Below are 144,179 nucleotides of genomic sequence, written 5' to 3'. Positions count from 1 at the left end.
TGAGCCATAATTGGCCAAAGCCACCCTGGCTTTGGCCAATTACAGCTCTCTCTACTGACAGCGCTGTGATTGGCCAAGCATGCGGGTCATAGTGCATGCTTGGCCAATCATCAGCCAGCAATGCACTGCGATGCCGCAGTGAATTATGGGCCGTGACGCGCCACACGAATTTAGCGCGAACGGCCCATAACGTTCGCAATTCGGCGAACGATCGAACAGCCGATGTTCGAGTCGAACATGGGTTCGACTCGAACACGAAGCTCATCCCTACTCCAGGCCATCAAATGTAGCCTCTCCGGATTCGGGTGAAGTAGATGACCCTGGGAGAGCAGGTCCGTTGATAACGGAAGGAGCAGGGGATCTGCCATGTTCAGTTGCATGAGGGTGGTAAACCATGGTCTCCTTGGCCAAAAAGGAATTACTGCTATTACCAATGCCATTGATTTCTTGAGCCTCAGGAGGAATCTCGCTATGAGGGGAGTCGGAGGGAAGATGTAGCCCAGGTGGAAATCCCAAGGGTGTTGAAGGCAATCTGTCCCCTCTGCTGAAGGGCAGGGAATCCTTGACAGGAATCTTTGGCATTTTTTGTTTGCTGGTGTTGCCGCAAGGTCTATCTCCGGTGATCCCCAGGTCTGGGATATGAGAGCATAAGTTTGGGGACTCAGAGACCACTCGTTGTTGGAGGCAAAATTTCTGCTCAATGAGTCGGCCAAGATGTTCTGGACCCCCGGAACGTAAACCGCCCTTAAGTCTGACAGGTTCAGCTGTGCCCATTCTAGAACAGGACGGACCTCCTGCATCATGGACCTGCTTCTGGTACCCCCCTGCCTGTTGATATAGGCGACAGCCACTTTGTTGTCCATTCTCAGAAGGACATGCTTCCCCCTCAAGTGAGGGCTGAAGGCCAGGAGGGCCTGAAATGCTGCTTTCATCTCCAGAATGTTCGACACTGAGTCCTGTGACCTGAATGGCCAGCTGACCTGAATGGCCAGCTGCCCTGAGCCGCGTAGTTCTGATAGTGTGCTCCACATCCCTCCAGACTGGCATCTGAGGTCACTATCTCTTGATGAGGGGTGACTATGTGCGTGCATCTTTTCAAGTTGTGAGGTTGAATCCACCAACGTAGCGACTGTTTGACCTCCTGAGAGATGGAGATCGGCTGGGACATTGACGTGCCATGCCACTGGCGCAGAAAGGAAATCTGGAAGGGCCTTGAGTTCCATTGGCCCCATTGGACCATTGGAATGGTGAACGATAAGGAGCCCAGGATACTCTGGCCGGTAACGTTGTAGCTAAGATTGATCTCTTCACCCTCTGTATTAGGAGAGGAATTTTCTCCAGTGGAATCTCCACTGTGTTCACCCTGGTGTCCAGCTCGGCCCCCAGAAAGACCATTCTCTGTGTGGGATGGATGTTGCTTTTCTTCCAATTTATCAGCCACCCTAGGGACTGCAGCATGGAGGCCAGAATTGTCCGATGTTGGATAAGAGACTCCTGGCCGTCTGAGAGAAGCAGGATGTTGTCCAGGTAATGGTGGACCCTTAATCCCTTTTCTCTCAAGTAGGCTATTACGGGTAATAGGACCTTTGTAAATGTCCTGGGTGCGGTAGAAATCCCGAACGGGAGACTTCGGAATTGGAAGTGTCCATGGTTTAAGGTGAAACAAAGGTATTTTTGGAATGCAGTGTGGATAGGGATATGTAGATATGCGTCCTGGAGGTTGATTGAAAGCATCCAATCTCCACGGTTTATTGCTTGGAGGATTGATTGTAGGCTTTCCATTTTGAACGACTATCCGGATTGACCGGTTGAGGCTCTTCAGATCCAAGACTGGACGAAAATCCCCTGACTTCTTTTTTACTAAGAAAAGTGGGGAGTAGAAACCTTTGCCTCTTTGTGATAGCGGAACCTCCACCATCGCTTGCTTTTGGAGCAGATCCTGAATGTACTGGACTAAAAACAACCTTTTTCCTCGGGATGGAGGAAGCTTGGTTGAGCAAAATTGATCCCTTAGAGGATGACCTTTGAACGACCACCTGTGCCTGAAATGAATAGTGGACACTTTCCATGGGTCTTTTATTGTTCCCGCCTAGACCAACCTTAATTTTGTGAGTCTGGCACCCACTACCGCTGGTTGGGCGGGCGTACCTTCTAAAGGACTTCTGGTCATTGGAGGCAGGGATTTTGGGTTTCTGGAATTTGAGGAAAGACGTCTGAGGGTTCTTCCAACTCCTGTATTCTTTCCCGGGTCTATAGGCCTTTGCATCCCTGTTCCTCTCTGGGAGATTGCGTCTAGAGGGAAGCGATCTCTGCTGTTTCGGCCTTCTGTCTGATGGAATAAGACCTGACTTTCCGCCGGTCACCTTCAAAATTGCCGTATCTAACTTCGTCCTGAAGAGATTTACCCCGTCGTACGGAATTCGGCACCAATAGGATTTTGATGCGGGGTCAGCAGACCAGGGTTTAAGCCATAGCGCCCTTCTGGCCATTACAGTGGCCAGCATGGACCTTGATGCGGATCTAATAGTGTCCACGGAAGCCTCCGCTACAAAATCCCCTGCAAGGCTGAGTTCTTGTAGGGTCTTGATTATCTGCGCCCTCCGCAACGAGTTTTGCGGTACCAGAGGACTAACTGGAGATAGCCTTCCCGCCCACAGCCAGTGCCGCTGCTGGTCTGCAGGCGCCTCCTGCAAATAGGTAAGCCCTTTTAAGGTCAGTATCGACCTTTCTATCAAGCACGTCCCGGAATCATCACTGCGCCTTCAATAGGGAGCGTCACGTGTCTGGCTAGACGCATCAAAGATGCGTCTACTACTGGGGGGGAAACCAAAGGGGATACCTTGGGTTCCCTAAGTGGGTATAGTTTGGAAAGTCTGTTGGTTAGACTAGTCTTCTTTTCAGGATTCTGCCATTCCTCTTTAATCAGCTCCTCTAATTCATCGATGAACGGAAAAGCCTCCGGAACTCTCTTCAGATTTGGAAAGTACGTCCTTTGTTTCTGCTGCACCTCCTTAGGTTCCTCCCAGTTTATTGCTTCCTTGACCGATCTAACGAAATGCTCTATAAGCGAAAAATCAAAACCGGCTGATGCTTCCAGCTCCTCTTTGTCCGACGGGAATTCTTGTTCCCTTGATGTACTGGGATGGGTAGGTTATACACTCTGGGCTGTAAACTCTGCATCGGGAGTTGAGACTTGCGGAGTTGAGACTCCAGTGGGTTCTATGATATCCGGCTCTCTCTCTCTGGTGGCCTCCTCAATACATCTGCGACAAGCCAGTTTGCCTGGGAGGGCTGTGGCCCCACATACCCAGCAAGCGTTCCCAGCCGGGCGGGAGGGGTGCACAGGTGACTGGCGTCTACGTGCAGGGGATCTCCTGTGGTAGGAGTGGCTATGCCTAGAGTAGGATCGACTCCTTCTGCGGCTTCCCCTGTGACTTGAGTGACTTCTACCGCGTGAGTGGCTTCGCCTGTGGCCAGAGTGGCTTTTTCTGTGCGAGGTCTCTCTTCAGCTTGATTTGGATGATCTTGAGGTCCTGATAGGGCTGACCAATTAGGCAGCGTTAGTACAATCCTGCTCTCTTTTTCGATCTTCACTACTTACCAACGGGAATCCCCTCCCCTTACCTATTAGGCTGATGGTGATCTGCTGGGACAGCGGCCTCCATAGGAAAAGAAGGGTGGTACACCTGATAGAGATACAGGAAGGTAAGAACATGCAAAGTGAGACCAGAAAAAGGTGCATTGAGATAAAAGTCACTTACCCAGAAGGGGGGTACACCAACAATGTATTAGCGCTGAAATGCAGTTAGGAAACTGCCAGGGTAGAAGGAGGAGCCCAGCATGAGAAATAGGAGCTTTTTAAATCTGCTGCCATGGCCGCCGAGGTCACGTCCCGCTCGCGCATGCGCAGTAGCGCTGCGCAAGGCTCAACGCCATCTTGGATCCTGGCAAAAACGAAGGGACGCCCTGAAGCTGTGTACTGTGCATGCGCGGAAGCGCCGAGACGCTCAGCGCGCTGAGGGGAGCCATAGAGGGACTACAAGGCACAGGAAAAACACAGAAACAGTGATGTGAAAGATTTTGGAGACTGCTGCACAACAACTAAGCCTGTTCAAGGCTTATACTGGAGCCGCAACATACCCCTGAGATCACCAGAGCGGGGTTCCTTCCATCTAGCTCATTTAGAGGCTGTACAGGTAAGGACTTCCACCCAGGAGAGGCTAGAACCTGGCTGGGGCGAATCGGTAAGGGGGTGCTTCTTAATCCGTTCGGTCCTGACAGGTGAGGAAAAATAAGAGAATACTGGGACAGGGGCCCTCTCTACAATTTATAGCTATGTGGTCCTATCAGGTTGTGGGGGCGGAGTCACAACCCCAAAGTGTATGCTGCCATGATGCGACAGGAAAGGTATATATATAAGATTTCAACAAAAAACATTTATACCTATATATGTGTGTTTCACCCTCTGCAGAGTGTAATACCTTGTGAGGTGTTGTTTGAATATGTTAACCTCTAATGAAAGAGGAATACATATATGGCTAGTATATGAGACTGGATAGAGAAAAACAGCAATATTACTCTTAGGGGTTGATTTACTAAAACTGGAGAGTGCAAAATCTGGTGCAGCTCTGCACTGAAACCAATCAGCTTCCAGGTTTTATTATCAAAGCTTAATTGAACAAGCTGAAGTTAGAAGCTGATTGGCTACCATGCACAGCTGCACCAGATTTTGCACTCTCCAGTTTTGATAAATCAACCCCTTAGTGTTTATTGGTGCTACACCCTCTGCATATGCTCAGTGTGGGTACTGTTTACTAGTGTGCATAAGTAACCCTGTGTGATAGGAACACAATAATGTACTGGAGGCTTAACTATAACAAGAATAAGTTCCAGACTATGTTACATCGTCTGTAAACCACTGCCCAAAAAAGTGTTAGCAAGCTGGTGTGTAGAGTAAAACAAAGTGTGTGAATAAATAGAAATGCCTATGAACTAGCTGTATTCTAGTACAAATAGTGTGATGAGACCAAATGAGTGATGATACAAAATGGTGTAATTATTATTATTATACAGGATTTATATAGCGCCAACAGTTTACGTAGCGCTTTACAACTTGAGGGTAGACAGTACAAATACAATACACTTTGATACAGTAGGAATTAGAGGGCCCTGCTCCTTAGAGCTTACAATCTAAGAGGGAAGGTCAAGAGATACAAGAGGTAATAACTGTGGGTGATGTGCTGATTGAGAAGATAAGTGTACAGTTGTTAGGTGGGGGCCAGATAGGCTTCTCTGAAGAGGTGAGTTTTCAGGGATCGTCTGAAAGTGGATAAAGTAGGAGAAAATCGGACGGATTGGGGTAGAGCATTCCAGAGGATAGGGGAGGCTCTGGAAAAGTCCTGAAGGCGAGCATGGGATGAGGTGACAAGGGAGTTTGAGAGCAGGAGGTCTTGGGAGGAGCGAAGAGAACGATTAGGTTGGTATTTTGTGACTAGGTTAGAGATGTAGCTGGGGGCCAGGTTGTGGATGGCTTTGTAAGTTATAGTTGGTATCTTGAATTTAATTCAGTGACTGAGTGGCAGCCAATGGAGGGATTGGCAGAGGGGTGTAGCAGACGCTGAGCGGTTTGTGTGGTGGATGAGCCTGGCAGCAGCGTTCAAGACGGACTGAAGTGGGGATAGCCTATTTAGAGGTAAACCAATGAGGAGGGAGTTGCAGTAGTCGAGGCGGGAGATGACCAGGGAGTGGATTAGAAGCTTTGTGGTGACATTGGTTAGGAAGGGGCGTATCTTGGAGATGTTGCGGAGATTGAGGTGGCAAGCTTTGGATAGTGATAGAATGTGGGGTCGAAAGGTTAGTTCAGAGTCCAGGATTACACCTAGGACCCTGGCGTGGGGAGATGGGTTGATAGTTGAGCTGTTGATATTGACAGGGAAAGCAGGGGAAGTGGCACCTGAGGGAGGAAATATCATGAGCTCGGTTTTGGATAGGTTGAGTTTGAGGAAGTGATGTGACATCCAGGCTGATATGTCTGCTAGTAAGTTGGTAATGCGTGAGTAGACAGATGGAGAGAGCTGGGGGGTGGAGAGATAGATTTGGGTGTCATCAGCGTAGAGATGATATTTAAAGCCGTGGGAGGCAATCAATTGACCCAAGGAGGTGGTGTAGATTGAGAAAAGGAGAGGTCCAAGAACAGAACCTTGGGGGACCCCAACGGAACAAGGAAGAGGAGAGGAGGAAGTAGAGTTGTAAGTGACACTGAAGGAGCGGTGTGATAGGTAGGATGAGAACCAGCGAAGAGTACAGTCACGGAGACCAAAGGAGTGGAGTTTTTTGAGGAGGAGGGGGTGGTCCACTGTGTCAAAGGCAGCAGAGAGATCCAGGAGAAGTAGTACAGAATAGTGTCCATTGGCTTTAGCCATTAGTAGGTCATTTGAGAGTTTAAGGAGAGCAGTTTCCGTGGAGTGTTGAGGGCGAAAACCGGACTGGAGGGGATCAAGAAGTTTATTCATGGTCAGATGGTCGCTTAGTCAATTGTAGACCAGTCTTTCAAGAAGTTTGGAGGAGAAGGAGAGTAAGGAGATGGGACGTAAGTTGTTGAGATTGGTGGGATCCAGTGAGGGCTTTTTTAGTATGGGGATGACTAGCGCATGTTTTAGAGAGTTTGGGGAGATGCCACAAGAGAGGGAGAGGTTGAAAATGTGAGTTAGAGAGTGTAGAATCGAGTCAGAGGGTGAGCGTAGCATTTGCGAGGGAACAGGATCCAGGGGGCAAGTGGTTAGGTGGGTGCTAGATAAAAGTTTAGCAACCTCAGTAATAGTAGCAGGGTTGAATGAGGGAAGTAATGATTGTATCTGTGGACATGGGGTGTTGCATGGGGGAGGTTTTTGCGTATTGGTGATCTCCTCATGAATTGTATCATTCTTAGTTTTGAAGTGATTGGCAATCTCCTGGGCAGTGAGTGAGTTGGTGGGTGGAGGGAGTGGAGGACAGAGTAGAGTGTTGAATGTAGAGAAGAGTTGACGTGGACTGGATGAGAAGGTGTTAATGAGTGTGATAAAGTAGGTCTGTTTGGCAGTGTGAAGGCAGGAGTAGTATTTTAGGAGGGCAGATTTATATTGTGTGAAGTCTGCCTGGGTCTTAGTCTTATGCCACAGGCGCTCAAGAGCGCGGCTACGTTTTCTGAGACTTCTGGTGTCATCTGTTTGCCAGGGTTGTAGCAGTCGGGGCCTAATTTTGCGCGTAGTGAGGGGGGCAAGCTTGTCTAGGGAGGAAGACAGTGAGCTGTTGTAGATGAAAGTAGCTTGGTTGGGGCAGGACAGAGGTGAGATTTTGTCATAGAGGTGATCAGTAGCAGAGTGGAGAAGAGAAGGGTTGAGGTGGCGAAGGTTTCTACGGGTAACTGTTAGGCGGTTGGAGGGAGAAGAGGTAGAAGACAGGGAGAGAGCAAAACTAATAAGGTGGTGATCAGAGAGTGGGAGTGGATTGTTGGAAAGGTTGCACGGAGTGCACAGATAGGAGAAGACAAGGTCAAGGGTGTTGCCGTTGGAGTGGGTAGGAGCCTGTATCCATTGCTTCAGGTCAAGCGATGAGGTTAGACTGAGAAGTTTAGAAGTAATAGTAGTGTTAGTGTTAACAGGGATGTTGAAGTCCCCAAGAATGATTGTGGGGACTTCAGCAGAGAGAAAGTAGGGTAGCCAGGCAGAGAAGTCGTCAAGAGAGGCTGATACTGGTCCAGGAGGCCGGTAGATGACAGCAATTCTTAGAGAAATAGGAGAGAATAGACGAATGCAATGTGCCTCAAAAGAGGAGAGTGTCAGAGAGGGAGGTGGGTGAAGTACCTGATAGGTGCTGCATGGGGCTAGAAGGATTCCCACTCCACCTCCCTTTCGTCCACTTGGTCTGGGGGAGTGAGTCCAGAGAAGGCCCCCGTGGGAGAGGGAAGCAGTAGAAATAGTATCCGATTCATGAAGCCAGGTTTCAGTAATGGCAAGTAGGTTAAAGGAATTTGTGATAAAGAGGTCGTGAAGGGCGGTGAGTTTGTTGCAGACAGAGCTTGCGTTCCACAGGGCACTGGAAAAGGGGGGGCTAGTTTTGGAAAGAGGAATAGAGACCAAGTTATGTGGGTTGCGGCTCCTGCCAGAGGGTGTAGGGGGATGGGAGCGATGGGCAAAGACAGATGATGGTGGCCCAGGGTTTGGGGATATGTCACCAGAGATTAGGAGAAGCAGGAGGGTGAGGGAGGTAATGTGGGATTGTGATTTATGTGAAGGGGTATGTCTCAGAGTACTGGAGGTTTTATCAGTGTATGGATGTAGAATGAGCAAGAGTTGGTAGGAGCAGTAGTAGGGAGAATACAGAAGGCAGGGTGATATGTATAAGCAGGCAGGTGGAGAGGGGGGGGTGAAGGTAAGAGAGTTTGAGGAGAGAGGACAGGAGTGTCAGAAGCAGTGGTAGAGAGTGCATAATTGAAATCTTTGAAATGTGTTATACCCCCTGGTAAGTATAGACAAAATTGATTATGTACAATAAATGATAATACATATCCTAATAGATCAATATGCACAAAAAAAGTGTCCAGTGCTTATTACAAAACAAAGTGACTTGGGCTTATAAAACATCCAGTGCTTAGAAAAAGATGATGTTTTTGAGAAACTTCTTATTTAGGTGACAGCTGGTGATTCTTATTCGTGCTCTTATTGTGAATGCACTCACCAAAAAGCCTCACCCCCCCAGGGGTACTGCACGGTCACAGTATCTGCCACTGTGCAGCAATCCTTGGTAGCTCTGGTTTTTACTGTAAAAGGTTTAGTCCAGAGTGGGGCTTTGGATGGGGTTGAGGCATTATTGTAGTCAGGCAGGCCGGGTCAGCAAAAAATCTTGGCACCAAGGTACAAAATCAGAATCCAGAAGCGTGGTGGTCAGGGGCAGGCAGGGTCGTACACAGACTGGCAGAGTAATGTAGAATCATCAGGCAAAAAGAATACTCCAGGAAACAGGCAGAGGTCAAAATCCAGAAGTAACTTAGCAGTATAACACACACCCAGGGAAGAAGATCCAATAAACTGGCCATTTGTTGGATCTGCTTCCCTGGGTGTGTGCAGGCCTGGACTGGGACAAAAAATAGGTCCGGGCATTTTAGACTTAGCAGCCCAGGTGGGGGGGGGGGGGGCATTCGCGGGGGTGGTTGATGGCGGGATGTGGGGTTCCAGGATGTGTGGGTTCGATTACTTTAACTCCGGTTTTGATGGTGGAGTACTGAAAATAGTATGAAGCCGCACAAGATGAGGGTTGCTCTAATCCAGGGGCAACATTTTGGGCATAGTGTGTGAAAAAATGCTTTCAAAGAAATTCAGAGTGCCAGATACATAATACAAAAAAATATAAACTGTCAACTTCACACGAAAAGCAATCTTTATAGTTAAGTAAATGCTGTAAACCACTTGAAACAACTAAACTTTGCTCCATCACAGCTCAGATCAGCCCCAATTCCTGTAAGTAACTGGCTTTGTGACTACTGAAAAGCCCGTTATAATGTATTAAGCCTTGTACACACCACTAAACTGAATTTTTTTCCTCAAATTATATATGCAGTGTATGTGGTATGTGTTTATGGAATGATGCATGGCTCAGGAGTGTGCTACATAAAGAGTGCAGGACTCAGGAGTGCGCTACATCAAGAATGCAGGGCTCAGGAGTGCGCTACATAAAGAATGCAGGGCTCAGTAGCGCTCAGGAGCATGCTACATGAAGAATGCATGGCCCAGGAGTGTGCTACATAAAGAATGCAGGGCTCAGCTGTGCCCATCTATGCAGCCTGAACAGTGCCCAGCAATGCAGCCTCACCAGTGCCCAGCAATGCAGCCTCACCAGTTCCCATCTATGCAGCCTCACCAGTTCCCATCTATGCAGCCTCACCAGTTCCCATCTATGCAGCCTCACCAGTGCCCAGCAATGCAACCTCACCAGTGCCCAGCAATGCAACCTCACCAGTGCCCAGCAATGCAACCTCACCAGTGCAGGGGATCAGAGAGGAGAGCCAGCCAGGTCATCACACAGGCCAGCATTGCCTGCTGTGACAGCTTTAATTTGAATCACCGCCATCCTTCTGTCATACCAGTCCCGCCTCCTGGATCGGCTCCTACCTATGATAGACAGCACATGTCCCGGCATTGGACAAGTGTGCTGTCTATCAAAGAGAGCCAAACCAGGAGGCGGGACTTGTGTGAGGGTGGGCACCCAGTGATTCAAATATAAGCTGTCACAGTGGGCGATGCCGGCCTGACACCACCCCCCCTGCCTCAGCACCCGCCCAGGATCGGCCTTGTACAGGGAGGCCATCAAAAATGTTGGGGCCCCTTACACAGCTTTAGGCCTGTTAAGAAAAGTTCACTTTCATACACAAGGGTCTCCTTTGTCTATGGCTACTAGGGTGGGACAATGCCTGTTCTGCTGTTGTTGCCCTGCTGTATTTCCCTGGATGGCGCTGTTTACCATGCATGCATGGCTCATGGGTTTTGCACAGTTGCAGTCCAGGATCCACATCATGGCAATGCCGATGTATTGCGATGACGTGGACACTGGCACCGACATGGTGGACATACTTTTAGTTGTTTGCAGGCAAGGCATACTACTATTGAAATGATTGGGATTCCCTACACATGATGCGTGAAAAATATAATGTTTGGTCACACCTGTATGTGTGAACTGAGCTTGTAAGTAATCGCAAAAAAACAATCCTCCATAAACAGAAACGATTCTCTAAATTAATAAGTGTTCATATAATAGTGCTAGCATGCAGGTAGCTGTGAACACTGCGCTCTGCTGTTTATTGGGGATTATTATTAGTTTGTGTGGTGAGTTTATACTTTTCACTGTATAAAGTTTGGATAACGCAGGGTTAAATGGAAGGGTCAAAAATGAAGTTCACAGTATGTGGACATACAGACTGACCGGGGGATGCTTATACAGTGATGTCTGCCTGCTTGAGAGATTTGTGTCAGCTATGGGGCAGAAACTGCAATCTTAGCAGCCCCCCATACACACACACACTCGCCTGCTGTTTCGACTTCTCCAGTGTTTCATGTCCTACAAGAAAATCCATCCTGTGTCCCGACATTAATTAGCTTATCTTCACAAACTTTTCACAGTTCATCTCAGCTCCCACGCTGCACAGTGTCAGCATTAGCTAGGCTCCGGCTTCTCTCAGAAGGGCACTGGAGATCGAGGTGAGGGGAAGGGAGGAGGATCGAAGTGCATGACCAGTGTAGTCTAAATGTCCCCTTCAATCTTATCGCTGTTACCCACTTATCTCCAACCCGTACCTTACCCACCTCAAATAATGAGACCACACTTATATTTTATGGAGTAAAATGGCCATAACAGCCTATTTTATTAAAACAAACCAACTAAATAACTCCAAACCACTATATATATATATATTATATATACTGTATATATAAATATAATAAACAATAACATAACCTGTTAACCCCAGTCTGATGGTCTCTGACGGTGACCCACCTTTTAACCACGTATAACCACATACCACACCAATGCACTGTGGGACCTTTTCCAAACTGATAGGCCTCCAGCTGTGACCGCTCGGAGACAACCCCTTCCCACAGTGCAACCATTCCAGTATTCCATCCACCGTTCAGGAATACACCGGAGGGGCACATACAAACGATGAGCCCCCCACCCCTTTTTGATCCCTCCGTTTACTGCCACCGTCAAAGACCACCAGAAGAACACCGCCACAGCCCGAAAGGGTGACAACCTTACCCTTGAGGGCACCTCCACACCCTCAGGGCCCGTTCTATCCCTTCCTGTAAACCCATAGCCATAAGTCAATCCCCACTTCAGAGAGACGAACTCCATCACTCCTCAAGTAGAGCCCCACATTTTTTCCAAGCTCTCTGTGCCTAATCACAATACCCCCATTCTGTGCCACGAACCTACCCACTACTTTGTTGATACGAGTCTTACTGATGCTCACCACAGATCTAGCCCAACGCCATGTCGTTCTAGCCACAATGTCAGACCACAGCAAAAAGGGGTACCCGGGAATTTAGTGCGCAAGTGCGTGAAATCGGATTTAATATCCGCGATCAGGTCCCTGACTGTCCGGATCCCCAAATCATTCCTCATGTATCACTAACACGTCAGGTGGTCTATCCAGCCTTACGTACCTCTCCACCTCCACCATCACTCTACCCCACCTCATCCCGGGTATCCCCAACCATCTCCGATAAGCCTCCCTCCTGGAAAATACCCAATTGCCTGCCATCCGGTCTTACGTCTCCTCTCCTGGCCCCCCAACACATCTAGGAGTGCCCTATGATCCAGACAAGGCGTACTGAACCTCCATCTGAAACGACAAACAAATAACATAAAGGCAGCAACACACCTGTCAACTTAACACAACCATATCACAACATGCGAATCCCACATGCACCCTCCTTTTCCTGTAAACATCCAAGATAGTTTTTTTTTTTTTTTTTTTTTATATCTATTCCACGGCCAAATGAGGCCTAATATAAGACCGAAATCTCACAAATCCCATCTTCCAATTCTGCGCACAGCCGCCTCATCCAACCCACATCTGGCAGCTTCTGTAGCCGCCCCTATGCGGAAGGAGTGTGAAGCGTACCCTGCCCCGTCCAACCCAGCTGCTTTACGACATTTCCTAAAAATTGATATGAACTGAAACTTTGACAAGTAGTACCCATCCTCATGCCTCAGGAATGGCCCTGCCCCATCTGTTCTAATCTTTGGAAATTCACGCACTGCCTCAACAGGGCACACCCTAGACCCAGGTAATGCGAACAGCGACACATCCACACCCTTACCCTGGTGATCAGTTTTTGACCTGCGCAGCCGCAAACACACTCTATCCACCTCCACCTGCACATCTTGCTCCCAACAGGCCCACTGCCAAACACTTCGATGGGCTAACCAACTCCCCTGTCCGAAAAACCCCAAAAATGCTAGCGAGAACACTGCTGTAAACAGCAACGCTTCATACCGCGATTTACATATTGAACCCAACATCGCACATACGGACCCCAGGTTCGCAAAAGTGACAGGCCGTCTCACATCCTTCCACATATGCTGTTTTCGATAACCCTTTATGGCCTGCTTCACCCAAAATCTTTTTTCCAGTCCTCCCCTCCCATTAATTTGAAAAGAAACGATAAGCCCGCCATTTTTTTATCGATGGAAGAGACCGAAAAAACATTTTTCAATGTTCCTAGCTACAAAATACAATACCAGTAACCGCCCGTCAGACCCCATTTTCCCAGCCCCTGCCTCCTGTACCAACCCTGACCATTCTTTCCATACCTTCGCGTAGGCTGACCAAGTGGACTCACTTAGACTGCCGAATCCATCCCGCGGTGACTCCAAGGGCAGCTCCCAAATCCAGTCCGGGCAAGGAACTCCTTCTTTTTGTGCACCCGGAGCCAGCTCCCTGAACTTGTTCCATTGAAATCGAGACAAGGAGTCAGCTAGCGAATTGTCGACACCCGGGATGTGCACCGCATAAATAAAATATTTAATCTCAAACACCTCAACACCAGTTTCCGCAAAAGCCGTATAACTGGTTGTGGTGACGCAGACATGCGATTGACCACCTGCACTACTCCCATGTTGTCACAATTTATTCTCAACTTTAGAATCTGGCATGCCTCCCCCCACAGTTCCAAAGCCAGCACCACTGGAAAAGTTCCAGTCGCACTAAATTCTTAAGGAACTCCGCCCTCTCCCAAGACTGCGGCCAGGGGTCCACGATCCACTGCCCTTGGAAAAATACACCATAGCCCGTGGAGCCTGCAGCATCTGTAACCAGCTCTACATCGAAATTACTCACCGGGCCAGACATCCACACCGCCCTGCCATTGTATGAGGCTAAAAACTCATACCACACCTTTAAATCCTCCCTGTGTCAGGCGAATAAAATGAGTCGGGGCCTTTACCCCCGCGGTGGCTGCCGACAGCCGTCGGCAATACCTGCCCCATGGGGATGATCCTGCAGGCAAAATTCAACTTACCCAGCAACGACTGCAGAGTCCTCAACTGAACTTTCTGCAGTCCGTGGATTTCCCGAATTTCCTTCTGCAAGTCCTCCAACTTACCTCTGGGCAATCGGCACTCCATCGCCATTGAGTCTATTACTATCCCCAAAAGCTAAGTTCAGCCGTTGGGCCTTCCGTTCTTTCTGCGGCCAATGGTATACCAAACCTGCCTGCGATGTGCTGCAACGTGGAAAGTAGAATCGCACACACAGAGGAAGCAGGGGGGCCTATACACAAAAAGTCATCCAAATAATGTATGACTGAACCTAAGCCGGAAACCTCCCTAATCACCCACTCCAAAAACGAGCTGAAAGCCGCGAACATGGCTTTTGGAAAAGGTAAGTGGTGTATCACGCGGAACTTGTTCGGTTCCTTCTTGGGCACCACCCCCAATGGTGACACCACCAAATCCTGCCAGGGTTTGTTGGCAAAGGGCCCCCCCATGCGCCCCATGGCCACTTCTCTTCCCAATTTGTCCTCCACCACCCCCGGATGCTGTAAAGCAGATGTCAGATTCCTTGCCTTTGGCAGAACCATCGCCAATGAACACGGGTTCTTAAAACCGTCCTGAAACCCCGAAGCCAATAACTTTGCCGCTTCCCTGTCTGGATACTTACTTAGAAAAGGAAGCATCCTTTCCACCCTCACCGGCGTCGTCCCTCTTTTGAGCAGAGTCACCGGCATGCTTCCCTCTCTTAAAACACCTGGACAATATATGGGCTCCCCCTCACCCAGAGCACTCGTGCTTGAACTTGTATGCTGCTCCAAATTTACAGGAGCCCTCATTGCACTGCCAGCATACTCCCCACTTCTTTCCGGCCGGCAGTCCTGAGGAATGTGTACCCCCGGCCTCCCCCTGCAAAAACTGAGGCGGGGCCCTCTCTGAAGACATAAGCCTCATCCAGAGGCTAATATCTTTATGATCCCAATGCAGAGACGGGCGGACTGCTCTGCGCTGTCTGAACTGCTCGTTGTATCTAAGCCAAGCAGTACCATCGTACACCCTATGTGCCCCTCCTATAGCGTCCATGTAACAGAACAAAGCCGAGCAATGCTCGGGGTTCTTCTCACCAATAACGTTCACCATAATGGCAAACGCTTGCAGCCAGTTAACAAATGTACACGGTATAAGCCTGTACCTCCTTCTTTCCTCGTTCTCCTTCTTGGAATCATCAGGTTTCACCCTGTCCAAGTTAATTTTTTCCAATGGCAGTAGCGAAAAATCTCCACATACTCGCCCTTGTAAATCTTATCCCGGACTTCCTGTTTTAGATGAGCTCCCAGCAGGCCCTCGAAGTAGAGGTATACCTCGCACTTTGCCGCGTTCGCAGTCCTGACCATATTGGTCCTCTCCGCCTTCTCCGTATCCCCTTTTTCCCCTGCCTTCTCGGTGACCACTCCTACCCCTGACTGCACGGGTATCGGAGCTGCCCGGGGCATCTCCACCCCAGATCCCCCAGTTCCTCCAACCACTGCCTCAAATCTACCTAACAACGCCCGCAGGCCCTCCAATAAATCCGTCAGCTGCGTACCGGACCCCGCACTGGCAGGCCTGTGCCCTGCCCCCTGCTGGCCCAGCGTATCCCCCCCTGACTGTATCAAAGGAACTGCTGGCCTAACCGTACCCGCAGCTACTACCCCTAACACATCCTGCAATGCATCAGACAAAGACAAATTAACCATTGACTTACCGGGCTGACCAGGAGCTCCCCCAACAGCCGCCGCGTTGCTCTCCATCGCTGGTACTAGTGGTTCCTCCTCCCCTGATGCTTTCCCTTCTGACCTCTCCTCCTGTTCCAGGATGGGTGGCATAGCAAGCCCCCCGGGAGATGAAATCCCTAAGGCCGTGGTGCTTGGCAGTTGTGGGGCCCGCTTCACCCCCGAAATTCCTCCTTCTCCAGACCGGCGTCACTGACCTGACCTGGCGATGTCCTGGCTGTCGTGTGTTGTTCTTCCTCCGCCATCTTGTCCCACCGAGCGCTGTCCCGGTAGGCTCCGCCCCCTCACCGACTTCCCGATCTCCCGCTCCACCACCTCCGTGTCTCTGCTCGGCTCTCCGTCCCTCATCATCTCCCCCCTCTGATCGCTGTGTGCGGATGGGGATGCCGCCCTGCTTCCTGACCCACGATGTCCGTGCGGGGAACCGGCGCCATGTTGGCCCGTGGCCCCACCCACTGGATTAGGCAGGCGGCGTGTGGACCACCCAGGGCCTGCTGAAAGCTGTGGCTGATGCTGTTTTGCCGGGGGAAGCGATCGCTCCTCTGTCGGGCTTCTGGGGAGGTGAATGGGTCTAGATGCAGGCCCTGGTGAAAAGCACGCTGGAGGCCGCGACCTCCGCGATGGGACACCTCACCTGACGGGGATCCGTCTGCCTCATCCTCCATGAGCTCCGCGCCTGTCTCTGCAGCCACTCTGGTATTGCTTCAATCTCTGCCATCATGGAGGAGCAGTGAGAAAAACTGCCTCCTCCTGTAAGTTCATCTTCACACTGACCCTTTGCACCGCCCCCTCTATAGATATAACCACTCCCCTTTGGCAAAAACTTCTTTCTTACCTTCCCCTTTCTTGCCACTCCCATTACTCCTTTCCACATTAACCCCATATGTGTCTCCCTTAGACACACTGTCATGCCCGGCCCTACACTATCCCTCCTTGCAGTCCTTTCGTTCCGGGCCTCACTGGAGGGTGCAGAGCGAGCGTGCACAAGACTGCTCAGGGAGATAGAAAGGATACTCAGATCTTCTGTACACCGTCTGGCAATGTATGTGTTTAGAAGCAATGATGCTGCTGTCCCCACAGCCCAGATTCCAGACTGAGCTGTAACGGGACTTGGTAGGCGGAGAATACCTCCACTGCTCCCACCACCACCAGCATATGTGGAACATCAGTGGCCGGCCCTGCATGTCGGAATCCGCGGCGAACCCTGCATGTCACAGCCAGATATGCGGCCCTCGGCCCACCGGGCAAACGCCCGGTGTGCCCTATGGCCAGTCCGGGCCTGCGTGTGTTTTATGCTGCTAAGTTACTGAACTTCTGGACTTTGACCTCTGCCTGTTTCCTGGATTACTCTTTTTGCCTGATGATTCTACATTACTCTGCCAGTCTGTGAATGACCCTGCCTGCCCCTGACCACCACGCTTCTGGATTCTGACTTTGTACCTTGGTGCCAAGATTTTTTTGCTGAACCGGCCTGCCTGACTACAATAATGTCTCAACCCCATCCAAAGCTCCACTCTGGACTAAACCTTTTACAGTAAAGACCAGAGCTACCAAGGATTGCTGCACAGTGGCAGATACTGTGACCGTGCAGTACCCCTGGGGGGGTGAGGCTTTTTGGTGAGTGCATTCACAATAAGAGCACGAATAAGAATCACCAGCTGTCACCTAAATAAGAAGTTTCTCAAAAACATCATCTTTTTCTAAGCACTGGATGTTTTATGAGCACAAGTCACTTTGTTTTGTAATAAGCACTGGACACTTTTTTGTGCATATTGATCTATTAGGATATGTATTATCTACTATAATATGTCATTTATCATTTATTGCACATAATCAATTTTGTCTATACGTACCAGGGGGTATAACACATTTCAATTACACCATTTTGTATCATCACTCATTTGGTCTCATCACACTATTTGTACTAGAATACATCTAGTTCATAGGCATTTCTATTTATTCACACACTTTGTTTTACTCTACACACCAGCTTGCTAACACTTTTTTGGGCAGTGGTTTACAGAGGATGTAACACATGCTGGAACTTTTTCTTGTTATAGTTAAGCCTCTAGTACATTATTGTGTTCCTATCACACAGGGTTACTTATGCACACTAATTAACAGTACCCACACTGAGCATATGCAGAGGGTGTAGCACCAATAAACACTAAGAGATTGCTGTTTTTCTCTATCCAGACTCATATACTAGCCTTATATGTATTTCTCTTTCATTAGAGGTTAACATATTCAAACAACACCTCACAAGGTATTACACTCTGCAGAGAGTGTAACACACACATAGGTATAAATGTTTTTTGTTGAAATCTTATATATATACCTTTTTTGTATTATGTTGATTATATTCCCTACACACCCACTTCAAGTTCCGGAAAACTGCAGAGGGTGTAACACAACGGGTTTACTACGAAAAGTGTCTTATCCCAAATAAGAACAGCGCCAGACCTACGTTTCACTTATATGGAATGTAGATGTGCCATGACCCACTTGTATTTTCATAAGTGGACACAAGAACCTACATCTATAGGTACATATTTGTGCAGCACAGTGGTGTAGTGGTTAGCACTTTCACCTAGCAGCAAAAAGGGTCGCTGGTTTGAATCCCGCCCATGATACCATCTGTCTGGAGTTTGCATGTTCTCCCTGTACCTGCGTGGCTTTCTTCCAGGTACTCCGGTTTCCTCCCACAATCTAAAAACATGCTGTAAATTGGATCCTGTGTAAATTGGCCCTAATATGTATGAATGTTTGTTAGGCACAAACACCACCCCATGTTAACCACTTAAGGACCGCCTCACGCCTATATACGTCGGCAAGGAGGCACGGGCAGGCAGAATCACGTACATATAGGTGATCTGCCTCCTGCGGGTGGGGGGTCCGATCGGACCCCCCCCCGGTGCCCGAGGCGGTCCTCTTTTGTCCCCCGGTGATCGGAGGTGAGGGGGAGGCCATCCATTCGTGGCCCCCCCTCGCAATCGCCGCCGGCCAATCAGAACATTCCTTTGCTGCTGTATGCTAAACAGCAGCAAAGGAAATGATGTCATCTCTCCTCGGCTCGGTATTTTCCGTTCCGGCGCTGAGGAGAGAAGACATCAATGTGAGTGCACAAACACACACACACTCAGTAGAACATGCCAGGCACACAAAACACCCCCGATCCCCCCCCCAATCGCCCCCCGATCACCCCCCAATCACCCCTCCCCCCCTGTCACACTGACACCAATTTTTTGTTTTTTTATTCTGATTACTGCATGGTGTCAGTTTATGACAGTTATTGTGTTAGGGCAGTTAGGGTTAGCCCCCTTTAGGTCTAGGGTACCCCCCTAATAAAGTTTTAACCCCTTGATCACCCCCTGTCGCCAGTGTCGCTAAGCGATCATTTTTCTGATCGCTGTATTAGTGTCGCTGGTGACGCTAGTTAGGGACGTAAATATTTAGGTTCGCTGTCAGCGTTTTATAACAACAGGGACCCCCATATACTACCTTATAAATGTTTTAACCCCTTGATTGCCCCCTAGTTAACCCTTTCACCACTGATCACCGTATAAGTGTTACGGGTAACGCTGGTTAGTTTGTTTATTTTTTATAGTGTCAGGGCACCCGCCGTTTATTACCGAATAAAGGTTTAGCCCCCTGATCGTCCGGCGGTGATATGCGTCGCCCCAGGCAGCGTCAGATAAGCGCCAGTACCGCTAACACCCACACAAGCAGCATACGCCTCCCTTAGTGGTATAGTATCTGTACGGATCAATATCTGATCCGATCAGATCTATACTAGCGTCCCCAGCAGTTTAGGGTTCCCAAAAACGCAGTGTTAGCGGGATCAGCCCAGATACCTGCTAGCACTTGCGTTTTGCCCCTCCGCCCGCCCCAGCCCAGCCCACCCAAGTGCAGTATTGATCGATCACTGTCACTTACAAAATACTAAACACATAACTGCAGCGTTTGCAGAGTCAGGCCTGATCCCTGCGATCGCTAACAGTTTTTTTGGTAGCATTTTGGTGAACTGGCAAGCACCAGCCTCAGGCAGCGTCAGGTTAGCGCCAGTACCGCTAACACCCACGCACGCACCGTACACCTCCCTTAGTGGTATAGTATCTGATCGGATCAATATCTGATCCGATCAGATCTATACTAGCGTCCCCAGCAGTTTAGGGTTCCCAAAAACGCAGTGTTAGCAGAATCAGCCCAGATACCTGCTAGCACCTCCATTTTGCCCCTCCGCCCGGCCCAGCCCACCCAAGTGCAGTATCGATCGATCACTGTCACTTACAAAACACTAAACACATAACTGCAGCATTCGCAGAGTCAGGCCTGATCCCTGCGATCGCTAACAGTTTTTTTGGTAGCGTTTTGGTGAACTGGCAAGCACCAGCTGCCTAGTACACCCGGTCGTAGTCAAACCAGCACTGCAGTAACACTTGGTGACGTGGCGAGTCCCATAAGTGCAGTTCAAGCTGGTGAGGTGGCAAGCACATGTAGTGTCCCGCTGCCACCAAGAAGAAGACAAACAGGCCCGTCGTGCCCATAGTGCCCTTCCTGCTGTATTCGCCAATCCTAATTGGGAACCCACCACTTCTGCAGTGCCCGTACTTCCCGCATTCATATCCCCAACCAAATGCAGTCGGCTGCATGAGAGGTATTTTCTTTATGTCCTCCCGAGTACCCCTACCCAACGAACCCCCCCAAAAAAGATGTTGTGTCTGCAGCAAGCGCGGATATAGGCGTGACACCCGTAATTATTGTCCCTCCTGTCCTGACAATCCTGGTTTTTTACCATTCACTAGTTGAGTATTAGCGTAGGGTACAGCACTGCACAGACTAGACACACTTTCACAGGGTCTCCCAAGATGCCATCGCATTTTGAGAGACCCGAACCTGAAACCGGTTACAGTTATAAAAGTTAGTTACAAAAAAAGTGTAAAAAAAAAAAATATATATAAAATAAAAAAAAATAGTTGGCGTTTTATTGTTCTCTCTCTCTCTCTCTCTATTCTCTCTCTATTGTTCTGCTCTTTTTTACTGTATTCTATTCTGCAATGTTTTATTGTTATTATGTTTTAACATGTTTGTTTTTCACGTATGCAATTTTTTATACTTTACTGTTTACTGTGTTTTATTGTTAACCATTTTTTTGTCTTCAGGTACGCCATTAACGACTTTGAGTGGTTATACCAGAATGATGCCTGCAGGTTTAGGTATCATCTTGGTATCATTCTTTTCAGCCAGTGGTCGGCTTTCATGTAAAAGCAATCCTAGCGGCTAATTAGCCTCTAGACTGCTTTTACAAGCCGTGGGATGGAATGCCCCCCCCCCACTGTCTTCCGTGTTTTTCTCTGGCTCTCCTGTCTCAACAGGGAACCTGAGAATGCAGCCGGTGATTCAGCCAGCTGACCATAGAGCTGATCAGAGACCAGAGTGGCTCCAAACATCTCTATGGCCTAAGAAACCGGAAGCTACGAGCATTTCATGGCTTAGATTTTGCCGGATGTAAACAGCGCCATTGGGAAATTGGGAAAGCATTTTATAACACCAATCTTGGTGTGGTCAGATGCTTTGAGGACAGAGGAGAGATCTAGGGTCTAATAGACCCCAATTTTTTCAAAAAAGAGTACCTGTTACTACCTATTGCTATCACAGGGGATATTTACCTGAGATAACAATAAAAATGATTAAAAAAAAAAAAATGAAAGGAACAGTTTAAAAATAAGATAAAAAAGCAAAAAAAAAATAAAGAAAAAAAAAAGCACCCCTGTCGCCTCCTGCTCTCGCGCTAAGGCGAACGCAAGCGGCGGTCTGTCGTCAAACGTAAACAGCAATTGCACCATGCATGTGAGGTATCACTGCGAAGGTCAGATCGAGGGCAGTAATTTTAGCAGTAGATCTCCTCTGTAAATCTAAAGTGGTAGCCTGTAAAGGCTTTTAAAGGCTTTTAAAAATGTATTTATTTTGTTGCCACTGCACGTTTCTGCGCAATTGTAAAGCATGTCATGTTTGGTATCCATGTACTCGGACTAAGATAATCTTTTTTATTTCATCAAACATTTGGGCAATATAGTGTATTTTAGTGCATTAAAATTTAAAAAAGTGTGTTTTTTCCCCAAAAAATGCGTTTGAAAAATCGCTGCGCAAATACTGTGTGAAAAAAAAAATGAAACACCCACCATTTTAATCTGTAGGGCATTTGCTTTAAAAAAAATATATAATGTTTGGGGGTTCAAAGTAATTTTCTTGCAAAAAAAAATAATTTTTTCATGTAAACAAAAAGTGTCAGAAAGGGCTTTGTCTTCAAGTGGTTAGAAGAGTGGGTGATGTGTGACATAAGCTTCTAAATGTTGTGCATAAAATGCCAGGACAGTTCAAAACCCCCCCAAATTACCCCGTTTTGGAAAGTAGACACCCCAAGCTATTTGCTGAGAGTCATGTCGAGTCCATGGAATATTTTATATTGTGACACAAGTTGCGGGAAAGAGACAAATTTTTTTTTTTTTTTGCACAAAGTTGTCACTAAATGATATATTGCTCAAACATGCCATGGGAATATGTGAAATAACACCCCAAAATACATTCTGCTGCTTCTCCTGAGTACGGGGATACCACATGTGTGAGACTTTTTGGGAGCCTAGCCGCGTACGGGACCCCGAAAACCAAGCACCGCCTTCAGGCTTTCTAAGGGCGTAAATTTTTGATTTCACTCTTCACTGCCTATCACAGTTTCGGAGGCCATGGAATGCCCAGGTGGCACAAACCCCCCCAAATGACCCCATTTTGGACAGTAGACACCCAAAGCTATTTGCTGAGAGGTATAGTGAGTATTTTGCAGACCTCACTTTTTGTCACAAAGTTTTGAAAATTGAAAAAAGAAAAAAAAAAAGTTTTTTCTTGTCTTTCTTCATTTTCAAAAACAAATGAGAGCTGCAAAATACTCATCATGCCTCTCAGCAAATAGCTTGGGCTGTCTACTTTCCAAAATGGGGTCATTTGGGGGGGTTTTGTGCCACCTGGGCATCCCATGGCCTCCGGAACTGTGATAGGCAGTGAAGAGTGAAATCAAAAATTTACACCCTTAGAAATCCTGAAGACGGTGATTGGATTTCGGGGTCCCGTACGCGGCTAGGCTCCCAAAAAGTCCCCCACATGTGGTATCCCCATACTCAGGAGAAGCAGCTAAATGTATTTTGGGGTGCAATTCAACATATGCCCATGGCCTGTGTGAGCAATATATCATTTAGTGACAACTTTGTGCAAAAAAAAATAAAATGTGTCACTTTCCCGCAACTTGTGTCAAAATATAAAATATTCCATGGACTCAACATGCCTCTCAGCAAATAGCTTGGGGTGTCTACTTTCCAAAATAGGGTCATTTGGGTGGGTTTTGTGCCATCTGGGCATTTTATGGCCTTCAAAACTGTGATAGGTAGTGAGGAGTGAAATCAAAAATTTACGCCCTTAGAAATCGTGAAGGCGGTGATTGGTTTTCGGGGCCCCGTACGCGGCTAGGCTCCCAAAAAGTCCCACACATGTGGTATCCCTGTACTCAGGAGAAGCAGCTGAATGTATTTAGGGGTGCAATTCCACATAGGCCCATGGCCTGTGTGAGCAATATATCATTTAGTGACAACTTTTTGTAAATATTTTTTTTTGTCATTATTCAATCACTTGGGACAAAAAAAATAAATATTCAATGGGTTCAACATGCCTCTCAGCAATTTCCTTGGGGTGTCTACTTTCCAAAATGGGGTCATTTGGGGGGGTTTGTACTGCCCTGCCATTTTAGCACCTCAAGAAATGACATAGGCAGTCATAAACTAAAAGCTGTGTAAATTCCAGAAAATGTACCCTAATTTGTAGACGCTATAACTTTTGCGCAAACCAATAAATATACGCTTATTGACATTTTTTTTACCAAAGACATATGGCCGAATACATTTTGGCCTAAATGTATAACTAAAATTGAGTTTATTGGATTTTTTTTATAACAAAAAGTAGAAAATATCATTTTTTTCAAAATTGTCGGTCTTTTTCCGTTTATAGCGCAAAAAATAAAAACCGCAGAGGTGATCAAATACCATCAAAAGAAAGCTCTATTTGTGGGAAGAAAAGGACGCAAATTTCGTTTGGGTACAGCATTGCATGACCGCGCAATTAGCAGTTAAAGTGACGCAGTGCCAAATTGGAAAAAGACCTCTGGTCCTTAGGCAGCATAATGGTCCGGGGCTAAAGTGGTTAAAAAAAAAAAAATTCTTAATTTGGAAATAAGGATTCCTCAGAGAACTTAGCATTACAACTTCCTGTAGGGGCATGATGTCATTCTAGCCACCGCTTTCCGAGAACCACATGCGCATACCTGTGCGCACACAGCAGTTGCGCATCTCACATGCACAGCGGTCGCGCATCTAGATGCAAAAAAAAGAAGCATTTAAATAAAGGAATTGTCAAAAACTGTCTCTTGTCATTTTTAACATTTTTGACAGTTTTTTAGTGAAATGGTAGGGGTAAGTACCCTCTTACCATTTCACACAGGGGGGGGCCGGCATCTGGGGGTCCCCTTGTTAAAGGGGGCTTCCAGATTCCGATAAGCCCCCCGCAGACCCCCACAACCACCGGCCAGGGTTGTGGGGATGAGGCCCTTGTCCTCATCAACATGGGGACAAGGTGTGTGGGGGGCTACCCCAAAGCACCCTCCCAATGTTGAGGGCATGTGGCCTGGTACGGTTCAGGAGGGGGGGGTCGCACTCTCGTCCTCCCCTCTTTTCCTGCGGCCTGCCAGGTTGCGTGCTCGGATAAGGGTCTGGTATGGATCTTGGGGGCGACCCCCACGTCATTTTTTTAAAAAATTTTGGCCGGGGTTCCCCTTAATATCCATACCAGACCTGAAGGGCCTGGTATGGAATTTAGGGGGACCCCCACGTCATTTTTTTTTTTTAATTTTGGTTCGGGGTTCCCCTGTGGGGAATTCTCATGCCGTTTTTATCAATGAACTTCTATGTGTATTGTCGGAGCGGCAATGCAATAGCCGCGAGTAAAAATGGTTTTTTTCCTTCGAAATGTCATTTTGCTGTCAGACTGTTCTAAACACGGGAAACATACGCCCCTTTACAGGCATACTATAGACACCCCCCAGCTACGAAATTTAAAGGGATATTACACTTTTATTGTTTGACTTTAAGCATTATTAAAATCACTGCTCCTGAAAAAACGGCCGTTTTTAAAACTTTTTTTTGCATTGATCCATGTCCCCTGGGGCAGGACCCGGGTCCCCAAACACTTTTTATGACAATAACTTGCATATAAGCCTTTAAAATTAGCACTTTTGATTATTCATGTTCGTGTCCCATAGACTTAACGGTGTTCGCGTGTTCGAACAAACTTTTTTCCTGTTCGCATGTTTTGGTGCGAACCGAACAGGGGGGTGTTCGGCTCATCTCTACTTAGGAATGAGTCTTTGCAAAGTTAAACTAAATGAAATCCTCTTATTTTTGCTTGGGGATAGAGTGCAGAGGGATTAGAAGTCTTGTCAGTTTTTAGGGATGTCTGCACCCCCGATAGGGTGAAGACACCTCCCAAATGTTGCCACTTTCTCCTTCAAATTTATTCACTTCCTGTCACATAGCCAAACAGGAAGTAAGAGTAAAACCCTACCAATGTCTTTCTTGGGGACACACAAGTCAACATAGATAGTTTCCCCAATAGGTATATTGCACTCTAGCATTTTGCTGTGTATACCCCAAATTATTAGGTATCTTGGACTTTGGGGTTTATTTACTAAAGGCAAATCCACTTTGCACTACAAGTGCAGTTGGTGGAGATCCGAGGGAGGACATGCAAGGAAAAAAAAAACACCATCTTTGCTTCTACATGATTGGATGTTTGGATGTTAAAATCACCAGTGCTTCCCCTCAGATTTTCAGCGACTACACAATTATTGCAAGTATTGCAGAGTGCATTTGCCTTTAATAAACCCAAAAATACCTAAGAATTTGGGGTGTACACAACAAAGTGCTAGAGTGCAATTTGCCTAATGGGGACACTAGTTAGATTGACCTGTGTGTCCCCAAGGAAAGGCATTGGTAGGGTTTTACCCTCACTTCCCGTTTGGCTATGTGACAGGAAGTGAAGCCAATTTTAAGAAAAGGGACACAAAGCCCAACCTAAAAAAGACAAGCAGGGGTTGTAACACTCACTTGGTTTCCCTCAAATGCCCAAAATTAGAATAGGATTATCTTGAGCTAGATTTTAGCTCAGTGCTCTAAATCAGTGCTTCTCAACCCTGTCCTCAAGTACTCCCAACAGTCCAGGTTTGCATGTTTTCCTTCATCTTACAAAGGTGCTTTAAATCAGTCAAAGGCTTGGTATTTTGGACAGCTATTTTAGCCAAGATAAAATTCCCAAAACATGTCCTGCCGGGGGTACTTGAAAACTGAGCCTGAAAACCACTGCACTAAAATGGAGAATTGAATACTTACCTCTCTGTAATTTCTTTCCTGGTGCCTATCCATGGCAGCATATGCACAATCCATGCATATGCTACCATGAAGGCACCAGGAAAGTAACTTAGACCCCTTTCACACCGAGGGCGTTTTGCAGGCGCTATAGCATTAAAAATAGCGCCTGCAATCCGCCCTCAAACATAAAAGAAAACATGTATGTTAATTTGAGACAATAATAGAATATGGTTAACATGAGTTAAAAGTACTGCACCCACAAATGGATATCTATTAACCACTTGACAACTGGGCACTTAAACCCCCTTCCTAACCAGACCAATTTTCAGCTTTTGGTGCTCTCACATTTTGAATGACAATTACTCAGTCATGCAACACTGTATCTATATGAAATTTTTGTCCTTTTTTTCACACAAATGGAGCTTTCTTTTGGTGGTATTTAATCACCGCTGGGTTCTTTATTTTTTGCGCCGTAAAAGAAAAAAAGACCAAAAAATCTGTAAAAAAATACATTTTTCTTCATTTCTGTTATAATATTTTGCAAATTAGTAATTTTTCTTCATATATTTTGGCCAAAATTTATACTGCTACATATCTTTGGTAAAAATAACCCAAATCGGTGGATATTATTTGGTCTTTTTGAAAGTTATAGAGTCCAAAAGCTATGGTGCGAATATCTGAAAATTGATCACAACTGAAGTATTGACGGCCTATCTAATTTCTTGAGACCCTAACATGCCAGAAAAGTACAAATACCCCCCAAATGACCCCTTTTTGGAAAGAAGACATTCCAAGGTATTTAGAAAGATGCATGGTGAGTTTTTTGAAGTTGTCATTTTTTCCCACAATTCTTTGCAAAATCAAGGTTTTTTTTTTTACTTTTTTTTTTCCACAAAATTGTCATATTAGCAGGTTATTTCTCACACACTGCATATGCATTCCACAAATTACACCCCAAAATACATTCTGCTATTACTCCCGAGTATGGCGATACCACATGTGTGAGACTTTTACACAGCGTGGCCACATACAGAGGCCCAACATGCAGGGGAGCACCTTCAGGCGTTCTGGAGCACCCAGGCCAAGTCTGACATTTCTCTCCTACATGTAAAAATCATCATTTATTAGCTAGAAAATTACATAGAACCCCAAAACATTATATATATTTTTTAGCAAAGACCCTAGAGAATACAATGGCGGTCGTTGCAACTTTTTATCTCGCACGGTATTTGCGCAGCAATTTTTTTAACGCTTTTTTTTGGAAAAAAAACTGTTTTGTGCTTTACAAAAACCAAAACAGTAAAGTTAGCCCAATGTTTTTGCATAATGTGAAAGATGAAGTTACGCCGAGTAAATAGATACCCAACATGTCACCTTTCAAAATTGCACGCGCTTGTGGAATGGCGCCAAACTTTGCTACTCAAAAATCCCCATAGGCGACGCTTTAAAATTTTTTACTGGTTACATGTTTTGAGTTACAGAGGAGGTCTAGAGCCAAAATTATTGCTCTCGCTCTACCGATCGCAGCGATACCTCACATGTGTGGTTTGAACACCGTTTTCATATGTGGGCGGGACTTACGTATGCGTTCGCTTCTGCATGCGAGCACACAGGGACAGGGGCGCTTTAAAAATTTTTTTTTTTTTTTTTATTGTTCATTTTACTTTATTTATTTTAGTTTGATGCTTTTTTCCAAAAAAAAAATTTTTGACCACTTTTATTCCTATTACAAGGAATGTAAACATCCTTGTAATAGGAATATGGCATGACAGGTCCTCTTTACAGTGAGATATGGGGTTAATAAGACCCCACATCTCACCTCTAGGCTGGGAAGCCTGAAATAAAAAAAAAAAAAAACGATCCTGGCTTTGATCGTAGCGGTGAGTCGGTAGAAGTGCGGGAGGGGGGGACCATCCCCTCTCGCCTCCCGTAAGAACGATCAAGCAGTGGAACAGCCACTATAATTGTTCTTATGGTGTAGGGAATCGCCGGCTGAAAAAGCTGATATCTGAATGATGCCTGTAGCTGCAGGCATCATTCAGATATCCCCGCACAAAGTCAAGGACGTTGTATGACGGCCGGCGGGCGGGAAGTGGTTAAAACGCTTTTTTTTTTTTTAACACAAAGTTGTCCATTTATACAATATTTCTACCACATAACATGTACATTCCAAAAATGACACCCCAAAATAGATTCTCCTGCTCCTCCTGAGTACGGCGATACCACATGTGTGAGACTTCCACAGCCTGGCCACATACAGAGGCCGAGTACAGCCGAGCATGGCTCAGCATGGCAGGGTATGGCAGGGTATTGCAGAGTATGGCGGGGTATTGCGGAGTATGGCGGGGTATTGCAGAGTATGGCGGGGTATGGCGAGGTATTGCGGGGTATGGCGGAGTATGGCGGGGTATGGCGGGGTATGGCGGAGTATGGCAGGGTATGGCAGGGTATGGCGGGGTATGGCGGAGTATGGCGGGGTATTGCGGAGTATGGCGGGGTATGGCGGAGTATGGCGGGGTATGGCAGAGTATGGCGGGGTATTGCGGAGTATGGCGGGGTATGGCGGGGTATGGCGGAGTATGGCGGGGTATTGCGGAGTATGGGGGTATGGCGGGGTATGGCGGAGTATGGCGGGGTATGGCGGGGTATGGCGGGGTATGGCGGGGCTTTGCAGAGTAATGTGGGGGCTTGGCAGAGTAATGTGGGGGCTTTGCAGAGTAATGTGGGGCTTTGCAGAGTAGTGGGGATGGCTGAACATGGATGGATGGATGGCTGGATGTCTCTGTGCAGCGCTGTGGGCACTACACATCCAGCCCACAGCGCTGCAGCCATCCATCCATCCCCCTCTCCGCTCACAGTGTACCGATCGGTACACAGGAGGGGAGAAGAGGAACCGGCGTCAGCAGATGACGCCGGTCTGTTTACATGTGATCGCGCCGTCATTTGAACACATCTTTCGCTACACCACACCCCCAGAACACATGCTCCCTGTCTTCTACACCCCCACAATTCATTCTTGGACAAATATCAGACACACGCGGATCCCTCCTTTTCATAAATAGCCTTGTAGCTAGACATTCATGCAAACTCATCCATACTATCTGTCTCTGCACATTTGTCACCCCATATATACTCATTTTCTTCCATTAAAAATAAAACAAAATAGATATGGCGCTGTTCGGTTGTTATAATTAGTTTGGAATTCAAATTGTACGCTGCTCCTTTTGATAGGAAAAGAAATTGAGGTAGGAAAGCGGATAGTGTGTGATATTATGTGTTCCTGGTGAGTAATAATTAGATGAATCTTACTCAAATATATGTGCACAGTTGGTTAAAATGTTTAGTAAAAACTGAGTATGTGATAGCTGAAAAGGAGCAGCGTACAATTTGAATTCCAAACCAATTATAACAACCGAACAGCGCCATATCTACTTTGTTTTCTTTTTAATTCACGTACTCCACCTAGTGGAAGTAATCGGTAGAGACAGCAGTTCCATTAACTATTTCCTACCTCAAGCAGTACTTATTCCTTTGCGCGGAGACTTCTTTTCCTTTTCTCATTTTCTTCCATACTTCCCCAGCCACTGACGCATTAACTCCCCTAAGGTTACACACATACTCCTCTATCAACCACTTTCTCACCTTCACTTTATCCCTCTCCCCTTCTCCTAAATCTGCCAACTTAAACTCTACCCTAATAAACTCTACCCTAAACTTTTCCAATACCCAGTAGTCGCATGCCACCACGTAAGCCACCCGAAAAAGCCATCATCCTAGCACACACTCCACCATTCCTCAAAACTTTCACCACGCAAAACTAACAATGCATTAACAAAAACACTCTCACATTTGGAAAACCCAACCCACCATTACATTCACGTCTACACACATATTCTCTCTTGACTCGTTCCATTTTTGACCCCCATAAAAAGGAAAACAATAACTTATTAATTTTCCTCAATCTAATCTCAGAAATACTATTGCCAATAACATCATTGACCCTCCCTCCTCTAAGAAAGGGTTTTTCGACAGTCTCACGGGATTTTACCAATGTAGGAGGTGTAGGATTTGTTCGCTGAATGGTTGTCCTCATAGGAGAACCCATTCCTTCAGATCTAACAGTACTCAGGCTGAGTTCCGGATTAAGCCCTTCATCACATGCTCTACCAAGGGGGTCGTGTACCTGCTCCAGTGCCCATGCGGGCTGCAGTATGTGGACAGGACTAAACGACCCCTGATGGTTAGACTTGATGAGCATGTGACAAATATTATTAATGGCTTTCCGAAGCATCCTGTGTCTAGGCACTACTTAGAGGTTCACAATAGGAATCCAGATAAAACTATATTCTTGGGGATAGATAAGTTTACCTGTCCCTGGAGGGGTGGCTCTTTGGTCCGAGGAATTTCACGTCTTGAAATGGCTTGGATTTATCGAATTAAGAGCTATACACCATTTGGGTTGAACGTAGAGGTAGACCTAAATGTGTTTATCGATAATGCTTAGTATTGCTGTTTTTCACATCATTTAAAAATCTTTTTAGTTTTTTGCAGATATTACCCAGTATGTCTTTGAGTATTCATTTTTATTATTGTAGGATTCATACTGAATGGTGTTGTATTCTCTAAAAAGTGTGTTTGGATTTCCATATTGATATTGCCATTTATGTTTCTGTGAACCAGTTGTGACATCTTGGAGACCCAATCGGTATAGATGGCTGTAGGCGCATGGATATATTGAATTTTTTATTTGCACCTCCTATTATTGTTTTTTTCATTTCCGAGTGTATTGATATAATTTATTTATGCACCATCTCCAAATTTCTGGGAAATGTATGATATTGATTACCCATCTATTGGAATTAATTAATTATATTAATTATATTGGAATTATTTAATTATACTACATTGTTGTTATTGGATGGCAGCCCCATGCACAATAATGTGGGACTGTCCCTCATATGTCTTACACCTTAGAGTATGCCATTATTGGCCCTAGTTCATATATGAAATGTGGATATGGTTATAAAAGATTCCCTTCATGTTATATAACTTTCGAGTGATATATATATGAGGAAATCTTTATAATTATATGGTGTTAAACCGTAGTTTAATGTGCCCATGGATATCCCCTTTTTTATGCTCTCATTTGATATCTTTTGGGGTGTTATATTCTTTCTCCACAAGATGGCACTAGTCGTAATCTTATAGACTTATTTGGTTGCTCTCTATTATAGATATACACAGCATGGCTTCACTTTACTGTGAATCTCCATTCAGACACATAATCTATGCGTTGTTTGTTTTATCTTCTGTTCGATGCCTGTAATCCATATGTTTTGGGTTTGCGAGTTTGGCCGGTCTGCTTTTGACTGTTTCCAGCCTTAGTATCGAACAATTGTTTAGGTGTCTCTATGCTCCGTTTTTACAGCTGATTGGCTGTGCGTGCCTGGTGTCTCCGAGGCGACACAGCAGGGAGTTGCCTTTTTTTTGTTTTTTAGTGCGATGTGTCAGAGCGTCGCCCGTTCCCCAGACAACATCAGTGACAGGACGAAACGTACGTCAGGAGGTTGACACTCTGATGTCCTCGCACTCATTTCTGAACGGGCGCTCGCTTGCTGGCTTGGCGAATGCTCTTTTTAACTACAGCTTTCTACGCTCATGGAGGGAGATCGCATGCTGGTTATCAGGACCCATGTTTACAGGCTCAACATCCGTAGCATCATCTAGTAAAGATTTGTACCGCCTGACCTGGATATTATCCTGAGATGTGCCTTATTGTGCCTTCCATCTGGTAAGCACTAGGGATGAGCCGAACACCCCCCGGTTCGGTTCGCACCAGAACCCGCGAACGGACCGAAAGTTTGCACGAACGTTGGAACCCCATTGACGTCTATGGGACTCGAACGTTCGAAATCAAAAGTGCTCATTTTAAAGGCTAATTTGCATGGTATTGTCCTAAAAAGGGTTTGGGGACCCGGGTCCTACCCCAGGGGACATGTATCAATGCAAAAAAAACTTTTAAAAACGGACGTTTTTTCGGGAGCAGTGATTTTAATGATGCTTAATGTAAAAAAAAAAAAAGTGAAATATTCCTTTAAATATCGTACCTGGGGGGTGTCTATAGTATGCCTGTAAAGTGACGCGTGTTTCCCATGTTTAGAACAGTCCCTGCACCAAATGTCATTTTTAAAGGAAAAAATCTCATTTAAAACTGCTTGCGGGTTTAATGTCATGTCGGGTCATGGCAATATGGATGAAAATCAGTGAGACAAACGGCATGGGTACCCCCCAGTCCATTACCAGGCCCTTTGGGTCTTGTATGGATATTAAGGGGAACCCCGCACCCAAATTAAAATAAGGAAAGGAGTGGGGCCACCAGGCCCTATATACTCTGAACAGCAGTGCAAACAAGACAGGGACTGTAGGTTAGTTGTTAAGTAGAATCTGTTTGTAATTTTGAACATTTTTAACGTGTTTAGCTCCAGCCAAAATTTTTTCTAAGCTTTTTGGAAAACATAGGGAAGGGTTATCACCCCTGTGACATTTGTTTTGCTGTCTTTCCTCCTCTTCAGAAGATTTCACCTCACTTTTTTGTCCCAATGAAAAATGTTTTTTGAAAATTTGGGTTTTTTTGTGGAACAAGGATTGGAAAGCATCAGTGGAAAGGAGAAATTGTTTTCCCATATTAACTCTTACAGGAGAGAATTTCCCTTCCTAGGGGTAGATTTCATCTCACTTCCTGTTGTCTCCTTCCGTTTGCAAGTAGGAGTCATTTGTAAGTTAGATGTTTGAAAGTAGGGTCCTGCCCTATATACTCAGCAGAAATTTGGGCCTTAGGTATTGCTGTGGCCACAACACTGTAAGCCCTCACAGGGCCCTGCTGTGAAATATTAGATCAAGAATTGTAATTACATGCCCCTGTTGAACAGGAGCTGAAAAATTAGGCCTTAGGCACTGGTGCTGGTGCCACAACACTGCAACCCCTCACAGACACTCTAGTTGGAACGCAGGAACGAGCCCTGCTGCAAAGTATTGCTTCAAAAATTGTAATTACACGCCCCTGTTAGACAGGGGCAGAAAAATTGGGCCTTAGGCACTGGTGCTGGTGCCACAACACTGCAACCCCTCACAGACACTCTAGTTGGAACGCAGGAACGAGCCCTGCTGCAAAGTATTGCTTCAAAAATTGTAATTACACGCCCCTGTTAGACAGGGGCAGAAAAATTGGGCCTTAGGCACTGGTGCTGGTGCCACAACACTGCAACCCCTCACAGACACTCTAGTTGGAACGCAGGAACGAGCCCTGCTGCAAAGTATTGCATCAAAAATTGTAATTACACGCCCCCGTTAGACAGGGGCAGAAAAATTGGGCCTTAGGCACTGGTGCTGGTGCCACAACACTGCAACCCCTCACAGACACTCTAGTTGGAACGCAGGAACGAGCCCTGCTGCAAAGTATTGCATCAAAAATTGTAATTACACGCCCCTGTTAGACAGGGGCAGAAAAATTGGGCCTTAGGCACTGGTGCTGGTGCCACAACACTGCAACCCCTCACAGACACTCTAGTTGGAACGCAGGAACGAGCCCTGCTGCAAAGTATTGCATCAAAAATTGTAATTACACGCCCCTGTTAGACAGGGGCAGAAAAATTGGGCCTTAGGCACTGGTGCTGGTGCCACAACACTGCAACCCCTCACAGACACTCTAGTTGGAACGCAGGAACGAGCCCTGCTGCAAAGTATTACATCAAAAATTGTAATTACACGCCCCTGTTAAACAGGGGCTGAAAAATTGTGCCTTAGGCACTGGTGATGGCGCCCAGAACCAAAAATGTTCTTACAAGCTATCAGCGTGATGATTGAGGAGGAAGAGGATAATTACTCAGGGATAGTCACTCAGCATCAGCATAGGCAGTCTTTGAAGGGATCTGAGATTTCAAAAAAAATTATTCGGTTACATCAGCATCAGGTGCTTGGTAGCTGGTGGTGATCCAAGACTCATTCATTTTTATGAAGGTCAGCCGATCGACCGAGTCGGTGGACAGACGCACCCTGTGATCGGTTACCACGCCTCCAGCAGCACTGAATGTGCGTTCCGAAAGAACGCTGGATGCAGGACAGGCCAGTAGCTCAATTGCATACTGTGCAAGCTCTGGCCAGTGATCCATCCTCAAGACCCAGTAACCCAGAGGATTTTCGGTGGGAAAGGTGTCCAAGTCTGATCTTGCCCCTAGGTATTCCTGCACCATGTAAAACAGACGCTGGCGATGGTTGCTGGAACCGATCATACCTTGGGGCTGCGGACCAAAAAATTGTCTGAACGCATCGGTCAGACGGCCACCTTCTCCACCGCTCCTTCTTTGACTGACCGAAGCCTCAGCAACACGTTGTCCAGAAACAGGAGTTTGTAACCTCCCAGTCTCTGGGAACGCGTTGCACAGACCTTTCTGCAAGGCCTCCCGAAGATGTTTCATCCTCTGCTCCCTCTGCGATGGCAAGATAAGGTCCGCAACCTTACCCTTGTAACGTGGATCAAGGAGGGTTGCCAGCCAGTATTGGTCCTTCTCCTTGATACCACGAATACGAGGATCCTTACGCAGGCTTTGCAGGATCAGGGAGGCCATGCAGCGTAGGTTTGCTGAGGCATTCGGTCCGGAGTCCTCTGGGTCACTAAGAACGACATGGTCCGCAGCCACCTCCTCCCAGCCACGTACAAGTCCATGTGTTTCTTGGGACTGATCCCTTAAAGACTGCTGCTGATGCTGAGTGCCAGGCTCCACCTCCATACTGACACAATCTTCCTCCTCCTCCTCTTCCTCCTCGTCCTCTTCCTGTGTGATCGGCGGGCACGCAGGAACACTGTCTGGATAAAGGGGGCCTTGAGAGCTAAGGAAGTCCTCCTCTTCCTGCCTCTGTTCTGCCTCAAGTGCCCTGTCCATTATTCCACGCAGCGTGTGCTCCAACAGGTGGACAAGGGGGACAGTGTCACTGATGCATGCACTGTCACTGCTCACCATCCTCGTGGCCTCCTCGAATGGTGAAAGGACAGTGCATGCATCCCTGATCATGGCCCACTGGCGTGGGGAAAAAAAACCAAGCTCCCCTGACCCTGTCCTGGTGCCATAGTCGCACAGGTACTCATTGATGGCCCTCTGCTGCGTGTGCAGCCGCTGCAGCATGGCCAACGTTGAGTTCCACCTGGTGGGCATGTCACAGATTAGGCGGTTCTTGGGCAGGTTAAACTCCTTTTGGAGGTCCGTCAGCCGAGCACTGGCATTATATGACCGGCGGAAATGCACACAGACTTTCCTGGCCTGCCTCAGGACATCCTGTAAGCCCGGGTACCTGCCCAAGAACCGCTGCACCACCAAGTTAAGGACGTGAGCCAAACAGGGCACATGGGTCATTTGTCCCTGTCGGAGGGCAGAGAGGAGGTTGGTGCCATTGTCGCAAACCACCATTCCTGCCTTAAGTTGGCGTGGCGTCAACCACCTCTGAACCTGCCCCTGCAGAGCTGACAAAACCTCTGGCCCAGTGTGGCTCCTGTCCCCCAAGCACACCAGCTCAAGCACCGCATGGCATCTTTTGGCCTGCGTACTTGCGTAGCCCCTTGAACGACTACGGAGCACCGCTGGTTCCGAGGAAGAGGCCATGGAGGAAGAAGAAGAGGAGGGGGTGGAGGAGAGAGGTGTGTCACAATCAGCATTTTGGAGGCGTGGTGGCGGAACAACCTCCAACACTACTGCACCTTGTCCTGCATCCTTCCCAGCTGCCAGCAGAGTCACCCAATGCGCCGTGAAACTTAGGTAACGTCCCTGTCCATGCCTGCTGGACCATGAGTCAGCGGTAATATGCACCTTACCGCTGACCGCCCTGTCCAGCGAGGCATGGACATTGCCTTCCACATGCCGGTAGAGAGCCGGAATCGCCTTCCGTGAGAAAAAGTGGCGTTTGGGTACCTGCCACTGAGGAACCGCACATTCCACAAACTCACGGAAGGGGGCAGAGTCTACCAACTGAAAAGGCAGCAGTTGAAGTGCTAGCAATTTTGCCAAGCTAGCATTCAACCGCTGGGCATGTGGATGGCTGGGAGCAAACTTCTTTCGGCGGTGCAGCAGCTGGGGCAGGGAAATTTGCCTGGTACAATCTGACGTCGGTGTACCAAAAGCAGATTGCCCACAAGTACTTGGCTGTGACACACCTAATTCTACACCTTCATTCCTCTCACTGCAGGTCTCAGAGAGGACTGAAGGTCTAGTGGGGTTGGAAATCTCAGCTGATGAGGAGCAAGGAGAGATCCTCTTTGTTCTTTGGTGTGGGTCTTTTAGATACGCTTGCCAACGAACTGCATGGCAGGTCAACATATGTCTGGTCAAGCATGTGGTACCCAAGCGGGAGATGTTTTGGCCACGCGAGATACGCTTGAGACATATGTTGCAAATAGCAGCGGTGCGATCTGATGCACTCGTCTCAAAAAAGGCCCACACCAAAGAACTTTTTGAATAACGCGCAGCGACTGCAGCGCCCTGCACATGTGGAGCTTTGGGGTGTGATGCAGTCAATGTGCTGCCCTTAGGCTGGCCCCTGGAGGGCATCCTGCCTCGTTGGTGATGTGCCGCCGCCTCCTCCTCCTCCTCCTCCTCCTCCTCCTCTCTCCTATCAGGCACCCACGTTGAGTCAGTGACCTCATCATCCCCTCCCTCCTCATCACTGGAGCAAACCTGGCAGTATGCTGCAGCAGGGGGAGCATGACTGCCAGATTGCTGTCCTTCTTGGGCACCCCCTCTGTCCGTGCTCATGTTACTGCCTTCATCGAGCTCAGTATCGTCATCAGAGCCTTCCAAACGCTGGGCATCCTCCTGGAGCATGTACCCAACACTGTGGTCAAACAGTTCGAGGGAATCCTCATGAGGACATGGTGGAGCTAGGGAAGGAGTCACTGATGACATTGAGCTGAGGGAAGAGGCCGCTGCTTTGCCAGACAAAGCACCCTGGGCATGGGTGAGAGAGGATGAGGAGGATGAGGACGGCTTGGTCATCCACTCGACCAAGTCTTCCGCATGTTGCGGCTCAACACGGCCAGCTGCCGAAAAAAAGGCCAAGCGTGTCCCATGGCCACGTGCTGATGAGGATGCACCGTCTCCACGACCAGCACTAGACACAGAGCCTGCTTGCCCTCTCTTATTGGCTTGTGACTGTCTGCCTCTCCTTCTTGGCCTTCCAGACATACTAATGGCCTGTAGCTGCACTAAGCTGGGATAGAACACCTGTAATTTTCTTCAAGTAGCTTTATATACTGTAACCAGACAAGCCTGCCTGTCAGTAGGAAGATAACAGGAACGGATCTAGCTGAACACTGTGAGCAGGACGCACTGTACTAAATGTAAATAGTCTAGCTGCCTGACCGTGGTACTAATAGGATCAAATAGAACACCTGTAATTTTCTTCAGGTAGCTTTATATACTGTAACCAGACAAGCCTGCCTGTCAGTAGGAAGATAACAGGAACGGATCTAGCTGAACACTGTGAGCAGGACGCACTGTACTAAATGTAAATAGTCTAGCTGCCTGACCGTGGTACTAATAAGATCAAATAGAACACCTGTAATTTTCTTCAGGTAGCTTTATATACTGTAACCAGACAAGCCTGCCTGTCAGTAGGAAGATAACAGGAACGGATCTAGCTGAACACTGTGAGCAGGACGCACTGTACTAAATGTAAATAGTCTAGCTGCCTGACCGTGGTACTAATAGGATCAAATAGAACACCTGTAATTTTCTTCAGGTAGCTTTATATACTGTAACCAGACAAGCCTGCCTGTCAGTAGGAAGATAACAGGAACAGATCTAGCTGAACACTGTGAGCAGGACGCACTGTACTAAATGTAAATAGTCTAGCTGCCTGACCGTGGTACTAATAGGATCAAATAGAACACCTGTAATTTTCTTCAGGTAGCTTTATATACTGTAACCAGACAAGCCTGCCTGTCAGTAGGAAGATAACAGGAACGGATCTAGCTGTACACTGTGAGCAGGACGCACTGTACTAAATGTAAATAGTCTAGCTGCCTGACCGTGGTACTAATAGGATCAAATAGAACACCTGTAATTTTCTTCAGGTAGCTTTATATACTGTAACCAGACAAGCCTGCCTGTCAGTAGGAAGATAACAGGAACGGATCTAGCTGTACACTGTGAGCAGGACGCACTGTACTAAATGTAAAAAGTCTAGCTGCCTGACCGTGGTACTAATAGGATCAAATAGAACACCTGTAATTTTCTTCAGGTAGCTTTATATACTGTAACCAGACAAGCCTGCCTGTCAGTAGGAAGATAACAGGAACGGATCTAGCTGAACACTGTGAGCAGGACGCACTGTACTAAATGTAAATAGTCTAGCTGCCTGACCGTGGTACTAATAGGATCAAATAGAACACCTGTAATTTTCTTCAGGTAGCTTTATATACTGTAACCAGACAAGCCTGCCTGGCAGTAGGAATTTAACAGGAACGGATCTAGCTGAACACTGTGAGCAGGACGCACTGCACTAAATGTAAATAGTCTAGAAGATAACAGGAACGGATCTAGCTGAACACTGTGAGCAGGACGCACTGCACTAAATGTAAATAGCAGGAACGGATCTAGCTGAACACTGTGAGCAGGACGCACTGCACTAAATGTAAATAGCAGGAACGGATCTAGCTGAACACTGTGAGCAGGACGCACTGCACTAAATGTAAATAGCAGGAACGGATCTAGCTGAACACTGTGAGCAGGACGCACTGCACTAAATGTAAATAACAGGAACGGATCTAGCTGAACACTGTGAGCAGGACGCACTGCACTAAATGTAAATAGCAGGAACGGATCTAGCTGAACACTGTGAGCAGGACGCACTGCACTAAATGTAAATTGCAGGAACGGATCTAGCTGAACACTGTGAGCAGGACGCACTGCATTAAATGTAAATAGTCTAGATAGAAGATAACAGGAACGGATCTAGCTAAACTGAATACAGTGTATATATATATATGCAACACCTGGGATGCATATATATACACAATACACTGTAAGTGCAGCTAACTGACTGACTGTTCTGCCTAATCTATCTAACTCAAATCAAATGACACTGTCTCTCTCTCTCTCTCTATCTCTATCTCTCAGCACACCGGAACACACACTACACAGGGCCGCCGTGCAGGCGGCCTTATATAGTGTGGGGTGTGTACTAAATCCCCTGAGCCATAATTGGCCAAAGCCACCCTGGCTTTGGCCAATTACAGCTCTCTCTACTGACGGCGCTGTGATTGGCCAAGCATGCGGGTCATAGTGCATGCTTGGCCAATCATCAGCCAGCAATGCACTGCGATGCCGCAGTGAATTATGGGCCGTGACGCGCCACACGAATTTAGCGCGAACGGCCCATAACGTTCGCAATTCGGCGAACGATCGAACAGCCGATGTTCGAGTCGAACATGGGTTCGACTCGAACACGAAGCTCATCCCTAGTAAGCACATATGTTTGGTGGTGGAGGATCATTTTACAGGGTGTGTCTGTCATTCCACTCTTTTACCTGACCCTCACGGAGAACTACCAGAGGATTCCTCTCATCTCTCTTGCACTTATGGATTTTATATCACAATTATTATGATTTGATGTGGTTTAGATACACTTTGTGGGTTTATTGTGCACATTAATTTATTGCACACGAGTCATTTTTGCAATTTCACTCATAGCGCAGTTCTTTCTTTTTGTTTTTCCTCAATCTAATCTCCCCAGGAGGGAAGATATTACTTGCATACAAAATTAAAGGTAAGATTACTGCCTTGACTAGTAAAACTTTCCCATAAATCGCCAATTTTCTTAGACACCAAAACCTCAACTTCTTGGCTATCTTTTCTCCCACTTCATTCCAACACACGTCCCCTTTCATTCCATAGTCAAACACAATACCCCAAATCCTCACTCCATCCTCAACCTTCCCAATCTGATCATCCACACATTCCACTTGTCTTCCATACACACCCATTCACACTCATTCCCGCACATACACAAAAAATAGACAAAAGTAACTTCACCCTTCTTACGCCCACCACCGACTGACACACTGCCACCACATCATCCATATAACCTAAACATTTCACAATTTTCCCTCCACTCCCAATCACCAAAAAGCCCCTCACCACCGTATCCCTCTGTATCATCCTTAACAGTGGATCAATAAAACAAATAAAGAGAATAGGGGACACGGGGCACCCCTGTCTCACCCCAGATTTAAACCAAAAAAGCCCGCCCCAAACTGCCATTAACCAGAACCCAAATACTGATCCCCCAATACAACCCTTTTATTACATTAATGAGCAGCTGTGGTATACCCATCCGCTTCAAAACCTCCCACAAAAACCCATGATTCGCTTTATGGTATGCCTTCTCAATCTCAAATGATGTCAGAATAATCAAACTATTCCTATCTTTACAAAAATTAATTATATCCCTAACTAATTAAATTCTCTGAGATCATTCGACCCAGCACTGCACAGGCCTGCGTCTCGCTAACCATCCTACTAATGACCTTAGATAATCTCCTCGCCACCATTTTTGCATCCATCCTATCCCCCTTCTTATAAATGAATACTACTACCCCCTCTCTCATAGATTCGAATATAATGCCTTCCCTCATCATGTAACTAAATACCTCAACCACATCCCGCTTAATAATATCCCAAAACAATTAAAAAAACTCACTTGGTAAGCCATCCCCTCCCGGGGTTTTATTAGCCCCCATGCTTGTCACAGCTTCCCACACCTCCTCCTCGTTCACCGCTTTCTGCAAAAAAACCTTATCATCCTCATCTAAGTTGTCCTCTACCATTTCAATCATTCTAGTATCTGACTCATCAACACACACTCCCTCATACAATCGTTCATACAATTTAGTCACGCATTCTAGCACATTCTCTCCCTTACATTCCCTCCCTTCTTCATCATACACACCCTCAAACACTGCTTTTTCCTTACAAACCTTCTTGAAAAAAAAATCTAGAACAATTTTCATCCTGCTCCAGGTGTTTAAGTCTTGCTTGAAAAATAATTTGTTTTCCTCTTTCAGTTAATACCTCTTTAATCCTCTTCCTAACATGGTCTATTTCATCGGCCATGTCAAAGCCCATTTTTCTAAATGAATATAATGAAGCCAACCTGACTTGTAACCGATATTAGGCAAAACGAGGGGCTTCCATCATAGCAAATACAGAGTGTGGTGGTCTCATCCCTATCAAAATGAACCATAGAAAAAGAAATCCCCCTATGTTTGGGACTTTAACAGGCCACCAACTCTTTGAGTATAATAATATAAATTTTATTAATATGGTTAAAAAAGACATGAAAACGTCTATAACATACAGACTAGAAAATCATTCCATAGTATATACACAATCAAAACTGAGAATATGTATAGGGTGACAAAAAATAGATGTACTCTCACAAGGGTAATGTACCCCGATACCCGACGCGTTTCCGGTGTTCTGGTACCTTCATCAGGGGTTAGAGAGCTGGTAGCACTGACAGGGGAAGGCACCCCTCACAGGACCCACATACCCTAAGGGTCTTACATAGGAGCCCACCAATATGGGATTGCTGTTTGGACATTGATCCTTCCGGCATACAGCCGACATGCAATTGGTTCTTTTGAACGTTTTTGTTCCCTAGTTGGCTCATCTACTATACCTCCTGATACCGGTAACTCTACGTATACACTAGTTCTACATAGTCCTGGTTTGGCATTTACGAAAATCACGGTATTTAACCCCAGAGTCATTCCTTTTGGAATTCATGTATGTATAGAATATCCACAGCTCTCTAACCCCCATTGAAGGTACCAGAATACCGGAAACGCGCCGTGTATCGGGGTACATTACCCTTGTGAGAGTACATCTATTTTTTGTCACCCTATACATATTCTCAGTTTTGATTGTGTATATACTATGGAATTATTTTTTAGTCTGTATGTTATAGACGCTTTCACTTCTGTTTTAACCATATTAATAAAATTTATATTTTTATACTCAAGGAGTTGGTGGCCTGTTAAAGTCCCAAACATAGGGGGATTTCTTTTTCTATGGAACCGATAATATCTCCTTTTCTCACTGCTACTTTTATCCCTACTCTTTTTTAAAAAAAATAATTTCATTTTCCTTTTGACCCAATCCTACCACCCCAAAATATTACTAAAATCTTTTTTCCTATTAACCCATCTACTCTATACATTACTAAAATGGGCTTTGACATGCTCGTCCTGCAACAATAAACTTTTTAACCTCCATACCCCTAAATCAAACTTAATACTATCAACATACACTACCACATGGTCTGAAAAAATTATCGGCCTGTGTTTAACATTAGCACATTTGAACGCATCAGAAAACAAACATAAATCAATTCTGGATTTGGTGAGCCCACACTCCGAAAAAAAAGTGAAATATGGATCCACCAAACCCAGAACAGTATGAGCATCATTGAGATGCAAGTCCTGAATTATCCCATTCAGCATAGTGCTACATCTAACTTAGTCTCCGCTACTCCTATCCGATTTTTCACAAACCGGATCGTATTAAAATCACCCATGATCACACTAGGTCTCCTTCCCACTGCATGTAAATTCAAAAAACTCAAGACGTTTCTGGCTATTCACAGGAGAATATAAATTAAAAGGCCTAAACGTCTGGTTAAACAAAACTAAATCTGTCATAATTAATCTTCCTGGCACTAACACAACATGAGACATAATGCGAATATTTCAATTTGTAATGATAATGCCTACCCCAGCATTCCTATTTTCCCCAACTGCCGACCATATGTAATCCACCACCCACTCCGGAGGCTTGGGCGGTCGATTAAAAAAACACTCCTGTAGACAGGTGATGTCTTCTCCATTGACCTTCAAGTCCTCAAAAATGGCACACTGTCTAGCAGGAGACCCAAAACCCCTCACATTGAGGGACACCAGCTTGATGCTCATTCACATGAAGATGTGAATCATTCACCCCCAGACCTATCACTTAAAGTGGTGTTCCGGCCAAAATTATAGTTTTCAAATAAAAATACCCCTATAATACACAAGCTTAATGTATTCTAGTAAAGTTAGTCTGTAAACTAAGGTCTGTTTTGTTAGTTTACAGCAGTAGATTGTTATTTTATAAACTTACAGCAGGCCGTGGCCATCTTAAGTGTGGGCATCTGAAGCCAGACTGTATTTCTTCCTGGATCTCATCCTTGCAGATCTCACACATGCTCAGTGCAGCACAAGCAGTGTAATAGGTTTCAGGTCAGGTTTCCATAGCAACGGCAGTGTCAGAGGAAGTTGCCGCCCCTTCCCAGATAGCATTGCAAACAGGAAATGATGCGATGGGCCACGGCCAGGGAGGAGGAAGTAAAAAATGAATACAGCAGATATACAGTAGGTGCTGAGAAAAAAAATTTTAAAAATCCAATTCGTTTACAGTGGACAGTTTATTGAGGGATGCTGAAGAGATGTAAAAGTGGGTGGAACTCCACTTTAAGCCATAAAACTGACATACATTCCTCAGGGCCATAACGCTTTCATCATCCAAAAACTCCTGACTAGGTGACAATGTGGCCGGCTGAAAAATTTCTGGAGTCCCCGGACTTAGTGCTGGTGATTCTACCTCCACTCCAACATCCCCCGGGACCTCAAAGGGGTTACTTGTTTCAATTCCAGCTGTCTCTACTTTCAATTTCTTTGCCTTCTCTTCTTAGGGCTCTCCAAAGCATCCACCTTGGTCTTGGCACCCAGTATCTCCATCTTTTCCACCTCCTCTTCTTGGGCTTCCTGCACCTCCGGCTCCCACTGTAAGGCTGCTGCCAACACCTCCATAGCCTCCTCCACCACCCTCTCTACCTCTGCTCCACTCCCTGTTGTTAATGGCTCCACACTGGTGGGTGGCACTTCTGCTCTTTCCTTCACTCTCTCCTCTCTCCTCTGGTATGCCCAAACTTATGACATTTTCTGCAGTGTGTCGGTTGACCAGGGTAGAAGTGAAACCCTCTATTTCCTGCTATTGAAAAATAATCAGGTGGTTCCTGCACTCCACCAATCTCTTCAGAATCCACCTTCAGCTTGACAAAAAACTTTAATTTGCCATTAAAGATCCCCAGACGATTAGTCAGCCTGAAGCCTCCCTTCACTGCAGAGCAGTGTCTCTTCAAAAAGGCCACTACCAAGGCAATGTCCGTGAAGGGGTTAAACAGGTGAACAACCAATGGTTTCTCCTCCATAGCATACAAGGGTTCCACTATGAAAGGCCTTATAGACTCATGGTTAGCTTTCTCCAATTCCTTACACTTCTCAATAACTCCCATGCAAAAATTGCTATGCACAAAAGAAACATCATAGTACCTTGGTGCTACATGGTCCTGGATACAATAGATGTGACATGGTTCCACTCCAACTGATTTCTCCAGCAAATCCTGAACAAGGAACTCCAAACTTACTTTATGCAAATTACCAGGCATAATCTGAAACTACAGGGTGTTCTGAATATCCTTTCGCTCCATTGAGCTCAGCAAAGTAAAATTCAGACCATCACACAATCTTGCCTCTTTTCAGGGCAAGGTAAAGAATGCTATCTGCAAGATTTATATAACATAGGTTTGTGTGCTAATGAGGCAATTGAAAACACATGCACAGTCCATGAAACACACAAAAAGCAAGTTCACCCAATGTAGAGACAGAACTTCAAAGTGGGTACACCTGTTAAGGATGTCCTTAAATTGGGGTGTGATCGGATGTGTGTGCGTGAAGTGAGATGAGCTGCGGTATGGAGTGAGAGGACGCTGTGTGATCTCCCTCTCCCTTTGCCTCTCCTGCCAGACAAGAATATGCCTGGTAGTACTTGTTGCAGCAGAAAGAACTAAGGGCTCGGAGGCTGTACAGCTCGATCGTTACTGAAAAGGCACCGGAGGGGCAGTGAGTATGAGTGCTGTTTTCAGCATATGGCATAAACACTGAGTTACTGGGGGGAGCGAGCTGTCCAGTGGGATCCTCCTTGTGAAGGGACCGGGGACAGGTGCATAAAAAAAAGACGTTAAGAGCCTTCAAGAGTTTATGCATCCTGATTGCTAAAGCTTCGGACATCCTCTAACAGACATAAGGGACGCGTGAGTAAAGGAGAGATGTAATGTTTTATGAATTGTCCTATGCTGCTAAACGCTATCCCAGTAAACTGTGTGTAGACAAGGTCATATTGCTAAACACTGACCCAGAATTTTGTGCCTACTGAGAAGATCGGCGGTTAGGTACCACTAACTGATGAATCAGCAAAGGTGCACATTGCTATAGGACGCTGGTCATTGTTCTAATTATTGCCCTAGTGACTGGGTACATTGTGTAGATAAGTGAGCAGTACGGTGATTGGGTTCATCCTAGCACTGGGTAAAATTGCAACTGTATTGATGTTTTGTACTGGAATATAAGCTTAGGACGGCTCCCTGATAATTAGAGAGCACAGGATGCAGCACCTATGATCCTCCAAAGAGAGAAACTCTCAGCAAATGGCAGCAGTCACAGCAGCAGCAAAATTGGAGCAATATGCGCATACCCCTGTTCAGACCCCACCAAAGAAAGGATCACAGTCCAAGGCACAACAGGGGGGTATACTGGATAGAAAAAGCCTGGGCCAAAGTCAGAGTCAGAACCAGTTAACTGTTACAGCACCGCCAGCTCAGTCAACAAAACACATAGTAATAAAGGTCTGGGGCCAAGTAATCAAAATGTAAATACAGATGTAACAAGCGAGCCTACCTCATCCCTAGAGAAAGAGCCAACTTTAACTGATGTATTTATGGCAGTGAGTGCATGCAACAGATCGCTTAAAGATCTTTGCGAGCAAATGAAGGGAGTAAAAGAGGATCTGATACTGGTCAGACAAGATTTACAAAAACAGCGGAGAGAACAACAGCCTTGGAAGGAAGGGTCAGCCAGTTAGAAGATGATATAACCCCATTAATTAAAGAAATGAAAAGTATGAAGGAACAGATATCCAAGCAGGCGTCCAAAATGGAGGAGATGGAGAATAGGAGTCGAAGGGATAATGTGAGGCTGGTGGGTCTGCCTGAAAAAAGTGGGGGCTCTAACCCTATAGAATTCCTAGAAAAGTGGCTGGTTGAACTTTTCAGAAAATAAACATTTTCAGCAATCCCCATAATTTATTATAATTTATTTATAACTTACTATTTTGGGTTGTGATCCCCATAACCCAAAGTGATTGGGTTATGGGGATCACAACCCAAAATAATAAGTATTAGAGTGGAGTTGAAATATGAATCAGATATTAATGTAGTTCTAAATAGATATTCCCTGCAGCTCTGTATATATTTTTTGATTTTTGATGAAAACTAAAACACTTAATATAGGATCCTGCAATATTAGGGGATTGGGGATATCGGTCAAAAAAGCGGCAGTATTCTCCATGCTGGAGAAATACGGGGTAGAGCTGGTCTGCCTGCAGGAAACCCACCTAACTAAAAATACAGCCCAGCAAATACAGATTAAGAAATTCCAATGTCAATACCACTCTGTTTACTCTTCCTTTAACAGGGGGGTAAGTGTCTTGGTGAAAACCGGGGTGAATTCTTGCCTGCAGACAGTCCAGCATAGATGAGTTGGGCCGATATATTTTTTGGTACTGCTCAATTGATGATAGTATGTACATTGTAGCAAATGTTTTTTATTCCTCCACCATTCAAAATAGATGTTATGCTTAGACTAAATGAATTTTTGCTAGACAAAGAAGGAGTGCCGATTATAGTGGTAGGAGACTTTAATGAGATCCTAGATAGAAAGTTGGATAGATTCCACGTACGGACTCTCTCAGACCCTTTGGAGAAGTGCCGTTTGACCCAATTTCTGGACGAAGTGGGGTTAATAGATCTGTGGAGGGTGCGGAATCCGGGAGTCCAGCAATACTCTTGCTATTCAGCCTCGTATTCCACGCTATCCAGCTCTCTAGATATGGTCCTGGGAAATGATAGAGCGCTACAGATTACGGAAAAAATCATATATTGGCCAAGGGGGATATCGGACCACTCCCCAATAGTGATTACATTGAAAATAAAAGGAAAAAAAACCCAGAAGGAGTGGAAAATAAACCCATATTGGTTTGAATTAATAAAAAAAATGGATGGGGTCCCACCTAAGGTGAGAGAATTTGTAGAATTTAATGAAGGTACGGTGTCGGCTGGGATACTATGGGACACCCTAAAGGCTTTTCTTAGGGGTGTCCTAATACAACAGGTGGCCAAATATAATAAAGATGCTAGGGTCTGGGAGGAAAAAATCCGAAGGGAGGTGCTTGAGGCCGAAAACAACTATATAATAAATCCAACACCCGGGAGGGAAACAATATGGTCAGACAAACAACAAGAGTATAAGATAGCAATTATGCAGAATGCTGAGAATAGGCGACTCCTCCAGCAGCAGTCCTCCTTTGTAGAGGGCGAAAGCGTAGGAAAGATGCTGGCGCAGCTGGTGAAGTCCAACTCCTCTCCATCTACTATTGTTACTATTTGGTCCACAGGAGGAGAGATAATATCAAATACTACAAAGATAGTGCAAATACTTAGGGATTATTATAAAAATCTTTATACTGCTCAGAAAAAGGGAGTGGAGGGTGTGATGGAGGACTTCCTGGGGAACCTGGAAATTCCGGCCATTACGCAAGAGGAAAGAGACAAACTAGAATACCCAATAACCCTTGCAGAACTCCAACAGGCAGTAGGTAGTATGGCAAACCAAAAATCCCCTGGCCCAGATGGGCTCCCAACCGAGGTGTACAAATATTATGGTGACATATTAATCCCAGAGTTGCTAAAGGCATTGGAGGGGGCAGCTAGGGTAGGACATCTGCCTGCTTCAATGTTAGAGGCAACTAGTTCTACAGAAAGAAGGGAAAGACCCCCTAGATGTAACTGCATATAGGCCAATGTCTCTTCTTTGTTCCGATGCCAAGATCCTGGCCAAGGTCCTGGCTGCCAGGTTAAATAGAGTTATCCCCAAACTGATCCACCCAGATCAGGCAGGATTTATAGCTAATAGATCCACAAATACAAATATTAGAAGGGCATTTAAAATTTACAAACTCCAACGGAGAACGAGGGATCGAGAGCCATATTGTCACTGGACGTGACTAAAGCTTTCGATAGTGTGGAGTGGGGATATATTTGGCGGGTACTGGGGAAATTTGGATTTGGTCCCTCTTTCACTGGTTGGATTAAAATGCTTTATGATAGGCCCAAGGCAAGATTAAAAATTAACAACAAATTTTCGGACTGGATAGAATTAGAGAGGGGGACAAGACAGGGATGCCCATTGTCTCCCTTGCTCTTTTGCTCTTTGCCTTGGCAATGGAACCCTTGGCTATCTCTATAAGAAGCAAGTGAACAAATATCTGCGCTAACTAAAAAAAGCAATAAAAGCAGCCAACATAGTTTGTAGATTTCATCAAACACAAATGTATAAAGTCAAAATGCAGAACTTAAGTGAAACAAATATACAAATAAATGTGATAGTCCATAAAAATCAATAACTAGTAAAGATGACGTGAAGCCTCCACCAAACTTCAGTGTGCAAAGGAAAAGCACACCACACCCACGTGCTATCAATCTACTTACCAGAAAAATATGAAAAACAGGCGATATAATCATAAGATGCAAAGGGTTAACAGTAGATCCGAATGGCACACTCCATCATGGGCAGGCAGATCATTTAAAATAGTCAGGTCATCTCATATCAGATGAGCTTCAGGACTCACATAAGGGATGGATGATTGATGCAATCACCAGCAGGATAAAACCCAGTAAGAAAAAAAGCAACAATAGTGAAGCCCGTAAGGTAAAACACACGTAGTTTATTGTAGTCTACTTACAGGTAAGAAGTAAAAATCATCACAGAACAAGAATACTCTGTGGCTCTCAGCGTACTTGCATCGGCCAGCCTGACATGTTTCAACCTATGTGGATATCATCAGAGGATGATGATATCCACAAGCAAAAGCTAGCCCTAAAGAATGATATGCATTAGAAGGGGGAGACAAGAGCATTGGAGTGTAGCGTTCCCCTTTAAAAGCAAAAACTAGTAAATAGTGTAACCAGCTGGGAACGGAGACGGTCTCTGTTCCCAGTGGAAGCCTGTTTAGGGGAAACGCGTCGGGTGGAGCTAGAGGCTGTGACGCCATCACGTTTGTCTGGTCTTTCTACATGCAGTCAGCCGGTTTACTCCCGCTCTGCATGTATGCTGATTTTTATCTGGTTCACATTTTTTACCTGAGTTCCGTTTGGTGTATACTTGGGAGTTTTTTTGATTAGTAGTGCCTGATGTGCAGTGGAGTGTTTCTGTGAACATTTGCAGTGGAAAGAATTGTTTTAAAGTGACTGTGAAAGAGATTTTTAATAAATCTATAAAACACATTTGCACTATGGAGCCCTTTTCGTTTTATTCCCACTGAGGTGTATCTTCTGTATGGATGAACTAATATTTTGAAACCAGATACATTGTATCAGTGAGGATAGATCTGCCTGTGTATTGGAGCGCAGTGGCTGAGGAAATCTCCCAGGAAAACGCCCAGATCTGCCTGTGAATTGGAGCACAGTGGCTGAGGAAATCTCCCAGGAAAACGCCCAGGTGATAATCTAAGGCCGGCAGGCTAATGCAACATGCTCATCTGATCTCACTAACCTGAGATCCATCTGATCCGGTAAGCGGCCTTTTTTACCATATTTGTGAAAAGGAGGAATATCGGTGTGTCTCTTTCTATAAAGAAGATTAGTGCTAATATCAACCTAGCATATTTCCATCAAGGACTGATCATTGTTTCTACATCTAAGATGTTCAAGGGGAATAAGTGTCCCACTGATAAACATTTTTAGCACTAATTTGGATATGTATGGTGTTCACCACATTGTTGCGAATTGATTTTCATATGTAACATTGTAATTAATAACACATGTTTTGTTTCACTGTTGAACACGTGGTGTGAGTATAGGATTTAAATGTTCCTAATATAGGAAAATAAGTCAATTTCACGATTTAATAAATATATGTCTATAGTAATAACGTTTTTCATGAGTTTTGGCTGGATTGAAATGGCTTTAAGTGTGGTATACCAGTAGTAGTCATAACTATCGGGATCACTTATATTTAATACACACTAAGACATGATGCGTGCTGGTTACACTATTTACTATTTATTTTTTGGGTCTTTTGTATTTATGGACTAACACGAGCAGAAGCACAAATTTTTTTATTTTTTGTATGGTTAGCGCAAAATCACGTTTCTTTATATAAAAGCAAAAACTAGCCCAAAGAATACATATGCATTAGAAGGGGAGACAAGAGCATTGGAGAATGGAGTGTAGAGTTCCCCTTTAAAAGCAAAAGCTAGCCCAAGGAAATCATATGCATTAGAGGGGGGAGGTTAAATGCCCTTTTAGGAGGAGCTAGAGGAGCGAGAGTCTTTTTACATAATTTTAAAAAGGTACATGTCACATGTTGGCGAGATAACATGCTAACATGACCTGTGTGCAAATATTCTTAAAAAAACACATAAAAGTGAACCAGCGTAAAAAAAAAAAAAAAAGGTCAAGTTTAGAGGTGAGCCCGTTCAACCCACGCAAATGCATTTACATTGCTTGAGATTTACTAAGATTTTGGCGGCGCAGTGAGCCAACGCATTTGAACGTGCACAAATGCCGTTTGCACATACGCAGTGCATAAATTGACCTCACACAGTTCTAAACGTACTTGCAGGCACAGCAGGCTTGTTCAGAAAAAGTTACTTTCTCATTCTATTTTGGGCATATTTGTTACTTGGGCAGTTATTACTAGGGATGAGCCGAACACCCCCCTGTTCGGTTCGCACCAGAACTTGCGAACAGGCAAAAAATGTATTCGAACACGTGAACACCGTTAAAGTCTATGGGACACAAACTTGAATAAACAAAAGTGCTAATTTTAAAGGCTTATATGCAAGTTATTGTCATAAAAAGTGTTTGGGGACCTGGGTCCTGCCCCAGGGGACATGAATCAATGCAAAAAAAAGTTTAAAAAATGGCTGTTTTTTCAGGAGCAGTGATTTTAATAATGCTTAAAGTGAAACAATAAAAGTGTAATATTCCTTTAAATTTCGTAAATGGGGGGTGTCTATAGTATGCCTGTAAAGGGGCGCATGTTTCCCGCGTTTAGAACAGTCTGACAGCAAAATGACATTTCAAAGGAAAAAAGTAATTTAAAACTACTCGCGGCTATTAATGAATTGCCGGTCCGACAATACACATAAAAGTTCATTGATAAAAACGGCATGGGAATTCCCCACAGGGGAACCCCGAACCAAAATTTAAGAAAAAAATGATGTGGGGGTCCCCCTAAATTCCATACCAGGTCCTTCATGTTAAGGGGAACCCCGGCCAAAATTTAAAAAAAAAATGGCGTGGGGTCCCCCTCAAAATCTATACCAGACCCTTCAGGTCTGGTATGGATTTTAAGAAGAACCCCTGGCCAAAATTTTTTTAAAAAATGGCATGGGGTCCCCCCAAAAATCAATACCAGACCCTTATCCGAGCACGCAACCTGGCAGGCTGCAGGAAAAGAGGGGGGGACGAGAGCGCCCCCTCCTGAACCGTACCAGGCCACATGCCCTCAACATTGGAAGGGTGCTTTGGGGTAGCCCCCCAAAATACCTTGTCCCCATGTTGATGGGGACAAGGGCCTCATCCCCACAACCCTTGCCTGGTGGTTGTGGGGGTCTGCGGGCAGGGGGCTTATGGGAATCTGGAAGCCCCCTTTAACAAGGGGACCCCCAGATCCCAGCCCTCCCTCCTGTGTGAAATGGTATAGGGGGTACAAAACTACCCCTACCATTTCACAAACAAACTGTCAAAAATGTTAAAAATGACAAGAGACAGTTTTTGAAAATTCCTTTATTTAAATGCTTCTTCTTTCTTCTATCTTCTATCTACTTTCTTCTATCTTCTATCTTCCTTCGGTTTCTTCCTCTATCTTCTTCTTCTGGTTCTTCCTCCGGTGAAGAGAAGAAGGGAAGAAGACGCCGCGGAGGAAGATGCCGGACGAGAAGGGGGCGGGGTTACGTACCGGGTGGCCCCGCCCCCTCTGACGTCACAGGGAATGCCACAGGGAAGTCCCCGTCAAGTCCCCGTGCGTCAGAGGGGGGCGGGGTCACTGGGTGGCCCCGCCCCCGTTATTTAATAACCGTCAGAAGAGGAGAAGCGTCACACAGTGGGAGCCTCCCTCCATGCCATCGTGGATGCGGAGCGGCCTGAGAAGAAGAAGGGAAGAAGACGCCGCGGAGGAAGATGCCGGACGAGAACCCCGGAGGAAGAACCAGAAGAGCCAGAAGAAGAAGAAGATGGAAGAAGAAACCGAAGGAAGATAGAAGAAAGAATATAGAAGAAGCATTTAAATAAAGGAATTGTCAAAAACTGTCTCTTGTCTTTTTAACACTTTTGACACTTTTTTTGTGAAATGGTAGGGGTACTTTTGTACCCCCTATACCAGGGGTGTCAAACTCAATTTCATCGTGGGCCGCATCAGCATTATGATTGTCCTCAAAAGAGCCAGTTGTATCTGTAAGATTAAATGTCCAGCACATCCCCTCTCTTTATGTTAGATGTCAAGAGCCACCCCACCATCAGAAGTTGAGTCCCCTACTCTCCCTAACATCACAGTGCACCCCCTTTCCTTCTGCTGCTGCTTCGAAGAAGCTGAATGCATTGCTTGAAAGCAGAAAGTATGGGTCTGGAGGAGGACCAGAGGAGGGCTGGAGCTCTCCTGCAGTTGCAGGAGAGGTATGAGGGCCACATGAAATGGCTTGGAGGGCCAGATTTTGCCTGCGGGCCTTGTGTTTGACACCTGTGCCCTATACCATTTCACACAGGGGGGAGGGCTGGGATCTGGGGGTCCCCTTGTTAAAGGGGGCTTCCAGATGCCGATAAGCCCCTCTGCCCGCAGACCCCCACAACCACTGGGCAAGGGTTGTGGGGATGAGGCCCTTGTCCCCATCAACATGGGGACAAGGTGTTTTGGGGGGCTATCCCAAAGCACCCTCCCAATGTTGAGGGCATGTGGCTTGGTACGGTTCAGGAGGGGGGGCGCTCTCTCCTCACCCCCTCTTTTCCTGCGGCCTGCCAGGTTGCGTGCTCGGATAAGGGTCTGGTATGGATTTTTGGGGGGACCCCACGCCATTTTTTTAAAAATTTTGGCGCGGGGTTCCCCTTAAAACCCAGACCTGAAGGGTCTGGTATAGATTTTGAGGGGGACCCCATGCCATTTTTTTTTTACATTTTGGCTGGGGTTCCCCTTAATATCCATACCAGACCTGAAGGGCCTGGTATGGAATTTAGAGGGACCCCCCACGTCATTTTTTTTTTAAATTTTGGTTCGGGGTTCCCCTGTGGGGAATTCCCATGCCGTTTTTATCAATGAACTTTTATGTGTATTGTCGGACCGGCAATTCATTAATAGCCACGAGTAGTTTTAAATGACTTTTTTTTCTAAACACGGGAAACATGCGCCCCTTTACAGGCATACTATAGACACCCCCCAGGTACGAAATTTAAAGGAATATTTCACTTTAAGCATTATTAAAATCACTGCTCCTGAAAAAACGCCGTTTTTAAAACTTTTTTTTGCATTGATCCATGCCCCTGGGGCAGGACCCAGGTCCCCAAACACTTTTTATGACAATACCATGCATATAAGCCTTTAAAATTAGCACTTTTGATTTCTCCCATAGACTTTTAAAGGGTATTCCACGGCTTTTGAATTTGCCGCGAACACCCCAAATTGTTCGCTGTTCGGCGAACTGGCGAACAGCTGATGTTCGAGTCGAACATGAGTTCGACTCAAACTCAAAGCTCATCCCTAGTTATTACTATACTTCCTCACATTACCCCACATCACCCCCAAAATATTGGCACTTCCAGCTTCTTTTAATTTTGAATTGAAGATGCCCTGCACCATGTCCATAGTGGCGCACTGATCACCTCCTCCTGTGCGCTGAGATTACTATAGTAAATGGGGAATAGCGATGTGTTACCGGCGCAAACGTTTCGTAAATACCAAAACGTATGTTGCGCCTCGGCGTGCACCTCAATTCATGTCGCAAACGGTTCGCAAATCAGCCCCTATATCTTTAAATTTCCACAGTAAAATCATACCATATTGTAAAATATCATAGAGGGGGGGGGGGGGATGGTGTATGACACATCTGCATTGTAAACGTATTGGTCCAATGGTAGATTTTCTTTCTGACCGATTAAAAAGTATTACAAAAATGTCACTGTGTAACCCAGGGATCTCAAACTGGTGGCCCTCCAGCTGTTGCGAAACTACAAGTCCCATTAAGGCTTGGCAAGCCTGACAGTTACAAGCATGACTCCCACAGGCAGAGGCATGATGGGACTTGTAGTTCCGCTACAGCTGGAGGGCCAACAGTTTGAGATCCCTGGTGTAACCAATGGGTTGGTATTTGCGGCTTTGTGTCTTTAAATTTCTACAGTAAAATCATACTATATTGTAAGATTGTAAGATTTAATAGAGTGGGGTGTGTATGACTCATCTGCATTGTAAATGTATTGGTCCAATGGGGGATTTTGTTTTTGACCCATTTAGAAGTATTGCAAAAATGTCACTGTGTAACCAATGGGTTGGAATTTGGGGCTCTGTATCTTTAAATTTCCACAGTAAAATCATACCATATTGTAAGATATCATAGAGGGGGGTGTGTATGACACATATGCATTGTAAACATATTGGTCCAATGGGAGAGTTTGTTTTTAACCCATTAAGTAGTGCAAAAATGTCAGTTTGCAGCCAATGGGTTGGTATTTGGGGCTCTGAATCTTTAAATTTCCACAGTAAAATCATACCATATTGTAAATGTTATAGAGTGATGTATGTGTGACAACTCTGTGTAATCATTAGTTTATATATTACATTATGTTATATTTTGCGCGTTTTCCTTTTTTGAATATCCAACCAAAAAAACTTGTCTAATTTGGAACTGTCTGATGGCTTGACTTTGGTCCGAGCAGGTCAGCAGTCTTGGGGAAGCCCCCAGACTCCCCCACCCAGGGCTCTGTACACTGTTAGCTTTGCTCTTTAACTCTCGCTTTACCGATAGTTTGGAACTCTGCCTCCTCACAGTGTCCTTTTCCTTCTCCCTTCTCACACAGCTACAGTGCACCGACAGAAGCAGGAAGCATTCCATGTCACAAACCAGGAGAGCGCATCCCAGCAAGTTGTGTGGGTGTCAGACCGGCCCTTAGCAACTGATGATGTCATCGGTTGGAACGACATGGGCGGGCTGCCCGCACAGCCTTTTTCTAGTGTCTATAGCAGCTGCATTCATGTTTGGGACAATGGACCGGCACAGCTGTAATTAAAAAAGGTTTAACTGGTGACAAGAATAATCATTTTCCAGGTGCCTGCTTAGTTAGGCAAGTTTTTGGTCATTTTGCTGTGGCACCCCTGGGGACAACCCACGGCACTCCAGTGTGCCGCGGCACACCGGTTGAGAAACACTGTGATAGCCAATAAGCTACTAACTCAAGCTTGTTCAATTTAGCTTTGAAAAATAACTCGAAGCCGATTGGTTTCTATGCAGGGCTGCACCAGATTTTGCACTCTCTAATTTTAGTAAATCAACCCCATAGTGTTTTTTTTTAAGTTTGACTGCAAAAGTGGAAATACTCTTTGAGGATATACTCAAGCAAGCAACTCTGCCAGATAGCATGGAAAGGTCAGAGAACTCATCCTTTTCCATTGCAATAACCAACCAATGTCTTTCAGTTACTTTCTGTGATATGGGAAAATATGACAACATGCCACTATTCGGTGAGAACAGTAATAATGTAATTAAAGGGGTTGTAAAGGCAGAAGTGCTTTCTATGCATTAAGATAAAAAGCCTTCTGTGTGTAGCAGCCCCCCTCAGCCCTCCAATATTTACCCGAGGCCCCTCTCGATCCAGCGATGTTGCACAAGAGACCCAGTTTTTCGGGGCTGGGCCGCGGCTCTGTGTCTGAATGGACACACTAAGCTGCGGCTCGGGTGCCCCCATAGTAAGCTGCTTGCTGTGTGGGCAATCAACAGGAGGGAGGGACCAGGAGCGCAGAAATGGGACCCGAGAAGAGGAGGATTGGGCTGTTCTGTGCAAAACCACTGCACAGAGCAGGCAAGTATAACATGTTTGTTATTTTGAATTAAAAAAAAGGAGACTTTAGTATCACTTTGATCACTTTGACCAACTATGGCAATGTTGGAAATGTTCAGTAATTACCATTGCCTAATAGAACAGGTACTAGAACATCAAGCCCACCATCATACATTGCATTGCTATTGATGCTTCTATTTACAGTAGCACATATAGATATAATCTATTTTTAGGCAATTCTGTTTCTTTGCCAATTTAAAGGAACTAACGTGTTGACTTGATATCCTGCTAATTCAGTTGTACAGTGCATCCGAAAAGTATTCACAGCTCTTTCCTTTTTTTTTTTTTTTTTTTTGAAAATTCTGTTTATTCAGTTTTTATAACATGCATATAAATAACAACCTCTGGACCGCCTAACATGGCAGTAACCCAACAATTGTGGCCTCGCAGGGCCCAAAAGAAAAAAAAAATAAATCTAACATAGACCACTACCTACTTCTTAAAGTAACGTTCCTTCTACACCCTCTAGCTTGGTAGGTAGATTTATAAATGGGCATCATGTTGTTCACCAGAGCCTTCCAAAATGCGTCCGGAGCCCTTGGATCTTTTCATTTAAAGGGGTTGTAAAGGTATTTTTTTAAAAAATAACAAACATGTTATACTTACCTTTACTGTGCAGCTCATTTTGCACAGAGTGGCCCCGAACCTGGTCTTCTGGGGTCCCTCGGCGGCTGTTTCAGCTCCTCCCCGCAAGGACTCAACACCTTAATGCGAGCTCCCGTGATGCAGCCAGCGGCTTTAGCCGCTCGCTGTATCACTCTGCCCCGCCCCCCGGCGCGCCGCGTCATTTGATGTGATTGACAGCAGCGCGAGCCAATGGCTGCGCTGCTTTCAATCCATCCACTGTAGCCAATCAGCGGCCAGGCTGAGCGGTGAAGAGGATGTCGGGAGCGAGGGGTCGGGTAAGTAAAACGGGGGGGCTGGGGGCGGCGGTATTGTCGGAAGTTTTTTCACCTTAATGCATAGAATGCATTAAGGTGAAAAAACGTTTACCTTTACAACCCCTTAAAGTAATATGGCTTTTTTTGCGTAAAACAGCAAAATAGTGAGCAATGTTCTTAAAGCCCTAGTCTGAACCACCTCCTCCACCAATCCCAACAGACAGACCCTTATAGTTAGCGGAATAGGAATTGTGAGAAGGTCCGAAACACATGATAGGACCTCCTCCCAATATCTTTTGATGTGTGGGCAGTGCCAGAAAATGTGACCAGCATCTGCAGGGGAAAATGTACATCTCCAGCATTCCGCTGAGACTGTCCCAAAAATCTTTGCCAACCTGGCAGGAGTATAGTAGCTCCTGTGGAGGAATTTAAATTGAATTAGCCTGTCCCTGGCTGATACCAGATGCCGAAACGGTTGATTCCACACCTCATCCCAATCCTCTCCCTGCAACTCTGAAACGTCTGCTTCCCATCTACTTCTGGATTTAGCTACTGCCTTAGGTGTGGTTTTAAAAAACTCTTTGTATGATTTAGATAGGGGTTTTTCTAGAACGTCCTCCGATAACATGGACTCAAGAGTTGTTGGAAGTTATTCCACTTTGCAGTCCCTGAATTGCGACTGATATGCGTGCCTAATTTGTAAGTAACAGAAAAGGTATGTATTCTCCAAGTCGTGTCTCGTCTTCAACTGGGGAAATGTTAGAAGGTCATCAAAAGAAGTTATGTCTCCTAATGTCTTAACTCCCTTTACCGCCCACAACATGGGATCAGGTATGTTATAGAAATGTTACAGCGTAAGGTTCATCCACAGCGGGGTCATGGGCGAAAAGCCCTGAAAGCTAGGAGATGCGAGGTGCACCGCCATTTCCCACGCTTTAATCGTGGCCTTCATAGTAGTTGTTAATGGTAATTCATATTTAAGACCCCTAAATAGTGCCATACGCAAGCTTTCGAAAGACCCCAAGTGAGCCGCCTCCAACACCGTGGCGGGTCACCCTCATCCATGGTTAACCATCTGCGGGCAAAAACCATTTGCCCTGCCAGATAGTACTTGTGCCAATCTGGAAGCGCTAGTCCCCCCCTGTCCCCCCGCTCCTGAAGTACCTTGAGACTCTGGGAGGTTTGGGGGCTCATAAGGATGAGCCCACTAATCCGTCCAATTGTTTGAAATACAATTTGGAATCCACACTGGTGCGTGTCTCTAAAAGTATAAAATTTCCGGGAGGACCTTCATTTTAAGCAGACTGATCCTGCCTATCAGAGACAGTGGGAGTCTAGTCCACGCCTGAATTTTTTGTTTAAGGAAAGTCACCAGTGGGAGCAGGTTTAGGGACATGTAGTCATTTATATTAGCTGTAACCTTTACCCCCAAGTATTTCATTGACGATACCCATTGTAATGGTAGATCTGGATCCACCCCATTTTTTGCCTTAACATCTAACAGGAGAATTGAGGATTTGCTCCAGTTCACCTGTAACCCCGAGAACCTGGCAAACTCATCCAGTATTTCCAGTACCACCTTCAGCGAGTTCCCAGGGTCTTTAAGAAACAGGAGCATGTCGTCGGTGTATAATGCTACTGTTTCATGAATAGTGCCCACTCTAATATCCTGAATCCTCCCAGAGGCATGCAAGGCGATAGCCAGGGGCTCCATGACCAGGGCAAAAAGGAAAGGGGACAATGGACAACCCTGTCTGGTACCTCTACTGACTGCAAAGAAAGGAGACACCGCCTTACCCATACGTATAGCCACCTTGGGATTCTTGAATAACATGGAGATCCATTTCCGAAAGTATGGGCCAAATCCCATGACCTCCAGTACCTTACTCATGAATTGCCAATCTACTGAGTCAAAGGCCTTTGCTATATCTATGGGAACCACAATTCTCGATTCAGATTCATTGGGGGGGAGTTGTAAGTGTGTGAACAGTCTCCTGAGGTTGGTGTCTGTCGATTTGCCTGGCATGAAACCCGTTTGGTCTATATTAACTATTGTTTGTATAACTTGGGCAAGTCTGGTTGCTAATACTTTGGTTAGAATTTTAAGGTCTGTATTCAGGAGAGCAATGGGGCGGTAGGATGCACAGTCAGTCAAGTCCTTCCCTGGTTTTGGTAAAAGAATCATATATGCTTCCATCATTGAATCCGGTAAGGAGGAGCGTTGTAGACAGTGTTCTAGTAACCAATTAAATCTAACAGCTGGGGGCGTGTCCAAGATGGCGACCGGAATGGACGCATAGTTGAGGAGCTACGACACCCTGCCTGCTAACAATCCTGATTCCCTGTGGACCTTCATAAATCTGGACTTGTCCAGATACAGCTAAGGACCCCCAGATCTGGTATGCCCTATAACCGCCGCACCACCGCGCACAAGAAGCCCCCCACTCCCCGTGGCGGGAAGACCGACATCAACAAGACTTCTAATATAGCGTCACAAACTGAGGAAGCGGACCCTGAGATCCAGGACGCTGATCACTTTACCGCACTGATGCAAGCAATCAGCACCTGCCAAACGACGCTGACGGGGAAGATTGACAAAATACAGCTGGAGATGGGCTTAATTCGAAAGGACATGGATAAATTCAGGACCCAGCTGACGGAGGTGGAGCGTCGCGTGGGGGACATGGAGGATGTGCTCGGAGAACATACGTCCTCTCTCCGCACCCTCACCGCTAAAGTAAAGGCGCTGGAATACCGGGCGGAGGACGCAGAGAACCGTAACCGGAGGAACAACCTCCGAATCATCGGTCTACCGGAGAAGGCTGAAGATCCTGACCCATCTGGGTTTACCAAGCGCCTTCTCCGCCAGCTGTTCCCTCAGGCGGCTTTCTCCCCCTTCTTTGCGGTAGAACGGGCCCATAGAATGCCGGCTGCCCGAGGCCCTCCTGGAGCTTCGCCTCGCATGTTCATCCTTCGGCTATTGAATTACCGGGACGCACTGCTGAGGGAGAGCAGGAAAATGGAGGTTCTGCGCTTTGAGGGGTCTCGCCTGATGATCTTTCCAGATTTCTCTGTGGAAACGCAAAAACAGCGCAAATCGTTCGACCACGTGAAGCAAGCTTTACTCCAGCGAGGCTTCAAATACAGCATGCTTTTCCCAGACCGCCTGCGGGTCCAAGATGGGGAAACACACCGATTTTTTACGCTCCCTAAAGAAGCTGCCAACTGGCTGGAGACCATCCCGCAGCGCTGAGTCCACGTCCATGATGATTCTTAGTCTCCCTATCTTCGGTGGGTGAGTCCCAGTGTCAGGGGATGTTATACACAACATCCCATGCAGGTGATCAGATCGCTGGGCTGCACCAAGGAATCAGGGACAAACGAGTAAATAAAGAAAGTATGTTTATTATAATGATAACGATACACGTGAAAACAAGACAGCAAACCAAAAACAAGAAAATGGTGAAAACACAGCAAACCCTCAAACCCACCTAACTATCTATCTAACTAATATAATACACAAGCAAGGAAACCAACATGCAAAATATAAGGCATGGGCCAAAGCGACAAGGGAACAGAAACCAGGAATAATGAAACAGACCAAGGAGCAGGTAACAGGAAACAGGGTTCAAGGTCAGGATACACAAACGGGGTTCAGGAACAAACAGGAACAAACAGGAACAGGCTGGAACAGGAGCAGGTACTGGCAGGGACAAGGGCTAGCAGAGGAATACTGAAGCACTGGAGGTTAGTTCAGGGCGGGTTTATATAGTCCAGCAAAACCATGACAGGTGTGCTTGATGGCAAGTCTGCAGTGCAGGCAGGGAGACCCCCGCTGGTGGCCACTGGAATTACACCCTTTTGGTGCTGAATGTAATAGTGCCACCAGCAGGAGAAACCGGAGATGACACCATTCCTGACACCCAGTATATTGCAACACACTTTTATTTCCCCCTGATGGCTAATGGATACTGACTAAAACACTATTGCCATAATCACTGATGCTGCAATGCATTGCTTCTTCTTCATGCTGCCTCTGTTTGCAGGGTCTAATCATAGCAATCTTCTAATGCTTTGAACTTTATGCTGTACATACTAACCAGTGAGCACCCTGAACAGGAGAACTTACTCTGATATACTATGGAGCTCTCACTCATAAGGATACCTCCTAAACTTATACTCTGACACGAGGGGAACGGAGAGTTGCTGACCTGGTGTCCTCCCTTCCTTTCCCTTGCAAATCATTTTTTTACATCCCTAATCCTATTTTTGTACCCCTATAAGCTTCCCTCTCCTGCTTATTCTAATTTGTAGCGGCGGATAGGTCCCCATTCTTACATGGGGGATACACTCTTTCCGCAGGGAACTATTTTGTTAATGTTTGGCTGGCGAGCAATACAACTGGTAACCAGTTTGTGAGTTCTCTTTGCTGTGCCTCCAAGGCACCCTGTTGGCGCATTGCCTCCCAAGGACTTAAAGTCATACTTTGTTTGGGTTGTCAAACGCACCCGAGTTTAGAGGGTTGCGTGGGGTGGGGGAATGGGTTTTGTTCAACGGTACACCATGAAATATGTTTATGATGATGCTCATGTACTAGAATTATTTCTGACCTGTTTACTAAGGGTAAAGTTACTACCTGACAGCGAATCAGAGTTGCTGGTTCTGCGTCTGGGTCTGGATGGGGGTCCGGATGGTGAGGAAGACGAAATTACTACTCATTTACTAATATGGCCCCTCTTAGAGTGATATCCTGGAATGTGCGGGGGTTAAATTCTAAACTCAAATGATCCCTGGTGTTCGCATATCTGAAAAATACCACCCGCACATCTGTCTACTTCAGGAGACTCATCTTACGGGTTCTAGAATACTTTCCCTTAAGAAGCCCTGGGTAGGATCTTATTTTCACTCCACTTACCCTTCCTACTCCCGTGGAGTTAGTGTTCTTGTACACAAGGCGCTCTCCTTTGTGCTTCTGGACCTCCACCTAGACCCGGACGGACGGGTCTAGGTGTATGTATGTAATCATACACGCATTATGTGACAGACTGGATATGATAATAGTGTGCTTATATGTACTCCCACTGGCCAAAATGGTGGTACTATATAAAATCCAAACCATTATTGCCAACTATCCCACCCCCAATATAATCATAGCAGGTGATTTTAACATGACCCCCAATCCTAGTGCTGATAAGTTACACCCAGGTCAGAAGGCTGACACAGCGTTGTTCCGTTGGGCAGAGGTATATGGCCTCTATGATACGTGGAGGTGGAAAAATCCACATAGTAGACAATTTTCATGTCACTCTGCAACTCATGCGACATTATCTCACATTGATCTAATATATGTTACTAATCCCCTGCTGTCTAGGGTGACTGCGGTGTCCCTTCTACCACGTGGCATATCGGACCATACTCCGGTCATGCTGGACCTCTCTACGGACTCAGCAGCTAGTGCAGGCCTGTGGAGACTTTTCAGATACTGGATCACTGATGAGAAAATGGAACCGTTAATGATAGCGGAACTTGGGGAGTACTGGACACATAATGACCAATCGGCCCCCCCACCGGTGGTGTGGGATGCATTCAAAGCATATGCCAGAGGTAGATATCAGTTTAATATATCCAAAATTAGGAAGGAGTCACGATTGGAACTCTCTACGGCTGAAAAGTGGGCCCTACGATTGGAGGCTCGATACACAAGCGCACCTGACCAAAGTTCACACGCTGATATGCTCACTGCCTATAGGGAGGTGGCTCTCATTCACGCAGCCTCCTGCCAGCGCTTCCTCCTTGCTCAGACCCAGCGCATATTTGAGCAGGGTGAGCGATCAGGTAGACTACTGGCCTGGTTGGCAACGGAACGGTCTGGGGGCTCCTGTGTCGCGAATATCAGAGATGAGGATGGTACTTTGCTCTCTGATCCCGTGCATATTAATGCGAGATTTGAGCGGTACTATCGGCAACTCTATACCTCCAGGGCAACATACTCCCTTGAAGAATTAAACTCGTTTCTCCTGACGATAGAATTCCCTACCCTAACAGCGGAAGCTAGCCAGGCACTTGAAGCTCTCATAACACTCAAAGAGGTTCAGAGAGCCATTGGGTCACTTCAGGCGGGCAAGACACCAGGCCCCGACGAACTCCCCACGGAGTTCTACAAAACCAACCTGGATATAATAGGCCCACACTTCTACTCCACGCTTACTAAAGCACTATTTCAACAATGTCTCCCGGCCTCAATGATGGAGGCAGTGATCATTGTCATCCCTAAACACGGGAAGGACCCGGAACTGTGCTCGTTCTACAGGCCCATATCTTTACTAAATGTGGATGCCAAAATCCTTACTAAGATCTTGGCGGGTAGGTTGAATTCAGTGATACTCTCCTTAATACATGGTGACCAGACAGGGTTTATGCCGGGTAAGGGCACGGATATACATATCCACAGACTCCACACTAATATAGCGATTCCCCGAGATCCCAATACTAGCGGGGTGGTGGCCTCGTTAGACGCCGAGAAGGCCTTTGACTCGGTTGAGTGGGATTTTCTATGGCAGGTAATGACTAAATTTGGATTCGGAACTAAATTTATCAGCTGGGTCAAATTACTCTACAAATCACCAACAGCCCGTATACGCGCTGGTGGTGTCCTCTCTCCTCCCTTTCACCTCTGTAGAGGGACAAGACAAGGATGTCCACTGTCCCCAGGGCTATTTGCCCTGGCCATTGAACCCATGGCTATACTACTCCGTTCGGCCACTGCGGTGAGGGGATTAGAGGTGGGGCCACTAGTGGAATGGATATCGTTATATGCCGACGATACGCTATTATACCTCGGCGACGATTCTCATTCCCTGGTCTCGGCTCTAGAGATTATAGATTGCTACGGCGGTTATTCCGGGGTTAAAATTAATTGGAATAAATCTAGCCTGTTTAGTCTATCTGATACTGATCCCCCCCACAAATAACCTGACCCCCCTCCACAGAGTCTACCAGGTTAGGTATCTTGGTATTGAAATCCATCTAACTCATTATCTGACTGACAACTTATACCCAGTCCTCCAGGCCCTCATTGCAAAATGCCAGGCCTGGAAAATGCTCCCATTGACACCGGTGGGGAGAGTGAACCTATTAAAAATTACATTTCTCCCTAAATTCCTATATATCTTTAGAAACACCCCAGTTCCAGTCCCTGTCTCCTTCTTCCATAAATTAGATGGAGTAATCTCCTCTTTTATATGGGGCGGGAAAACTCCACGAATAGCGAAATGCAAATTACAACTCCCCCTATCTTCTGGCGGCCTGGCATTACCATGCTTCCAGAAATACTACTGGGCAGCGGTGTTGGCCACTGTTCGCTGGTGGTTTAAACAGAATAAATCAAACCCTGCTGTAAATCTCGAAGCGGCCATACTGGGATCCTACTCAGCCCTCACAAACGTGGTTTACAGGGGAATAAGGGCTAGCCCGCATATAACTCTACCGATGCGCACCACAATACAGGTGTGGGAAAAAGTTACTGCAGCCATAACCACACGCGATACCATCTCCCCCCACACCCCATTATGGGGTAACCCCAAACTTTCGCATTTTAGATCCATTTCAGATCCCAGTATAGGGGCTAAATTTGGGATAGTGAAGATTAAGCAGATTATGCCTAACGGGAAATTGCTCCCATTTCCAGAACTCCGAGTGACTTATCAACTCCCTTCGTGGATGCTATTTCGATATTTAGAGTTGAAACATGCAATGCAGGCACAATTTCCCAGAGTGGTCACAGTGGTACCACATGTGATAGAGAGCTTTCTTACCTCACGAGGGGTAGATAGGATATTGTCCTCCATATACCTACGGCTTACCTGTGGAGACTCAGAGAAGAACTCCCCCTTATTACAGATGTGGAAGACAGATATCCCTGACCTTTCAGAAGAAAACTGGGAAATAGCAATTCAGCAATATATACTGACAGTAATTTCTGCTAGGGATAGATTTATTCAACTCAAGTTCATACACAAGGCTTATTATACCCCCCGGAGACTAGCCCGGATATATCCCACGCAATCAGAAAAATGCCCAAAATGTCAGCAGTCAATAGAGACATTCTATCACGTTATCTGGGATTGCCCCGTCCTCCAGGAGTATTGGAAAAAAGTGGTTGAGGAGATTAACACTATTACCAACCTCTCCATACCCTTAGACCCCAAGATCCTTATTTTAGGCATTACAGAATTAATAACGCACTCCACGCATGCCAAATTATTAATATTTTATCTATGCTTCTACGCCAGGAAAGCTCTCCTCCAACAATGGAGAGTAGCGACTCCCCCCACGGTGACTCAATGGCGTGCTCTGGTTGAGGCTGTGCTGCCTTTATACAAACTAACATATATGGGCCACAAATGCCCCCAAAAGTTTGACAAAGTGTGGAAACCATGGGTGAGAACTAGATCATCTCCGGTGTGAGGCTGCCAATGTAGATAGCTAATTGGTACTACTAACCACATGTATTAAAGCGGGGTTCCACCCAAATTTTGAACAATATCTGTATGTATTCTCTTCCTTGCCTAGATGCTGACATGCCGTTTAAAAAAATTTAAATCGCCGTAATTACCTTTTATTTTTCTATTCTTCTTTGCACTTCCTGGTTCTCCTCCCGTGGGAGTAGGCGTGTTTCTAGCCTCTCCCAGACTCCTGGGAGCTAGTCTCAGGCTTCCCAGGATGCCACTGAGCATGTGCGGGAACAAGCGGTGAATGCTGGGAGCACAGCATTCACCACATCCAGGAAATAAATGCTTGTGGGCTTCAAATGCCCACAATGAAGATGGAAACCGCCTGCAGTGAATAATATAAGTTATTCTTTCCGACGAAATCTGACACAGGCGGACATATTACACACAATATGTGAGTATGTAATGCTGAGAAGAAAAGTTTGTGAATGAACTAAAAAAAAAAAAAAAAACGATAGATAGGTGGACCCCCGCTTTAAGAATCCAATCTTAGATACGTAGTTAGGGCGTGAGAAACGGGGGTGGTCCTTGCCTGCCTGAATTCCCTAGAATTCAATGATGTGCCCGAGGGGATGCATCAGAAATTACCAGGACTTCTTTGGGTGATCTCCTCCTCCTCTTAAACCCCCCTGATGTTGCTGATTCTACCTCCTAACATGCTCCCAACCAACGAGACTGCCCTGGTCTGTCGTGATCAATTGACTGTCTAAGATATTACAATAGTATAGCTGGGGCCTCTATGGACCCCCTATTTTCTCCCACTCCCCCCTACCAATCCCATTTTGACTTCTTACATCATACTAGACAAATGTCAGGAATACACAGTCCCGTTTTATATCCTTGATATCAATTGTGTAGCATCATCGACTCCCCTTTGGCTCTTTTTATCTAGCTCCTCTAAATATGTCTAGATTACCGTGCTATCGTATACTTTTGATGTACCACTGTTTTGTTTTCTTTTGTATTGTTTTGTTTTTGTTATTAATAAAAACTTTTCTGTTAAAAAAAAAAAAAAAAATCTAACAGCTAATATTTCAGCATTAGCCTTGTAAAAATCTGCTAGGAAGCCATCCAGCCCGGGGGCCTTATTAGGCGGGAAAGCGAACATTGCAGCCTTGATCTCTTTAACCGTGATCTAGAAGGTCTATTGTAGAACGGCAGCTTGCTGTATTTTTTGTGCCACATCCAGTAGTGAAACTAAACAAGGGAAGGGGCCCCCTAATGGTGGACTTTTAAGGCACGTAAAAAAGGTTAAAAATGTAGTAGTATAAATACAGTTTATTCAATTCAAATGTTAAAAAACACAATAATGGTGTAACAAAAGTTACATGGAACGCATAGCAGACATTTTATACGCAGTTGAGGAGTGCTCTTGCACCCGACGAGTTTTGGAGTGTGTATCTCCTTCCTCAGGGGTGGGTGTGAGCAGAGAGCATCTACACTAATGTTATAATGTGTTGTTCATTTAGCGTTCCATATATTTCAAGATAAAAACAACAAACAGAGGACTTGTCCATCACATCACTGTATGACACCGGTCTGTGCTGTCTGATACCTGTGTATCTCTACAACCTATAGCTACCATCCATATACAACAATAATCGTTGGACCGTAAAATAATTCTCAGGACTCACCTTTTGGCCTCAGTGCATCCTCAGAAACACTATTATTACTCCCTCTACTGGCCTTCTCTTTCTTTCTTTCTGGAAGGCCAAGGGAGGACCCTACTCCCCCTCCTCTGCTATCATCTGAACAAATTTTGCATTTCACCTCTCATTGGAGTATGATAAAATAACTCCTCAGGAATACCCAAATTGAAAAATAGTACACTCTTTTGGAACAAGGAATCCGTATGGTAGACAGACCGTGTCCTCTGTTTGTTGTTTTTATCTTGAAACATATGGAACGCTAAATGAACAACACATTATAACATTAGTATAGATGCTCTCTGCTCACACCCACACCTGAGGAAGGAGATACACACTCCGAAACGCGTCGGGTGCAAGAGCACTCCTCAACTGTGTATAAAATGTCTGCTATGCGTTCCATGTAACTTTTGTTACACCATTATTGTGTTTTTAACATTTGAATTGAATAAACTGTATTTATACTACTACATTTTTAACCTTTTTTACGTGCCTTAAAAGTCCACCATTAGGGGGCCCCTTCCCTTGTTTATTTTAACCGTGATCTTGGCCTCTAACAAGGCACAGTCTTCTTCTGACAATCGGGGTATAGGCAGTTTCTGAAGTACATTATCCAATTCCACCGTATCATACGGAGGAATAGGAGAATATAGTGATGAGTAGGGATGAGCCGAACACCCCCCGGTTCGGTTCGCACCAGAACCCGCGAACGGACCGAAAGTTCGCACGAACGTTAGAACCCCATTGACGTCTATGGGACTCGAACGTTCGAAATCAAAAGTGCTCATTTTAAAGGCTAATTTGCATGGTATTGTCCTAAAAAGGGTTTGGGGACCCGGGTCCTACCCCAGGGGACATGTATCAATGCAAAAAAAACTTTTAAAAACGGACGTTTTTTCGGGAGCAGTGATTTTAATGATGCTTAAAGTAAAAAAAAAAAAGTGAAATATTCCTTTAAATATCGTACCTGGGGGGTGTCTATAGTATGCCTGTAAAGTGACGCGTGTTTCCCATGTTTAGAACAGTCCCTGCACCAAATGTCATTTTTAAAGGAAAAAATCTCATTTAAAACTGCTTGCGGGTTTAATGTCATGTCGGGTCCTGGCAATATGGATGAAAATCAGTGAGACAAACGGCATGGGTACCCCCCAGTCCATTACCAGGCCCTTTGGGTCTTGTATGGATATTAAGGGGAACCCCGCACCCAAATTAAAATAAGGAAAGGAGTGGGGCCACCAGGCCCTATATACTCTGAACAGCAGTGCAAACAAGACAGGGACTGTAGGTTTGTTGTTAAGTAGAATCTGTTTGTAATTTTGAACATTTTTAACGTGTTTAGCTCCAGCCAAAATTTTTTCTAAGCTTTTTGGAAAACATAGGGAAGGGTTATCACCCCTGTGACATTTGTTTTGCTGTCTTTCCTCCTCTTCAGAAGATTTCACCTCACTTTTTTGTCCCAATGAAAAATGTTTTTTGAAAATTTGGGTTTTTTTGTGGAACAAGGATTGGAAAGCATCAGTGGAAAGGAGAAATTGTTTTCCCATATTAACTCTTACAGGAGAGAATTTCCCTTCCTAGGGGTAGATTTCATCTCACTTCCTGTTGTCTCCTTCCGTTTGCAAGTAGGAGTCATTTGTAAGTTAGATGTTTGAAAGTAGGGTCCTGCCCTATATACTCAGCAGAAATTTGGGCCTTAGGTACTGCTGTGGCCACAACACTGTAAGCCCTCACAGGGCCCTGCTGTGAAATATTAGATCAAGAATTGTAATTACATGCCCCTGTTGAACAGGAGCTGAAAAATTAGGCCTTAGGCACTGGTGCTGGTGCCACAACACTGCAACCCCTCACAGACACTCTAGTTGGAACGCAGGAACGAGCCCTGCTGCAAAGTATTGCTTCAAAAATTGTAATTACACGCCCCTGTTAGACAGGGGCAGAAAAATTGGGCCTTAGGCACTGGTGCTGGTGCCACAACACTGCAACCCCTCACAGACACTCTAGTTGGAACGCAGGAACGAGCCCTGCTGCAAAGTATTGCTTCAAAAATTGTAATTACACGCCCCTGTTAGACAGGGGCAGAAAAATTGGGCCTTAGGCACTGGTGCTGGTGCCACAACACTGCAACCCCTCACAGACACTCTAGTTGGAACGCAGGAACGAGCCCTGCTGCAAAGTATTGCATCAAAAATTGTAATTACACGCCCCCGTTAGACAGGGGCAGAAAAATTGGGCCTTAGGCACTGGTGCTGGTGCCACAACACTGCAACCCCTCACAGACACTCTAGTTGGAACGCAGGAACGAGCCCTGCTGCAAAGTATTGCATCAAAAATTGTAATTACACGCCCCTGTTAGACAGGGGCAGAAAAATTGGGCCTTAGGCACTGGTGCTGGTGCCACAACACTGCAACCCCTCACAGACACTCTAGTTGGAACGCAGGAACGAGCCCTGCTGCAAAGTATTGCATCAAAAATTGTAATTACACGCCCCTGTTAGACAGGGGCAGAAAAATTGGGCCTTAGGCACTGGTGCTGGTGCCACAACACTGCAACCCCTCACAGACACTCTAGTTGGAACGCAGGAACGAGCCCTGCTGCAAAGTATTACATCAAAAATTGTAATTACACGCCCCTGTTAAACAGGGGCTGAAAAATTGTGCCTTAGGCACTGGTGATGGTGCCCAGAACCAAAAATGTTCTTACAAGCTATCAGCGTGATGATTGAGGAGGAAGAGGATAATTACTCAGGGATAGTCACTCAGCATCAGCATAGGCAGTCTTTGAAGGGATCTGAGATTTCAAAAAAAATTATTCGGTTACATCAGCATCAGGTGCTTGGTAGCTGGTGGTGATCCAAGACTCATTCATTTTTATGAAGGTCAGCCGATCGACCGAGTCGGTGGACAGACGCACCCTGTGATCGGTTACCACGCCTCCAGCAGCACTGAATGTGCGTTCCGAAAGAACGCTGGATGCAGGACAGGCCAGTAGCTCAATTGCATACTGTGCAAGCTCTGGCCAGTGATCCATCCTCAAGACCCAGTAACCCAGAGGATTTTCGGTGGGAAAGGTGTCCAAGTCTGATCTTGCCCCTAGGTATTCCTGCACCATGTAAAACAGACGCTGGCGATGGTTGCTGGAACCGATCATACCTTGGGGCTGCGGACCAAAAAATTGTCTGAACGCATCGGTCAGATGGCCACCTTCTCCACCGCTCCTTCTTTGACTGACCGAAGCCTCAGCAACACGTTGTCCAGAAACAGGAGTTTGTAACCTCCCAGTCTCTGGGAACGCGTTGCACAGACCTTTCTGCAAGGCCTCCCGAAGATGTTTCATCCTCTGCTCCCTCTGCGATGGCAAGATAAGGTCCGCAACCTTACCCTTGTAACGTGGATCAAGGAGGGTTGCCAGCCAGTATTGGTCCTTCTCCTTGATACCACGAATACGAGGATCCTTACGCAGGCTTTGCAGGATCAGGGAGGCCATGCAGCGTAGGTTTGCTGAGGCATTCGGTCCGGAGTCCTCTGGGTCACTAAGAACGACATGGTCCGCAGCCACCTCCTCCCAGCCACGTACAAGTCCATGTGTTTCTTGGGACTGATCCCTTAAAGACTGCTGCTGATGCTGAGTGCCAGGCTCCACCTCCATACTGACACAATCTTCCTCCTCCTCCTCTTCCTCCTCGTCCTCTTCCTGTGTGATCGGCGGGCACGCAGGAACACTGTCTGGATAAAGGGGGCCTTGAGAGCTAAGGAAGTCCTCCTCTTCCTGCCTCTTTTCTGCCTCAAGTGCCCTGTCCATTATTCCACGCAGCGTGTGCTCCAACAGGTGGACAAGGGGGACAGTGTCACTGATGCATGCACTGTCACTGCTCACCATCCTCGTGGCCTCCTCGAATGGTGACAGGACAGTGCATGCATCCCTGATCATGGCCCACTGGCGTGGGGAAAAAAAACCAAGCTCCCCTGACCCTGTCCTGGTGCCATAGTCGCACAGGTACTCATTGATGGCCCTCTGCTGCGTGTGCAGCCGCTGCAGCATGGCCAACGTTGAGTTCCACCTGGTGGGCATGTCACAGATTAGGCGGTTCTTGGGCAGGTTAAACTCCTTTTGGAGGTCCGTCAGCCGAGCACTGGCATTATATGACCGGCGGAAATGCACACAGACTTTCCTGGCCTGCCTTAGGACATCCTGTAAGCCCGGGTACCTGCCCAAGAACCGCTGCACCACCAAGTTAAGGACGTGAGCCAAACAGGGCACATGGGTCATTTGTCCCTGTCGGAGGGCAGAGAGGAGGTTGGTGCCATTGTCGCAAACCACCATTCCTGCCTTAAGTTGGCGTGGCGTCAACCACCTCTGAACCTGCCCCTGCAGAGCTGACAAAACCTCTGGCCCAGTGTGGCTCCTGTCCCCCAAGCACACCAGCTCAAGCACCGCATGGCATCTTTTGGCCTGCGTACTTGCGTAGCCCCTTGAACGACTACGGAGCACCGCTGGTTCTGAGGAAGAGGCCATGGAGGAAGAAGAAGAGGAGGGGGTGGAGGAGAGAGGTGTGTCACAATCAGCATTTTGGAGGCGTGGTGGCGGAACAACCTCCAACACTACTGCACCTTGTCCTGCATCCTTCCCAGCTGCCAGCAGAGTCACCCAATGCGCCGTGAAACTTAGGTAACGTCCCTGTCCATGCCTGCTGGACCATGAGTCAGCGGTAATATGCACCTTACCGCTGACCGCCCTGTCCAGCGAGGCATGGACATTGCCTTCCACATGCCGGTAGAGAGCCGGAATCGCCTTCCGTGAGAAAAAGTGGCGTTTGGGTACCTGCCACTGAGGAACCGCACATTCCACAAACTCACGGAAGGGGGCAGAGTCTACCAACTGAAAAGGCAGCAGTTGAAGTGCTAGCAATTTTGCCAAGCTAGCATTCAACCGCTGGGCATGTGGATGGCTGGGAGCAAACTTCTTTCGGCGGTGCAGCAGCTGGGGCAGGGAAATTTGCCTGGTACAATCTGACGTCGGTGTACCAAAAGCAGATTGCCCACAAGTACTTGGCTGTGACACACCTAATTCTACACCTTCATTCCTCTCACTGCAGGTCTCAGAGAGGACTGAAGGTCTAGTGGGGTTGGAAATCTCAGCTGATGAGGAGCAAGGAGAGATCCTCTTTGTTCTTTGGTGTGGGTCTTTTAGATACGCTTGCCAACGAACTGCATGGCAGGTCAACATATGTCTGGTCAAGCATGTGGTACCCAAGCGGGAGATGTTTTGGCCACGCGAGATACGCTTGAGACATATGTTGCAAATAGCAGCGGTGCGATCTGATGCACTCGTCTCAAAAAAGGCCCACACCAAAGAACTTTTTGAATAACGCGCAGCGACTGCAGCGCCCTGCACATGTGGAGCTTTGGGGTGTGATGCAGTCAATGTGCTGCCCTTAGGCTGGCCCCTGGAGGGCATCCTGCCTCGTTGGTGATGTGCCGCCGCCTCCTCCTCCTCCTCCTCCTCTCTCCTATCAGGCACCCACGTTGAGTCAGTGACCTCATCATCCCCTCCCTCCTCATCACTGGAGCAAACCTGGCAGTATGCTGCAGCAGGGGGAGCATGACTGCCAGATTGCTGTCCTTCTTGGGCACCCCCTCTGTCCGTGCTCATGTTACTGCCTTCATCGAGCTCAGTATCGTCATCAGAACCTTCCAAACGCTGGGCATCCTCCTGGAGCATGTACCCAACACTGTGGTCAAACAGTTCGAGGAAATCCTCATGAGGACATGGTGGAGCTAGGGAAGGAGTCACTGATGACATTGAGCTGAGGGAAGAGGCCGCTGCTTTGCCAGACAAAGCACCCTGGGCATGGGTGAGAGAGGATGAGGAGGATGAGGACGGCTTGGTCATCCACTCGACCAAGTCTTCCGCATGTTGCGGCTCAACACGGCCAGCTGCCGAAAAAAAGGCCAAGCGTGTCCCATGGCCACGTGCTGATGAGGATGCACCGTCTCCACGACCAGCACTAGACACAGAGCCTGCTTGCCCTCTCTTATTGGCTTGTGACTGTCTGCCTCTCCTTCTTGGCCTTCCAGACATACTAATGGCCTGTAGCTGCACTAAGCTGGGATAGAACACCTGTAATTTTCTTCAAGTAGCTTTATATACTGTAACCAGACAAGCCTGCCTGTCAGTAGGAAGATAACAGGAACGGATCTAGCTGAACACTGTGAGCAGGACGCACTGTACTAAATGTAAATAGTCTAGCTGCCTGACCGTGGTACTAATAGGATCAAATAGAACACCTGTAATTTTCTTCAGGTAGCTTTATATACTGTAACCAGACAAGCCTGCCTGTCAGTAGGAAGATAACAGGAACGGATCTAGCTGAACACTGTGAGCAGGACGCACTGTACTAAATGTAAATAGTCTAGCTGCCTGACCGTGGTACTAATAAGATCAAATAGAACACCTGTAATTTTCTTCAGGTAGCTTTATATACTGTAACCAGACAAGCCTGCCTGTCAGTAGGAAGATAACAGGAACGGATCTAGCTGAACACTGTGAGCAGGACGCACTGTACTAAATGTAAATAGTCTAGCTGCCTGACCGTGGTACTAATAGGATCAAATAGAACACCTGTAATTTTCTTCAGGTAGCTTTATATACTGTAACCAGACAAGCCTGCCTGTCAGTAGGAAGATAACAGGAACAGATCTAGCTGAACACTGTGAGCAGGACGCACTGTACTAAATGTAAATAGTCTAGCTGCCTGACCGTGGTACTAATAGGATCAAATAGAACACCTGTAATTTTCTTCAGGTAGCTTTATATACTGTAACCAGACAAGCCTGCCTGTCAGTAGGAAGATAACAGGAACGGATCTAGCTGTACACTGTGAGCAGGACGCACTGTACTAAATGTAAATAGTCTAGCTGCCTGACCGTGGTACTAATAGGATCAAATAGAACACCTGTAATTTTCTTCAGGTAGCTTTATATACTGTAACCAGACAAGCCTGCCTGTCAGTAGGAAGATAACAGGAACGGATCTAGCTGTACACTGTGAGCAGGACGCACTGTACTAAATGTAAATAGTCTAGCTGCCTGACCGTGGTACTAATAGGATCAAATAGAACACCTGTAATTTTCTTCAGGTAGCTTTATATACTGTAACCAGACAAGCCTGCCTGTCAGTAGGAAGATAACAGGAACGGATCTAGCTGAACACTGTGAGCAGGACGCACTGTACTAAATGTAAATAGTCTAGCTGCCTGACCGTGGTACTAATAGGATCAAATAGAACACCTGTAATTTTCTTCAGGTAGCTTTATATACTGTAACCAGACAAGCCTGCCTGGCAGTAGGAATTTAACAGGAACGGATCTAGCTGAACACTGTGAGCAGGACGCACTGCACTAAATGTAAATAGTCTAGAAGATAACAGGAACGGATCTAGCTGAACACTGTGAGCAGGACGCACTGCACTAAATGTAAATAGCAGGAACGGATCTAGCTGAACACTGTGAGCAGGACGCACTGCACTAAATGTAAATAGCAGGAACGGATCTAGCTGAACACTGTGAGCAGGACGCACTGCACTAAATGTAAATAACAGGAACGGATCTAGCTGAACACTGTGAGCAGGACGCACTGCACTAAATGTAAATAGCAGGAACGGATCTAGCTGAACACTGTGAGCAGGACGCACTGCACTAAATGTAAATTGCAGGAACGGATCTAGCTGAACACTGTGAGCAGGACGCACTGCATTAAATGTAAATAGTCTAGATAGAAGATAACAGGAACGGATCTAGCTAAACTGAATACAGTGTATATATATATATGCAACACCTGGGATGCATATATATACACAATACACTGTAAGTGCAGCTAACTGACTGACTGTTCTGCCTAATCTATCTAACTCAAATCAAATGACACTGTCTCTCTCTCTCTCTCTATCTCTATCTCTCAGCACACCGGAACACACACTACACAGGGCCGCCGTGCAGGCGGCCTTATATAGTGTGGGGTGTGTACTAAATCCCCTGAGCCATAATTGGCCAAAGCCACCCTGGCTTTGGCCAATTACAGCTCTCTCTACTGACGGCGCTGTGATTGGCCAAGCATGCGGGTCATAGTGCATGCTTGGCCAATCATCAGCCAGCAATGCACTGCGATGCCGCAGTGAATTATGGGCCGTGACGCGCCACACGAATTTAGCGCGAACGGCCCATAACGTTCGCAATTCGGCGAACGATCGAACAGCCGATGTTCGAGTCGAACATGGGTTCGACTCGAACACGAAGCTCATCCCTAGTGATGAGAAAAAATCAACAAACTCCTGCATGATAAGTGTGGGATCACTGACCAACGCCCCCCCCTCCCCTTGTCTTTCATAACCAGAATGTAAGCAATCGGAGGGTGATCCGCCACCAACATAGCCAGGAGCTTCCCATTCTTGTCACCCTCAGCAAAAACCTTGTGCATTTTCTAAAACTCTTCTGTCTTTGTCTGACCAATAGCGACAGGCGCCATCTAACTTCCAGAAGGGATCGATAAGAGTTCCCCAATGGGGACTCTGCATATGCCTTAGCACATTCTCTCTCTTCCCGTTGTATGTTTTTGTATTCCTCATTTTCATTAACTCTAGCAATCTTAATGGACGATATACATTCCCCTCTGGCAACCGCCTTGAAGGCATCCCCGACCACATCCCAGACCACTGGGGGATCCAATATTGCTGGATAGCCACCTCCAGCTGGGCCGCAACTTGTTAGTGCTGCAGCCAACTAGGGGATAGACGCCATCCCCCTCTCTCCCCCCTGACCGGAAGGCCAGAGTGAGGGACAGAGGATTGTCGACAGACCCCCTGCCAGGTAGTCAATACTCTCCAAGAATGGCATTATTAGGATATTACTAAATGCTAAGTCTATTCTCGCTGCGGAGGCATGGGCTGTTGAAATATGAGAGAAGCATCGACCCGATGGATGCTTCCACCTCCATAACTCCACCACTCCAGCCACTGAGGCCCAGTCCCGTAGGTCAGCAGAGCTCGCCATGGCCGGATTGGAGGAGTCCAACGATGCGTCCAGCACAGCGTTAAAGTCTCCCAACACAACCAGGGGTAAATGTATGTATTGAGCCAGCCTAGTCCACATATCATACAAAATTTGAACCTGGAAAGGAGGAGGTATGTACACATTAATTATCAATATATGACTGTTAAAGATATCTAGTATCACTGCTGCATACCTGCCCCCTGGGTGCATAATTACTTGATGGATAGTACACGGGACCGACCTACTTATAAGAATGGAGACTTCCCTCGCAAACGTGGAATAAGTGGAGTGCACAGCTTTTTGAATCCACTGTTTGCGCAATGCCATAACTCTACCTCCCTCTAGGTGGGTTTCCTGTAGTATAATTAGGTGTGGCTTATAATGCTTTAAATAGTGAAAAATCGAGGTCGGTTTGAATTTGTTGTTGAGTCCCCTGAAGTTCCAGGACACTATATTAACTTTATCTGTCATGACCTTCATGGTCCTTGGGACCAGTATTATGGAGCGTCAGGGGACCTACCTGTTCCCTCCCAGCGGCATTATCATTCTTTAGTAACAGTACTGGATTCTTACTCCAAACAATGGGTACAAATATCTGGGCTGTGACAATTAAAACATCCCCCTCTGCCATTGTACCAGAAAAAAATCCCCAACTAAACACAAAAATAGTTCCGGTATGCAGTTTCTTCCCAAAAACAACAAAAAACTTCCTTCGACGTCCGGTCGTTGCAAACAACAGTTCTGCAGCACTGTGTCGAATCTGCTTGACTCTCATTGCTCCATTTCATCAACAATTGGAGAAACCGAGATATTGGTTAACTAAAAATGTACCTAAGCCCGGTTAAGAAGGGGAAAATCCTCTGTGAACTGGTAGACTCACCACCACTACCGTATGTGTTACAGACAAATGTGGGTACATAACATGCACAACTGGAGGCCCCCCTCAGTCTGCAGTAGAGATTAGTTGCTTGAAGTATGGCATACTTTCTCAGTCATTTCTGCTGGGGACCCGGGGAAGCTCCCCTTGTCCACCCACCAGCAATCACCACTTCCTCTTACCCATTTAGGTGCAGATCTCAGAGACACAAAAATGGCTGTGGGGTCCTCCATCCCATTCAGCTGAATATAGTCCACGGATACTCTAATGCTGGGAAACAGAAACAGGAGCCCAGAACAAAGCACAACAGGTGCAACTGTAAATCCAGGAGTATTTGGCCTTAGTTCCAGGACAATTCAGGAGAGTTCCTTGTCGAGCCAGTCACTTGCCTCTCCAGGGTCTTCAAAGAATTTTACCCTGCCCTTGAATTGGATCCGGAGCTTGCTCGGGTACAGCATACTGTATTGGATCTCCTTGTTCCTCAATCGCTTGCGGACATCATTAAATGATCGACGTTGCTGTTGCATAGCCGCTGAGAAGTCTGGGAAAAACATTACTCTGGCATTTTCATACTTGAGCTCCTTCTGTTTTCTGGACTCGGCCAGGATCATGTCACGGTCCCTATAGTTCAGAAACCGAACCAGCAAGGGCCTAGGAAAAGCTCCTGGCGGTCTGCGACCTGTGGGTACTCTGTGTGCTCTTTCCACAACGTAGGTGGGGGGGTAAATTCCCCAGCGACAGTAATTGTTTGAAAAAAGCCTCAGCAAACAAGACTGGCTTGTCTCCTTCTGCTCCCTCAGGCAGGCCCACCATCCTGATGTTGTTCCTCCTCTGTCTGTCTTCAGCATCAATTGCCCTGCACTGAAAGGAGAGCACCATATCTTTTAGCTCAGCTAGATTTACCCCCTGAGAGTGAGAAGTGTCCTCCACATAAGAGACCCTTGATTCCACAGTGGAGAGCCGCCCCCTGATCTTATCTAAGTCATGCCTGATCAGTGTGCATTCTGATGATAGATGGTCAATCCTGCCCATTAGTTCCAACTTACTGCTATTTATGGCCTCTAGGATCGGTCTGATTATAGCCTCCGTATCCACAGCCCCCAGTGTGTCCTCCGCTAGTTCAGCGTCAGCTCCCAGCTCCACAGCAGCCCTCTCCATAGCCATTGTCACTGTTGACTGCTTGGCGTGCTTTGCCGAGCTCCGTGCATTCAAGATGGCGGGGGCAGAGTCTCTTTCCCCTTCCTTCATGGAGCGTGTTTGGCGCGGGTCTTTTGCAGCCTTCTGTTGCTTCTTGGAAGCCGAGGAATGCATCCCTGTGATCCAGGCACCTTCCCCTGTAAGATGATGATGATGGAATTGTTGAATAAGTGCTCCTATATCAGGGATATTGTCAGGATGATCGGAGCCTCTGAGAAAAGCGTGCTGCCTAGTTCACATCTGGCCGCGCCCCATAGCTCTTTCTTTTTTACACATTATGTTACAGCCTTATTCCAAAATGGATTAAATTTATTATTTTCCTCAAAATTTTACAAATAATACTCCATAATGACAATGTGAAAGACGTTTGAAATCTTTGCAAATTTTTAAAAAATAAAAAACGAAAAAAAAATACCATGTATTTAAGTATTCACAGCCTGTGCTCAATACTTTGTTGAAGCACCTTTGGCACCAATTACAGCCTCAAGTCTTTTTGAGTATAATGCTACAGGCTTGGCACACCTATTTTTGGGCAGTTTCTACCATTCTTCTTTGCAGGACCTCTCAAGCTCTATCAGATTGAATGGGGAGGGTCGGTGCACAGCCATTTTCAGATCTCTCCTGAGATGTTTAATGGGGTTCAAGTCTGGGCTCTGGCTGGGTCACTCAAGGACCTTTACAGAGTTGTTCCGTAGCCACTTCTTTGTTATCTTGGCTGTGTGCTTAGGGTTGTGGTCCTGTTGGAAATAAACTTTTGCCCCAGTCTGAGGTCCAGAGTGCTCTGGAACAGGTTTTCAAGGATGTCTCTGTACATTGCTGCATTAATCTTTCCCTTGATCCTGACTAGTCTCCCAGGTCCTGCTGCTGAAAAACTTCCCCACAGCATGATGCTGCCACCACCATGCTTCACTGTAGGGATGGTTTTGGCCAGGTGATGAGCGTTGCCTGGTTTCCTCCAGACATGACACTTGCCATTCAAGCCAAAGAGTTCAATCTTTATTTCATCAGACCAGAGAATTTTGTTTCTCATGGTCTTCAGGTGCCTTTTGGCAAACTCCAGGTGGGCTGTCATGTGCCTTTTACTGAAGAGTGGCTTACATCTGGCCACTCTAACATACAGGCCAGATTGGTGGAGTGCTGCAGAGATAGTTGTTCTTCTGGAAGGCTTTCCTCTCTCCACAGAGAAACGCTGGAGCTCTGTCAGAGTGAGTATCGGTTCTTGGTCACTTCCCCGATTAAGGCTTTTCTCCCCCGATTGCTCAGTTTTGCCAGGTGGCCCGCTCTAGGAAGAGTCCTGGTGGTTCCAAACTTCTTCCATTTATGGGTGATGAAGGCCACTGTGCTCATGGGGACCTTCAATGCTGCAGAAATTTTTCTGTACCCTTCCCCAGATCTGTGTCAAAATACAATCCTGTTTTGGAGGTCTACAGACAATTCCTTGGACTTCATGGCTTTGTTTGTGCTCTGACATGCACTGTTAACTGTGGGACCTTATATAGACAGGTGTGTGCCTTTCCAAATCATGTCCAATCAACTGAATTTACCACAGGTGGACTCCAATCAAGTTGTAGAAACATCTCAAGGATGATCAGTGGAAACAGGATGCACCTGAGTTTAATTTTGAGTGTCATGGCAAAGGCTGTGAATACTTATGTACATGTGATTTTTTTGTTTTTTATTTTTAATAAATTTGCAAAGAGTTCAAACAAACTTCTTTTAGGTTGTCATTTGGGGGGTATTGTTTGTAGAACTTTGAGGAAAATAACGAATGTACTCAATTTTGGAATAAGGCTGTAACATAACAAAATGTGGATAAAGTGAAGCGCTGTGAATACTTTCCAGATGCACTGTACATACCTCCTTCTGACTTCACCCTGGAATATGGTTGCCATCTCATCCCTTTAAACCCGAACACATATTCATTACACAGGTTCTGGGGCTGATTTATTGCATTTAAGGCACTAAGTGAGTTTAATTACCACCTTAATCAGCTACAGAACCTGTGTAATTAATATGTGTTGGGGTTTACAGGGATGAGGTGGCAACCCTACACTGGCACCAGGGTTCATGCGCCAGAGTCCTGAAAAATACCCAGTATTTCCAGGTAGGGGAATCCTGTGGTCTTCTTAACATTCTTCAAAAATTAATTTCTCACCACCTGGGCAGTCAAAATTGTGAAAAAGTGCTGCGCTAAAAATGAAGATGTATATAATGAACAGTAGGGATGAGCCGAACACCCCCCGGTTCGGTTCGCACCAGAACCTGCGAACGGACCGAAAGTTCGCACGAACGTTAGAACCCCATTGACGTCTATGGGACTCGAACGTTCGAAATCAAAAGTGCTAATTTTAAAGGCTAATTTGCATGGTATTGTCCTAAAAAGGGTTTGGGGACCCGGGTCCTACCCCAGGGGACATGTATCAATGCAAAAAAAACTTTTAAAAACGGCCGTTTTTTCGGGAGCAGTGATTTTAATGATGCTTAAAGTAAAAAAAAAAAAAGTGAAATATTTTTTTAAATATCGTACCTGAGGGGTGTCTATAGTATGCCTGTAAAGTGACGCGTGTTTCCCGTGTTTAGAACAGTCCCTGCACCAAATGTCATTTTTAAAGGAAAAAATCTCATTTAAAACTGCTTGCGGGTTTAATGTAATGTCGGGTCCTGGCAATATGGATGAAAATCAGTGAGACAAACGGCATGGGTACCCCCCAGTCCATTACCAGGCCCTTTGGGTCTTGTATGGATATTAAGGGGAACCCCGCACCCAAATTAAAATAAGGAAAGGTGTGGGGCCACCAGGCCCTATATACTCTGAACAGCAGTATACAGGCTGTAGGTTTGTTGTTAAGTAGAATCTCTTTGTAATTTTGAACGGGTACATTTTTAACGTGTTTAGCTCCAGCCAAAAAATCTTTTTTAAGCTTTTTGGAAAACATAGGGAAGGGTTATCACCCCTGTGACATTTGTTTTGCTGTCTTTCCTCCTCTTCAGAAGATTTCACCTCACTTTTTGTCCCAATGGATTGGAAAGCATCAGTGGAAAGGAGAAATGTTTTTCCCATATTAACTCTTACAGGAGAGAATTTCCCTTCCTAGGGGTAGATTTATTCTCACTTCCTGTTGTCTCCTTCCGTTTGCAAGTAGGAGTCGTTTGTAAGTTAGTTGTTTGAAAGTAGGGTCCTGCCCTATATACTCAGCAGAAATTTGGGCCTTAGGTGTTGCTGTGGCCACAACACTGTAAGCCCTCACAGGGCTCTGCTGTGAAATATTAGATCAAGAATTCTAATTACATGCCCCTGTTGAACAGGAGCTGAAAAATTAGGCCTTAGGCACTGGTGCTGGTGCCACAACACTGCAACCCCTCACAGACACTCTAGTTGGAATGCAGGAACGAGCCCTGCTGCAAAGTATTGCATCAAAAATTGTAATTACACGCCCCTGTTAAACAAGGGCTGAAAAATTGGGCCTAAGGCACTGGTGCTGGTGCCACAACACTGCAACCCCTCACAGACACTCTAGTTGGAATGCAGGAACGAGCCCTGCTGCAAAGTATTACATCAAAAATCGTAATTACACGCCCCTGTTAAACAGGGGCTGAAAAATTGTGCCTTAGGCACTGGTGGTGGCACCCAGAACCAAAAATGTTCTTACAAGCTATCAGCGTGATGATTGAGGAGGAAGAGGATAATTACTCAGGGATAGTCACTCAGCATCAGCATAGTCAGTCTTTGAAGGGATCTGAGATTTCAAAAAAAATTATTCGGTTACATCAGCATCAGGTGCTTGGTAGCTGGTGGTGATCCAAGACTCATTCATTTTTATGAAGGTCAGTCGATCGACCGAGTCAGTGGACAGACGCACCCTGTGATCGGTTACCACGCCTCCAGCAGCACTGAATGTGCGTTCCGAAAGAACGCTGGATGCAGGACAGGCCAGTAGCTCAATTGCATACTGTGCAAGCTCTGGCCAGTGATCCTTCCTCAAGACCCAGAGGATTTTCGGTGGGAAAGGTGTCCAAGTCTGATCTTGCCCCTAGGTATTCCTGCACCATGTAAAACAGACGCTGGCGATGGTTGCTGGAACCGATCATACCTTGGGGCTGTGGACCAAAAAATTGTCTGAACGCATCGGTCAGACGGCCACCTTCTCCACCGCTCCTTCTTTGACTGACCGAAGCCTCAGCAACACGTTGTCCAGAAACAGGAGTTTGTAACCTCCCAGTCTCTGGGAACGCGTTGCACAGACCTTTCTGCAAGGCCTCCCGAAGATGTTTCATCCTCTGCTCCCTCTGTGATGGCAAGATAAGGTCCGCAACCTTACCCTTGTAACGTGGATCAAGGAGGGTTGCCAGCCAGTATTGGTCCTTCTCCTTGATACCACGAATACGAGGATCCTTACGCAGGCTTTGCAGGATCAGGGAGGCCATGCAGCGTAGGTTTGCTGAGGCATTCGGCCCGGAGTCTTCTGGGTCACTAAGGACGACATGGTCCGCAGCCACCTCCTCCCAGCCACGTACAAGTCCATGTGTTTCTTGGGACTGATCCCTTAAAGACTGCTGCTGATGCTGAGTGCCAGGCTCCACCTCCATACTGACACAATCTTCCTCCTCCTCCTCCTCCTCTTCCTCCTCGTCCTCTTCCTGAGTGATCAGCGGGCACGCAGGAACACTGTCTGGATAAAGGGGGCCTTGAGAGCTAAGGAAGTCCTCCTCTTCCTGCCTCTGTTCTGCCTCAAGTGCCCTGTCCATTATTCCACGCAGCGTGTGCTCCAACAGGTGGACAAGGGGGACAGTGTCACTGATGCATGCACTGTCACTGCTCACCATCCTCGTGGCCTCCTCAAATAGTGACAGGACAGTGCATGCATCCCTGATCATGGCCCACTGGCGTGGGGAAAAAAAAACAAGCTCCCCTGACCCTGTCCTGGTGCCATAGTCGCACAGGTACTCATTGATGGCCCTCTGCTGCGTGTGCAGCCGCTGCAGCATGGCCAACGTTGAGTTCCACCTGGTGGGCATGTCACAGATTAGGCGGTTCTTGGGCAGGTTAAACTCCTTTTGGAGGTCCGTCAGCCGAGCACTGGCATTATATGACCGGCGGAAATGCACACAGACTTTCCTGGCCTGCCTCAGGACATCCTGTAAGCCCGGGTACCTGCCCAAGAACCGCTGCACCACCAAGTTAAGGACGTGAGCCAAACAGGGCACATGGGTCATTTGTCCCTGTCGGAGGGCAGAGAGGAGGTTTGTGCCATTGTCGCAAACCACCATTCCTGCCTTAAGTTGGCGTAGCGTCAACCGCCTCTGAACCTGCCCCTGCAGAGCTGACAGAACCTCTGCCCCAGTGTGGCTCCTGTCCCCCAAGCACACCAGCTCAAGCACCGCATGGCATCTTTTGGCCTGCGTACTTGCGTAGCCCCTTGAACGACTACGGAGCACCGCTGGTTCCGAGGAAGAAGAAGAGGAGGGGGTGGAGGAGAGAGGTGTGTCACAATCATTAGCATTTTGGAGGCGTGGTGGCGGAACAACCTCCAACACTACTGCACCTTGTCCTGCATCCTTCCCAGCTGCCAGCAGAGTCACCCAATGCGCCGTGAAACTTAGGTAACGTCCCTGTCCATGCCTGCTGGACCATGAGTCAGCGGTAATATGCACCTTACCGCTGACCGCCCTGTCCAGCGAGGCATGGACATTGCCTTCCACATGCTGGTAGAGAGCCGGAATCGCCTTCCGTGAGAAAAAGTGGCGTTTGGGTACCTGCCACTGAGGAACCGCACATTCCACAAACTCACGGAAGGGGGCAGAGTCTACCAACTGAAAAGGCAGCAGTTGAAGTGCTAGCAATTTTGCCAAGCTAGCATTCAACCGTTGGGCATGTGGATGGCTGGGAGCAAACTTCTTTCGGCGGTGCAGCAGCTGGGGCAGGGAAATTTGCCTGGTACAATCTGACGTCGGTGTACCAAAATCAGATTGCCCACAAGTACGTGGCTGTGACACACCTAATTCTACACCTTCATTCCTCTCAGTGCAGGTCTCAGAGAGGACTGAAGGTCTAGTGGGGTTGGAAATCTCAGCTGATGAGGAGCAAGCAGAGGTCCTCTTTGTTCTTTGGTGTGGGTCTTTTAGATACGCTTGCCAACGAACTGCATGGCAGGTCAACATATGTCTGGTCAAGCATGTGGTACCCAAGCGGGAGATGTTTTGGCCACGCGAGATACGCTTGAGACATATGTTGCAAATAGCAGCGGTGCGATCTGATGCACTCGTCTCAAAAAAGGCCCACACCAAAGAACTTTTTGAATAACGCGCAGAGACTGCAGCGCCCTGCACATGTGGAGCTTTGGGGTGTGATGCAGTCAATGTGCTGCCCTTAGGCTGGCCCCTGGAGGGCATCCTGCCTCGTTGGTGATGTGCCGCCTCCTCCTCCTCCTCCTCTCTCCTATCAGGCACCCACGTTGAGTCAGTGACCTCATCATCCCCTCCCTCCTCATCACTGGAGCAAACCTGGCAGTATGCTGCAGCAGGGGGAGCATGACTGCCAGATTGCTGTCCTTCTTGGGCACCCCCTCTGTCCGTGCTCGTGTTACTGCCTTCATCGAGCTCAGTATCATCATCAGAGCCTTCCAAACGCTGGGCATCCTCCTGGAGCATGTACCCAACACTGTGGTCAAACAGTTCGAGGGACTCCTCAGGAGGACATGGTGGGGCTAGGGAAGGAGTCACTGATGACATTGAGCCGAGGGAAGAGGCCGCTGCTTTGCCAGACAAAGTACCCTGGGCATGGGTGAGAGAGGATGAGGAGGATGAGGACGGCTTGGTCATCCACTCGACCAAGTCTTCCGCATATTGCGGCTCAACATGGCCAGCTGCCGAAAAAAAGGCCAAGCGTGTCCCATGGCCACGTGCTGATGAGGATGCACCGTCTCCACGACCAGCACTAGACACAGAGCCTGCTTGCCCTCTCTTATTGGCTTGTGACTGTCTGCCTCTCCTTCTTGGCCTTCCAGACATACTAATGGCCTGTAGCTGCACTAAGCTGGGATATATATATATATATATATATATATATATATATATATATATATATATATACTGATACTGCAGCTAGCAAAATCAACTGCCTGCCTGTAGTATGAGAACACCACCAACCTTCTACAGGTAGCTTTAGCTGAACACTGTGAGGTGGACGCACCCCACTAACTTGTAGGTTTAGCAGAACACTGTGAGCAGGACGCACTGCACTAACTGTAAATAGTCTAGCTGCCTGACTGTGGTACTAATAGGATCAAAAGAACACCAGCAATTTTCTTCAGGTAGCTGTATTTACTGTAACAAGACAAGCCTGCCTGTCAGTAAGAAGATAACAGAAACGGATCTAGCTGAACACTGTGAGCAGGACGCACCCCACTAGCTTTTAGGTTTAGCTGAACACTGTGAGGTGGACGCACCCCACTAACTTGTAGGTTTAGCTGAACACTGTGAGCAGGACGCACCCCACTAACTTGTAGGTTTAGCAGAACACTGTGAGCAGGACGCACTGCACTAACTGTAAATAGTCTAGCTGTCTGACTGTGGTACTAATAGGATCAAAAGAACATCAGTAATTTTCTTTAAAATACTGTAACAAGACAAGCCTGCCTGTCAGTAAGAAGATAACAGGAACGGATCTAGCTGAACACTGTGAGCAGGACGCACCCCACTAGCTTGTAGGTTTAGCTGAACACTGTGAGGTGGACGCACCCCACTAACTTGTAGGTTTAGCTGAACACTGTGAGCAGGACGCACCCCACTAACTTGTAGGTTTAGCAGAACACTGTGAGCAGGACGCACTGCACTAACTGTAAATAGTCTAGCTGCCTGACTGTGGTACTAATAGGATCAAAAGAACACCAGCAATTTTCTTTAAAATACTGTAACAAGACAAGCCTGCCTGTCAGTAAGAAGATAACAGGAACGGATCTAGCTGAACACTGTGAGCAGGATGCACCCCACTAGCTTGTAGGTTTAGCTGAACACTGTGAGGTGGACGCACCCCACTAACTTGTAGGTTTAGCTGAACACTGTGAGCAGGACGCACCCCACTAACTTGTAGGTTTAGCAGAACACTGTGAGCAGGACGCACTGCACTAACTGTAAATATTCTAGCTGCCTGACTGTGGTACTAATAGGATCAAAAGAACACCAGCAATTTTCTTCAGGTAGCTGTATTTACTGTAACAAGACAAGCCTGCCTGTCAGTAAGAAGATAACAGAAACGGATCTAGCTGAACACTGTGAGCAGGACGCACCCCACTAGCTTTTAGGTTTAGCTGAACACTGTGAGGTGGACGCACCCCACTAACTTGTAGGTTTAGCTGAACACTGTGAGCAGGACGCACCCCACTAACTTGTAGGTTTAGCAGAACACTGTGAGCAGGACGCACTGCACTAACTGTAAATAGTCTAGCTGTCTGACTGTGGTACTAATAGGATCAAAAGAACATCAGTAATTTTCTTTAAAATACTGTAACAAGACAAGCCTGCCTGTCAGTAAGAAGATAACAGGAACGGATCTAGCTGAACACTGTGAGCAGGACGCACCCCACTAGCTTGTAGGTTTAGCTGAACACTGTGAGGTGGACGCACCCCACTAACTTGTAGGTTTAGCTGAACACTGTGAGCAGGACGCACCCCACTAACTTGTAGGTTTAGCAGAACACTGTGAGCAGGACGCACTGCACTAACTGTAAATAGTCTAGCTGCCTGACTGTGGTACTAATAGGATCAAAAGAACACCAGCAATTTTCTTTAAAATACTGTAACAAGACAAGCCTGCCTGTCAGTAAGAAGATAACAGGAACGGATCTAGCTGAACACTGTGAGCAGGATGCACCCCACTAGCTTGTAGGTTTAGCTGAACACTGTGAGGTGGACGCACCCCACTAACTTGTAGGTTTAGCTGAACACTGTGAGCAGGACGCACCCCACTAACTTGTAGGTTTAGCAGAACACTGTGAGCAGGACGCACTGCACTAACTGTAAATATTCTAGCTGCCTGACTGTGGTACTAATAGGATCAAAAGAACACCAGCAATTTTCTTCAGGTAGCTGTATTTACTGTAACAAGACAAGCCTGTCTGTCAGTAAGAAGATAACAGGAACGGATCTAGCTGAACACTGTGAGCAGGATGCACCCCACTAGCTTGTAGGTTTAGCTGAACACTGTGAGGTGGACGCACCCCACTAACTTGTAGGTTTAGCTGAACACTGTGAGCAGGACGCACCCCACTAACTTGTAGGTTTAGCAGAACACTGTGAGCAGGACGCACTGCACTAACTGTAAATAGTCTAGCTGCCTGACTGTGGTACTAATAGGATCAAAAGAACACCAGCAATTTTCTTCAGGTAGCTGTATTTACTGTAACAAGACAAGCCTGCCTGTCAGTAAGAAGATAACAGAAACGGATCTAGCTGAACACTGTGAGCAGGACGCACCCCACTAGCTTGTAGGTTTAGCTGAACACTGTGAGGTGGACGCACCCCACTAACTTGTAGGTTTAGCTGAACACTGTGAGCAGGACGCACCCCACTAACTTGTAGGTTTAGCAGAACACTGTGAGCAGGACGCACTGCACTAACTGTAAATAGTCTAGCTGTCTGACTGTGGTACTAATAGGATCAAAAGAACATCAGTAATTTTCTTTAAAATACTGTAACAAGACAAGCCTGCCTGTCAGTAAGAAGATAACAGGAACGGATCTAGCTGAACACTGTGAGCAGGACGCACCCCACTAGCTTGTAGGTTTAGCTGAACACTGTGAGGTGGACACACCCCACTAACTTGTAGGTTTAGCTGAACACTGTGAGCAGGACGCACCCCACTAACTTGTAGGTTTAGCAGAACACTGTGAGCAGGACGCACTGCACTAACTGTAAATAGTCTAGCTGCCTGACTGTGGTACTAATAGGATCAAAAGAACACCAGCAATTTTCTTTAAAATACTGTAACAAGACAAGCCTGCCTGTCAGTAAGAAGATAACAGGAACGGATCTAGCTGAACACTGTGAACAGGACGCACCCCACTAGCTTGTAGGTTTAGCTGAACACTGTGAGGTGGACGCACCCCACTAACTTGTAGGTTTAGCTGAACACTGTGAGCAGGACGCACCCCACTAACTTGTAGGTTTAGCAGAACACTGTGAGCAGGACGCACTGCACTAACTGTAAATAGTCTAGCTGCCTGACTGTGGTACTAATAGGATCAAAAGAACACCAGCAATTTTCTTCAGGTAGCTGTATTTACTGTAACAAGACAAGCCTGCCTGTCAGTAAGAAGATAACAGGAACGGATCTAGCTGAACACTGTGAGCAGGACGCACCCCACTAGCTTGTAGGTTTAGCTGAACACTGTGAGGTGGACGCACCCCACTAACTTGTAGGTTTAGCTGAACACTGTGAGCAGGACGCACCCCACTAACTTGTAGGTTTAGCAGAACACTGTGAGCAGGACGCACTGCACTAACTGTAAATAGTCTAGCTGCCTGACTGTGGTACTAATAGGATCAAAAGAACACCAGCAATTTTCTTCAGGTAGCTGTATTTACTGTAACAAGACAAGCCTGCCTGTCAGTAAGAAGATAACAGAAACGGATCTAGCTGAACACTGTGAGCAGGACGCACCCCACTAGCTTGTAGGTTTAGCTGAACACTGTGAGGTGGACGCACCCCACTAACTTGTAGGTTTAGCTGAACACTGTGAGCAGGACGCACCCCACTAACTTGTAGGTTTAGCAGAACACTGTGAGCAGGACGCACTGCACTAACTGTAAATAGTCTAGCTGCCTGACTGTGGTACTAATAGGATCAAAAGAACACCAGCAATTTTCTTCAGGTAGCTGTATTTACTGTAACAAGACAAGCCTGCCTGTCAGTAAGAAGATAACAGGAACGGATCTAGCTGAACACTGTGAGCAGGACGCACCCCACTAGCTTGTAGGTTTAGCTGAACACTGTGAGGTGGACGCACCCCACTAACTTGTAGGTTTAGCTGAACACTGTGAGTAGGACGCACCCCACTAACTTGTAGGTTTAGCAGAACACTGTGAGCAGGACGCACTGCACTAACTGTAAATAGTCTAGCTGCCTGACTGTGGTACTAATAGGATCAAAAGAACACCAGCAATTTTCTTCAGGTAGCTGTATTTACTGTAACAAGACAAGCCTGCCTGTCAGTAAGAAGATAACAGGAACGGATCTAGCTGAACACTGTGAGCAGGACGCACCCCACTAGCTTGTAGGTTTAGCTGAACACTGTGAGGTGGACACACCCCACTAACTTGTAGGTTTAGCTGAACACTGTGAGCAGGACACACCCCACTAACTTGTAGGTTTAGCAGAACACTGTGAGCAGGACGCACTGCACTAACTGTAAATAGTCTAGCTGCCTGACTGTGGTACTAATTGGATCAAAAGAACACCAGCAATTTTCTTTAAAATACTGTAACAAGACAAGCCTGCCTGTCAGTAAGAAGATAACAGGAACGGATCTAGCTGAACACTGTGAGCAGGACGCACCCCACTAGCTTGTAGGTTTAGCTGAACACTGTGAGGTGGACGCACCCCACTAACTTGTAGGTTTAGCTGAACACTGTGAGCAGGACGCACCCCACTAACTTGTAGGTTTAGCAGAACACTGTGAGCAGGATGCACTGCACTAACTGTAAATAGTCTAGCTGCCTGACTGTGGTACTAATAGGATCAAAAGAACACCAGCAATTTTCTTCAGGTAGCTGTATTTACTGTAACAAGACAAGCCTGCCTGTCAGTAAGAAGATAACAGGAACGGATCTAGCTGAACACTGTGAGCAGGACGCACCCCACTAGCTTGTAGGTTTAGCTGAACACTGTGAGGTGGACGCACCCCACTAACTTGTAGGTTTAGCTGAACACTGTGAGCAGGACGCACCCCACTAACTTGTAGGTTTAGCAGAACACTGTGAGCAGGACGCACTGCACTAACTGTAAATAGTCTAGCTGCCTGACTGTGGTACTAATAGGATCAAAAGAACACCAGCAATTTTCTTCAGGTAGCTGTATTTACTGTAACAAGACAAGCCTGCCTGTCAGTAAGAAGATAACAGAAACGGATCTAGCTGAACACTGTGAGCAGGACGCACCCCACTAGCTTGTAGGTTTAGCTGAACACTGTGAGGTGGACGCACCCCACTAACTTGTAGGTTTAGCTGAACACTGTGAGCAGGACGCACCCCACTAACTTGTAGGTTTAGCAGAACACTGTGAGCAGGACGCACTGCACTAACTGTAAATAGTCTAGCTGCCTGACTGTGGTACTAATAGGATCAAAAGAACACCAGCAATTTTCTTCAGGTAGCTGTATTTACTGTAACAAGACAAGCCTGCCTGTCAGTAAGAAGATAACAGAAACGGATCTAGCTGAACACTGTGAGCAGGACGCACCCCACTAGCTTGTAGGTTTAGCTGAACACTGTGAGGTGGACGCACCCCACTAACTTGTAGGTTTAGCTGAACACTGTGAGCAGGACGCACCCCACTTACTTGTAGGTTTAGCAGAACACTGTGGGCAGGACGCACTGCACTAACTGTAAATAGTCTAGCTGCCTGACTGTGGTACTAATAGGATCAAAAGAACACCAGCAATTTTCTTTAAAATACTGTAACAAGACAAGCCTGCCTGTCAGTAAGAAGATAACAGGAACGGATCTAGCTGAACACTGTGAGCAGGACGCACTGCACTAAATGTAAATAGTCTAGCTGCCTGACTGTGGTACTAATAGGATCAAAAGAACACCAGTAATTTTCTTCAAAATACTGTAACAAGACAAGCCTGCCTGTCAGTAGGAATATAACAGGAACGGATCTAGCTGAACACTGTGAGCAGGACGCACTGCACTAAATGTAAATAGTCTAGAAGATAACAGGAACGGATCTAGCTAAACTGAATACAGTGTATATATATATATATATGCAACACCTGGGATGCATATATATATACACAATACACTTTAAGTGCAGCTAACTGACTGACTGTCCTGCCTAATCTAGCTAACTCAAATGAAATGACACTGTCTCTCTCTCTCTCTAAGCCCACCGGAACACACTGCACAGGGCCGCCGTGCAGGCGGCCTTATATAGTGTGGGGCGTGTACTAAATCCCCTGAGCCATAATTGGCCAAAGCCTCCTTGGCTTTGGCCAATTATGGCTCTCTGTTAAGGCGGCGCTGTGATTGGCCAAGCATGCGGGTCATAGTGCATGCTTGGCCAATCATCAGCAAGCAATGCACTGCGATGCCGCAGTGAATTATGGGCCGTGACGTGCCACACGAATTTGGCGCGAACGGCCCATATCGTTCGCAATTCGGCGAACGATCGAACAGCCGATGTTCGAGTCGAACATGGGTTCGACTCGAACACGAAGCTCATCCCTAATGAACAGTGATAAGTCATATAAATAAATGAAAAATGGAAAGTCCAAATAAATGTGCGAGTGAGATAAACAATCCCAAATGATGCAAATATCACTGGGTCAAAATGATGGATGTCATAATGCTAATAGTTAAACGCACCGACACCTCATGTTTTCCGCCACCTGTGGCATAGTCAAACTCTTATCAAACTAAATGGACTCTTTGTGAAAAAAAAGAGTCAAATGCTTTTATGTGTTAGTCTGGGTCTCCTGCTCAAGATTAGAAGGCTCCACTTCAGGTTTTGCACCTCTCCGTTTTAGGCAATTTAAGCTCACCTGGAACACCCATAGTCAGTGCTCTGCAACCTGGGGAGTGAAGTAAGCATGCCTGGTGCAACAAAGGGTTAGTAAAGCAAAAACACTGTGGGAAGGTTGTCTAGCAGTAGGTTAGCTAGGATTGCCAAGGTGTAGGAAGAGCTGAGACATTGCTAGATTTTGTTGAAAATATATTTTTCTCTGAAGCACTGAGTGATAATGCAGTGTGAGTTTGTCCAGCTATTTGTCTGGGTAGTTGAAATTGGTGAGGGTGGACGGGGTCTGACATAGATGTGTACCTGTAAATTGCACAAATAAACTTGCCACTGTTTGCCAAGACACTATTAGCTGATACCTGTACCTAAAAAGGTTTCTCAACCCAAGGTGCATTATACTCCCAACTCACAGAATAGATTGATGTACAGTAGCTGAGTCTGATGTGGCAGACCAAATTTGTTGTGTGATAAAACAATTCTGCAGGGTCTTGAGGGTAAAAAAATAGGTTTATCATCCCCCTTTAAGGTGCTGTGTTTGTTCCACCTCCCCCCCCCCCCCCCCAAAAAAAAAAAATACTTTTATTTTCTTAACCTTAAAGCAGCACTGCATTATTTGTGATCCAATGTAGTCATTGTGTTGACTCTGTATTGCGCAACACATTCCAATGCACATGCTGTGAATGGTCCCTGATGGCTACTATTATGTTACATAGTAGGTGAGTTTGAAAAAAGACACCAGTCCAACTACATACATACCCTTCAAAAGGTGAATTTCTTGTAATGGCTCATTGTGAGAGCTAAATCTTAAATTATAAAGTGTAGACTTGTTCTGAAACTTACCTGGTTTATAGCATTACAACATTTTGGAGTGTGGCTCATATTTCCTCTTGACATTATTCAACGGAGGGCAAGAAGTAAAGTTCTAATTCTTTGAGGTATGTTTTTAGAATTCATCCAGAATCTTCAACTTTTACAGCTCTCTGGTTGCTCTTCTGGCCTGCCTCCTTCCTGTTGCCCAGTGGGTTCCCCCCTCCATAGTATATGGAAGACAACAGAAATGTGGGGGGCAAATGGGAGGGGGGGAAAAAAATGTACCCTGGTAGCTATTTGTAGCCTGGGTTTTTGGGGATACCAGAGTGCAGTGAGAACTGTTTAACATTCTAAAAAGTGCATTGGATGTTTTGCTTTTTAGCCTTACAGGTTCTACACCTGGACCTTCAACGAGCCTCAAATACTATTGCACATAGGACCAATGAGTTCATGACTGAAAAGCTTGTCGTAAGGAGAGGTGAGCCATTCAGCATGAAAGTCATGTTCAACAGGGCTGTGCAACCTGAAGACAACCTGAAATGGTGGACTCAGACAGGTAATGCATTTGGTGGTAGTCAATGCTATAAAAATTACAATATGCAAACAGATTAAAATCATTAACTATGACAGAAGGGCAGGGAAGTACAGTAGTCCTGCCTGCTTAAACTGTAAAGTGTGGGGTTATTCTACATTTTAGAGTTGTCATGAGAGAGATAAAAGCAAATCTTGTCTGGGGACAAATGTTCTGGTTACAAGTGCCTTAGATGGGAATTAAACATCATTTTGGGGAGATTTTTGCGTCCTGTATGTTCAAGACCAGAAGAAAATGGAACTCTCCCTAGCTGAATCCATACAGTAAAAAAAAAAAACCTGATGGTGTTTTTACTTTTCCCTATGTTATCAAGTCTTGGCTCTCGGCTATCCATGCACTGTAACGCCTAATCAAAACAAATTATAGAAGCTTTTTCTGAGCATAGTACAACCTCAAAGTATATAACTGAAATATATGGGGGGGGGGGGGGTTTATTTGGGAACTGCACTCTGTCTATTTTTATAATTGTCAAAATCCCAAAATGGTGCCCCCAGAAAAGAGGGTAATATTCCAATGGGGGCACTATTTCTGGGAATCCCCTTAATTTACAGGGGTTCCCCTCACTTCCTGTTTGGTTATAGGAGAGGAAGTAAAGGGAAATCTCTGCAATGAGACAGTTCCTGGGAGAAGACAGGGGGCTATAACACTCCCTTACTCTAGCCAAAATGGAGGGGGGGGGGGGGGGGGCGGCACAGTTTTGGGGAGATTTTTAATGCTGATGCAGCTTTCTCTGTTGATCTGCATAAGGGGATGAAGGGCAATCTTGGGTGGGGGAGGGAGAGAATTAAAGTATTCAGAAAAACAAGAATTGCACGCATAATCTTGGTGGGGTGTGCACCTTGGACTTTTGTCATTAAGATAATTTAGTATGCCTGGAAACTCTTCGTTCACTGTTATCAGCAGATATGGGAAAGCAAGGCTGCACACACAAACGTCCCATTCCTGCTGATTGCCTGCAGGGCTCTATGGAGAGACAATCCAAAAATGGGCTGGTAGCATGAGTCTCAGGCCCTTCCTTTGCAGTGCTCAGTGGTTTGTTATGATGTGTTTTGAGGGCATCTCCCTCAAGTCTGCTGGCAACTAGGGATGGGCCGAATGGACCCCCTGTTCGGACCAGAACTTACGAACATCGCAAAAATTCTGACCCATTAAAGTCAATGGGACCCGAATGCCAAATATCAAGTGCCCATTTTTAAGGCTTAAATGCAAGTAATTAGGCATACAATGGTTATAGGGGTCCTGCCCTGGGGGACATGGATCAACAAAGCTTGTGAAGTCATTTTTGAGAGAGAGATGCCCTTAGTCTAACTGTTAAGTGGCAGATCTGTACCATGCCTAGAATCTGCTGCAGCAATAATTGAATTTATAAAGCCAACAAAAATGTCATTTTCCTGCAAGCTGCCTTTATTTTGCTCAGCAGACAGTGTGTATGAGGCCACAATGTAGTGCACTGGGAACAAGATTAGAGGTTTTTTGTTTTGTTTTTTTGGATACATTCTGGTGTCTCTTTGGATAGAAGTAACAGGTGCAGAAAAATTACTCTTTACTATTCCCACCGTAACCCTATAGAGCATCTCGATGAAGGCAAGAATTTGCCTTGCTGTAAAAAATTGCAATGATATGCACCTGTCAAACAGGTGCAGAAAAATTACTCTTTGGGTGTTGGGGCCCCTTCCCACCGTAACCCTATATAGCTGCCCTTGAAGACAAAAAAATTTGCTATGATATGCACCTGTCAGAAAAATTTGGTCTTTGGGTGTTAATTGTGCCCATGAAACCTATACCAAAAACATTCTTCAACACCCTCAAAGCTAAGCGGCCTGCTGGCCCCCTTACAATGCCAAGGGAACATCCGCCTCTCCTTGTTCTCCCAGATGTTATTGGGAGAGGGCGGTGCTTATAAGCAAATGTAAAGAAGATGAAATCTGTACATAGATGCACTTTAATCAATGTAAAGAGGTGTTTGGTGCCCTTTAATTTGAGTAATCGCACTACAGACACACTCCACGGATACAATATACTGCAATATAATGTGCCAAACATACTGATGCACAAAACTGTATGGTGTTACAGTAACGCACGCAAAACCATGTCGTTAAACTGGCAGTAACGCAATCAGACGGTGTTCAACCGTCACTACACTGAAGCTATCTGAACTGTCTCTACTCTAGCTATATACTAATGTCAAGATTATTGACACGGTCTCACTACACTGAAACTATCTGAGCTGTCCCTACTCTTGCTGGACACTATGCAAAGCTGAATGATGGTCCTCACTACACTCACACTATCCTAGACTGACACTAAACTAATATTCTACACTGACAATTGAAGCAAAATAGCACTGTATAGTACACTAACTGAACAGAGCCCCGTTCTATCTCTCCACACCAAAATCACACTGAAAACGTCTGCCATTGAAAGAATACTTTTATACTGTGGGGTGGGAATGAGCCATGATTGAATAAAGTCAGGAAGACAGTGTCCAATCATGACTGACAGTGCTCTGTGCCCTGCTTGGCTGACGCTTTTACTGCTTCAGCCAATCAGGGCTTGCAATGCATTATTCAATGCCCCAATGCATTGTGGTTGGTTCGGGAGGCCCGAACAAACCGTTGAATGACCCGTTTGTTCGGATGTTTGCTGAATGTCCAAACAATGACAGTTCGGCCCGAACTAATGCTCGGGCCAAACTGTTCGCCCATCGCTACTGGCAACTCAACTCCAATGCAAAGTGTGTGGGGTGTGTGGTTTTTTTTTTTTTTTTTTTTTTCATATATTTACTCCAAATGAATAAGGTATAGTTTAATAAAGAATATTAAGTGTACAATAACTTCAACATCTACCAACAGAATTACTGTTATCTTGTAATTAACAGGCCTCCCAAGCTCCAAAATAATACTTGGCTCCAGCAATGAAAAATCTTGGCATGCTACCTCCAAAACCAACATTGACCACTCCATGGTAATCACTATCAAGTCACCGGCTGATGCAGCTATTGGACGTTACCTTCTGGGTTTTCTGAGCAAGAGTGGACAGAGTGATGTATTCCACAGCTGTGGGGCATACATGCTACTTTTCAACCCCTGGTGTGTAGGTATGTGCAAAATGCATACATCTAGTTAATCTCTATACTAAAATATGTAATTGTTCCCTGGGTTATTTATGTAGCTGTTCCATCTTCTATGCTAACCATTTGACAGGGTAAGGGAACAGTGGCAGGTTGTAAGAGGGAGGAAGCGGCAGAGCATCAGAATCTAAGTCGCACAACCAAAATTTCACAAATAGACTCATTATTGTGTTAGTACAACAGTAAACCTAATATGTTGGAATTAAAGGGTTTGTAAACTTCATGCATGAAATCACATTGAACGTGGCTTTGAAATTGCACCATTTCAGTGTGGCTTCATACAGATGTCTATTGAAGCCGCGTCCAAAAAATAGTACAGGAACTGCTATTGTTGCACCGATTGGAATGGTGCCATTGCCTGCAATGAGCTGTGGCTTGTCAATTCGCTCCAATTTGAATGAGGGCTCAGTGCCATTTCTGTCTGCTCCTCTATCAGCATGAATCATTCTGGTTTCAGTTCAGTTTCCTGACACCAAGAGGAAAAAGATGATGGGCAAGGATCTCCAGCACACAGCCTGTGATTGACATCATCAGCTCCTACTAAAATATATATATTTTTTGTCCCTTCAATCAGCTCCTGGAGTTCTCCTCACTAAACGGCATAGTGTAACTTTGTTTTCCTTCTCCTTTCTTTCCCAATAATTGTGCTTTGATGCAGCCATATGGGGCGCTAGAGAATAGATAACACAAGACTTGACACTGTGCTCCTCCAATTTTATTTTTTCCTGCTCTGCTAGATCCAGCCTTGTCAGACTGTGTAGTAGGTTCTCCGTCTCCAATTTTTCAGATCTTCAGCTTATCATAAAAGTGAATCCTTTATTAGCCTGTTGAAATAAACCAATGTCTAGAGGCCAAAAACACTTCATGAATTTCCTTTTAATTCAGTCAAATATTTGGCATGGCATTAGACCTGAAACATTCAGTTAAAGGTTTCACTCTACCACAAAGTATGTTATTGCTGAATTGCATGTAGTAATGGCCTCAATATTACTTTCCTTACCTCCACTAGATGACCCAGTGTACATGGAAGATGATGCTGCAAGGAAGGAGTATGTTCTTAATGAGAGTGGAACCATTTTCTTGGGTAGTGCAAGCGAAAACCCTCCACAGAGACACTGGGATTTTGGCCAGGTAACATTTTAGGGGCCCAAAATCTATAACCTATTGGTTTAGGAGCTTTTTAAAGCGGTTTACAAGAACACCTGAAACGCTGACCAACCTGTGTTTCAAAACTGACTTTCACTTGTGACTGATGAACAAATCAGGCTAGGTCATCTTTCCTTGGTGGGCGTAAGATCTTTAGTTCATCAAAAGGGCTTCCTATATCTATATCTGCTTTTGCACTGACCTGGTGAGACAATAGGTGGTGGTCTGTGGTATGATTTGTCATACTTTTTACTGCCCCCTGGCCATTCATGTGTATAAGCCAATCCATACTCGCCAATGCTTGCAGGCATTTACAAACTTGTTTATAATCCTGAGTAAATTCTGGCCATTGTATAGATTTCACAAAGTATGTGCCATATGCAGATAGTTTCTTATGATTGAGAGCACGGGGGGGAGTGTTCCCTCAGTCAGTCTGCATAAGACAAACATCAGCTTCTTAAAGTAGAAGTCAATTGGATTCAATAGCCTGCAAAAAGCTAAGGTAGTTGCAATCCAAGCACAGTGGGGCGATTTAATAAAGCTGAGAACTTTTCATGGTGTGAACATCTACCCTTGGCTTGATATCTACCCAGGCAGTCAGCATTATCAAGTGGGGAAAATTGACAATAGCAGCCAAGTTGGTAATTTTGAGGTTACATCCCCTTTCAAATAAGCATACTCATCCTACCTGCTGGCCTGATATATAAAGTGATCTCTCCTACACAAGATTCACAATTATCTGAATCTGGCAGATGTAGCCTACTAAATGGTTTAGGGCCCGTGTGGGATTTGGCTGTAATTGTAGGGTCTAAAGGCAGCATAATGCCTCCAGAGGCAGGGGTGAGCTAGTTGAGTGAGGACTGGGTTCATGGCTATAATTGGGGTGTTTTGAACAAGAATTGGGTGCCAGTATACTGTGAGCTCTTAGAGGTAATTGATAACTGCTACGCTTGTACATTACTTGGCATGTATGTGTAGTACCCTGGGGTTTAGTCAGGGAGCTCCTCACAAATTTACTTGCCAGGAGTAGTTACCCTGGTTAATTGCTAGAGATCCATTGATTTCTCCCTAAGTTTGGCCTTATTGCACTTTTCTCTTCTACTGCTAGGTGGCCGGGGACTTGGTGGTACTTTATATGAGAAGTGCAACCCAAAGTCAGGATATGGGGTATCTCGGGCAAGGGTTTCTTGAGTCCCTTGGCCTGCTGGGAGAACCTATATATATTCGGGTGAGGTCAGGTGTTCTGTGCCACCTGGATGGCTGTCTGGTTGGACATGTGGTGCATGCCCAGGCTGCTAGGCTGGAGATTGGGCCTATCCCGGGGCATCTGGCTGCCAGGCTGTGTGATGGCCTATCCAGAAGTACAGTAGGTGACCGCGATATTGTGTCAATCTCGCCACACTTCTCGGCGAGATTTGACACCTACGAGCCCCGTCGCAGGAGCCAGCGCCGAGATGGCTCACTCATCGGGAAAGGAAAACGTTGTTTTCCTCCCGCGATGAGTGACAGGCAGCGCTGACAGCTGTCTAGTATGAATCCTGAGGCGGGAACACCGCGCCAAATTTTAAATGAAGAAACCGGCGTGGGTTCCCCCCTCGGAGGCATACCAGGCCCTTAGGTCTGGCATGGATTGTAAGGGGAACCCCCTATGCCGAAAAATCGGCGTGGGGGTCCCCCCCAAATCCATACCAGACCCTTATCCGAGCACGCAGCCCGGCCGGCCAGGAAAGGGGGTGGGGACGAGCGAGCGCCCCCCCCCCCTCCTGGGCCGTACCAGGCCGCATGCCCTCAACATGGGGGGGGGGGGGGGGGTGGGTGCCTTGGGGGAGGGGGGCGCCCTGCGGCCCCCCCACCCCAAAGCACCTTGTCCCCATGTTGATGAGGACAAGGGCCTCTTCCCGACAACCCTGGTCGTTGGTTGTCGGGGTCTGCGGGCGGGGGGCTTATCAGAATCCGGGAGCCCCCCTTAATAAGGGGGCCCCCAGATCCCGGCCCCCCACCCTGTGTGAATGAGTATAGGGTACATGGTACCCCTACCCATTCACCTAGGCAAAAGTGTCAATATAAAAAAACACACTACACAGGTTTTAAGAGTCATTTATTAGTCAGCTCCGGGGTCTTCTTCTGACTTCGGGGGGTCTCCTTCCGACTTCTCCCGGTGTTCGGCCTCTTCTCCCGGGCCCCGCCGCTATCTTCTTCCAGCTCTATTGCCAGCGAGGGGCCCGGTCTGCCGCCGCTGTCTCTCCGCTTCTTCTCTTCTTTTCTTCTTCCCCGATGTTGACACGACGCTCTCTCTGGCTCGAATGCTGTGTGCGAGCTGCGGAGCCATTTATATAGGTGGTAACCCCGCCCCCTTACGACGTCATGGTCCCAGCATGCGCAGGGACTCTGGGGCCACGCCCCCTAAGGTTTTTTCATTTAAAATTTGGCGCGGTGTTCCCGCCTCAGGATTCATACTAGACAGCTGTCAGCGCTGCCTGTCACTCATCGCGGGAGGAAAACAACGTTTTCCTTTCCCGATGAGCGAGCCAGCGCGACATTCACAGTACCCTGTCGCCGAGAACCAGCGCGATGGTATCGCGCTGGAAACACAATCTCGCGGTCAGGTACTGTAAGAGGGCAACTCAAGGTTGGGATTACGGCTTGCAGTCTAACCATAAGCGACAGTTCTGCCTGCCAGAGAACCTGTCAGTGGTTGGAGGTAGAAGGGAAGTTGTCACCACGAAGGGACCAATCACCTTTGCCAGGGACCACAGTAAGTAACTGAAGCAAGTACCAGAGCAGCATTTTAACTGGGCACGGTGGAGAATTGGGGAAACGTCAGGGATCCAATCAGCGGAGGTGACGCTTGCCGAGTAACCCTGTGAGTCAAGCCGGGGACTGAGCCGGTCAGCGGGGTGAAGCGTGAGAAGTATCTGGAGTGCCAAGCTAGCGACCCAGCAGGGAAGTGTGGGTGATGCTTGAGTGAGATGCCACTGCAAAGCTTTGAGGAGCTCCAGGGATTCAGTGTCAGTAAATTGGAGGGTCCAATGAGACCAGGAGCTCAAGGGGCTGAAGAACTAAAAGTAGAAGTTTTAGTAAAGAGGACTGTAACGATTTGTGTTAGGAACTGTTAGACTGTTGCCAAAGGAGACCGCAATCTCACACATGCAGATGTGGCACCTTGCTGGGGGGCCTTTCCCTGTACGGCTGTCCTCCTATTGGCATCTGCCAATTGAAACCAACTGTTTAAGGGTATCCTGGCCCTAACCGTCTTTCCCCCTCAAAATATAAAAAGGACTTAAGAGAAATAAACCCTTTTACATCCAAGAAGTGTCTGGCGCCCAATAACTCTATCCACCTTGCACCCACTATGCCACACAACCCACCACATGCAGAAGGATGTCTATCTCTTGGCCCTGAAAGTTCTCATTAGACTGGAGGAGGCTAGAGACTTTGCTACATATGCATTAAACAAGGTTGGGGGGGGGGGGGGGTAGGGGGAGGGAGCAAATACATACAGTGATCAGAAAATGGAATGAATTGATTGAAAAGTTTTTATAACAGAATGGGGAAAATGATTTGTGTATTGTGGGTTTTTTATTTATTTTTTTTCAGTTTGAAAAAGACATTTTGGACATCTGCCTAAAAATGCTGGATTGTAGTAATGAGCACAGAAGAAGTGCTGCTCAAGATATCTCTCGCAGGGGAGACCCAGCCTATGTGTCAAGGATACTAAGTGCTATGGTGAGTACGCTGGAAGGGCCTAACCATACCCATAGGAAACTGTACTGCTGCTAGTAGACCCTAAAGCATGGGTACTCGACCTGTGGCCCTCCAGCTATCTTTGAACTACAAGTCCCATCATGTCTCTGCCTTTGGGAGTTATGCTTGTAACTGTCAGCTTTGCAATGCCTCATGGGACTTGTTTTGCAGCAGCTGGAGAGCCACAGGTTGGGCACCCATGACCTAAAACCTGAAAACATTAGGTAGGGTCTTGAAGAAAAATGGCAAGTCTGGACAGCACTGGAGCAATCTGCAATTCCAACACTGCTCCTTTTGCCCATCATCCAACCCCTGTTCCTTAAACCAAGGGCATCAAGAACCTGCCCCTTGGAGTGACCATGGACTTTCAGAAGAATACTGCAGAACGGCTATACATAACATGGGTCTTCCTCTAAATGCTGCAGAAAGCAGTGCAATGTCATGCTCACAGAAACAATGTATAAAACGGGCTCGGCGGGGGGCTTCAGTCCATCTTACGGACATTGCACCTTTAGAAGGAGCTGTAGCTCGGAGTGTAGCCTGTCCACTAGTGACTTTTCCTGTGTGTATCCTGGCCCTCCCGGTTTCTCTGGATGCCTTTTTAGCTTCACAGCACCAGTGTTCTGTGTGCAGCACAATGTCCATGGGATGGATCGGAGCACCCCACCCATAGGCATTGAGATGGTGTCTGGGGGGGGGGGGGGGTGACTTTTTTCCAGACTATGTATATTATAGTGGGCTGTGGAAATTTAAAGATTAATTCCTCGCTTAATCGGTAACTTTTTTTGATTGGTAGGCTGCCTGCACTGGGGCTGCTTTGGGCCAAGCTGTGGCTGCAGTGCTCCGCTCCCTCCTCCACTATGTCATTCAGTCTGTGGGCATCTCCCGCTGTGTGTCTCCAAGCTGAGTGAAAACTTTGGCCACGCCATGAGAAGTCCCGCTCTCCTAGATCAGCTGGTGTGATAGACGCAGCTGATCTAGGAGGAGGGCGGGAATTTTCTCACAGCTCAGCGGGAGATGCCCGCAGACTGTGTATTCCAGGCACTGACTACAGTGAGGCTGCAATTATGGGCATGGTGAAGCTGAGTTTATGATGTGTGATGTCCGGCTTCAGCCGTTGCCATAACTGTGCTAAATCAGCTAAAAGTAGTTGTATCTGTGCATTTATAATCAACCGTAATGAGTCGCTTAATTGAACGTGAACATTTTAATCAGTAACAGCCCTAACAGATAGTATGTGTCTGGCTTTCCTTATTTTTTTGTTTCCATACTCTTTCCTGTCTCATGGACTTTATAGCCTATTTTCAGTTGCCCATGAATACATGTGATGACTCATAGGGCTTCCATTGCATATGATCAGTGTTTTGTGCCAGTTACCTCCATTTCTTGTTTTGGTCCATGTCATGCAAAGATACCTAGAAACATGTTAGGTGTGTATATAAACTTAGAAATTTGGCTGTTCAGGGGCTCTGGGCTTCAGCAAAATGTAACCTTTTTGCTCCTGTTTTTTTTAGGTTAACAGTCCAGGTGACAATGGAGTTATTGTTGGAAATTGGAGTGGGGATTATAGTGGAGGAGAAGAACCCACAAAATGGAATGGAAGCACTTACATTCTACGTAAATGGTCTGAAAGTGGACCTGTCAGATATGGACAATGCTGGGTGTATGCAGGAGTCCTTTGCACTGGTTTGTACATGTGTGGGCTTTTTAACACAAGTCCTGCAATAAAACATCTGCACATCAGTTCTGGTTTAATTGGGATAAACTCCTATCAATTTATGCCTGTTGGCGATCCTGGCATTTGAACAAAACCACTGCTGTTTATCCTTTAAATGTTATGGAAGACCAAAATCTGCTTCCATGAGGAAGCAGATACACTTGACAGGAGACCTACGTTAGCAATCTGCTGATCACTAATGCAATGCTTTACAGGCTCCTGCAACAAAGTAATAAATGCTGCCCCTTGACTTTTTTTTTCTTTTTTTTTTTTTTTTTTTTTTTTACTTTATTTTGGGTTGTGGCAAAAAAAAATACCAATGTGGATTTTGTCTCCTTGAACATAAGGTTAATTTCCACTAAAACACACTTTCTCCTCAGTATGTACACATTTTATCTGGATTGATTTATGCTCTGTTTTCTTAAAAATGAAACTCTGGCTATTTACACATTTTTCTCTTAGTGCTCAGATGTCTTGGAATCCCTGCACGTGTAGTCACAAACTTTGCTTCTGCTCATGACACTGATGGAAATCTCATTGTTGATCGGTACTTTGATGAGAATGGCAGAGAATTGCCTGATACAGCAGACAGTGTATGGTAAGATGGGATCTTTTTGTACTGTGCTCTGGGTATAGCACTAACAGAATTGGTTATAGTTGGAATACAACGTAACTTAATGTTATGTAATGGCACTGTACAAACTTCTCAAATTCATGACTAGTGTAGTCCAGATGTACCCCAATTTTACCCATACTGTTAGCCACCATACTCCACCCTCTTACCAACTTAAATAACGAGACCACACCTTTCATCTGGAGTATAAATGGCCATAACAGCCTTTTATTAAACAACTGTATAAAATTACCTCCAATATTAACTTCAATATGAATAACATATAAACTCAGATAAAACAACATGTTTTAAACAATCTGTTGGTCAATGACAGAGCTACCCCAGTTTACCACATATCCACAAGAGGGCACTGCAGGAACATGTTTCAAAACTGATAAGGCCTCCAGCTGTACCGCTCGGAGACAACCCCCTCCCACAGTGCAACATACCGGTATTCCTTTCAGGAATACACAGGAGGGGCCATACTATTGCTGACCCCCCACCCCTTTTAACCTTTTATTTACCGCTACCGTCACCGACCAACAACAACAAACCAGCCACAGCCCGAAAGGATGAAACCTTATCCTTAAGGGCCCCTCCACACCCTCAAGGCCCGTTCTATTCCTTCCTGCAAACCCATGGTCCAAAGAGCCGTCCCCACATCTGTGAGGTGGACCCCATCCCTCCTCAAATAGAGGCCTACATTTATCTCGAGCTCTCTGTGCCGAATCACCATGCCCCCTTGTTGAACCAAAAACCTCCCCACCACCCTGTTGACACGTATACGAGCCTTGTTAATCCTTACCACAGACCTAGCATTGCGCCACGAAGTTCGTGCCACAATATCAGACCATAGTAACAAAGTGTTCGGATAATTAGTGTGCAAGTGCAACAAATCTGCTTTTACATCCTCTATCAGGTCCCGGACCGTCCTCACCCCCAAATCGTTACCTCCAGCGTGTATGACCAACACATCCGGAGGTCTATCTAGCCAGGCAAATCGTTCCACCTCTGAAACCACTCTGCCCCACATCATTCCTGGTCTCCCCAGCCACTTGATAAAAGCCTCCCTTCTCGATATGCCTAACTGGCGCCCATCTGGTCTCGCATCACCTCTCCTTGCCCCCCAACAAACGTAGGAGTGTCCCAGTATCCAGACGAGGCGTGGAGACACTCCATCTGAAACGAAAAGACAACAAGGCAGGGTGATATCACCAACGCAACAGACCAAAAACACCCACTACCTATATGTGAAAACCCAACTTATACAACATACGGGTTTCATTTATTTTCCATTTATTTATTTATTAATATATATATATATATTTATTATTATTATTATTATTATTATTATTATTATTATTATTATTATTATTATTATTATTATTATTATTATTATTATTATTATTATTATTATTATTATTATTATTATTATTATTATTATTATTATTATTATTATTATTATTATTATTATTATTATTATTATTATTATTATTATTATTATTATTATTATTATTATTATTATTATTATTATTATTATTATTATTATTATTATTATTATTATTATTATTATTATTATTATTATTATTATTATTATTATTATTATTATTATTATTATTATTATTATTATTATTATTATTATTATTATTATTATTATTATTATTATTATTATTATTATTATTATTATTATTATTATTATTATTATTATTATTATTATTATTATTATTATTATTATTATTATTATTATTATTATTATTATTATTATTATTATTATTATTATTATTATTATTATTATTATTATTATTATTATTATTATTATTATTATTATTATTATTATTATTATTATTATTATTATTATTATTATTATTATTATTATTATTATTATTATTATTATTATTATTATTATTATTATTATTATTATTATTATTATTATTATTATTATTATTATTATTATTATTATTATTATTATTATTATTATTATTATTATTATTATTATTATTATTATTATTATTATTATTATTATTATTATTATTATTATTATTATTATTATTATTATTATTATTATTATTATTATTATTATTATTATTATTATTATTATTATTATTATTATTATTATTATTATTATTATTATTATTATTATTATTATTATTATTATTATTATTATTATTATTATTATTATTATTATTATTATTATTATTATTATTATTATTATTATTATTATTATTATTATTATTATTATTATTATTATTATTATTATTATTATTATTATTATTATTATTATTATTATTATTATTATTATTATTATTATTATTATTATTATTATTATTATTATTATTATTATTATTATTATTATTATTATTATTATTATTATTATTATTATTATTATTATTATTATTATTATTATTATTATTATTATTATTATTATTATTATTATTATTATTATTATTATTATTATTATTATTATTATTATTATTATTATTATTATTATTATTATTATTATTATTATTATTATTATTATTATTATTATTATTATTATTATTATTATTATTATTATTATTATTATTATTATTATTATTATTATTATTATTATTATTATTATTATTATTATTATTATTATTATTATTATTATTATTATTATTATTATTATTATTATTATTATTATTATTATTATTATTATTATTATTATTATTATTATTATTATTATTATTATTATTATTATTATTATTATTATTATTATTATTATTATTATTATTATTATTATTATTATTATTATTATTATTATTATTATTATTATTATTATTATTATTATTATTATTATTATTATTATTATCGAATGTATGAACGGAATCTCTTTGATTCCCATCTACCGATCCTCCGCACCGCTGCTTCATCCAACCCGCATCTGGCAGCTTCTGTGGCCGCCCCAATGCGGAAGGAGTGTGAGGCGTATGCTTTCTCATCCAAACCTATCATCGGTAAGCATTTTCGAAACACCGCCACAAACTGAAACTTTGAAAGGTAAGCACCATTCTCATGACATAAAAATGGACCCTCACCTACCGGTCTAATCTTCCCAAATTCATTAACCGTCCTCACCGGACATACTGGCGATCCCGGTAATGCATGCAGCCACACATCTATGCCCTTTCCCAATTGGTCTGTTTTCGACCTCCTCAGCCATAAACACACACTTCCCGTGCGTGCCCGCACGTCTTGCACCAAAATACCCCCCGCTTCCTTTTTGGATGGGCTGACCAACTCCCCTACCCGAAACGCCCCAAAAAACGCCAGCGAAAAAGCCGCTGTAAAAAGTAAACATTCATAACTTGAGCTGCACACCAACCCTAGCTGATCACAAATTGCCAACAGGTTGGCAAAAGTGACCGGTCTACGGTTATCTTTTTTCTTGTGCCCTTTCCGGTACCCTTTTAATGCCTGCCGTACCCAAAATTCCTTCGTCCAATCCTCCATCCCCTGTAACTTAAACAAACGACAGCGCCGCCAATTTCTTACCAATAGACGATACCCCCACCCCATTTTCCATATTCCTGGACACAAAACAAATGACCAATAATCTCAACTCTCCCCCGTCATCCTTTTCTCCGGATTCCCGTACAAGTCTCAACCATTCACCCCATACCTTCACATAGGCCGACCATGTGGACTCACTCACAGACTGTTGTATCCATCCTGCGATGACTCCAATGCCAGCTCCCAGATCCAACCCGGGCAAGGAATCCCTTCCTTCTCTGCAGCCGGAGTTAATTCCCTGAACTTGTCCCACTGAAAGCGAGACAGTGAATCAGCCAGCGTATTTTCAATCCCAGGTATATGCACAGCATATATAAAAATATTCAATTGCAAGCACCGTAATACCAACTGTCGCAATAGTCTTATGACAGGTTGAGAAGACGCTGACAAGCGATTGACTACCTGCACCACTCCCATATTATCACAGTTCAACCGCAACTTTAAATTCTGACAAGCCTTGCCCCATAATTCCATAGCCAGAACTACTGGAAACAATTCCAATAGTACCAATTTACGAAGGAAACCTGCTTCAACCCAGGATTTTGGCCATGGTTCTGCACTCCATTGACCCTTAAAGAACGCCCCATATCCAGTAGATCCCGCCGCGTCAGTAACTAATTCTACATCGAAGTTGCTTACCGGACCAGACATCCACACTGACCTCCCGTTGTATTCCGACAAAAATTGATACCATACCTTTAAATCCTCACGATGATCCTTAGTAAGCCTAATGAAATGGGCCGGTGCTTTTACCCCAGCCGTAGCTGCAGACAGCCGTCGGCAAAAAACCCTACCCATGGGTATGATTCTACAAGCAAAGTTCAACTTACCAAGCAAAGATTGGAGATCCCTCAGCTGTATTTTTTTCATCCCATGGACCCGCCTTATTTCCGTCTGCAGATCCAGTAACTTTCCTTGCGGTAACCTACATTCCATTGCCATTGAATCAATAACCATGCCCAAAAAGCTAATCTCCGTGGTGGGGCCCTCAGTTTTGTCAGCAGCCAGGGGAACACCAAACCGTTCTGCAGTGTGTTGCAACGTTGACAATAAAATCGCACACACACTGGAAGACGGTGGGCCTATGCATAGGAAATCATCTAAATAGTGTATCATAGATTCAAGGCCGGACAAATCTCTTACCACCCACTCCAAAAAGGAACTGAAAACTTCAAACATGGCACAGGAAATGGAGCAACCCATAGGCAAGCATTTGTCCACATAAAATTGTTCCTGCCACTTGCAACCCAGCAGCCAAAAACTGTCCGGGTGTACTGGCAGCAGCCTAAACGCTGCCTCAATATCAGCTTTTGCCATCAGTGCCCCTTTTCCATAGCGCCTGACCCATCGAACCGGCGCATCAAACGAAGTGTATGACACGGTGCAGACGTCCGGGTCAATGAAATCGTTAACCGAACCCCCTTTTGGAAATGATAAGTGGTGAATGAGCCGAAACTTATTCGGCTCTTTCTTGGGCACCACCCCCAGAGGGGACACCACTAAGTCATTCAATGGTTTTGCCTCAAATGGCCCCCCCATCCGTCCTAAAGCCACTTCCTTTTCCAATTTCTCCCCCACCACCCCCGGGTGTTGCAACGCAGATTTTAAATTCCGTGCTACTGGAGGAACCACCGCCAATGAACATGGAATTTTGAACCCCTCTCTAAAACCCTCAGTGATCAGTAACGCCGCTTTCCTATCCGGATACTTACTTAGGAAAGGTTGCATCCTTTCCACCTTCACCGGCGTCATCCCTCTTGTGAGCAAACTCCCCGGTACGTTTACCTTTTTTGAAACACCGAGACAGGGTGTGGGCTCCCCCACAGCCTGAACACTCGTGCTTGAATTTGCAGGACCCCCCAAATTTACAGGATCCTTCATTATACTGCCAGCATACCCCCCATTTTCTGCCGGCCGGTAGTCCTGAGGAGTTAGTACCCCCGGCCCCCCCTTGAAATAACTGAGGCGGGGTCCTAGCCGACGACATCAGCTTCATCCATAGGCTAATATCCTTATGGTCCCAACGCAGAGCCGGACGCACCGCTCTGCGTTGACGAAACTGCTCATCGTAACGTAACCACGCAGTTCCCCCGTACACTCTATGTGCCTCACCTATAGCATCCATATAACAAAACAACCCCGAACAATGTTCAGGGTTCTTTTCGCCAATGACACTAGCCATGATAGCGAACGCTTGCAACCAATTCACAAACGTCCGCGGTATCAATCTATATCTCCTCTTCTCCTCATCCTCCTTCTTGGAATCGTCGGGTTTAACCCTATCCAGGTTAAACTTTTCCAATGGCAACAAGGAGAAAATTTCCACGTACTCACCTTTATGAATTTTTTTCTCTCACTTCAGGTTTCAAGTGTGCCCCTAACGGGCCTTCAAAACAAACATATATCTCACATTTTGCAGCATCTGCCAGCCTAACCACATCAGTCCTGCCTTTTGTTTCTGCAGCCCCCTTCTCACCTGCTGTTTTCTTGTCTGCCACCTTCTCTGGCGTTGTGGTAGCTGGCACCTCTGTGACCGCAGCCCCCCCTGTCGCCCTTTGTGCATCCCCTTGCGGAGCCTGCCCTGGTCCCTCTCCAAAGCGACCAACCAGGGCCCTTAAACCCTCCAATAGCTCCTGGAGCTGTCCCCCTGACCCCGAACTGGCGGGTGCAGTACTCGCCAGTTGTTGGTCAGTAACCTGACCCACCCCGCTCTGCAAAGGTGTCACCATCCCTCCTGCAGTTGTTGCTATCCCCCCAGCAAGCCCTGCAAAGCATTGGTAAAGGAAAAGTTATCACTAGACTTACCGGGCTGACCAGGATTCCTCCCAACAGCCGCTGTGCTGCTCTCTTGCTGGTTCCGGCTGCTGTAGCCCATCTTCCTCATCGGACACCTCGTCTTCGGACTGTTCCCCTTGCACTGGGACTGGCGTCAGAGGTAGCCCCCCAGGAGAAGCCCTCCTGGAGGCCGGAAGCCCACGCTGGTGTGAGGCCTGCACCGTGCGACGAGTCACTGCTGCTCCCTGCTGCCCTGAACTTCCAGCTACCGGGCCAGCCTGGGCACTGTTTCCATCGCCATCTTGGGACACGTCCCCCCCCCCCCCGCCCGGTAAGCTCCGCCCACCCGCGGTGCCGCTCGATCCACGCGACCCGGACGCTGCTGCTCTCGGCGCCGTTCTCCCCCTTCTGTCCACCCGCTCACACTCGTGCAGAGGTACTGAGGGGCTGTTCGAAATCCTCCGTGCAGTGCCAGCGTGCGGGGAAGTGGCGCCATGTTGGCCCGTGGCCCCGCCCACCGCTCCGTGACCGCAGCGTGTAACCCGCCCGGGCCCCACCGAATCACCCGTGTGGCTCCTCTTGGCCGGCGGTGCCGATTGTTCCCTCCTTGGGCTCCGTGTCAGACGACCCTGTCCATGTCCTGGCCCAGGTGAATAGCGCGCCGGAGGCCGCGATCTCCGCGCACGCACGGACGGCTCACCTTCACCCCCTGCATGGCTTGCTTCTCCCCCGAGCATCGCTGTGACCTGGCTGCGAAGCCAGTCGGATCCATTCGCCGCCTGCCGCAACCGCGCCAAAATCGCCTCAACGTCCGCCATTGTGTCTGAGGAGCAGAGAAATTCTGCCTCCTCGTGTCTCCTTCCCAGCACACTGTTCCATTTTTGCTCCTCCCCTCTTTTATAAGGCCACTCCTCCTTACTTTCCTGTTATCTCCTCCCACACTTTTCCTTGAAACATTAACCCTATGTGTGTCACTAGACACACTGTCATGCCCGGCCCTGCACTATTCCTCTTCTTTCCATCATTCCGGGCCTCACTTGTACAATCATTATGCATTTGTGACAATGCAGCTAATGTAAACCTTGGTTTTTGTGTTGTATCTAGAAAAGTAATAGAAGTGAAGCCTTCCTATGGGGACAGTAGTTCTGGGGGCCCTAAGATTTCCCTGGGATTTCATTTGTTGGCTATGGCACAGGAAGCAAGGTAAGTCACCCCAATGGGGGACGGATGGTAAAAACAAACCTTACAGGGGTTATAACCTTTCCCTACTCTATCGAAAATGAAGATACATTTTTGCCTAGAGTTCTAATTTAAATACACCAATAAATTACAGGTGAAGCCATCTGACCTGAAACATTTGATATCTTTCTAGCTAGTCCTGAAACTTGCATACCTCTGCCACACAGCACAACAATTCTCCTGTCAGAGGGCCAGACCATGATCAAAATTCAGGTAAATCTACACAGGACTCTCTTCTGACAGCAATGTGCTGTTTTCTTCCCAAAGCATGAAGTAAAAAAACAATACATCTCTTAGTAAAATCAGCACACACAGTAAAATCAACATGATGTTGGGCATACATTTAACCCAGTGGTGCTTATTTTTTTTTTTTTTGGGGGGGGGGGGGGTGTAAACAATCCACCTGCTGCAATGCATGCCTGCCCCCCCACCATCACAGGCAGTCATGTATGTAATCAAGCCTCAAGGGGAGTCTCCACTGTCAGAATTCCATAGCACAACTGGGTGGATTGCCCCATCCAATTGTAGGTGGGTAAATCTGAATTTAAACCCACTGGCTGAATGAAGAAGCTGAACTATGTATGCCCAGTGTTAAGCTGGCCATACATTATACAATTATTCAATTTCCTTTAGCTATACTTTTTGTGATTATCTTATGGAGGGCAAAGAAAAATATTTAAATGTTAAATTCAATTTAACAGGAACTTCCATGTGTGGGATGAAGGTTGGTTTGTCAGAAAAGATATTGGATCCGAATATGATGGCTGGCAAGTTGTGGACGCAACTCCACAAGAAAAAAGCGACGGTGGGGAAACCATACATAACATTTCTCGCTTGCAAAAATCAGATGATGTTGTACTTTTTTAAAAGGCTAGAGCCTCTTTAAAGCATTTGTAAAATGACTATACACTCCTGACTCTAAACCTTCTCTCCTTGGGTCTCCTGCCAGGGCTTTGGCTCCTCATGTGCCCCTTAGCAAGCTGCTTCCTATGAGGGCACACCTGTGGGGGGGGGGGGGGGGTGGCTTGATGACAAGTTGGGCTGTCTCACTTGACAGTACAGCTCAGCCCCACCCTCATGCGCTCTGGTCACAGGATTTGATTAGCAGCAGGAGCCAATGGCTTCTGCTGCTGTCTGAGTGGATAGAGCTGCTGCAACAGGCACAGCAAGATGGAACTCTGGTAAGTAATACATCGGGGTGATACAAACTCTGTGAATGCCTTAAGGTAAAATGTCCAGGCTTTAGAACCCCTTTAAAGATTTGGGAAGAGCTTTGCCTTACTGTTCTAACTGAATTTCTACCAGTGACCTTTTTTATGGTAGCGTGAAGATGGGTTATAGCATTCGGTAATGGGTTTACACTCTCTGCCTTGTCCTGATGATGCTGTGTGCCCCAACCCCCTGTCCTCTGCAGAAAAATCTTCTGCTACTCAGCCCACTCCTTCACCAGCTATTCCCCTGATTTGCAACCATTGCTGCTTTTACCATAAATGTAAAAAAAAAATGGCATTGGGGGTCCACCCCATCCATACCAGACTCTTATCCAAACATGCAGCCTGGCCAGGAAAGGGGCGGGAAGCGAGCATGTGCCCTCAACATGGGGGGGGGAGGGGGGAGGGTTGTGGAAGTAGTGTGCTATTACCTGGCCCCCACCTCCAATGGTGGAGCAGACATTTGAGGTTTTATACATGGTACAGATGCACCACTTAATTGTTCCACTTTAAGCATTAAAACCACTGACACCACTTTAACACTTTTTCTCTTAGTCATCTTCCAGGACGGCACACCTGAGAGATGAGAGGCTCCTCCCTACAGGAAACACAATCAATCGACAGCTGTTTTAAGTCCCCACCCTTCCCCTTGATCCTCAGTTTTTGATTGTGTTTCTCCCTACACAGCGAAACCGTTTGTTTTTTTTTTTTTTTTGTTTTTTTTTTTTTCCAAATGACCCAAAGCCTGGGGCTGGTGGCTGCAAAATCCCCAATCCCAGCCAGATGGTTTCTGGGCATTTGAGATCATCTCCCCTGGGGTCTGGATTCAAATAGCCCAGAAGCTTCTGCTAAAAATACCAGCTACAGCTCCCTCTTACATCAGAGATGCTGTATGGTGGACAAGTGATGCAGAGGAGCGAGTGTGCCTAAACCACCTCAGATGGGAAAGAGGTAGGTAAGGCATTTCTTCCCCTTCCCCCTGTATTTACTGAGTGGTACCATGCAGGACCTGGGGTCTGCATAAAAAAATAGCCCAGAAGCTACTGCTAAAACCACCAGCCACAGCTCCCTCTTACAGCAGAGACACTGGTTATCACAACAGTAGGTTGCCAGCCTCTCCCTACATGTCCGGTTGTGGGACATTAGTAGGGATGAATAGAGCGAAGGAGGGGGGCCTGGTAGATACAAAGAGTTCCTTACAGGCCAGGTATACCACTGAACAATTTATGGATTGTGCAATGGTTGAAGGATTCAGGAGTAAGCTCTCCTGGTCAGCAGGTGCACTAGGTTATATGGCCCTATTAGCCCAGCTGCTAGGAATCTGAAGTCATAAGCTCCAACCTCCCACTGCACCTTTACATTGTGGTTATATTATAGTGCAGGAGGTAAGAAAAACCTTTTTGTTGGTTTGGGCTACAGTCAACTCGGTGACAAATCTAAAGGCAATTTACCATAAAGTGCTTCCTATATCCTTTAAGGATTTTCTGTGCAAACATATGCAAGAGCTAGATAGATGATTGCTTGTTTAAGGCATGCAGATGGCTATTTTCCTCCAGGCTAAATTGGTGACCACCTTTTCTAGAGGCTGTCCTAAATTGGTCTCTAGGGCTGGGCTCATTGAGACTTTAGTTTCTGATCAGCCCCACCTGTGTGTGAGCTAGCCAGCGTTTGCTCAGTCTACGGAGGTAAGGTAGGACAACAGCTACTATAGTAAGGTGTCCAACCATTTTAGGATTTGTTCCTTCACTGGGGGTGAAGTGTTAGTATCTACAGCCCAGGCTATGCCTAGGGATCAAATTGCTTGTTTGGTTATTTCATAAAGGGATACACCATGAATCCTCCTTGGTTGCACACCAGTAGACCTCAGTAGTGAAGGTTTGCCCTTGCTGGGATGTTTTGTGGCACAGCAGAAATACACATTGAGATATGTGACATTTCTGCTCATAAGGGGTATATTGCTGTAAATCAGAAATGCACTGCACTGAAGCTTGGTTGTTGTCTGTTTATATCCTAAAGGTACTGCCTTATTTGGCTACAGATCAGAAAAATACAACAGGGAAGGTGGTCTGTACTTTCTGGTCTTGTGACGCATGGCGGAAATGCACATCATTGAGTCTTGTGACACCTCTGCTCATATTTGTTATATTGCTGCACATCAGACATACTCAAAATTGAGTTCTGTCTGGGGTTTTTTGTGTCCTGTATTACTGCCTTATTGGTTGCTTATTAGAAAGGCAGTAGTGAAGATTGATGGTCCTGAATTGTTGGGAAATACAAATTGAACCTGTGCCAGGGGTAGTTTGGTACTGCCTTTGGTAATCGGTGCAGCCCCGCAAAGTGGTGTCGGGCTGACCGTGCTATTAACAGCAAAGGCTGCCGATTTTAGGCATGCGATTTGCCAAATCCCTTCAATATGGATGTGCTATCTCTATTCAGATTGTTATATTGTTGCACATCAGATATATACAAGATTGAAGGTTGTCTGTCCTTTTATGTCTTACATTTACTGCCTTATTGGCTGCATATCAGAAGGGACACAGCAGTGAGGTTGCTTGTCCTTTTCTGATTTTGTTTTTGCTGCCTCAGCAGGGAGACACATTGAGGGTGGTGGCGTCTCTGCTCAGTATTGGTATAGTACTACACATCAGACATACACAAAGATTGAAGATTGTTTGTGTCCTGTATGTTCTATATTTACTGCCTTTATCGGCTGCATATCAGAAAGGCACAGCAGTGAGGGGTGTCTTTTCTGTTTCTCATTGTTCTACCTTGCTGCTTCTTAAGGATACACAGCAGGGGGTTGTTGGCTGCACGCCTCCAGGGAGATACAGCATTGGGGACCCCTCGCTTGTTCAACCTGAAAATTGCAAGTTACCTGCGATCTGTGTAATCTTGAGGTCTGTGGATCCAGAAAGCAGGGTCTGCTTGGTGGCGCTGCGACCTGGAGTTGCACAGACACGAATGGTTCCCATTGGAAGCCATAGTGTATGACTTTTCTCTTGCGTTTTTGCAGTTGCAGGTTGGGTCGCACAGGTGTGGGAGCCCTAAGTTTTATCTGTCCCTTCTGGTTGAGGTTTTGCTACACAACAAGAATAGACATCATGGAGTTATTGCCTTACTTTGCAATACACCAGAAAGATCGCAGCTAGGAAGGCTGTCTGTTTTTATGTGGCTGCACAGCAGAAATACTCAACATTGAAGCTTCTTGGTGCTTTCTGTTTCAGATTCCCTTACCTTACTGCACTTCAGAAAAACACAAAGCTGCAGGTTGCTTGGGTCCTTTCTGTATTGGTTCTATGTGACTGCACTACAGAACTGCATAACAGAAAAGATATTGTCTTGTGTGCCATATTGATCTTATAACTGTATTTGGTGGTTCCTCAGAAATATGCAACATAGAAGTTTGGGTCTTTCTGTCTTATATTTATGGCCCTGTTTTGCTGTACATCAGTAAAACTCCACCGTAAACAGGACTCCTGTGTGTATGTGTGTGTGTGTGTGTGTGTGTGTGTGTGTGTGTGTATGTATATATATATATATATATATATATATTCATATTCTCAGCTATGACCCAGTTATGGGTCGGTTCACACTGAGGCAGCACGTTCTACAGCGTGACTGCCTCAGGCGACCCAGGACACGACTCAGCGGTGACTTGCGAAACAACTTCTGTATAGAAGTCAATGCAAGTCGCCCCCAAAGCCGTACAGGAACCTTTTTCTAAGTTGGAGCGACTTGCATCGCGCCGATTAGAATGGTTTCATTGCACAGAACAGGACGCTACTTGTCAGGTGACTAGGTTGCCTGACAAGTCGTCCCAGTGTGAACCAAGGCTGAGTGTTTGCATGTGTCTTAATGTTTTCATATTGGCTACACATCAGAAAACCAGACTGTGAGGACTGTTTGTCTACATTGAAGTTCAGATTTGGGTCTCTCCCATATTTGATATGTTGGTTTAGCTAGCCACACTCGGATACACATTATTGTCTATGCTTGTGTCCTTTGTCTAAATCTATTGTGCTGGGTCCACAATCTATGATCTTTTTTTAATTTATGATAATAATGCATGTATCACCTTTTGTATTTCAGCCCTCTTTTTCCGTGGAGGGGCCTGGAGTTCTGGCTGCAGACGTCACATGTCAGAAAGCCTCAGCCCCTTACATTCAGGAATGCTGGAACCATTTCCTAGGGTTGAAGCCCAGTAGGGTTATAGGACACTGGAGGAAGGCGATAAAGAATCACCCTGCTTAGTAAGAACTTGGGAAGTTCTGTTCAGAGGAGTATTATGACCTGAAGATGAAGTATAAAGATGTATACCTGACCGAATAGGTTACGGCTCGGTGCATGGCCTTCATCTCACCCTTCTAGCAGAACTAGATGTAGCAGTATAAGTGTTATACTCCTGCTATGAACTTTATTCTCCTGAAGTAGGCACTCAGGCGTAAGTAAAGCCACAGAGTGGGCATGCCTTAAACCCAGGGATCAAGCCTTAGTTAATCTATTACCCTTCAGTAGGCTTCCCTTTAGTCTTTGCTGTAAAGATAAAAATGAACAAAAAAGGTTGTCTGTTAGGGGCCCACTTTTTTTGCAGTTTGAATTCCCTGAACAGGGTAGTGTTAAGACAGGCCCTCTTAGTGATCAATGAGTGTCCTTGTCTTACAACACAGGTCTCTGATTAATCTTTAGGGGTTCTAAGTAGCACCTACAGGCACAATAGGCCATGGTTGTTAGATGTGTGACAGGCAACATTGATAACCTATAAGTTTAACATGTTTTCTGATTCCAATTCCATCTTTAAGAGCCCACTCCACCTAGGTCCTGCATCCGAAGCAGAGAAGGCAGGGACATCGGTGGAGTAGACTTGCAGACCAGCCGCATGATCCAGCTATAATACCTTCATCAAGCATATGGAGTGGAGGTAAAACTCACTGCAGAACCAAGGTCCGCCAAGAGGGTCTTGCAGTGGTCCCACCCTAAGGTAGGCCTGAGGTACTTGATTATCCTCTCAGGTGTGCCGTCCTGGAAGATGACTAAGAAAATTGACAGTTACTTACCGGTAACTGTTTTTCTAGGATATCTTCCAGGACGGCAGGCCTACTTCCCGCCCGTTGGAGGAGGGAAAATGGTAGAACACTAGAAGGTGAGTACCTTTAAGGAGTGATTTCCCTTGTGAACCAGGTTCAGGAGTTACTTCTCTACAAACTGAGGATCAAGGGGAAGGGTGGGGACTTAAAACAGCTGTCGATTGATTGTGTTTCCTGTAGGGAGGAGCCTCATCTCTCAGGTGTGCTGTCCTAGAAAAACAGTTACCGGTAAGTAACTGTCAATTTTTGCACTGATGCATGTCCCCAGGGGCATTACATTTTCTGGGGGGGGCCATTTTTTTTTTTTTTTTTTTTTTTTTTTTTTTTTTTTTTTTTTTTTTGGAACAGTGCACAATTAGCCATTTTCTTGTATACAAAGTGTCACATTTGCCTAATTTCAAGCCAATTGAGACTTGGAGGGCAGACAGCACCAATGATTTTCATCGGATAGAATGAAGACACCAGAGGTGGTTATAGCTTTATAAGCCAGTTAAGTAGGTTTAACTTGTGCGCACACACATTGTTTAAAAAAAAAAAGCGTGTGCGCTAAACTACACTCCCTATTTCCTACTTGGCTGGCTTCTAAAGCTATAACCACCTCTGGTGTCTTCATTCATTCTATCCAATGAAAATCATTGGTACTGTCTGCCCTCTAAGTCTCTCAATTGTCAAAATTGCCCAATTTTAAGCCAGACTCCTTGGTATACAGGAAAATGGATAATGATGTGCTGTTCCCTTTAAAAAAAAAAAAAATAGTGAACTGATGTGACCATGAACAAAACTAAGTGCTCAAGCATTGGGTGTGGACCATGTGATAGCAACTTAGTGATGCAAATGACAGATATCATAATAAATGCATTATTGAAAATATCAATGTGCAAAAAAATTTTAAATTAAAAGTTCCAAGTCCATAAGAGAATCCATACACTTAATGGGTGTGACAAGTGGAAATGGTATTCAACTCCATGGCAAACAGTTTTCAAGAAAAACGCAAAGTGTTCCATCCACTAGAGCAGGGGTCTCAAACTGGCAGCCCTCCAGCTGTTGTGAAACTACAAGTCCCATCTTGCCTCTATCTGTGGGAGTCATCCTTGAAACTGTCAGCTTTGCAATGCCTAATGGGACTTGTAGTTTTGCAACAGCTGGAGGGCCACCACTTTGAGACCCCTGCACTAGAGTTACCTCTTATCAGATCTGATGGATCCCTGTTACAGAGATAAAGGAAGCTGTGCTAGGATCACGGGTGTGGAGATTTCAAAATGCCCCTAAATGTGTTATGCAGAATTAAGTTACAAAAATTTAACTATCAGTTCCCCCTCAGCACATCAATGCAGTGTGACCTGTGCCTTGCCAGGGCGGAGGAAGTGAGGGGTGGCCAGATGTGACTGGAGTTAGAGGAGAGCCTCAGGATCAGCGAGCGGTAAAACAAGCTGTAACAGCTTACATTGAAACTGTCTTGGCTCTGATCACTCTCTCAGCCCCATGCCTGTGATAGACAGAATGCATCCCAGCATTGGACCTGCATTCTGTCTATTATAGGCGTGGGGTTAGGAGGCAGGGCTGTGTGAGTGAGCAGAGACAGTTACAATGTAAGCTGTTACTAACCCCATACACTCTTCCACTGGGAGACTGGCTCCCAGTCAACACCTCCTGCTGGCGATGCTTGCGCCCAGCTCCTCACCAGCCATCATTTTCCATTCGCAAAATGTGAGTGGTAAATTTGAAGCGTGTATTTTCTTTGAGCACATGGAGGCCATCCCTGCAAGTGTATCAAGACATGCTGTTTGACATCTCCACACCTGTGATCATCCTGGCAGAAGCTTCCTTGATCTCTGTAATGGGGATCTATAACCTCTGGTAAGAGGCAACTCTTTTCTGCATGGAACACTTTGCCATTTTTCTTAAACTGGTAGCCAGAGATGAATACCATTTCCACTTGTCACACCCATTAAGTGTGTGTGGATTCTCTTATGAACTCAGAACTGTTTGGTGTGTGTTTGGTGTGTGTGTGTGTGTGTTGTGTTCCTTCTTGGTATACAACCTCAATCATATCAATCGGGACCCCATGTTCATGGACATTCAGTGCTGGAAACACCAGAGTAGGCCGCAGCTTTGAATGTAAAATGAGCAGATGGAGCAAAGTGAAAACTGTTTAGCTCAGTGTTGAAGGGGAGATTTGTCTAATTTTTAAACAAGTGGCACATTACTCTCCCAATCAACATTGGTTATTTAATCCTCATGGTGCTAGCATTAGTAAGTGGATAGTATCATTGTGTCAAAGCACATTTCTTCAAATGGTTTCTTGTCTAGGTAAATGATGTGATGCATCCCAGGAGTCTTCAGGAGGGGAGGAAGGGTTTTCTTAGCTGGGCACACTTCTGCATGCTTAAGTTAAGGGCAAACTTATTCCAGGAAGTAAATGCTACATTAAGAATCCGCTCTGGCTCACACGTTAAAGGGCATTTGACAAGCATTGAGGTGGTATCTCACCACATAGCTGATTTAACCCTGTAAATGCCCTACCACATCACCATTGCACACCAATGTAGGGCAGCTGCGGCATAGAAAAGCTGCACTTGGCATTGGTCACGTTTAGCCACAAAGCACAGCATTGTGGCTACAGAACGTGTATAGCCCTAAGCAGCTGCATGCCATGTTCTGGGGGTAAAACAGACTCTCAACAGCCTGGTTTTACTAGCCCCTAACAGCACATGTGAATGAGGCTGTAAACCCACTAACCAAAAACCTGCAAGACCAAGGCATAATGAGCTAGTATGCATATTATACTAGCTCATTATGAAATGCATTGCTCACCTTGGATCGAAGCCCCTACAGCAGTCCAAGTACACAGCTCCAGCTGGCATCATCGCTCCCGGCGTTATTTCTGAGTATCGCGGGCTCCGGTGCTGTGATTGGCCGAAGTAACGGCACACTAGCTGAAGCAACAGGATTAACGAGCCATTGCTTCAGTGCACCAATTTACATCGGCACATACTGATACAGGGATCTCTTAAACCGTGCAGGTTTAGGAGATATCCAGGGTAGCTACAGGTAAGCCTTACTATAGGCTTACCTGTAGTAAAAGGTGGATTGTAAGGGTTTACAACCAGTTTAATTGGTAAAGAGGCCATCCAAAAAATTTTATGACTACATTAATTGAAGACCCTCTAACCAGTCTGTGTACCTACTATTTTAGGTTCATATCGCTTGGGACCATGCTCTGTGAATGCGGTTAAGGAAGGTGATGTTGACAAGCCATACGATGCTCCTTTTACTTTTTGTGAAGTGAATGGTGATCTAGTAGACTGGTTAGTTTACTCTAATGAGCGAAGAAGAATATACACACAAACTAGTGCAATTGGAAAATTTATCAGCACCAAAGCCATTGGTTCAAGTAGACGTGCCGACATAACCAACAACTATAAGTATACTGAAGGTATTTTTTATTTTTTTTCCTTTTTAAAGGAGCAGTGATGGTCTGTCCTGATCTGTTCAGTTTCACAGGCTGGAAGAAGCTTCCAGGGCTTGGGGAGGGAGATGCAAATCGGCCTCAGATTTCAGCCAATCCTTTGGGAGTGCCCAGGAATGGTGGTAGTCTAAAGCACTGGACTGCAGATCTCTCTTTACAGGTGGGTTCCAGCTCCTGGTGGGGCTGCTGCCTCCAGGCATTCCATGGACTATGCAGCTGTTTAGAAGCCTCCATAGTGTCAGCTGAGGGCCTGGGTCTGTATGGATCTTTGTTAGATTGCAGGACCTCACCACAAGACTTCTGGTCTGGAGAAGAAATGGCTCAACCACCTATTTTCACCACCCTCCCCAAGTCACTGATTTAAATGCAGCCTGAAAGGGTCTGCATATGCATGAGAAATGGGTATTTTGCACTGCTTTCGGCATTTAAGATTGAGGCATGACTTGCACTTTTTTTTTTTTTTTTTTCTCCCCTAATTGTTTTTGTACTCTAAAATTGTGGATCTGCCACTTCAATTTAGTGCCATGGTAAGGACAAGTTGGCTAGGGTAAAACTGCTTAATCAGAGTAGTTTTTTTCCTGATGAAGCTGCTGCAGTCCCGATGCAGGTTTGAGCTCTATTGCTAACAGTTTTACCTGGTACTTGATCCTATCAATGTCCCTGCAGAAGGTGCGCATATATTCGCATAGGACGTTCACATGTTTGCAATAGCATCACCGTATACATGAGTAAACCAATGCACAGCCATTCATTGGTTGTATCCTGGGCTGCCTGCATGGTAGAAATGTGCCTGAATTGTACTGAATAGGCTTAGTCACCTGTGTGCAATGAGTGCTGAAGCAAGATGGGTATACTTGCAGATATTATATTTATTCACACTTTGCAATACGTTTTGGGCCTGTTTTGAGGTTCAGTGAAATGTTGTAAGGTGTTGGCAACCCTGGCCACTGGTCCCCATGATTTAGTACTGATCTAGGCTTCACATCACTTTCCTCTTCTCCAACAGACCACTTGTGGCACAAATATGGCCTAGAGTATAAATCCCCAGCTTTTTCTGCACCTGGGAGCCACAAGTAGTACATACAGCTAGTCATATAAATGAGGCAGTACACAGCCTCGTTTAGGTAAATGCCAATGTTTTTTGCATCTGCATGTTTTTTCGTATATAGTTAAAAAAAAAAAAAATTGTAGTTGGAATATTCAAAGTGCATGCCTGTGTAAAACAGCAATGTAACACCTGTACACCCATTCACTCCCATGGTTGGACATCACCAGAAGACAATTTCTTGCAAGTGAGGGAAATGCCTTTAATTCAGTTCATTGGAATTTTATTTATTTTTTTTTCTTTCAGGAAGTGAGAAAGAGAGGGAGATTTTTAATAAGGCAGAGTCCATCTGTTCCTCTGTGCTGTCCAGAAATACTAATGATGCTATTACTTCACTTATGGCCCTCTCAGTCAATGACACGGAGCCAGTGCAAAAAACAGATTTTGAGGCTGCTTTGTCACACAATGGCCCCCAGATTGGCCAGGACGTCACTTTCTCACTCTTACTGAAGAGCCTAAGTTCTGTCAAGATAAGTCTACAGCTCAAGATGAATGCTACTGTAATTATATATACAAATGCCCAAGTGAAGGAGATCCTAAGGGAAGCCCAATCTGTAACCCTGGAACCTAAGGAAGGTATGATTGCATAGATTTCAGATACATATTTTATTTAAGTAGCAGCCCATCCAAAACATTTGAAATGTGTGGCGCCTGTTGGGCCCCTGGCTCGTGTCTTAGATACTCCACTAACAAGAGTTAGTTGCCATAGTTCTCAAGCCTGTTCCCGTCTGCTTGTTTTTGGGTGGTCTTTTTCTCAGTTTATATTTGGACAATCAACAGGAGTGGAAACCCTACATGACCACAGTAGGGGGTCCAGACTTGGCAACCCATGTGGGAAGACCTAAATAGGCAATTTAAAAATATTTTACTCAGGCCTGTCCAGCTCTCTAACAGTTTTTGACTTGTAGTAAATGGTAACTTTGGGTGGAATGACCCTTTAAGCAGGGGTTGTGACTGTTGCTGCATTTACAAGAAGGCAAACCTATGCTGAAATTTGGAGGCAGAAGTTTGACCCCCCTGGGAAAATGTTGTTGTTTTCCTGGAAGTCAGGCTAATTCTCTTAAATCCTTAAGTAGCAGACTGTAACAAATGTGCAGAAAGTGAGGTGAGGGATGTCGCTATTTTCTAATTTTGTTTGTTCTATGCATGTGACTCGAGTATCAATGATTTGGGTTGACATGACACCCAAGAAATAACATTTTCAGAAGTAAAAGGTTATCTCTGGAACATCCATGTCTCCAAGCACAATTTTGCTTTAGGGTGGACAAGCCTGAGCAGTTATCTAAACATTAAAAATTTGCTTTAATTTTTGTATGCTGTTTATGTCGATACTTGAATCTGAGCCCCTAGTTTACCCCCCCCCCCTTTTCAGTGTGGAACTAGGAGCCAATTGCCTGTCCTGCATGTGTGCACATGCTGACAGCAGCAGAGAAGCTAAGTGATTAATTTTTTTTTAGGCTTCTGTTGAAATTTAATTGGCCAATCGCAGGTTGTGATCAGGCAGATGACCTAGCAGTGGTGCTCTACTGCAAGTAAAGTCGGGTTTCCAAGGCAAGGTTGTGTAAGGCTCAGACCTGGTTGGACAAATGCCAAAAAACTTTTGGCAGGTAAAACTGTCATGTTCAGTTGTGCATTTTATTTCATTTAAATGAAACCAGGAGATTTAGAAGCTCCCAATAAGCAAATGGACAGCAGCAAAAAAAACAGGTCAATTTGGGTGCTTGACCTCCAATCAGGAAAGGCAGACAGATCCTGATCATAGATATTTGTAGAATGCAGTAATGAGCAAATGCCCCAAAATGTTTCCAACCGACATCTCTTATCTGGAAACCACATCCACGGCTCTTTAGCAATGTGATCGGCTGTGTCCAATCACAGCCTGTCACAAATTTGCTTTAATTGCCTACACACATGTTGGTTGTACACCTATCTGTGCTTTAAAATTGATCTGTTTGCTGGGGTGCATCTCGATTAAGAGGCAATGTGAGGGCTAGCTATACTGATATTACATTTAATTTCACATTGCACAGTTTATAGAAAGCCACACGGATGCGTTAACCTGGTTTCTTCAAACCGTGCATGGGACAAACTTAGATTTACAGTTGGACCCCTTTCACACCGAGGTCGTTTTGCAGGTGCTATAGCATTAAAAATAGCGCCTGCAATCCGCCCTCAAACAGCTGCTCCATTGTCTTGGTGTGAAAGCCCGAGGGAGCTCACACTGGAGCGGTGCGCTGACAGGACGTCAGGAAAAGTCCTGCCAGCAGCTTCTTTGGAGCGGTGTTTACTGCTCCTCCACCGCTGCTTTCCATTGAAATCAATGGGGCAGCGCTGCGATACTGCCAACAAAATGCTGCCATTGCGGGTGGTTTTAACCCCTTCTTGGCTGCTAGCAGGGGGTAAAAGTGCCCCGCTAGTGGCCAAAATGCTGCTAAAAAATAGCAGCGTTTTACCGCCGAAGCTATGGGTGGCTCGGTGTGAGAGGGGTCTTAACAAAGGGCCAACTTGATAGGCCACTCAGTCTTTTTTTTTCTGTCATCACTTAAACACCTTACACAGGCTTTCCGATCAGGATGCCTGTCGGTTTTTCAGGTGGACTTGATCGGACGCTCCATTTACTCCTATGGAGCGGCGGATGTCAGCGCTGACAGGTCTGCTGACACCCATTGCTTTCCAATCCTGTCTGTGACATCCAGATGGATGGTGACCCTATTTTCCATCTGTCTGGTGGATTGAATGAGAACTGACAGGTGGCCCATTTTCATACAATCTCCCTATTTTACACTTGCATTTGAGGTGGTAAAACCATATGGTTGAGCTGCTGAAATGGCAATTGGAGAAGATTATGACTCTTGCGAGCACTGTTTTAAAAAAAAATAAAAATAAAAACAACTCTTGCATTCAGCATCAGTACTGAAAATGACCTGCCTTCTGGGCATGCATCCCTTAACGCAAGTACTAAGTACAGCCCCCTCAATCTGCAGTCTTTCAGCCTGTCATAGACTTGATAGACTGCAGGCAGGGGGCTGGATGCTGCACCTGTGGCCCCTGGTGAATTGCGCACACAATGTGAGGGGAATTTAAAGAAATGACTGGATCTGTTTGTCCTGCATTAACAAATCAACTGCCGCACTGGAGGATACATTTGTCTTTAGGGACCCAGCTGTTCAGTGGTTGGACTCCCTCGCACTATTTTGCTGGTAGGCCCTGCGCTTCATCAAATCTAGCCACTGCTACAGTTTCTTTAATTATAAAACGCATGGCGCAAATGGCTAGAACATTAAACTTCAGTTGTGATGGTCTGCTGTAAGATTCCTGGCTTATCGGTTGCATGTCTGTCAGATATGCATAAGACACAGTGCTAGACTGTGAAACCCATGTTTTAAGGCCAGCCAGACACAGCAAATTTCTCTCAGACGGTGTTAATGTGGGAATCATTTTTGCCAGGCCATTTTCTTCCGGTGGGGAGAGGAAAGCCACCCCTGCCAGGAGAAGACTGATTATGTCTAATGGCTATAGCAGCTACTAGCGCTAATGGTAGGTAAAACCTGGCTTGCTGGCTGTACCAAGTTGATCAACTTGGTACATTCAGCCTGCCCACACAGTTCAAATCTCAGCCTTGCTTTTGAAGGATAATGTAGAGATTGTGTAGAAATCTACTCCTTGATGATTTATCAAAAATATAGCATGCGCGCCCCCCTGCCTGTGTGGTTAAAAAAGATGCCTAGTGTTGAATGCACATCTTAATAGATTTGTTGACATGAATGGTGGTCTGGAGGCAGGATCTCTAGTTGTCACCCGCCCACCATCAAATGACGGCAGGGCAGTGCGGCTCTCGTTCTGGGACAGTGTCATGACGGCATCCCAGAATGGCCGCTCGTGTTGCTAGAACATAGCATGACCCAATCTCTGTAAAGAGCGGTGTCCAATCACAGCCGGTAACATGTAAACACCGGTAATCGGCGCTCCTCGCCTCACACTGACGGTGTGTGGTGAGAGCTGATCAGTGGAATCTCCTCACAGGAGACATCTACACATGTAATCAGGGCATTGATTACAAAAGCAACATCAGTGCCCATTAGTGATGCCAGTCTGTGCTGGCTATCGGTGCCCATAAGGGCAGAATATTGGTGCCACATCGGTGCTGCCTCATCAGCACATATCAGTGAAGGTGAAAAATTACTTGATTACTGACAAACCTTTTTGAAGAGAGAGAAAAAAAAATGTACTATACCCCACGGTTTAATTAAATACCACCAAAAGCTTTATGTGGAAAAATTATAAAAATTTCATCTTGGTACAGTGTAGCATGCATGACCAATTATCAAAGTGCAACAGCACTGAAAAATGGCCTGGGCAGGAAGGGGGCGTAAGTGCCCTGTAGGAGAGCGGATAAATCAAGCACTCTAAACTGGGTACAATGGGATTATGATGCACCCAAAAAAGTCATTAAGTAGCTTCAGAGGGGGGGTGTGTGTGTGTGTGTGTGTGTGTGTGTGTGTGTGTGTGTGTGTGTGTGTGTTATATCTCTCTTCTGTAGAATGCATTAAATCTCTTCTTTCATCCTTAGAGAAAAAAATACCTTTTTCAATAACGTATTTTCAGTATGAAACTGCCATAACCACAGATAATATGATCAAAGCTGTTGTGCTGTGTGAAGATGAAAAAGGAGGAAAACTACTGGTGGATTCAGTGATGAAGCTGAGGTCCCAACCCATTGTGATAAAGGTATCATAACCTAAAACTCCTGTCAATTGTGGGTTTTTTCTTTCAGAGGCAAGATGTGTGCCCTTGAACTACCTGGTCTATGAACACACTATTTAGTTATCTTTTGGGCGTTCTCCAAGGTGAGGCACACCCAGTATCCAAAACCCCAAGGGCTAGACCATGCAGATATCTCAGATTCTATAAAAATAGAGGAAGCCATGAGTGACTCAGCCCAGCTTATTGTATCTAATAATAAATGAATTCTATTTTTGGGTGGAATAACTTTTTTTTTTTTTTTTTTTTTTCCCCCTCTTTTACAGACAACAGGTGAAGCACATGTGAATCAGCCTCTTCAGATGGAGATTAGTTTCACCAATCCCATTTCCAGGACATTGACAACACTGTTCTGACAGTGGAAGGCAGTGGGCTAGTAAAAGAGCCAATCCATATTGAGTAAGTGTGAAATGTGATCCTGCAAAGCTTATACAAAGACTAAAGGGGAAGGTGTCCATTATCAATTGTACATCCATTAGATGTGGGGTGTGAGGGTATACTTTTTTTTTTTTTTTTTTTTTTTTTCCTGGCTTTAGTTTTAAAACCTTATTGGCTTCTTCCAGGGAGATTGGATGATCAGTTTGGAGGCTTCTGATGGGGTTATGGGCTTGGGGCTGTATTGGTTCATGAATTTGATCATCTCCCTTCCTCCTTTCACTGTCCTCAATTGTATTTGGGGTTGCTAAGTTAGTTTAGCGTAAAATTGGACAAATTATTCGGCTTTACCTACCAAGGTAGCGATTTTCCCAGGGGGTCGGTAATTATGTGAACCGTTGCCACTGACTTTTTAGTTTGGAGGGCTCTGGCCAACAATTTTCCTGATTTTGTTTACATTTTTGTAGAAAAGTTTTTGTTAATGTATAATTTTTTTTTTTTTTCGCTGTGGGCACTGTATGGGATTGAGGTGTCCTGAGAGGGGGTAAGAGTCAACTTGAGGGATGTGGCTCAGTCACGCAGGGGGAGCCTGTGGCCGAGGAGCTGTCCCCATGATCTCGGGCTATTTTGATCAGGCAGAACCTCCGATGTAGGATAGTGGAGACAGTGTTAATTTTGTCGACTAAAACATTTTATTCAACTAAATGAATACTATTTTAGTCGACTAAAATACAACTAAAACAATTGAGATGACTAAAACGGCATTTTAGTTAAGACCAAAACTGAATTGAAATTCGACTTCAAAATTAACACTGGTCTGTAGTGCATGTTCATACCTAAAATATGAGATTTTTCACTCCAGCAGTATGAGTTTGGAAATTGTAGAGAAATGTTAACTAATGCATTACAATTTTAATTACAACATCAGATTTTAGATGACTAAAATGTACTGGAGATTTAGTTGACTAAATACAACTAAAACAATTGCAGAAGACTAAAACTAAAATGCCATTTTAGTCCTGAGACTAAGATTAAAACTAAATCAAAATGTGCTGCCAAAATTAACACTGAGTAGAGACCTGTGGCGGCAGGAGCTCTGGTCTTATGCGGCCATCTTCCAGCGCAGTCAAACCATGCCCCTAATTCAGGCATATTTTATTCCGAATCAGAATGGTTCAGGTTCCCTCTGATTTTGAAGGGTATTCTCATAGTGGTTGGAGGCTAATTTTGATATTTGTCTTTTACTTGGTGGGAAGACTATTTTCACTTACACCGTAGAGTAAGCACCAAAAATCCCCAAAATGAGAAATTTAGATGCAGACCTTCAAAATGTATACATGTAGCACACTCCTAGGTAAGTGCTAGGAAAGTTGGATCGGTATTTTTGATTGGTACATTTAGGTTGTCACACTGTGGCTGTAATTTGGGGTAAGGTAAAAGCAGTTTAGCTCCCTGTACCCAATGAGCTGTGATTGTTTTAGTTAGTCCTGATCTGTGTGCTATGCTGCTGCCAGTCTGCTGGATAGCTCCTTCTGTATCCAGGTAAACTCGCAGTTTCTGGATTATGGGTGTGGAGCTATGCAGATAGCGGTATGAATATTAATACAGCCCCAGCCTATACCAGAGGCAGGCTCTGAAGTAGACTGTATTCTGGGGACACAGAGCTCTGGATCTTGGCCCAGGGTGGAGTTATCCAGCCTGACTGGACGCTGACCTTTTGGGGAAAAGCTAGAGAAGAGACCTCAGGTGGGCAACTTGAGGGTGGACTACTGAGACCCAAGTGCTTGAAGGAAGCTAACTAAGGAGCTTTCCGCCATGGATCTGTCTGGTATCACTGGAGAGCATGGATTGTATGGAGATGCCATCTGTCCTTGGGCATTGTGAGTAAAGACATTGCAAGATTGTGGGGACTTGTGCTTTAGCTACACCTCTGGTGCCTTAGTCAGCTGTGGACCTATCAAAGGGTACATCAGCTGGTGTTCTGAAGGGATTTTGTGCAGACCTTTTTTCCTACTTGAAGGGACTTTTGCTCTAATGGCTTTTTACTTAAAGTGGTAAAGGCACAAGGCTTTTACCTTCATGCATTCTTGCCTGAGTCCCCTCTCGATCCAGTGCTGTCCGTGAGGGCTTTGCCTCTCCAGAGACTCACTCCTGATTGGCTGGCTGTGATTGATAGTTGCTTGCTGTGGAGGTATCTAGCAAGAGGAAGGAGCCAGGGAGTGCCGGTGAGGGACCCAGGAGAGGATCTGGGCTGTTCTGTCAAACCATTGTTCAGAGCAGGTAAGTAACATTTTTGTTTAAAAAGAAAACAAAAACCAAAGCTTTAATATTGCTTTAAGCTATAGTCCTACTGTTACAAGCCTGGACTTCATTATAGCTTTTCCTAAAGGAAAACCAAGTCCTCAGTGTACATGGTTCTCTTTGGAGTATCCCACTTTCCTCATCACTTCACATTCTCCAACAAAAATGTCCCCAGACTGGAGTGAATGTGTGCTTGGCTGTGAGCCAGGTGTTGAAGACCTGGACACTAAACCCTGCAGCTTGGAAGTAAAGAGATGAAAAAGATATATTTTTTTGGGGGGGGGGGGGGGGGGGGGGGAGTGGGACTGAGTAAATCCAACTTGTATCTGCTACCAAGTGTTTCCAAACTCTTAACCACCTTGTGCCACACTCTAGGGACCGGAGCTCACCCTTAATGACCCCCTTCCAAAATCTGAAGATCTCATAACAGGTCTTTCTGTAGACCATGGATACCATGATTAATCTCTCAGATCAGGATCTGTACAGTTGTGTTCAGAAAAAGGCAAAACTCACAATGGTGAAATTTCTTGAAACCCTCTTTAGGCAGCAGAGGGACAACCGACTGCATTCATCCCCCAGGCAGGAGGTTGGTGGGAGGAAGACTTTCCTAGTATTTCCTGTATATTTACACCCCCTCCCAGTGTGCACCACTGGCAGTACACCTAGTGGTTGGTCAGGAAGATTTAAATACTCATAGCTCTGACTAGTGCGGCATCTCGCATAATTACAAGGGATATACACAGCAGCAGGCATAAGCATACAATAAGCGGTGCCCACAAGACACCCAAAAGCTGCATTTTGAACCCAGCTCAGGCTGACTACAGCCTAGCAAAAACTAAACTCAAATACACTTCTGTTTTTAAGGCAGAGTTGTTACACCTAGTATTGACAAAGTGCAGGTTCACTTCAAAAGAAGCGCTTTATTAGGTCAGAATTTTGTACTATTTGAACATGCTCGAGGAAGGCAGTGTGGAGCTGAACAACCTCTCATGTTCAATTGTCTTGAGCAAGAAGTTTTTGGGTGTTCTACCATTCTTGTTACTATACCTACACCATTGCTGAGCTTCAGGAGCCATGGGATTTACACTGAGTGGCAGGCTATTGACAGTTGTCAAACCTTCCAGAAAGGTATTGGCTGCTGCACATGGCAACCAGATCAGGTTTCGGTTATTGTAGATCATTGGTGTTTAAATACACTTTTTAACCTGAACTTATTTGATCCCTGTTGGCTGGCAACAATGCTTTCAGCTGTATAAACTATGTCCTGGGTTACAGAATTCCACCCCTGCTAGAGCAGATGGGTAGGTTTCTGTAGTCCCCCAAGCCACCACATCTAAGTACTAGTAAACTGTTTATCAGTGGGGTGGGGGGGTTCTTCCCCTTGGGTTTTACAAAGGCCCCAAAAAATTCCTGACTGGTTGCTAAGGGCATCAGCCTTCGTCTTTTATTTGGTTTGAATCCCCACCATGCTGTGAATGCATAGCACTAAAAGACCTGTAAACATGGCTGATGCACTCATAAAATGTGGTGTTTATCTCACCAAAACCACTGCTTTCTTTTACAGAATACCTTGTCTAATGAAAAATCAGCAATCTGTGACCAATATCAACATCATCCCTTACCGAGGTGGCCCCAGGTGTGTCGTGGTGGACTTGCGCTCTAAGAAGTTCAGTGACATTAAGGGGACATTGCCAATTAATGTGTCTTCTGAATAACCTACCAACTCCAGTCTTCATCAAATAAAATAAACATTTTGCACAAAGGAAATTAGTTGTGTTCTTTCAAGAGCTCTGGTCCAAAAGCCCAACTTCATTCAAAACATTTTTTAGATTGGAGTTGGACTTTTAAAAAAGTGAAATGTTTGCAAAAATGAGTTGAACTTGCTTGGTACAGCCTGTTAATGGTAGACTGTCTTTATATCGCCATAAGAGTTACTTTAGTGTTTTTTTTGTTTTTTTTTGTCACGTCTACATGCTTATTGTTTCTGTAGCACCCTGATGTTTAGGCAGGTTTGCTCTTAAATTTACCTGCCAGGTGTATTTGCCTTGGCCAATTGTGAGGGATCAATTGATTTCACCTTAACGTGTCCGTTTATGAAGCAGTGAAATCTATTCACTGCTTCGTTCTCCGGCATTCACAGTGAAGATCTTTCTCCTCTGTGTGCCAGTTTATGAAGCGGTGTAGATCGCTTCACCTTTGGAGGAGTGAAGCGATCTACAAATGCTTCAAACAGTGGAGAACGGCTCCTGATACTGGAATCTCGTGAGACTTTACGAGATTACAGTACCAGATGTCAGTTTATCAAGCAGTGATAAATTTTTAGCGCTCAACGGCGTGGATTAATGTTAATAAAATAACGAGTCCCCCTACATTATACACATATGTATATACACACATTATATATACATGTATATACACACATGATATATATATACATATACACATTATATGTATATATGTATACACATAAATATGACAGGGGGACATGCTTACAGTGTTGGGGGGTCTGAACGAGGCATAAGGAAGTTAAAAAACTTCCTCCTTCCCCCTCAGATCCCCCCCCAGATTTCCTCTTCACTCCCCGATTCACCACCTCTGAGCTGGTGAATCTGGGAATGTGAATTCTGATACAGATCGCCAGTGAAGCGCTGAGATCACCGCTTCATAAACTGGCCGTTTCTGTGTCAGTCAATGAGGATTCTCCGTGTGTAGAGATAATCGGCGGGAGAACAAGTTCAAACATGTTCTCCCCCGATTATCACTGTTTCATAAACTGTTTATGGACTGTGATCAGCGGCGATCCTCGGGATCACCGCTGATCACTGCTTCATAAACGGACACCTAAGTCTGGAATTGCTGCACTTCTCTCTTCTGTCGCTAGATGGCCGGGTATCTGACATTAGACAAGGCCAGGTTAGGGAATCTCAGCCTATGGGCAGGGATTTTCTTGGGTCCCTTGGCCTGCTGGGAGAGCCCATTAATTTGGGTGAGGTCAGGTGATTGGGGTTCTGTGCCACCTGCACAGCTATCTGGGTAGATGTGTGTTGTACTGCCCAGGCTACTAGGCCAGTGTCTTGGGCCTATCCAGAAGCAAGAGAGCAGCGCAGGGTTGGGATTGTGGCTTGCAGTCCAACCAGAAGTGAAGGTTCTGCCAGCCGGAGAACCTGTCATGGTCTGAGGTAGAGGGGAAGCTGTCGCCACTAAGGGACCACAGTGAGTAGCTGAAGCAAGTACCGGAGCAGTATTCTCACCAACCAGGGACAGTGAAGGTGAAGCTTGAGGTATCTGGAAGGCCACGCTAGGGACCCAGCAGAGAAGTGGGGGTGATGCTTGAGGAAGATGCTCAAGTGAAGATTGGAAGAGTTTGTGGGGTTCAGTGGTGGTGAATCAGCCAGTCCAGTGAGAGACTGGGAGCTCAGTGTGCTGAGAGTCTGCAAGAAACGACTGTATAAAAGTAAAGGAGTTTGTTACAATTTGTTAGGAACTGTTCTAAGACTGTTGCCCTATGAGACTGCGCTCCTACACCTACAAACATGGTGTCCTTGCTGGATGCCTTTCCCTGCATGGCTGTCTACCTGTAGTAGTATTGATGTCTGCCAATTGACATTGCAACTACCTAACTGCTTTAATACTGGCCATTTTCACTCCCTTCCCAGACAAATTTGTAAGCTTTCTGTGCTCACACTTTCACTGAGATTTGCGTGGTGATGGTACACTGTACCCAAATTTTTATTTTGTTCACACAAATAGAGCTTTATTTTGATATTCACTACTTTTTATTTTTTGATAGATGTGTATCAAAGTATTCTGCTACGTGTTTTTGGTTAAAAAAAAAATCCTGATAAGTGTAATTGGTTTTGTGTGATTATTGCCATATGATAATGAACAGGTGTTTTACTCTGTGGGGGACACTCATACACACAGAGCTGGCTGCAGCAATCTACTCTGGCTCTCTTCTCCTCACATGGAAGTTGTCAGTGAGGAGGAGAGGGAATCTCCTAGCAACCAGCTTTCAATTTAATTCACATGATGGCTGTGTCCAGTCACAGCCATCATGTGATCAGGAGGGCCAGTCAGAGCCCTCCTGCAGATCTAAGAAGGGCCATGTGCAGGTAACACAAGCGCATCAGGATCAAGCTGCTGTGCAGGCACGTACACAAGTCCCCCTCCTTCTGAAGGATGTTCCTGAGTGCCCACCCAGCCGTATATGTGCAGTGGCTGGGTGGGAAGTGGTTAAGTGTGTCCTGACCCTAAACCTTCTCTCCCACTTTTCTTGAATGCAAAGAGATTTTATTTTCTCTTGAACAGATGTGTCTGGTGCCCATGAATCTTACAGTACACCAATATAAAAGGGGGGGGAAATATATAAAATGCAGACTGAGCTCAACCTCCAATATACATTATATATTTTTGTATCTTTGCATGGATGTGTATATGTAGAGGACCCAGACAGTATCCTGACCCATGTAACAATGAAAAGTAACTTTAATAAACACTTATCCTAGAACATACAGATTCACTAATGAAATCAAATCCTAGTTGTGCAGCCTCCCCAGGGAACAAAAAGCAATTTCCAAGTGTTCAAAATATGTATACCCCAGTAGTGGGCACAGACCATATAGTAGGCCACAATTACATTTTGCCATGTTGCTTGTAACTGGATGTTCTTCAGAATTCCTGAAAGGATCCCTTTTCGGTAGGATATATTCCAGGACTTGACATTCAGCCATGTGTGAAGTCTGATTTTATTTCACATAATACAATTGGGGGGGGGGAGTAGAGGGATACAGAACAATGAATTAGAAGGTCTTTATAAAGAAGCTATACAACAGCAAAAAACAAAAAAGATTAAATGTACTTGAGGGGGGGTTTCCAGCAAAGTTTAGTGGATTGGTCTGTGCCTCTTTTAATCACATCAATACTGGACACTTTCACCCCCAATTTTTCAGCTGTCACTTTGAATGTCAATTGCGAGGTCATGCAACACTCTATCCATATCAAATTTTTTGCATTAAAATGTAACTCAACAAATCCGATTTTAGTTGACTAAATATAGTTGCGTAGTAGGTGAGGTTGAAAAAAAACAAGTCCAACCTATGTGTATGATTATGTCAGTATTACGTTGTATATTCATGTAAGTTGTGGTCGTACAGCTACCTAATAGGTTTAAAAAAAAAAAAAAACTATTGATGCTCCCCTGCTGAGACCACTGCCTGCTGAAGAATTTCACATCCTTGCTGCTCTTACAGTAAAGAACACTCTACGTAGTTTAAGGTTAAACCTCTTTTCTTTTAATGAGTGGCCATGTGTCTTGTTAAACTACCTTCCACAAAAGTTTTATCCCTTTTGTGGGGTCACCAGTACGGTATTTGTAAATTGAAATCCTATTTCCTCTCAGGCGTCTCTTCTCCAGAGACATTAAGTTCAGTGCTCACAACCTTTCCTCATAACTAATATCCTTCAGACACTTTAACTTTGTTGCTCTTCTTTGTACTCACTCCATTTCCAGTACATCCTTCCTGAAGGCTGGTGCCCAGAACTGGACACCATACTCCAGGTGTGACCAGAGTCTTGTGGAGCAGTAGAATTATCATTTTTATCTCTGGAGTTGATCCCCCTTTTTTTAATGCATGCCAATATTCTGTTTTCTTTGGCTTAGCAATGGCATACAATGCCAAGCTGCTGTTATCATCTACTAGGTCCCCCAGGTCCTTTTTCCATCCTAGATTCCCCCAGAGTATAAATTGCATTCATATCTTTGCCCCTAATGTACTGGGGATTTTAGTAGAGAAAAATACAACTAAAACGACTCCAGTTGACTAACACTAAATTAAAATTTGATGTCAAAATTTAACATTGTGTATGTAGCCGTGCCCCTGTAATGGTTCACCTGGGTCAGGGCTGGGCTCAGCCCTTCCTTCTCTGAGCTGGCCGCTCAGCTGTTAGCTAATTGCCAGCTCCTATTTCTCCACAGTAACTCACCTGTTGATAGCCTGCTCGTCAGTCCTGCCTACTTAAACTGTCCAGTCCAGATGATCTCTGTCTTCACCTTGGTCACATCTCTAGAGACCCTGTGTTCCTGTTAAAGGCTTTCTTGGCTGACATTCCTTCTGGCTCCAGATCCTGCTTGCTGTTATCTGGCTCCCTGATGCTTTTGGCTTGACTGACCATCTGTTCCGGTTCCTGAACTCTGGCTATGTTTTGACTACGTTTACTTTTTTTTTATTATTAAACAATTGCGATTTAACTGTACTTCTGTCTCAGTCTGATTCATGGTTTCTGACAACCTGTCCAGCCTGATGTCCATTTTACAGTCACTCAGTAACACAGACCAGTCCATAGCTTGTTTTATTGAGGGTTAAACTTGGATGGGTATTAGGGAACTATGGGATGCACAGGACTTTAGAACAAACAATTAAATTGTGAATTTGTAGAACAATCAATTGGGACTCAGTACACTCCCTGTACATGCACCTCCATCTTCTCTCCAGCACTTCCTTGCTGCAGACTCACTCCTCCAGATCAGCTAGCACCATTGGGTAGGCCTGACACTGCTCCAGCCAGGCCTCAATGAACGGCCTTTTGCAGGCAGTGACCTCGGGCCCCTGTGGTGTAGAATAGTTCACGTGCTAGTTGTCCTGCTCAGCTACCACTCCCAGATAGCGCTCTTCAGGCCCTACTAGCCTGGCTGCAAAGACCCCTTTCCACTGCCCTTCTATACAGTCCTCTCTCCACTGGTTCTGCACCCATCTCTCAAACTGCAATCTCCCGGTTCTCTCAGGTGTGTCTCTCCAGTCGTTCTGACTGTGCTCACTCACCAGCCCTCCTGGCTGCGACCAGTATTCCTCCTGGAGACTGTGTTCTCTTCTGCTGTCCTCTCGCCTGCTCTCTCATGTGCCTCTGATTCCAGGGTCTCTTCACTCCTCCTGGATGCATCCGAGCCCCAGCCCAGGGTCGCCCCCCCAGACTGGGGAGCTCCCCATGGGCCTGACAGCCGCCACACACTCTCTCTCCAGCTCCTCCACCTAACAACTTCTCCCCCAGCTGGGCTGACCACAGGTATTTAAGGAGGCCTGCCCCCTGCCAATCTAAGTTGGGGATTGGTCAAGGCTCCTCAGATATCTCAAGCAGCTCCACCTCTTCTTCCAGGACCTTGTACAAGGAAGGGGGGTGATGGTGATGCCACTTGTCAGTCACCCAACTCTCCCTGAGCCAGTCCCAGCCCAGAATGAAAACAAGCTGGCCTAGCCACCAGGTAGGCCTGCCCACATTTATTAAGAAAATATATGCTTGGTACATAAAAAAAAAAATAATATAAGCCAACATGGCCAGAACAGTAATACATACATGAGCACATTAAGATATCTACATGATATAGGGTGAAATATCCACCGGACATGAAGCCAGTACACAATAAAGAATAAGGGGGAAAAGGGGGAGAGGAGAGAAGAAAATAAGAGAGGAATATATCAAAATTTCAAGTACATGTTTCACCATCCTCCAACCATCTGTTCCAGACCTGCTCGTATTTAAGCGCGCATCCTCTATGTACATAAATCAGCTTCTTATATGGGAGAGTGTCATTAATTTCTTTTTTCCAACACTGGATTGTAGTGGGTAGAGCCTGCATCCAATTACGGGCTATCGCTTTTCTCGCCAAGAATAGCGTTTCATGTAGAAAGATACGGAGGGGTTTTTCAGCGTCTAAGTCAGGTAGCAGACCGAGCAGACACATCTTTGGGTCTAGGGTAGCAGGAGAGCCCATCTGATCGTGCAGGAAGCGTATCACTTGTATCCAGTATGCTTGGATAATTGGGCAGGACCATATAAGGTGATAGAAAGAGCCTGGGGTGCATTATGCATAGCTTTGAAACGCGCTATCCTCTGAGGAGTCAGATATGTTCTATGTATAATATATAACTGTGTTAGTCGGTCCGACAGTTTAGGGGAAACTTTTTTCACGCCTTCCAAGATCTCATCCCAATCCTCATCCTCAATCATTTCATTTGGCTGGCTCAGCACCTGTGATCGTGTTAACTATGGAGGGGACTGTCAGAGATGGGTTGGAGCCAGCAAACTGAGTTTGTTTAGCATGGCGGAGTTGTAAGTACCTGAAAAGGAGGTGATTGGGAAGTGAGAATTCATCTTTTAACGTTTGGAATGTTTTAAGTCCCGTAGTGGTCATGATCTGGTGTATATACAAGATCCCCATGGGGTCTGGGATAGACAACAGCTCAGGCAGGCATGTGTTGAACCAAAGGGGGTGTGGGAATGAACCTGTGGAATCCCGAGTTTTTGTAGTGCCAACCGGCACACCCTCCGGTGATGTGTCAACATGCCTGCTTTGTGTTGGGGGGTATGTCCTGTCAATGGGGCCCTTAGGACTGACTGAAGTGGGGTATGAGCTGGGTTATCAGGGTGTTCACAGAGTAGTAGCTGGTATCTGGGTAGCTCGTTTTTGTCAAAATGATAGAAGTGAGACAGTTGGGAGGCAAGATAATAGTCCTGAAAATCTGGAAGAGCAACTCCTCCCAATGTCACTGGGTTCTTAAGTATTTTCCAAGATAATTTGTGTCTGCTGGGTCCCCATATAAACGAATTAAGAATAGATTCAATTGTTTTGAAAAATTCTTGTGATATATACAGGGGAGCATACCACACCAAATAGAGTATCTTTGGGAGAAGTATCATTTTGACTAGACTGATGTGTCCCATGACACCCAGGGGTAGTCAAGCCCAATTTTGTGTCTTAGTCTTGATCAGGGTGTGCGGGGGTTCAATATTCAAGAGTATGTAGTCTGTAAGCGATCTAGTAACTTGCACTCCGAGGTACTTAGTTTATACACCGCTCCTACAGCACCCCTGCCCATTGAAATCAATGGGCAGTGCTCCCGAAGTGCCGACAAAGCGCTGCTGCATTTAACCCTTTTTTGGCCGTTATCAGGGGTTAAAAGTGCCCCGCTAGTGGCCAAAAAGGGCCGCAAAAAAGACGGTAAAGCGCTGCTAAAAATAGCGGCGCTTTACCTCTGTCGCCCCCAACGCCCCAGTATGAAAGTAGCCATAGTGTCAGGAACCATGAAATCAGACCGCAACAGAAGTACAGTTAAATCACACTTGTTTAATAATAAAAGTAAATAGAACAAATGTAGTCAAAACATAGCCAGAGTTCAGGAATCGGTAGTCATAGACAAGCCAAACGTCAGGGAGCTGAAGATGAGTGCAGTAAAGCAGCAAGCAAGATCTGGAGCCAGAAGGGATGTCAGCCAAGCAAGTCTTTTAACAGAAATGCAGAAGAGTGTCTCTGTGATGTTGACTAAGGCGAAGGCAGAGCTCCTCAGAACTGGACGGCTTAAGTAGGCAGGACTGACGAGCAGGATATCAGCAATGGCTGAGTAACTGTGGAGAGATAGGAGCTGGCAATTAGCCGACAGCTGAGCTGCCAGCTCAGAGAAGGAAGGGCCGAGCCCAGCCCTGACAGTGCCCCCTCCTCAATGACCACTCCCCCTCAGAGGAATACCAGGCTTGAGAGGAAAACATCTATGGAAATCACGGAGGAGGACAGGGGCATGTACGTCCGAGGATGAGACCCAAGAGCGTTCTTCCGTACTGTACCCTTTCCAATGCACCAAAAAGAGAGGGGGGAAGAGGGGGATTGGGACTTTAAATGAGGCACAAAAAGTGCCTCCATCCCTATATGCGAAAATTAATAAAGGTTGGGACTTTAAGTGAGGTCATGGAAAACGTGCAGGTAACTAGGGTAGCAGTACAATTTATTGATCAAGTAACATGCAAAAAAACAAATCACACCAGAACCACATAGGAAAAGACATTGTAATAAATATCATTTCATAAATCACAACACGTGTATGTGCATATGCGATTGGCATCAAGGGTACATCCAACTTGGCGCCACACAGTGGTCTCGTTGAAGGATTAATGCATATATAGGAATTACATAATATGTATAAATAACAATACCACAGCACAGCGGAAGAAAAAAATATATAATAATGTAGTATAGAAAACCATAAATAGTTCTTAAGATGTTATACTGTAAAACATATGTTTGTATCCCAAATGTCCGACGCGTTTCGTGTAAACACACTCATCAGGGGCCAGATGATCAGGGATTTCTAAAAAAATAATACAACATATGGTGAGTCTAATAACTAATAACTAATAACTCAAAATAACAACAAAAGAAGGGTGAGTCAACCTAAAATACTTACATATGAACAGTGCAATGGGACATGGTAGGTGCAAAGCCGGGGCCAAAAAGTATCTCTCCCGGGAGCTGAGGTGCAGCGGAGTGCGCGCTGGTGGATCGGGTACACAAAGTCCCCCCCAGAAAGACAGTGTGGGAACCACAGGGCTGATGTAAGTAAGATATCAAAAGGGGTGCCAGTATAGACTGCCTGGGAGAAAAATTAAAAATAAAGCAATATATCAAAGTTGTGTTAATGTTGGTACAATAGACCAATAATGTCTATCTGGTAGGCCTAGTAAGGCACGGGTGTCTATGCAGAGAGAGAAAATGTACATATATTTGGATAATGAAACATAACCACATCCAACCATAGTGGATTGTGGTGTATACACAGATAAAAAAGAAAATGAAGCAAACAGCAGAGACAAACCCGTTATTTAAACAGCATAGAAAAGGGCTAGTTGGCAAAAAGCTGGAAAAAATAACCATGTATAGACTTACATGCATCCCAGGCAGGAAAAGGCGCTGTGGATTATAGGTGAAGATAGAACATCTCTGAGCGAAGGCGCCCACACTGTGAAAGGGGAGGCAAGATATACCCGAAAGTCACCACGTGCACGCTGGCCGCGTACACCAGCGTCATCCGAGCGCGGCCGAAAGGGGGAGGAGCTCCGACACTGACGATAGACTCCGTCAGTCAGAGACGTCCATATTCCCCATCGGACTGGCTACATGGAGGAACTCGTGCGCCACGTTGTGACTTCAGTGTTGGCGTCCGGCGTGGGGCAGGGGGGGTGACGCCGATGCGTCGTGGGCGCCCGCACAACCCCCCTAAAGCAACAAAGTGCACTCCCCCCGCACACCAAACGGGGCGGAGGGGAGGGGGAGGTGGGGGGGACATGCAGGGCGCATTGCAGCTCCCGAGTGTCAGACACAAAGACAGCCCCGGATATAACACAACCACGTCTCGTCCCTAAAAAGGATGACACATGGGACGGCTGTGCTGCCTAATCTCATGGGTACCTCAGGGGTGTCCAGAGACAGCAGGACCTGGACATAGAAAATAATCATCCAGGTACAGAGAAACCTGAACACCTGGGCGGCAGGGGAACACTGCCGGAACCTATCTAAGGACCTCCATCCCTATTCAAAACAAAAAGAGAGGGGGGAAGAGGGGGATTGGGTCTTTAAATGAGGCACAAAAAGTGCCTCCATCCCTATATGCGAAAATTAATAAAGGTTGGGACTTTAAGTGAGGTCATGGAAAACGTGCAGGTAACTAGGGTAGCAGTACAATTTATTGATCAAGTAACATGCAAAAAAACAAATCACACCAGAACCACATAGGAAAAGACATTGTAATAAATATCATTTCATAAATCACAACACATGTATATGTGCATATGCGATTGGCATCAAGGGTACATCCAACTTGGCGCCACACAGTGGTCTCGTTGAAGGATTAATGCATATACAGGAATTACATAATATGTATAAATAACAATACCACAGCACAGCGGAAGAAAAAAATATATAATAATGTAGTATAGAAAACCATAAATAGTTCTTAAGATGTTATACTGTAAAACATATGTTTGTATCCCAAATGCCCGACGCGTTTCGTGTAAACACACTCATCAGGGGCCAGATGATCAGGGATTTCTAAAAAAATAATACAACATATGGTGAGTCTAACTAATAACTCAAAATAACAACAAAAGAAGGGTGAGTCAACCTAAAATACTTACATATGAACAGTGCAATGGGACATGGTAGGTGCAAAGCCGGGGCCAAAAAGTATCTCTCCCGGGAGCTGAGGTGCAGCGGAGTGCGCGCTGGTGGATCGGGTACACAAAGTCCCCCCCAGAAAGACAGTGTGGGAACCACAGGGCTGATGTAAGTAAGATATCAAAAGGGGTGCCAGTATAGACTGCCTGGGAGAAAAATTAAAAATAAAGCAATATATCAAAGTTGTGTTAATGTTGGTACAATAGACCAATAATGTCTATCTGGTAGGCCTAGTAAGGCACGGGTGTCTATGCAGAGAGAGAAAATGTACATATATTTGGATAATGAAACATAACCACATCCAACCATAGTGGATTGTGGTGTATACACAGATAAAAAAGAAAATGAAGCAAACAGCAGAGACAAACCCGTTATTTAAACAGCATAGAAAAGGGCTAGTTGGCAAAAAGCTGGAAAAAATAACCATGTATAGACTTACATGCATCCCAGGCAGGAAAAGGCGCTGTGGATTATAGGTGAAGATAGAACATCTCTGAGCGAAGGCGCCCACACTGTGAAAGGGGAGGCAAGATATACCCGAAAGTCACCACGTGCACGCTGGCCGCGTACACCAGCGTCATCCGAGCGCGGCCGAAAGGGGGAGGAGCTCCGACACTGACGATAGACTCCGTCAGTCAGAGACGTCCATATTCCCCATCGGACTGGCTACATGGAGGAACTCGTGCGCCACGTCGTGACGTCAGTGTTGGCGTCCGGCGTGGGGCAGGGGGGGTGACGCCGATGCGTCGTGGGCGCCCGCACAACCCCCCTAAAGCAACAAAGTGCACTCCCCCCGCACACAAAGGTGAAAAGGCATTACGAGGTGCTCATAATGGCCTGTTCTGGTATTAAACGCAGTTTTCCACTCGCAAGATCATATGCCCCTCTCAAATCAAGCTTTGTGAAAACCGTTGCTCCCTTGAGGCGGTCAAATAACTCTGTAATCAACGGAATCGGATAGGCATTCTTAATCGTGAAACGACTGAGACCCCTATAATCAATACAAGGTCTCAGTTTACCACTCTTCTTCTTCACAAAGAAGAAACCAGCACCAGCAGGGGACGAGGATTTGCGGATGAAACCTTGAGAAAGTGCGTCTGCAACATACTCCTCCTTGGCCTTATCCTCCAAGACCGACAAAGGGTAAACCCTGCCACGAGGGGGTACGGCACCAGGTTGAAGGTCAATTGCACAATCATACGGCCGCGTGGAGGAAAACTACCGGCTTGACCTTTGTCAAAGACATTGCTAAAATGGCGGTACTCCTCCGGTAGGGAGGAGAGTGAAGAGGTGCACAGAACCTTGGCTACCTTCTGGAAGCATGTCTTATTGCATTGTGGCGACCAGGAGAGAACCTCAGCAGGGAGCCAATCAAAAGAGGGGTTGTGCCTCTGTAACCAGGGATAACCAATAACCAGTGGAAACTTAGGTGAGAAAATAACTTGGAATTGGATTATCTCATGGTGAAGAGCCCCTACGGCCATGGACAACGGAACCGTCTCATGAGTCATATGGGCAGGCTGTAAAGGTCTCCCGTCAAGAGCCTCAATGGCAAGTGGAGTGTCACACAGTTGCAGCCGAATCGAGTGCTTTGATACAAAGGCAGCATCAATGAACAGGCCTGCAGCCCCAGAGTCTATTAGAGCCTGTATCTCGATGGATGACTCAGCCCAAGTAAAATGGACCGAAACCAGGGGCATATCATTCTGGATAACTGGGGGTGAAGCAACGCCACCTAAGGTCTGTCTGTGACAGGTCCTCAAGGTTCCGGCGTTCTCTGGACGGGTAGGACAGGACTTCAAAAAGTGACCTGCCTGGCCACAATAAAGGCACAATCTCTCCCTCCTCCTAAAGGTTCTCTCATCTGCAGAGAGACGCGTGAAGCCTAAGTGCATGGGTTCATCTTCACTGACCAACTCGGTACCAGGAGGCATGGGAGGTGACGGAGGCACGGGTGGGACTGCAAAGCTCGGAGGCAAACATACAGGACGCTTCTGCAGGCGCTCCTTAAAAGAGAGTCTTTCTCTGAGTCTGGAGTCAATGAGGATGGCAAACGTGGGAAACGCCTGGGGCAGCATCTCAAAGTATATCTCAACCTGGTTGAGAAACCCTCTGCATTGAACTGGATCACCCCCAA

General features: G+C 45.6%; 1 pseudogene; it reads left to right on the top strand.

The window, feature by feature from the left end:
- The first annotated feature begins 62,861 nt into the window (after positions 1-62,861).
- LOC141113381 (protein-glutamine gamma-glutamyltransferase E-like) lies at positions 62,862-131,762 on the top strand (annotated as a pseudogene).
- The last annotated feature ends 12,417 nt before the right edge of the window (positions 131,763-144,179 follow it).

Source organism: Aquarana catesbeiana, linkage group LG12 (assembly GCF_042186555.1).
Source record: "Aquarana catesbeiana isolate 2022-GZ linkage group LG12, ASM4218655v1, whole genome shotgun sequence".
Classification (NCBI taxonomy): domain Eukaryota; kingdom Metazoa; phylum Chordata; class Amphibia; order Anura; family Ranidae; genus Aquarana; species Aquarana catesbeiana.
The sequence above is the reverse complement of the archived record's forward strand: the minus strand, read 5'-3'. Positions and strand labels throughout refer to the sequence as shown.